The sequence below is a fragment of the Rattus norvegicus genome, chromosome 13 (assembly GCF_021556685.1).
Source record: "Rattus norvegicus strain SHRSP/BbbUtx chromosome 13, alternate assembly SHRSP_T2T, whole genome shotgun sequence".
In the NCBI taxonomy this organism is placed as follows: domain Eukaryota; kingdom Metazoa; phylum Chordata; class Mammalia; order Rodentia; family Muridae; genus Rattus; species Rattus norvegicus.
The window spans coordinates 92,199,272-92,335,000 of record NC_141546.1 but is presented as its reverse complement, the minus strand read 5'-3'; the positions used below and the strand labels follow the sequence as shown (position 1 = coordinate 92,335,000).

At 46.4% G+C, this 135,729-nt stretch overlaps 1 protein-coding gene and 1 long non-coding RNA gene across 3 annotated transcripts in view; one reads left to right on the top strand and one right to left on the bottom strand.

Annotated features, from left to right (window-relative positions):
- Spmip3 (sperm microtubule inner protein 3) overlaps positions 1-758 on the bottom strand; it is a 23,370-nt gene extending 22,612 nt beyond the window's left edge. The window contains exon 1 of one of the 2 annotated variants that reach the window (XM_087581693.1): positions 628-758. The gene's annotated coding sequence lies outside the window, so the exon portion shown is untranslated. The remainder of the gene's footprint in view (positions 1-627) is intronic. The other variant, XM_087581692.1, reaches the window with a different exon arrangement.
- A 14,056-nt stretch (positions 759-14,814) lies between these two features.
- Positions 14,815-131,931, top strand: LOC148001833 (uncharacterized). Its single transcript, XR_015635684.1, has 6 exons — positions 14,815-15,073; positions 15,889-16,399; positions 109,809-109,969; positions 110,237-110,424; positions 124,968-125,099; positions 131,460-131,931. It is a non-coding gene; the product is annotated as an uncharacterized LOC148001833 (long non-coding RNA).
- Positions 131,932-135,729: the final 3,798 nt, after the last annotated feature.

Sequence of the window (135,729 nt, the reverse complement as noted above, 5' to 3'; positions counted from 1 at the left end):
TCTCATTTCTTTTGTGGTCATTGGAGAGACTTTTCTCGTTTGCATAGAACCTCTAAACATCCCTTTAAGCTGACAGGATACCTCAGTGGGCAAAGGCGCTTGCCACTCGATCCCTGGGACCTACGTTAACTTAAAGCAAGAACTGACCCCCGTAAGTTGTCCTCTGACTTCCACACGTGTGCTGCATGTCCTTCCCCCCAAATAAACTGGGGGGGTGGGTTGTCTTAAAAATAACACGTGGTCTCAGAATTCAGGTAATATAGAAAAACAAAAAACATTAATACAATCTTCAACCCAGAGAGACTAGTATGTGCATCTAATTAACTGTTAATTAAATTATGGCTACTACTGGGGTGCTGTGTGGTGTCTTGGTGCCTAGTTCATCAGAAGTCCTTCCAGGATGGAGCAATTTGCTTAGAGTTCCTCTCCTGGCATCTACAAACACCCCTTTTCTTCACCAACTTGGAAAACGCAGTCAGCAGCCATGGCAGTTTGCTTGAATTTCAGGCCTCCTCACTGACTCTCTGCCTAACTCACGTAAAGATGACTTACAAAATGGAGGAGCTTCTAGTCGCTGGTGCAGAGACCCCACCCATGCAGGAGAACATGGCGCACCCCAGATACTACCTTCAATACCGGACCGTCTCTGCGTCTGCTCAGAGTGTGAGTTGATCTTGATTGTGCTAGCCCTTAGCTTCCCTGGGCCAAAGAACAGTAGAGACAAAGGTTTATGGTCCCACGTGCAGGCGGGGCACAGTCAGGACTGGTCATTGTGAGGAAACCTCTGTCCTTAACTACTCTCTCCCTTCTGCTCTTTCCCTAGGACAGTCCTGGGTGAAGCATTGACAACATTTGCCCTCCTAGGTCTCCCTGCTCCACCAACCTCCCTTCCTCCCTCAAGTCTCCCTCCCTGTCTGTTTTGCTTAGGAACCACTGGGTTTTCTTTTTTCTTTTTTAATAATCTGCACTTAGAGATTGTTCTGTGGTCAATGTCTTCTCTCTCCTAAGCCATTGTCTTGGTTTGTTTTCTTTCGCCATGGTAAACACCCAAAAGCAACTGGGGAGACGGAGGTGGTGGTGAGTAAAGAGTGCCACATGCCTTTGGGGAGGCTGAATCGATGAGGGAAAGTTCCTTTCTGGTGATTCAGCCTGCTTCTCTAATTTCTACCGTTCTGAAATCCTATATTCAAATCCAAACTTCTCAGGCTTCGCTAACATAATAGTCTTTGTCTCAGGTTTTAGACTTCTCTGTATCAGACAAACAATACTGGGTGTTTAAGGAGAACCTGTGTGCTGTTGGCCAGCGAGGCATGAAGAAATCCTGGGATGTGCATTCAAACAGGCCGAGGCTTGGGATGGAGGTGGGGTGGGATGGGGTGGAGGAGTAGGATGGGGGGTAGGGTGACCTCCGTGATAGGTCACATAGTTCATGCATGAAGGCCCGGGCTCATTCCCTGGAACAACCAGAAACAACAACAAAACCACAAGCTCAGCTGTAGCCTTGCACTTCACTTACAAAACAGGACAATAAGCCACCAAGGGCTCGGGCACTAGGCCTGCTCAGTACTGCCTGTGTCTGCACTTGGCTCTCAAATGTTCGTTAGAATCACAGGAGACAGAAGCCTCAGAATATGCACAGACTAGAGGCCCCACTCCAACTTAACGGCAGAAATCTGTCTGCTGGCATGGTGGTATCTTGAAAACACTCTCCACATATTTTTTTGTAGAAAATGTCTAACTCAGAAAAGTTGACAAGGTATAGTAAAGAGCACGGTGGACACTTAATTCACCCTTGACCTACTTTCTCTAGGCTTTAATATTTTGCCATATTATGTAATTTGTCTTTTCATGCTGGAGTCCAATCCAGGGTCCCCCAACCCACCCCACCCCACCCCACCCCACCGCACCCCACACGCCAAGCCTGTGTTGTAACTCTGAGCTGCATTCTTTAGGCTCCTCTCTCCTCTGTCTTCATTGTTTGGATCAAACTTATTATCTGACATCTGTAAGTGATGCATTGAGATTATTTACCATCACCCCATCAATCCCCACTGTCAGTCTCCTCCCCCCAAATCCCCCACCTTTCACCTCACCTACAAGTGTTCCTCCCTTCCACTTTCACTTGTTTGTTTTGTTATGTGAGTTTTCTAAGACAACGGGTACTTAAAGTGATTGTTTTGCCATTGCCTGCTCTGCCATTTTCAGGGTGGACTACTGCTGATGGTGACAGGAATCAGCTGTCAGGGGAGGTCTAGTCCTGAAACACTCCCACTAAAGAGGAAAATGTCACTTCGACTCCACTACAAAGTTTTTAGTCTTTGAACTCCGCAAACACTTCTACTGGAAGAAGAAAGGTGACCCAGGTTAGTCAACAGATGGGCAGATCCCAGCACAAACACAACAGTAACAAACAAAACAAAACAATATGTCTTCTCCAAACATCATCGTTCCAGTGGCAAGTCCAGTGAGATCCCTGATGTGAAACTTTAGACTGTCTGGTTCCCTAATTGGTTCTTGATTTGGTCAATAAAGGCGGGAGCCATTGCTGGGCAAAGAGTAAAGGTGGGACTTCTGGGTCCCAGGAGGAAAAAAGAGATGTGAGGAAAGAGCAGAGTTTTTTGGCCCCACTTTGGAAGGAGAAGCACAATACTACCATGTAAGATCTTGTAAGCTAGGACCAATGGCCTCCACTGGTGGCAGAGGCTGGCTGATATAGGCTAGCTGATAAGGTTAGGGCAGCAGATTCTGCGCCCAGCAATTGCGCCTATCTGCCAAGTTCTAAAATAATAAAGCTGTCTGACTGTTTTTCATCTGAGGAGCAAAGGTGGGCAGAGAAAGAGAGAAGCTGGGGTGGTAGCTGGGGGCTTGGGGAAGTTAGCGGGGAGGAACAAAAGAGAAGCTGAGAGGGAGCGGTGGTGGAACTGGGACAGCATCTCCTGGCTTTCCCGGGTTGGGGTATGGTTGCAATTGATCCTGGGCTAAGCTGAATGAAGCAAAGGGAGCCAGGAGAGGTCAGAGTGAGGGTCCAGCTCCCAGGAAAGGTGTTAAATTGTTTTTAAAAACTACACGCACTACTTCTTCAAAAAAAATCATCACTCCAGTGTTAACTCCAGTAAGACTCCAGTAAAACTTTAGACAAGGAAATAAGGGCAATTATTGGAGCTCAGCAGTTAAGCGCACTTGCTGGGCTTACACAGTACCAGGGTTCAGTTCCCATCTCCCACAAGACAGTTTACAGCCTAACACTAGAGGATCTGGTGCCTAAAGGACCCTAGGGGCTTTCGCCAGCCTTACACCCACCGCCCCAGGTCAAGATTAGGCCAAGTACCAGCTTCCCACCGGGTCAAGGCTAGGCCAAGTTCCATTCTCTACCCACAGTTCTTGAGAGGAGCAGTGACATTCTTGAAAATCCACAGAATGGACAGTTCTCTGCACCCAAATCCCGTGGGAGGGAGAGCTGAACCTTCAGAGAGGCGGACACGCCTGGGAAACCAGAAGAGACTGCACTCTGCGCACGTCCAGACGCCAGAGGAAAACACCAAACGCCATCTGGAACCCTGGTGCACGGAGGCTCCCGGAAAGAGTGGCGCAGATCTCCTCAGTTGCTGCCGCCGCGGAGAGGACTTAGGCAGTACCCCACGAGCACACTTGAGCCTCGGAACCTCAGGTAGGACCAACTTTTCCCCTGCAAGTGACCTGCCTGGTGAACTCAAGACACAGGCCCACAGGAACAGCTGAAGACCTGTAGAGAGGAAAAACTACACGCCCGAAAGCAGAACACTCTGTCCCCATAACTGGCTGAAAGAAAACAGGAAAACAGGTCTACAGCACTCCTGACACACAGGCTTATAGGACAGTCTAGCCACTGTCAGAAATAGCAGAACAAAGTAACACTAGAGATAATCTGATGGCAAGAGGCAAGCGCAGGAACCCAAGCAACAGAAACCAAGACTACATGGCATCATCGGAGCCCAATTCTCCCACCAAAATAAACATGGAATATCCAAACACACCAGAAAAGCAAGATTTAGTTTCAAAATCGTATTTGATCATGATGCTGGAGGACTTCAAGAAAGACGTGGAGAACTCCCTTAGAAAACAAGTAGAAGCCTACAGAGAGGAATCGCAAAAATGCCTGAAAGAATTCCAGGAAAACATAAATAAACAAGTAGAAACCCATAGAGAGGAGACACAAAAATCCCTGAAAGAATTCCAGGAAAACACAATCAAACAGTTGAAGGAATTAAAAATGGAAATAGAAGCAATCAAGAAAGAACACATGGAAACAACCCTGGACATAGAAAATCAAAAGAAAAGACAAGGAGCTGTAGATACAAGCTTCACCAACAGAATACAAGAGATGGAAGAGAGAATCTCAGGAGCAGAAGATTCCATAGAAATCATTGACTCAACTGTCAAAGATAATGTAAAGCAGAAAAAGCTACTGGTCCAACACACACAGGAAATCCAGGACTCAATGAGAAGATCAAACCTAAGGATAGTAGGTATAGAAGAGAGTGAAGACTCCCAGCTCAAAGGACCAGTAAATATCTTCAACAAAATCATAGAAGAAAACTTCCCTAACCTAAAAAAAGAGATACCCATAGGCATACAAGAAGCCTACAGAACTCCAAATAGATTGGACCAGAAAAGAAACACCTCCCGTCACATAATAGTCAAAACACCAAACGCACAAAATAAAGAAAGAATATTAAAAGCAGTAAGGGGAAAAGGTCAAGTAACATATAAAGGCAGACCTATCAGAATCACACCAGACTTTTCGCCAGAAACTATGAAGGCCAGAAGATCCTGGACAGATGTCATACAGACCCTAAGAGAACACAAATGCCAGCCCAGGTTACTGTATCCTGCAAAACTCTCAATTAACATAGATGGAGAAACCAAGATATTCCATGACAAAACCAAATTTACACAATATCTTTCTACAAATCCAGCACTACAAAGGATAATAAAGGGTAAAGCCCAACATAAGGAGGCAAGCTATACCCTAGAGGAAGCAAGAAACTAATCGTCTTGGCAACAAAACAAAGAGAAGAAAAGCACACAAACATAACCTCACATCCAAATATGAATATAACAGGAAGCAATAATCACTATTCCTTAATATCTCTCAACATCAATGGCCTCAACTCCCCAATAAAAAGACATAGATTAACAAACTGGATACGCAATGAGGACCCTGCATTCTGCTGCCTACAGGAAACACACCTCAGAGACAAAGACAGACACTACCTCAGAGTGAAAGGCTGGAAAACAACTTTCCAAGCAAAGGGTCAGAAGAAGCAAGCTGGAGTAGCCATTCTAATATCAAATAAAATCAATTTTCAATTAAAAGTCATCAAAAAAGATAAGGAAGGACACTTCATATTCATCAAAGGAAAAATCCACCAAGATGAACTATCAATCCTCATCTTCGGTTGGTTTATATACAAGTGTGCAATTTCTAGGCTTGAAAGTAAAATGATGCTATCTGGTGCTGGATAGAGGAGCCTTATTTTTTATTATGGCAGCTTGCTATTTTTGTAACATGGTGATTTGGTTGAACACAATAAAGTACAGTAGTAACTGATCTCCCCTTCTTCCTGGATGAGTGAGGAGATGATTAAATGTTGATGTCAGCATCCTTGAGCATATTCAGATGAGCTTCTGCTTCTGTTGAATAGGATGCTGTATTTGATTGTGGTCCGAAGCTTTGAAGCACTACTTGGCATCTCCTTCCTTGGAGGTCTCACTGTTTAAACATAACAGATTTGATAGCTTGTTGGTAAGGTGAGGTCCAGCTTGTCTCCACTAGGTCATCTTCATGTGAATCCGGTGGTTATACGGTTTTGTTTTAGGGATATTTCATTTTTTTAATAACGGTTTTAGCTGACATTCATGGAGAGAATGAATCCTTAGAACTGTGCCACTAGTGAAAGGAAATCCTGTCTAGAGTATGTTTCTTTACAAAGCTGTGTCACACCATCCTTTGGGCCCTCTGCTGGAAAAGTAGAATCAAGTCTCAAATAATGCCTTTCAAATTGTATCCTCTAGTATTATAGATATAGGACAGTACTGTATCATACCTCTGTGGATGTAAAATAGCTTGTACCTGCTTTATGATACGTAGTAGTGACCATGCTTTATCAGAGCTGTTTTTAATGATGTTGCTCAGAATGTTTTCTTTCCAGATGATGATTGAGAAGCTAATTAAAAAAAAAATGGTGCCAGGTACCACAAGAGTAACAGAACTGTGCTGTTTTCTCAGGTTTTGTTTTTTTACTTTTTTTTTTTTAATGGAGTGTGCTGGATGTCTCTACAGTTTTGTTCAGATGACTGCAGAACCTGGAAAAGCTGTTGCTGCTGTTGATGCATAACACACTGCTATTATTGGTCTTTTTATATAAATATAAATATATATATACAGATATATAATTTGAATTTTTGGAAACTTTAGCTGTGCTGTCAACTTTGGAAAAAAGTATCCCCGTTTACTGTGTTGAGTTGGCACTGTACAGAAATTAACAGCCATATTGGTCTAGAAATGTTGAACTTAAGTTTTTTCCATTTGTACAGGGGTAACGCACTGTATTAAATATGTAAGGTCTTAAACAAAAAAAAAAGAAAGGAGGAGACATCTTAAGAGGTGTTCAGGGGGAGTAAGGGGGAGTTGGGGTGCATATGATCAAGATATAATGTATATGTGTATAAAATCGTCAAACAATAAATACAAGATACAAATTGTACAAATACAAGATACTACTAAAATGAAAATAAACTTGAGAGACCTTAAAATGAAAGAAAAAAAAAAAAGAAAATCCACAGAATGTACTGACTGAGAGTCACCTGACCCTCTGGTCCCAGATAGAGTTTGAATGCATGTCATATGCTTGCTAGCCAATAAATTCAAAGGTCAATATGCTTAGCCAATAATTTTAAACTGTAACCTTGCTGATGTAATCTGTGCCCCTAAAAAGTATAAAAACTGCTTGTTATAGCCATTTGGGGTCACCTTCTAGTCACTCACCACGAGGGGCTGATTGAGGGTCAACCCCAACGTGCCCTAAAAATAAACCTCTTGCGTTTGCATCGAAGTCTGTTCTCACTTTGGGGGGCGAAGGTGTCTGCCAGTAGTTAAGACTCACTTTGAGCCTTACAGCTCCCTCTTCTGGCCTCCTCCTGTACCAGGCTGACTCAAAGAGTACACATGTCTAGGTGAAACACTCACACACATAAACAAACAGCGATGGACTCTTCAAGGGCAGACAGACACACAAACACACGTATAGAAGAGCTGGCATCAGGTGGGCTGTACACACTCAGAGGGGTGGCACCAACTGGACACTTTAGCACAGGGGGAGGGGTTGGCTAGCCTCAGTAGGCTTTGGTAGGCCACAGGAGGAAGCTGTGGTTGCTAGTTTTTGGAAACACTGGCCAGTCATTTGTTAACATGGACACTTTCATACACTGCCACCGTTTGCACTGGGGCCAGAGGAAGGCTTTGCCAGTGCAGACTTGGAGCAAATGGAGAGGCTTTGTTGGTTTCCCATGAGTTTGAGGCCTTGGTCCTTGCCATGACTATGTTGAGGTTAACAATATGCATCCCCTCAGGACTTCATCTGCTCCCTACAAAGGCCAACTATGAATGTGTTCAAATAAGTGAAAGACAAGAATACAGCCTTGAAGGAATTCCCAAGAGAATTCAAACAGCCGGATGAAGTTAGGAAATTAATTTTGGGATATGAAAATAGAATTCTTTAAAGAGGAACAAAGAACCCAACACATTGCAATGATAAAGGGAGTGAAAAAGCTTAAAGGAAGGCCTTCCTGGCAGAATGGATCATGTGCAGGCTTGAAGAAAAGAACAATTGGATCATTTTGCCAAGATATATGATAATTTTTAAAAAGATTTATTTATTCGTATGAGTATGAGGCAGAAGAGGGCATCAGATTCCATTACAGATGGTTGTGAGCCACCATGTGGTTGCTGGGATTTGAACTCAGGACCTCTGGAAGAGCAGTCAGTGCTCTTAATTGCTGAGCCATCTATCTTTCCAGCCCCCATGATAATTTTTTAAAATGTGTGAGTGGAGCATGAAGACCTCTGAGAAGACATAATGGAAAAAAAATCTATGGATATGATTTTAAAGAAGGAAATGGATTTCATGCCATAGACATAGAAAATAGTTTAAATAAAATCATAGGAAAAAAATCTTCAAATAGGGAAGAAGCACACGGAGATGGCAGTGTTTGCCAGCATCTGCTGAGGAGTCTGAGGGACCCATGGAGACTCTGATGGGTGACAAGGCAGTGGGAAGGGAGTCTGCAGGGCTTGTGGTAGCTCCAGAACAATGGAGGGGTCGGGAAAGGCAAGTCTTATGGGAAGATGCTCTTAAAGTGTGGACTCACGAGACTGGAAGGAAAGACGGCAGAACAGAGCTCTGTGGAGAATGACTAGTCAATACCCTTTGCTGCTGTAGCGCAGCAGACGTCTCAGGAAGATGAGAGGCCCCGAGCTTCCTCAGAAACAGATCTTTGCTGAATAGGGCAAGCCTTAGGTCAGCCGCCTACACAGAGCCACTGTGGCCGCAGCTTGTGCTGCTTGTCCTGCTGCTGGGAAGAGGGAGCTGGGCCTCAGTGAACCAACCATGGGGGTGGCCAGCACTGAAGACAGGGTGGAGTGCAGAGTCCTGGAGCTCCCTGGGAAACATGTCACAACTGAATAGAGATGGTCCTAGGCCAGCCAGCCAGAACCCAGGATGATGCCTCAGTAGCTGCCTGCCCTGCTGGGAGATGGAGAGTGCAGCTGCCTGCCGGTCACAAGCACAAAGGTCGAGCCTGGTGAGCCTCGGGGTGGCATACATCGAGGACAGGAAGGTACGTGGCAGTCAGGAGCTTGCACAGAACCTGCCCCTGGATGCCCTGCCTAACTGCAACATCACCCTGACTCTGGGCAACAGTAGGACATCTGAGATGAGTCTCAGAAATGGCCCAGTATTTATACAATGCTTCAGAAACCAGACCTAGCACTCGTTGCAATGAATATTTGCATGGTCAAAAAAACAATATGTGTAGAGCTGGAGAGATGGCTCAGTGGTTAAGACCACTGACTGCTCTTCCAGAGGTCCTGAGTTCAAATCCCAGCAACCACATGGTGGCTCACAACCATCTGTAATGGGATCTGATGCCCTCTTCTGTGTGTCTGAAGACAGCTACAGTGTGCTTATAAATAAATAAATGAATAAATAATAAATACATAAATAAATCTATCTTTAAAAAGAATAGCATCTTTTAAAAATGTATGTATATATATACACAAAACACATATGAGTGTACTATATGTATATACATATATACATATGTCACACAATATACATTATATATATGTCACATAATTATACACACATTATGGGACACTTCAGTTTTCAATGCCTCTATGACAGACAAACATTTGATGGAGAGGTGAGAAAGATAGAGGAATGGAGGCATGAGTGAACAGTGGAGGGGTGCAGCTAGAAACTCAACGGTGGTGAGAGGTGTGAGAAAAGGCTGCAGTGGATGGAGGAACTCTTTGTTGTCAAGTAGGGCAGCCTGTAGCTTGTACATTCTGACTCAGCCCCCTGCCACGCTGCCCAGTCATAGTCCTGGCTCTGAGCAACAACTGTCCACAATGAAGAACAGTTCATTTTTCTGGATGGGACCTTGAAAGACCTCTATGGTCTGTGTTGCCCTTGGAGTCCATGCTGGTATCTGTGGTCAACTGTCCTCGGTGTGTTGAAGCCAGAGGTTCACATGGATATTCCTGGTCCTTCAGCAGCTGGGAGACATGGTGATGTCCCTGACACAAGTTACCACCAAAGGCCATACAGATGTCCTTGGTCTGGGTCACTACCGGAGACCATGCTGATGTCTGTGGGCTCTGCTGCCACCCAGGACCATATTGATGTGGGTATCCTGTGATGCCACCTGAGTCCATGGTGATGTCTGAGTTGGTGCTGCAGCTGAGAGCTGCCTGGGCAATGGTCCTATTGCAGCTGGGGCCTCTATTGATGTTTGTGGCCTGTGTTACCACAAAGATCATGCAAATGTCCATGGTCTGCACTGCCTAAACCCGTGTTGATGTCCATGGGCTATGATGCCACCTGAGGTTATGTTAATGTGAGTGGCCTGAGGTGTCACCTAAGGCCTTGTTGATGTCCTTGGCCTGTGCAGCTGCTGAAGGTTATAATGATGTATGCAGCCTGTGCAGTGGCAGAGGATTGGATTGATGACCGTGGTCTGTGACCGAAGGCCATTCTGAAGTCCACGGCAGGTGCTGATCCCTGAGACCGTGTGACTGTCTGCAGTCTGTGCTGTCACCAGAAACCATTTGTAACTTCCTGGTCCATGTGCCTGATGACAGGAAAGGTGAGGAAGCTACTTTTGCCATGGTATTGATGACTGCAGACTTGTGGCTGAGAAAGGGATGCAGAAGGCTTCTGTGACAAGCCCTACCCTCACCCTATCCTTGCCAAAGTAACAGCTTAGACAGAAAGCCATCAAGGTGAAGTGTAGCTCTCCACAACTGATGGCTTCTTGTAGTGGTTGGGTGGGGAAGGACTCAGTTTTCTTTAAGGGGCTGGCCACTGGGAGTTTGACTATGCTCCAGTGAGCATGGGGGCAACGCAGGTTGGACTTATTTCTCCTCCTCCTCCTGCTCCTGCTCCTGCTCCTGCTCCTGCTCCTGCTCCTGCTCCTGCTCCTGCTCCTGCTCCTCCTCCTGCTCCTGCTCCTCCTCCTCCTCCTCCTCCTCCTCCTCCTCCTCCTCCTCCTCCTCCTCCAGTTTCTTCTGTCTCTTTAGCTGTTGCTGCTGCTTCTTCCTCTTCTTCATCTGCTTCCTCCTCCTCCTCTTCTTTTTCTCTTTGGTGGGAGGAGGGGTCCGACAGGTGGGATGCGAGATCTGGTAGGACTGGGAAATAAGTGTGCTTGAGGTTCATGATGTGAAATTCCCAATCAATAAAAACACCAAATAGACAGGACCAGAAAAGAAATTTTGCATAGTCAGGGTATTATTATGTTGCATGCCTTTGATCTCATTACTGGGGAGGCAGAGGCAGAGGCAGGTGGATCTCTGTGAGATCAAGATCAGCCTGTTCTACATAGCGAGTTTCAGGACAGCCAGCCCTATATAGTGAGACCCTGTCTCAAACAAACGAACAAACAAACCCTCAAAATGAAGAAAACAACAAAGAAGAAACTGCACATGTTATATAATGGTTAAAACACCGGACCAAAACAGTAATATTGAAAACTGCAAGAAAGAAAGATCAGTTACACTCCTAGATAATGGTGAAACTACATTTAAGGACAGCTGCCTCCCTGATGGTTTCTTCCTGCTTCCCTCTGGACTCTGTAGTAGAGAGATGGGTGAGGCTTCCTTTGTTGTTGTTTGTTTGTTTGTTTTGTATTTTGAGATAGGGTTTCTCTGTATACCTTTAGCTGTCCTAGAACTTACTTTCTGGACCAAGCTGGCCTTAACTCATAGAGATCCACCTGCCTCCGCCTCCCAAGTGCTGTGATTAAACTCCTGTGCCACCACTGCTAGGCCTCCATCTTGTCCTTCTAGAGTCAAAACCATGCACTGAGCAGGATAAAACTACTGACCTTAGCACATAAACCCATGTTTGAGGACTTTCCTGCTTACTCATTCTCTTATTGAAAAATTTCTGGCCCTGTCTACAAACCCTTCCTTTTCTTTTTTTCTTTCTTTCCTTCCTTCTTTCTTTTATTTGGGGGGGGGGTGGTGGTGGTGGTGCAAGACAGAATTTCTCTGTGTAGTCCTGGCTGTCCTTGAACTCATTTTGTATACCAGGCTGACTTTGTACTCACAGAGTCCTCCTGCCTTTACCTCTCATGTGCTGGGATTAAAGGTGAGCACCACCACCTGGCCTTTCTTTGCTTGGGAAAGGGCAGGCACTCTGAGGAAAACATGGTCACTGTCACCTTTTCCAATCTGTCAGCAGGTGTGTCCTTTGAGAAACAGGACCAACTAATAGTCCAGCTGTCACAACACAACCAGCGTGACATTCTTATCACTATTAACATTGTTTCTATGTTCTTATTACTATTAACTTTGTTTCTATGTTCTTATCACTATTAACATTGTTTCTACCCCAACTCTCATCCCAGACTCTACAGGGAGCCAGACAAATGCAAACACTTCTTCAAGGCTCCCAGACTTGGATCTAGTTTTCTGATGAATAAGCTCACCCTTTCTAGTATTTCCTGAAATCTGGCTGACTGGTTCAACTCAGCAGTTCTGGCCCAAATGCCTTGCCAAGCTGACTGATTCAGCATGGCTGCTCTTGGCTTCTGACTGAATTGCTCTGCTTGATTTCATTCTAACTCTGGCAATCTGTTCTAATCATCTGGCTCCTTTTCATTATCTGGCTCATTCTGTCTTCACCTACAACCTGTCTCTGTAAAATTTTCCTGGTAAAACTGGCATATACCCACACCATACACTACCACTTGTGTCTCAGCTTTCTCTCTCCCTGTGCCACTCTTAAGTCTCCTCTCTTTCCTGTCTGTTCTTGTGAGAGTTGAACATATCCTATCTCTTACTCATTCTGCCAACTCTCTCTGATTTGGCACTTTGTCTGCCCCTCAATTAGAAACTTGAACTCACTTTCAAACATGGCTACTTCCTTCTACAAATTAGTTTTACCTTCATTATTTGGGATTAAATGTGTGTGTGTTAAGGTCATGTCTGTATTCCAGCCAGAGAGATTAAAGGTGTATCATTCCAAACAGATCCCACAAACCTAGATCTTTGGATGTGACCCCTTGCCAGAGCAGCCATGTTGCTACATTAATATTCCTCTACATTATTTGTTATGAAAGGTAAAGTGTTGGGAGCTTGGTGCTCTGGAAAATGGTGGATCACTAAGAGGTGGGTCATGGGCAGTGTGGCTGTGAGGGGGACAGTGGGTCTTTGATTCCATCTTCTGCTTCACATTTTGGCCCTGAGGTGAAAGCTTCCATTCCTATCCACTCTTGCCATGGCATGCTGGTCATTACAGGCCTCATAGCAACAAACCAACTGAGCAAGACTGAAGCCTCCAGAGAGAGCCAAGACAAACCTCTCTCCACTGTAAGTTCATCATGTCAGGTCTTTTATCATAGTAACCAAACCCTAACTAGTAAAGCTCTCAACACACCTTTGTGTGACTCCTAACGTCTCTCTGCTTCTGTAGAACGTCCTTCCAGACCAGTGGGAAGACTATGGGTCAGACATGCTGAGCTGAGTTTCCAGATTTTGGGTGTGTTTTCTGGTTTCCTGTAGTGAAGGAGCTAGCTGCTGTGCCTTCCACCAAGTAGGCTCCTGTGACAATTTTGGAATTTGGAGGCACCCCCTGGGGTGGGGCAAGGGAAGAAGCAGTGCTGGGTAGGCTCTGGCAGAGAGACAAGACTGGATATGAAACAACACGCCAACCCTCCCATTCTCTGGGGTTGGACTGCACCCCTTTGTCCCAGAGCTGGGTGACTGCACTGGCAGGGGAGAGTCGGCTGAGGCTGAAGTTGCCAGAGGAAACCAAACAATTCTTATTTACCAAACTGTCAAAATCCTATCATTGCAATTAAGGAGACGGGCAATTAACTGTGTCTTAATTACAGCAGCTGCCACTTCTTCTGAATGCTGTAATTTACGGAGAGAATGGGAGGAGACTCTAAATTAATGTGTGTCTTTAAACAACGAAAAACATTGATGAGGCCTGAAGGAAATTGTCAGTGGTGGTCTTGGGGCCCCTCCTGAGAGGAGGCATTGTTGGGCGATGCCTCCAAGTGCAGCCATGATTTCCAGAGCCTTTGTTGCTTAACGGCTGCGATTTTGATAAATGCCCAGTGACGTCGTCACATCCTATTTTGTGTATAATGCAAATTTCCATAGCAGCAGCATCTGTGGCAGCCACCGTTAGCCCATTTCAGTTTAGTTGTTTTAAACTTAGCTTGGAAACAAAGACGTTTAAACAATAACTCCAGACTCCCAGGCAGAGAAAGGAGCTGTTCTGTGGAAGCTTATCAGGGATAGATCCACCACACTGAACTTTGTATAGGAGAGCAGTGGGGACCAGGTCACAGCACGAGCTATCCATTGGCCAAGTTGTCTTTAAACTCAAGTCTGACTCCCCCACCCCAGAGTTCATTTCTCTCCAGAGGCTGACTTGCATCATGGTGTATAAGTGAGGGACCCCAGACAGGAGAGATGGCAGAGCCGTGACTCTGAAGATAGTGAGCCTCTCTGGGAAGTTCCTCAGCGTTGGCACTCTGTGGCCTAGCACACGCAGCATGTTGAAGGCCCTGTGTTCAGTCCCTAGCAACAAAGAAAGAATACGGCTGGGGTTATGGCTTGGTTGGTAGAATGCTTGCTTGCCTACCATCCACAACATCCTGGGCTCTATCTCCTGTAGCTCCTGGATATGGCACACGTCTGAAACTCCAGCAGTTGGGAAGTGGGGGCAAGAGGATCAGGAGTTCAAGACCATCCTTGGCTACCTTATGAGTTCAAGGTTTAGGGTACAGGAGACCCTATAGGAAATGGGAAGAAAGGGGGAGAGAGGAAGGTGGCTGGAGAGGAGAGAGGGAAGGACAGAGAGAGGAAAGGAGGGAGAGAGGAAAGCAAGGAGGGTTTCAGAGCGACAGGAAAGGTAACTGGAAGCTAGGATCCAGTCTCAGCGGTGGTCTGGAGCAATGCTCCAGTCCCTGGGAAGTCTGGGACTTGGTGATAACAAAGTTCTCAGACTGGACTGAGCCCTCAGACTGGACTGAGCCCTCAGACTGGACTGAGCCTTCAAACTGGACTGAGCAGGCTTCAAACCTGTTCTCTTCCTGCTTCTCAGCTATGTGACCTTGAGAAAGGCCCTTGTTTCTGAACCACAGGGGCATGTGGCCTTTCACTTGAATACCAGGAAATTGTATCAGCCGTTCACAACTGCTGGAGAGATAAAAGGACAACAGGGCCCAGGGCCTGAACCAGTGACTGGCATGGGAGAAGCCTTGGATGTATGCCAACACATCTCCTCTTTTCTGGAAGGTAACTGAGGCCCTCAGATACTAAGGAATAGGGAGTATTAGTGACCCCCAGAAAAAGCAGCTGCTTTTGATAAGTACTAAGTACACGTTGGGAGAGGAAGACTTAGTCTTAAGGATAAAGGTGGTTACCAGTTATCACCACCAAAGACCAGACTGATGCGGGACTCTTGAGACCACAGACCTGGTCCTGAGTCCTGAAGAAACAGGCTTTGAGGCTGTCCGGGAGCTGTGTGAGAAACTAAACAGCTCAGAGGCTGGCTCCACTCCAGAATGCTGTAGAGAGGAAATTCTCTCTCCTTTATTGCTCTAGCAGCCCGAAGCAGGCCAGTGCAAAAGCACAACTTCTCTCTCCCGCTCCCAACAGGATGTCTCTCCTGGCTGGCCTGGAACTCATTTTGTAGACTAGGTGTGCCTAGAACTCAGCTCCCCCATCTCTCCTCCCAAGTGTCGCATCTAAAGACGTCTGCAACCACACCCAGCCCACAAAAGCAGAGCTCTTACTGTAAAGAGAATAGGAGAAGAATTTATTCTGGAGCCAAATATAAGTGGCATGGCTTGGCCACTCAGACACAAGTTGTTCCAAATGCCACATATCAGTACAGCAATGACAGTTCCAGGAGGCTTTTCTAATTAGAGAATAAAAGAAAGTCATAAATCAAGGTAGTTTTCAAATGCTTTTGTGGAATTACCATGCAGGCAGGTTACTGCATTGTGGGGGAGAGCTCTGCAACTTCCAAGGCTCTGTAATCATGGTAGTTCTAGACAGTCTGGTCGAATTTTTAGCTCAAGTGAGGCTTTGGAACTTCATTTCCACAGGGGAGAAGGAAACGGCATCGGGACCGTATAGTACAGCTCTGCCGTGCCAGACACTCCTTGGGGTGCTACGTTTTGGATAATGTAGTTGAGAACGGTTTTCTACGGAGATCAGCTGATGCCTGTGCAAACCTTCCCGTGAGGGCTGACTCTGACCTGATAACCCACGTGCTCAACACAGAGCCAGCCAAGGGAGCAGAGGCTCTGTAAGAGCTAAGGCTCACCAGTAAGCCACACTTGCCTAAGGGCATATGCTTCCTGAGATGCCAGAGGGTGCTGTTCATAGAACAAGTAACAGGTTTCTACTGCACTAAGCAAGTTCGGTTGACCCAACTGTACTGAAGGTGCTCAATCCCATGCAGTCAGGAAGCACCTCCGAATATAAGCTTACCCCTGATTGGATGAGGTGGAAAGTACCTTGCAGGGGTCGTCTTTATGAGTGACCGGCTGACCTAAATTCGGGGCCATTCTTTGGGAATCTCAGATATGCACCTCGCCAGAGTCCATCTTCCTGGTGAGTATTAAATAAAGCTTGCTTTAACTGGATAATTATGGAACCTGTCTTTCTCCTCGAGATTCTTTGGCTTAACACGTGTTCGTTCTCTGCTGCTGTAACCAGATGTGCAAATCTGGGTAATTTATAAAGAACAAGTTTATTTGTTGGGAAGTCTGAGATCAAAACTGAGGCATAGCTGTCTGCTTCCAAGATGGTGGCATCCTCTGGAAGTCAGGTGCTCTGTCCTCACATGGCAGAAAGAAGAGACCGAAGAGGGACACAATCCCTGTGCGTGAAGCCCTCCTGACTCAACTGCTTTCTGAAAGGCCACACCTCCCAACAGTGCTCACCGGGATTAAATTAACTCGGAGCACATTAGCAGGTCTCTCCTACCTCCCATCCCTACACTCCTCGGACTTCACGTCCAAGGTACACTGGTGTCCGTCACCCTCCACACCCCCACCGCCAGGTGTTCCATTCATCAATGACAGGAGTGGTAGTGCGGTGTGCACAGCTCTGGCCCAGCAAGTTACTGTGGGGTTCCCAGAAGAGGACAGAAGACTGAGCAGAAAAAAGGTGATGGTGCCAGAGGATGGAAGGCAGAAGTGGGAACACAGGAGATCTAAGTGCACCCCACTGTTTTACAATAATGGACGATATATATATCTAACTAACTAACTAACTAACTAACTAGCTAACTAACAGTTTGTTAGAGAGGTAGGGCAGTTACTGTACTATATATATATATATACATATATATATGAAAGAAATATACTGGTCAAGGACTTAAATGCACATGGAAAGGCCTGCTGCACTGTACTCTGAATTTCTAAGAATGGGAGAGTAATATATATATATATATATATATATATATATATATATATATATATATATGTCACTAGATTTACTTATTGTTCTATTGTATTTGCACATGTGGAGATCAAAGGGCAACCTTCAGGAGTCAGTGTTTTAGGGTTTAGCCTGAGGGTGTGAGATCTACCACACCACAACCCCAGGTCACCAGGCTTGGTGGCAAACACCTTTACCTGCCAAGCCATTTCCCCAGCTGGAGGGGTCTGTTTCAATGCCTTCAACTACTTCAGTCTCATCTGAGTTTTCTTTTATTTCCCAGTTGTTAAACTGAACTCACCCGTTTACTCACTTGATCGTGGCTTGTTGGGGGATTATGAACGAAATGTGGATTTGTCCTTGGGAGTTACCATCATAGTCACCTGATAGCTTTACCCAGCTGGCCTTACCTGGAACGGGTCCAGTGGCCAGTATATGGTCTGTCGTGCTGAATTCACGCCAACTGACTTGTCCTTTCCTTCCCATGAGTTAATACCTGTTCTGAGAGGATGCTGTATAGAGGTCAGATGACGACCCAAGGGAAGGGTTCTGTCTTTCACTGTGTGGGTTCTGGGCATTGGATTGGTGTCCTCAACCTGACGCAGGCACCTTTACCTGTTGAGCCATCTCATTGCCCAGTTCAGGTTCCTTGCTGGACCCATTCCGTCTCACATAGGAAAAAGTACTTGCAATGAAAGTGAAGGTCACGGGCTTTCTCTCTCCCTGAGTGACACAGATATAGACCAGATTAAACCAGATTAGAAGCAAATAAAGGTAGATTTATTAGGCGGTAGCTCTCAGTCAGATCTCACAGGTGGAGGTCAGTGGAGTCACAAGCCTGGACTAAAGCAAGGTCTTGGACTCAGCGACACCCTGTGAGCTAAGAGTTGTGATTGTAAAAAAAAAAAAAGAGCTGTGATTGTGTCCATATAAGGTGAAAAGCTGAGCTGACCTGGAGAGGTGATGTGGTAGCCTGCAGTTTTCTGCTTGAGGGTGCAGTTGGTGGGAAGGAGGGCACACAGGTTTCCTAGCTTGTGGGGGGATGAACACGGGTTCCAGCCTAATAGTGAAGGACTAGTTCCTTGCTTGATTCTCTCAGAAACAGTATGTTAGAGAGGTAGGGCAGTTACTGTACACTATATATATGTAAAGAAAGAAATATACTGACCAGTTAAGGACTTAAATGCACATGGAAAGGCCAGCTGCACTGTACTCTGAATTTCTAAGAATGGGAGAGTATACTCTCAGCTGTTGCATGGGTCCTGAAAGGAGAATCAGTTATGAGCACTGTCGCTTGAATCTAAAGTGTCCCAGGAAACCTCAGCTATGGACGGCTTGGTCCTCAACAGAGCAATGTTTATGGGGTGTGCACATGTGTGTGGGTGACTGGATCCTGAGAGGTCTGACTGCACGAAAGGATTCCTTTGTCTGCAGATTCGTAGTTTAATGGGCTTAGGGGGAGGGACTACTGAAATGCCATGCATGACCAATGGTTGATTATAAATGAGATCTTCATAGGTCTTGGGGAAATTTTTAATTTTCCATATAGTTCTTCATAAGAATTTTTAAACTTATTTTGACCCCAAATGAAAGTTATAGTTTTGTAAGAAATAAAATTGTAGAGATATGCACATACCATAATTAAAAATGGCAGAGAGGAAATATGTATATAGTCTTAAGAGTTCTACATTTTCTTGTATTTAAGTTTGTGTCTGAGTGAGGGTGTACACACACGTACACACGGATGTCTATGGTGGCCACAGCAGGGTGGCACAATCCTCGGAGCTGAAATTATAGGCTTTTGCGAATGGGTTGCTGTGGGTCTTGGGATCTGAACTCTGGTCATCATGGCACAGCAATAAACCTAGGACTGAGACTTGTCTCCAGCCCAAGATGTTTACATTTTATGGAAAATAATACATTTTAATTGCATGAAAATATAAAAAGTTAAGAATATTTATCATCTCTATGTATTTATCTCTCATCTATTATAAAATCATCTATCTATCTCTATTTACCTATCTATCATCTATCTCTATCAATCAATCAATCAATCAATCAATCATCTATCTGTGGTGGTTTGAATATGATTGGCCCAGGGAGTGGCACTATTAGGAGGTGTGGCTTTCTTGGAGTGGGTGTGGTCTTGTTGGAGGAAGTGTGTCACTGTGGGTGGGCTTTAAGACTCTCTTCCTAGCTGCTGGGAAGCTAGTCTTCTGTCTGCCTTTGGATAGAGGCATAGAACTCTTAGCTCCTTCAGTGCCATGCCTGCCTGGACACCGCCATGTTTCCCACCATGATGACCGAGCTGAACCTCAAAGCCAGCCCCAATGAAATGTTGTCCTTTATGAGTGGCCTCGGTCATGGCATCTCCTCACAGCAATAAAACCTGAAGACATGATTTATCTGTCTACCTACTGATATGAATTCCCAGAGAAGCCAGTAAAAACCGAAGCAAGTAATTATAGCTAAAATCTGATGCAGAAAAATCAAACCGTAAGTGATGGCCTCCCCTTGCTGGTTTCACTTTCTTCACTTTCAGTTACAATAAACCAAGCTCTAAAAAAAATACTAAATGGAAAGTTCCAGAAATAACCCGGAAGTTTAAATACCATACTGCCCTGTTCTGAGTCCCATGATGAAATCTCTTCCCACCCTGGTCTGTTCTGTCTGTGTCTTGAGGAATTCCTTTGTCTGAGCTGTGTATTCAACCCACCCATTAGTCATTTGGACATTAGTTACTGAACCCCTGTGCTTGTGCTCAGGGATGCTTTATTTCACTTAATGCCACCAGGCACAAAATAGTGACATCAGCAGAGTAGATAAGCCAAGAGGAAGCAGTAAGTATCTTTCTTTAAGTGAAAAGGCAGAGGTTCTTTGTCTAACACAGAAACTGTTAAAAATGTATATTATGTACTGGAGAGAGGCTGGGTGGTAGTTGAGTTCTTATTCACAACCCCCTGAACTCCCATTCCATGGAATTTAGTGCTCTTTCCTGACCTTCGAGGATACTCACAAACTTGTACACACACACACACACACACACACACACACACACACACACACATGCACAGGCACATACACACTCACACACACATGCACATGATCTTTAAAAAGTACATTGAGATTGTGATAATCTGTTAATCAATTTTCTTCAGTCATGAAGTTAATGAGGAAGACGATGTTTGCTGTCACACCTCAAACTGCACGCTGCAGCCATAGGGACTGGACCAAGCTTTGTCAAGATGGGAAAAGCACTAAGTTTTATGGCTCAGTACATGTGAGGTTTTCAGCATTCACTAGGGGTCTGGAAAGTTCCCTGGTGATAACAGTAGACTGTTTCAGTTCCTCCAAAAGTGGATGAAATCCAAGAGGAGAGGAATAAGGAAAACACACACACACACACACACACACACACACACACACACACACACACCCCTAACCAGTGTGTGTGTATGTTAAATATAAATGGATTAAATCAACACTAGTGAAAAGGCAGAGATTATGAGATAGAAGAAAACCACCATTGTCTTTTCTTATTTTATTCTGATACAGATCATTTCTTTTTTAAAAAGATTATTTATTTTATGTATATGAGTACACTGTAGCTAGCTTCAGTTGCACCAGAAGAGGGCATCAAATCCCATTACAGATGGTTGTGAACCACCATGTGATTACTAGGAATTGAATTTAGGACCTCTGGAAGAGCAGTCAGTGCTCTTAACTGCTGAGTCATCTTTCCAGGCTGATATAGATCATTTCTATAGTCACCATTTCTATGTGTGTGGATTTTTTTTTCCTATCAGCAATCATGTTTTGAGGGAAATTCTTCGGTGAATACCAGCTGGATACCTTGCGATTCAGTTCAGTTCTAACACTTGCAGAGTTAGTATTAGATCCTGAAGGGTGAGCGCCCAGTCCCATGAGACTCTCCTACTTCAGACACCATTTACACTTAGTAGACTCTCACTGGGAAAATAAAAAGAAAATTTTCAGTGGGAATAATGTTGAAAAAGTAGATTCAATGGGGCCTACAGCCCAGTAGGGGTCATTTTATGCAAGATTCCAGTTGTTGCCTACGAATGAGAAGTTGTATTGCCTCTGGCTTTTGACTGCAGGTAACTGGGATCTGCAGGGTTGACATGTCTAGAAGGTTAGGATGCACATAGCAGTGCCCTCAGGCCCTTGTTTTATGGACACTTCTGTCTGGTGTAGACATTATTTTTTCCTCTTCTGTTATTCACATGTCCTGGTCCTTCTCAACCTTCGACAGACCCTATTAGCCCCCATTCTTCCTGCCTGCTTTGGGAAACCAGATTTTTGGAGCATTCCATGATCCTGGCTCTCATAAGTCACAATTCCAAAGACCCACCATCGAGGAACATTGTTTTTACTTCAGCAGTTTCTGACTTTAGATTGACTGATATTACCTACATTTCTGATCAGCGAGCTGTAGATGGGGGTTTACCAACCCCTCCTCGGGTTTCATTAACTTGCTAGCTCAGCTCACAGAACTTGGGAAACAGTATGTACACGCGTTGGGAAGGCATTCAGAGCTTCTATCCTCCTCCAACGGCCCAGGCATGTATGTTGTCAACTATGTAGACCATCTCCATACCTGACATTCTTGAACATGTATGAAGGTTTTACTACATAGGCACAGGTGATCATATTATTGACTTTCGTTGATTTTAGCCTGAGCCCTTCTCCTTACCTGACAAGTTATAATGGGGAAAGTGAGTCTGGAACTAGGCTCCAGTCACGGTTGATCCTCCTGACAGCCAGTTCCCATCTATCCCTAAGAGTTTCTAGCTCTCAGTTAACTTACTGGCACACAGAGATACCAATTAGCGATTCCAAGGGTTTTAGTCATCATGGACTGAATTACTTTTCCTGTTATGATGGAGCACCTGGCACATGCAGAATAAGGAAGAAAAAGTTTGTTCTGGTCACAGTTTGGAGCTACAGTTTATCATGGTGGGGAAGGGGTGGTGGCAGGATTGAAAGGCCCCTAGTCACATTGCATCCACGGTCAAGAACACAGAGAGAGGAATGTCCCACACTCCAGTCCATAGGATGGTATCTCCTTCACTGAGGGTGGAGATGCCTTCCCAGACCTGCTCGGAGTTGCATTCTATGATAATTCCAAATCTTGTAAGTTAATAATGAACAATAGGTATCACAGGAGCCAAGAAACAAGGATAACATATGTTTCACAATGACACAGGGAGAAAACGCAACTCTGAGCTCTTTACAGGAGACTTCCCTTAAATATAAATACACAAAGAGAAGTGAGAGAGCCTGTAAATATATATACCATACCAACAGCTAGCATAAGAAGGTTAAAATAGGGGTTGGGGCTTTAGCTCAGTGGTAGAGCGCTTGCCTAGCAAGCGCAAGGCCCTGGGTTCGGTCCTCAGCTCCAAAAAAAAAAAAAAAAAAAAAATCCTGTAAGAAGATTAAAATAGCAATATGAATTTCAGATAAAATAGATTAGAAAGCTGAATGTGTTATCAATAATAATGACAAGAGGGTTAGTAAATTGGGAAAAATGTATATATGTGTATGCTTTGAGGGAGAGCATTTCAAACAGGAAGCAAAAATCATTAGTTTGAAAGAGATACTGAAGCAATGTTGAAATTGCTACTGAAGGTTTCAATATCATCTCTTGGCAGTTGATAAACAGTTAGGCATAACCATCAGCAAGGACTCAGAAGCTCAGACAAACACTGTCATCTACCCAATTGCTATAAATAGACACAAGACCATGCTTAACAATGACAGGATAAATCCAGGAGCACACGATACACCTAGCAAGACAGACCACGTTCTGGGTGAGTTAGGCAGCTTCTTGTTGCTGTGATAAAGTACAGTACAGTGTGTGGTTCAATAGCTTCCCTGCTGTGGGCTTAGAGCAAGGGGGAAGGGCAATGGAGATGTATACACAGGAAGTGAACAGGAAGGGAAGAGAGATCTCTCTTGAGGATCACATGAGCCCAGGAGTTGGAGGTAAGCCTGGACAGTATAGCCAAGTCCTTTCTTGAAGGTAAAATTACAAAAATAAAATTGAAAAGTTTGAAGTAGAAAAAAGAAATGAAAAAAAAGAAAGGGTCTAGCACTGACTGCTCTTCTTGAGTTTATCCGATGCCCTCTTCTGGGGTGTCTGAGGACAGCTATAGTGTACTCACATAAATAAATATTTTTTTAAAGGGCCTTTTTCCTCCTATGAGTGTTTATATTTTCAAACACCAGTAAGGCAGTGGTAGACCACACCCCTGGAGTGCTAGGAAACCAGTGTGTTTTACACATACCAAACATGCCTCTGCCACCAAGCTACATCCCCAGCCCTGTCATTTATTGAAAATCAAGAATACTCTTACTGGACGTTACTGAATGTCCTAGCCAATGCAATAAGATAAGAAAAAGAAATGGAAGATGAGCACATTGAACAAACAGAAATAATCAGCTACTAAAATAATACGGCAACTTCTTGGAAAAGTAGACCAGGCTAAACACACAACCTTGCAACTGACCTGCTTCTCCATTCTTTGGTATTTACTCAAGAGAAACAGGAAAGTATGCTCACACAAAGATAAGCACATGAATATTTATAATAACATTAATTGAATGATCCTAAACTTTAAGCAGCCCAAGAACTATACATTCAAGAAGAAATGAAAAATTGAGGTATGTTGTAGTTTGGACTACAGCTTAGCAATGATATGTAACAGAGTATTACCACACATGACAGTAGGGATGAATTTCAAGGTCGTTAACCTGACTGGAAGAGGTCAAACATTGAAGACAAGACACACACTTTAATAAGACAGTTCATCACTGGTCTGGAAAAGGGATTACCCATGAGGTACCAGGAAGGCCAGGATGAGGCAGTTATTGTGTTGTTAATAGTGGTGGTGGCAAATGCTAACATTGATCAAGTTGCATGCTTGAGGGGACTTTTCGTTTGTAACACCTGCAGTAGCAAAAGAAAAGGCTTGCCTCTGTTCTCCGCATGTTCCCTGAAGTGAACTGAGAGCAATCAGATTGCCTGGAGAAGATCATGTGCAAAAGTTTGCAGGGGAAAAAGAATCACAACTGGAGAGCCATACACAGAGTACATAGTTCTCCAAGGGTCAGATAGATGAGGCTCAAACAATTCCTGAGTCCCAGAAAGGAATAGAGGGATAGATGGGATGGGTCTGGGGTATCCTGGGACAATCTGTGTGAAGAACAAGTCAGTTCTAAGGGGTGGACAGATGGCTCCGTGGTAAGTAACACTGGCTACTCTTCCAGGGGACCTAGGTTTGGTTGCCAGTACCCACATGGTAGCCCACAACTGTGTGGAACTTTAGTGCCAGGGCATGCTTTTCTGTTCTCCATGGTGTCAAGAACACTCGTGATGTACAGACATAACATGCAGAATAGACATCTATACATATTAAATTAAAAATTTAAAAAAGCCAGTTTTCTCCTTCTGCCATGTGGTTGCCAGGGATTGAACTAGGTTTTCAGGCTTGGCAGCAAAGGGCCTTGGACCTCTGAACCACCTCAGTGACCCTGAGCCCCAGTACTTGCTAATCAAACAATTGCAGTTTGAAGTAACCGGCGAGAAATTTGTTGACAGCAAACATGGCTTTGCTCACCACCTGCTGGACAACTGTCTTTAACCTTTTTAGGTTCAGTTTTCACTTAGGTAAAACAGAGCACCCACCTTACTGCTTCGCTGAGTACATGGGATCATTAGCTACCAGCTACAGATCGAGGAGACTCGGGAGGAGGAAAGCAGGAGCAGAGAGTGTCAGGAGGGTAGAAACTGAGAAACCAGCCACTGAGAAACAGCTCCCGTGCAGTCTAGCAGGAACCTAGAGAGGGGATCAAGGGTAGAAGGGCCAAGGGCCAAGACATGGAAGACTTTGTCTGCCACACAGCTGAGGATCATTGGGGGCTTCTGCCTGTGCTGATGCTGACAGGGCGCCTCGAAGGCTTACAGGGAGCTTAGATTTTCATGTGAAGGTCTGAGAGTATTCAAAAACACAACACCAAGCAGTGAAACTTGGGGCGCTGGATTTGAATCTTGTTCACATAACCAAATGCAATAGGTTCATTTTTTTTTTTTTTTTGATGAGCACAGAGCCAGTTTGTACAACCAGATCAAAGAGTGGACGGAGAGAGCTTATTCCCTCCCTGAACAGTGTTTCCCCCGGCAAAGGAAACCAAAGAGATTTTACTAGGGAAACTCCCACAGATTCACATTAAAAAAGACTTGTCATCATGCCTACCATTACATGCAGAAGCAGGCAGGTTCCCAAGCATGTTCAGTTGGAGATCATGCATTGCATTTTCAAATAACATGGCACAATGGAAACTGGGCAAAGAAGGTTACAGTTTAATGAGCAAAATTGACTGTAGATCCCCTAAAGAAGTTGGTAGGATCCTGAGCGTTTGAAACAGAAACAACGGATGTAAAAGGGAAACCTGTGGTGGGGCTAGAGACAGCTCAGTGGTTAACCATGTTGATCACCAAGCCACGTGATGCTCTTCTAGGGGACCATAGCTCAGCTCCCAGCACCCATGCCAAGTGGCTCAAAATATCCTGTAGCTCCAGTTTTAGGGCAATATTATGCCTGTTTCTAGCTTTGGGCACCCATCATGTGGTACACACACACACACACACACACACACACACACACACACACACACACACACACACAGCTGAAGAACAATAGAGGAGACCATGGAAGCTACTTGACATTGACTTCTAGCATCTATTGCATATATGTGGGTGCACATGTGCACACACACACATACCTACATCAAACATACACACAATCCGTAAGTAATCGTAGCTGAAAATTGTGGTAAAAGCTAATTATCATATATGAGTACACTGTAGCTGTCTTCAGAAGAGGGGATCAGATCTCATTTACAGATGGTTTGTGAGCCCCCTGTGGGGGCTGGGATTTGAACTCAGGACCTCTAGAAGAGCAATCAGTGTTCTTAACCACTGAGCCTTCTCTCCAACCCAAGAGCTGTTTATCAAGAGCACATACGGGGCTGGGGATTTAGCTCAGTGGTAGAGCGCTTACCTAGGAAGCGCAAGGCCCTGGGTTCGGTCCCCAGCTCCGGAAAAAAAGAACCAAAAAAAAAAAAAAAAAAAAAAAAGAGCACATACAGTGAGGAGTGAGGATGGGGAGGTTAGGTTTTGAGCAGTGTTTCACTTTGCTTCTCTGAGATGACCTGGAACTCATTACAACCTGAACTCATGGTGATTCACCTGCCTCTGCCTTCCAAGTGTCACATTACCACCCCTCCCTCCCTCCCTCCCTCCCTCCCTCCCTCCCTCCCTCCCCTTCTTTCTTTCTTTCTTTCTTTTTCTTTCTTTCTTTCTTTCTTTCTTTCTCTTTCTTTTTCTTTCTCTCTATTTCTCTCTCTCTTTCTCTTTCTCTTCTCTCCTCTGTTGACCCAGAACCATACAGTGCCTCTCTAGCTCTGAGTAACTTTGTTCTGACTGCAGATAATCCAAGCAGCTAAATAGGCATTTGAAATATAGAACTGTCAGAACACAGAGATGGAAAAGGTGGAAAAGGCAAAGCCAATGGACTCATTTCCTAAGCTAACATACCCAAGTACCACATCTGAGGATTAGCCTAAGGGAAGCTTGTCATTTCACAGTTCTAGAAGCTACAGTTGGAGATACAACTGGTCTTGATAAAGGCAGGACTAGTACTGATAAAGGCTGCAGGGGGATTCTGCCTGACCTACCCTGGAGGAAACATTTATCTACTTATACCCTCCCCGATACAGGGTGCAAATACACCAAAGACAGGATTCCCTCCAAGTCTATCTGGGTGTGCATAAGTTCACTGGGGTTAATAACAGAAGTGTGGTGGCACACAGACAGCTGTGCTAACAGGGAGCTTTCTGAGGAACAGCTACACTTCCAATGAGTCTACCCCAGTCAGCTGTTAACCCCTTCTACAGCTCTGATAGGCTGTCCTAAGGATTGTGGAGGCTCATGAGTGCCAGGAACTTTGTGAGATTTGTGAATGTTGTGAGCCTCCTCCTTTCTTTCAATGCTGAGATCCAGCCTGAGAGAGGGTCCTGAGGAAGGGGTGAATGGGAGCAGCAAAGAATGACTAAGACTTAGTGATGGATGCAAACTGACAGCTCTTCAATCTTCATGAGGTAGCTGTGTCTTATAGAGCAAAGTCCAGTCTTCTCTTTACTACAATTGCATAAGCTACTTCCTTAGAGTTTGCGTAACAGTTTAATCACTTACCCAGGTTCTCTTTTGATCATTCCACAAATCAGCATTTTATGACCTCAGCCCCTTGACCTTTCGAAATAGACATTGAAATACAGAGCACATTCGAGGCAGATGAACCAGAGAGCAAGCACTTTTTTTTTTAAACATAGCAAGCCCTATGTGGTTCTCTGGGCACAGAGGTTGTGGTTGTCAAATCTAGACATAGAATCCCACATTTTTATGTGAGAAAGTTAGCTTTAAGTATAATACTCTTTATAATTTTTTTCTGCAATTCATCGAGCTCTTGTTTATGCCAATGCAAGCAGTATTGAAGTTCATTTTTTATAATTCATAGCTACCTCAATATATTCTTTTTTAATTTTTTTCTTTTCTGTCTCAGCAACTCCCAGGCTTATTATTGGAAAGTATTAAGTGATCCCAGAAAGTAGAAATATCACTAAGCCCTCATCTTTTTTCTTGATATCAGACTTTTGTCTGTCCCCAACCTCTACTTGGATTTCACATATAACTACCTCCTTTAGAGAGTATAATATTGGAATCAAATTTAGTTGTTGATTGCTTCTGTGGAGGAGACCACCATTTTACCACTAATGTATACCCACCTATAAGCCTTGTTTTCATTTCTATTCATTTCTATTCATTTCTCTTTCATGATCCAGGTTTTTCCTTTATTGACCAAATCATGTCTCCTTCAATATCTTCTGATTAAACTGACTCATTAGTATAGCTGTCTCTGTTCTTTCAGGTCTGAGAAGCCCCTCATTCAATTCATATTGCAGCCTTATATTTTGCATAGTTGAGAAATCCTATAAAGAACCTTTCTTACACTGATTTATGTATTCTTGAACCTCTGTTGAACTCATGTTTTCAGAGTTCTTTCCCACAGCCTTAAGGGCTATCCTGAAGGTCACAGCATCACCATATTGCTGAGGGTCAGCATACACGTTCTCACTTCTCGGAATCATGCTGTTTCTGATTATCATGGAGTCATTAACCTTGGCAGGGAGAACATTCCCCAAAAGAGGAATATGAAGTAAAATATGTACATTATTATGCAAACAAGTGTTACACCTACAGCAATCATCAGCACTCAGGGAGACCCTCATCTTGCTCGATCTACTCCAGGGTTGGGACCTGGCAGGTGAGGGAGTTGGATGAGTGGCCATGGAAGTACTGATTCAAGATGGCCATAGTCATGCCCAAACCAGTAGAAACAGCTACACAACACTTAATAGACACGTCACTTTGATTTCTGCCTTCCTCTTCAAAAATGTTTCTTCAGAATCTTTCTGTCTCTCTGTGTGTGTTTGTGTGTATGTGTATGTGTGTGTATCAATCTCTGTCCTTCTCCCTCTCCCTTTCTGTTCAGATTTTTCCTTTTAATGGCACAAACCATCTTATATTATGGGGTGTCTACCCTATTGACTTTATCTTTATATTTTCAACAACCCATTTCTAAATGAGACCACATTTTGAAGTATTTGGGGTTAGGACTTCAACCTAAATTTTTAAGAGATATAATGTATCTCTTGTCACTATATGTGAGGCATATGGTATTGCTGATATGTGAGGACTGTAGGGTGGAAAAGAGAAGGAAGTTAGGTCAAAAAGCAAGACCTCGGTAAGCCTTTCAATGTGATGGTGATGGTGGTGATGGTAATGGTTACAAACATTGATTGAGCAGCTGTTTTGTAGAAGATATTGTTCTCTGTATCGTGTATGGTTTAGAATGAATGTTCTAATTTCTTTGTTGGAAATAGGACATGCTACATTCCCCAAGAAATTGTGATTCTCCTGCTTAAGTCTCCAAAGTGTTGGGATGGTAGGCATACACCATCACACAAGACTGAATTAGTATACCCAATTCTATCTCCCCCAGCCCTGGTGCTGATATTAGAACCCAGAGCTAAGTACATGCTCTACCACTGAGCTACATCTGAAGTCCTAGTCCTCAGAATTTTTAGATGGGGAATTTGAGGTAAAAGGAGCTCTCTTAGCTCAACTTTGTAACTAACCAGACATTTCCCTCAAAGAGATTTCTTTTTCTGAAAAAGTGAGAGAGCAAAGGAAATGATGTGTAGTAACATTTTCCATGCTAAAGAAGGGATTCGGACTCCATGAGACTCCTAACTAGCCTTCCTGAAAGTTGACTGGTCAGAGTGAAGATTGAGTCACTGCTGTGGTAAGTTTTCCTGACAGGAAACACTGTTTTTTAAGCCTCTAGGGGAAGATTTAAGAAAGTCAATGCCCTCCAGTCATCTCTGACTCATGGCTCCTTAACAGACTCAGTTGTAAATGAGTTTTCCAGTTTCCTGCTGTTCCTTACACTTAAGCTGGTCTTGTCCTATCCCTTTTCAGTATGTGCTGGGTCCCCTCTTGAAAGGCCTTCAGTTCTGAACTGGGATTAATGCAGCTCTCAGACTACATTAAAGAAGCTTTTTAGGTAATATCCCTACCCCCACCCACCAGCCCCATCCCCCAAGGCTCAAGAAGCACTCTGGAAGAGGATGTGGAAAGCTGGTTAGAGTCCGCAGCTGGGGAGGATGAGAATGAGTACAACAGCTGTATTTTCCTGCATAAGATCAAGCTAGATTTTATGAAAGTAGGGAGTCAGTGAGCCCTTACCCAACTGAGGAGCTATGTATGGACAGTTGATGGTTTCTAGGGAAGGGAGAGTTAGTTCTCTATGAAGTCATGGCTCCTGGTAAGTCAAGCATGCCCCAGTGATTGTCCTACATCCAGGAACATACAGAGAGCACGGATTGGAGTTGATTGGTTACTAACAGAAAAGGACCAAAAAAAAAGGGGGGGGGTGGATAGGGAAGTAAGAGTAGATCTGGGGGTTTGGGGATTTAGCTCAGTGGCAGAGCGCTTGCCTAGGAAGCTCGAGGCCCTGGGTTCGGTCCCCAGCTCCGGAACAAAAAAAAAAATGAAGCGTAGATCTGGGAGGAGTTGGGGTAACTATGATCAAAATAAACTGTATGAAACGCTCATAGAGTTGATAAATATATTTTAAAAATTTACTAGTAACTCCAGTGGTGGTCAAACTGTTTCAACAGGTCTTTCTGCAAGAAGCAAAAGGACAGCCCTGTCAAGTCTGAGATTATTCTATGATTATTAATGCAGGAGCTCTGGCTTTGCATTAATGCTGACTCAGCTCTGAGTTGCTCCTAAAACCTGAAAGTCCTACTATGCTTGAGGACAGAGAAAATTCGGAGGAGAGAGGGACAGATTTTCAGGTTCTCCGTGGATTTTAAGATTTTGTTTCTGTTTTCTGAGACAGAGGAACATGACATTGAGATACTACTGATACTAATGTGTCTATCTACCATATATCCATGTACTAATCCACTTTTTGTGCTGGGGAGGGAACCCAGGGTTTTGCATATAGTAGGTGGGCACTCTACCACTAACCGATACTCCCAGGTCTTCACTTGAAATGAAGGTCTTGGGCAGCCTCCTCAGTGTAGAACTGTCTGTTCAATGACACAACCTCAGTGAGTCAGAGAATGACACGTTAGAAGCAGCGTGGAGGTCAGCTGGTCCTTCCTATCTCCTCATGTGTTGGGGGGACAGGGCAAAGAAGCAACAGTGACTTCCCAGGTCATGTGATTCCTTCTGAGTCAGAGCCTATACTCCTTTTCTTGTACTAAAATTTTATCTATTTTTGTGGGTTTGTGTGTGTGTGTGTGTGTTATCTGCAAACACACATGAATACCACATACATGCGTGGTAATCTGGGAAGCCAGAAGATAGCATCAGATCCCCTGGAACTGGAGTTGCAGATGGCTATGAGCCATCTGCTGGGAACAAAACCCCAATCCTCTGCAAGAACAGCCAGTGCTCTTAAACACTGAGCCATTTCTCCAGGCCCTCAGATCCTATATTTTTGTCTGCATTTAAATAACACAGTGGAATGAGATTTGCAAACAATGAAGTCTTAGGTCTATGAGATCTTTAAGCGACATTTATGTGTTATTGTTTTCCCTGGGAAATAGATACCATCTAGAGAGAGAGAGAGAGAGAATACCACAAAGATATTTGGGGATCTGACAGCCCCTTAATGTGTTTGAATATACTTCGCTATGTATGTATGTATGTATGTATGTATGTATGTATGTATGTATGTATATTTGTATGTATGTATGTATGTATGTATGTATGTATTTATTTATTTATTTATTTATAAGAATTTTATGTTTTCAGAGGAATTTTAGATTGAATGTCATTGTTTTCACTCTTTAAAAAGAATGAAAACATGAAAGGGAGAAGGGAATTGAGTCCTGTTGTGCCCAGACTAGACCTGAACTCCTGTAGTCACGGATCCTTCCGTCTCACCCTCCATGTAGCTGGATCCTGCAATCAGTTTTTGCTTTGCACTGTGTACTAGGGATGGGACTCCGAGCTTTGAGCATCCAAGGTGAGTTCTCTGTCATTGGTCTACACCCTAGGCTCTCATCCTGCAGTCACCATTTTACCTACTGTGGCTTGATACGACTCGGATGGGCATATTGGAACATGCCGTGCTGCCCAAGAGATCTGCAAGCACTTGTGTTTTGGGACCTGCATTGGGATGGTTCTTTCTCTGCTGTGACCAAGACCAACTCCCTTCCAGCCAGACCTCCCATAGAAAGTTCACCACAATGGATGCTTGCCCAACCTTTCCAATTCTAAAACGACAGGTCAATATTAGTGCTGTCCATTGCTCACTGGACACCAACCCGGCATTGTGGTCCATGTTTCACCCCTAATTCTCTCGGCTTCCTAGCTCTGCCAGGACAGTTCTGTTGCTCTACTTTGTCACATACGCTTCACTGAAAGCTTATTGACTTGGGCAATGTAATGTCTTTTTCTTTTTTGGCTCTTTGTGCTCAGTTGTCACAGACGGTCATAATTCTGGTCCTTCTTTACAAAACCAAACAGTCTGTCTTGAAACCACAACAGAGTTGTCAGGTAAAATACAGGTTAGCCTATGGTAACTAGAAAAACTTGTCCTAGAAACTGTTTGTTCCAGACACAGCCAGCTGAGACAGGAACCTAGCAGGACTGTCCTGTGAGAGGACAGCAGCCAATGGAAAGAGATGCCGAGACCCACAGCCAAGCATAAGGTGGAGCTTGAGGAGTCTCATGAAAGAGCTGGGCGCAGGAGCAAGGGACCTGAAGAGTTCAAGGATGTTGTGGTAAAAATAAAAAACGGAAGAACTAGTCCCCACGAGTACCCTGGCAGTCACACACTCTCTTACTTACTGACCTGCTGTCTGAGAGCCATTTCAACATGGCACCCTGTCAGGACGCTGTCGAGGATACTCAAGCCACACTAGGAGTCTGTGATCTCAGTTGTTTAGGTATTGAGGCAGGAGGATCACAAGGGGAAGGCCTTCCTGAGCAACTTAGTGATTGTCGGTTTCAAGCAAAAGAAAACAGGTTGGAGCCTGTGGTCAGTGATAATTAACTGCCGGGCCACAAGGACTTTCCCTGCCCTCCCACATTATGGCAGCGTCAAGGAGCCATCAGTGAGGGTTGGCTTGACACAATCTAGCATCACTTGGCAATGTTTCTCTCTCTCTTTTTTAAATTCATTTATTTATTATATATAAGTACACTGTAGCTGTCTTAAGACACACCAGAAGAGGGCATCAGATCTCATTACAGATGGTTGTGAGCCACCCTGTGGTTGCTGGGATTTGAACTCAGGACCTCTGGAAGAGCAGTCAGTGCTCTTAACTACTGAGCCATCTCTCCAGCCCGGAAGGCAAGGTCTTAATGGGAAATTGTCCAGATCATAATCGCCTGTGGACATGTCTGTGGAGGACTTGTCTTGATCACTAATTGGTGTAGGATGACCTGGCTTATTGTGGGAGTCTACCATGGCACTGCTAGTCCAAGCAGGGCATCCTGGACTACATAAGACAGGGGAAAGTGAGCTTGAGTAGGCACAGAACAAAGCAGGCGGCATGGAGGTATTTCTTTCTTTACTTTCCACTGTGGATATCAGGCAAGTTACCTTCGGTTCCTGCCTTGATTTCCCTTCAATGACACATGGTAACATGGAATTTTATGCTGAATAAACCCTTTTGTCCCCTAAGCTGATTTTAGTCAGAGTGAGTTCTATCACAACAAAAGAGAAGAAACCAGAACGCTTTCCCAGGTCTGAGTGAATGAAACCATCAATGCACCATTCATCTGTTCTCATGACTGCTCCCTGCCCTTTCCCCAAGGGTGTTACCTCAGGAGCGTTACCTCAGGAGCTCTGTAACTAGTGTCTTTCTTGTCAATCTTCATCTCGGTCTGTTTCCCAGACAACCCATCTGTAACCGTTGACACCAGTAGCCCAAGAATTTGAAAGACGTTGAGATGAAGTTCTGTCACGAGCAGCCTGCTCTTGGGCTGATAATGAGGACGTTGTACCTGCTTCTAGATGAACACAGCTGAGGCCTGGCCAAAGAGCAGCATAGTTGTCAAATCTTTGCCCGTGGTGAATGGAGCTTGTGCTTCAGTGGGAGGAAATGCAGCAGCAGGTGACGTGCATTAGGTCCCAGGGAAACATGGCCCGGATTAGGAATTGGGGTAATGGGATTTGCTGACTGTTGGACCAGACAGTTGGTGCCATCGCACAGATTCCAAGCTAGGTGTGAGAGCCAGGGCTGGATAAAAGGAATCCCCATCCATGGTAGCCAGAAAGCTTGGGATCCAGCTCAAGATTTCACCATAAGATGAGAATTTTCCAAGGGGTTGAGCTCTCCCACCCAGGTAGGTGAGCCATTCCCTAGACAAGGCGCTGGCTATGGGAGAATGGAGGCTAGAGATTTGCACACGGGACTTTTGAGCCCACAAACTTCAACATCTCAAATCCCAGGAATGTCCTATGACAGAAAAGTCAACTCCCGTCTCTGCAGTGGCAGCTGGCATCGTTAAGAAGATAATGCAGTGGCCATGTTCCTAAAGGCAACAGGCACCTTAGTCAGAAACTGTCCTCTTCTGCCCCCTTGAGCATTATGCTGATAATGACATCCAGCTCAGGGGCAGAGCTGGGCTGAGAGAGAGAGAGAGAGAGAGAGAGAGAGAGAGAGAGAGAGAGAGAGAGAGAGAGAGAGAGAGAGAGAGAAAGGAGAGAGACACTGTGAGACCAAGCCGAGGTCAACTTTCAAGGGCTGCCACAGTGCAGATAGGCCTGAGGTGAGGGAACAAATCAAAGAGTGGGGTAGACTGGGGTGGGGTCTGTATGATATATTTTTTCTTAATTTTAAGGGGTTTAAATGCATTTAATTCTGTCTTTCTCTTGGTCTCTGTCTTTTGTGGTTTTGGTCGTAACGAGCTATTTAACTTCTTGCACTTTTCTGTGTGCATATACATTTGTGTATGTGCACGAGTGTAGTGTATGTGCCGTGCCCATTGGCACGTGTGCATATGGAGACTAGAGGTCTAATGGCCGTGTCTTACTCAGTCTCTCTTTACTTTTTTTTTAGTACAGGATCTCTTACTGAACTTAGGTCTCATTGAACTTAGAGTTCATTGATGTAGCTACCAAGCCCCAGGGATCCTCCTGTCTCCCACTGCTCTCTGAGCTGGGATTACAGGTTTGCACTACAGCATCTGGACTTTTAATATGGGAGATGGGGACTGGCTTTTACTTGGATGCCGACGATCTGAACTCAGGTCCCTAAGTTTATGTTGCAGACGTTTTATTGACTAAGCCATCTCTTCAGCCCTCTTTCCCCTGTGCTTTTCATGATCTGTCCTTTGAAGCTTTAACCTGCAGAGACTACAGAGGAAGCTAGGTTTTAGAGGCAGCGAAGCTCTCTTGATGCCTAAACCAGCCAATCCAGAGCCCTGAACCATCTCCTCTATCACACCTTAACACAACTGTCGGTGTGCCCTACACCATCCCAGGCCACGGGAACTGGACAGCTAGGAATCACCCACACAGCCCAGGGCCTGCAGATGTCATTGCTGTCTTAGCTGTACCTACCCTCTCCTGTTCCTTCCAGAGAACAGACCCAGTCAAACACCTTGCTGCCTCCTGTTTCTTGAGTCTGTCACCAGAAATGTCTTATACAGAGGAGTGGACTGTAAATTAGGACAAAAGGACATTTTTTAGCTACCTGAATGCGCCTCTAGGTTATGAGTGGGTGCTCTGGATGAGAACTGCAGGAGAAAGAGAGGGTGTGATGCTACCGAGACTCTGAGAGATGGAGAAAGTGGTGGCCTGGGCTCAGTCAGGCAGAACTGCAGCACTATGGAGACAGGATGTGCAGATGTGGGGGGAAAAGATCAGAAATGTACACATTCCAGAAGGCTGGAAAACACGCAGCTCCCCTAGAAGTCTGCAGGACACCACCTTTGCTGGTGTGGTGATGGCTGGAGGTCTAGAGTGGACTCACTCAATGGACCAGTACCGATTGGCTCTAGCTGATAAGGAGCAACTTGAGGGAAGAAGGGTTTGTCTTGGCTCACAGTTTGACAGTCCATCCGAGCAGACATGCGTGCAAGCTGGCAACCACACCGGAACGCCACAGGAAGCAACTTGCCTTGATCCACACTCAACAGGATACTGACAGACTTCTGGTTTTGTTTGTGGGAGTGTTCTGAAAGGAGACTGGTGTGCAGGTTGGGAGAACTGGGCTTGGGGTGGGAAGACCTGTCTTAAAGATGGACAAGGCCACACTGGACTGAGAGCCCAGCAGAACAAAAAGTGGAGGAAACGGGGAAGCTCTCTGGTGCAGGATTCACCTTTCTATTTTTAATATCTCTTAAAATTTATTTTATGAATATGGGTGTTTAGCCTGTATGATGTTCATGCCCTGGGAGGCCAGCGCAGGTCACTGGATCTCCTGGGGCTGGAGTTACAGGTAGTGGCGAGCTATCATGTGGGTGCTGGGGATCAAACTCTGATCTGAAAGAAGGGCAGCCTATCCAGGCCTGGTTTAAAAAGACCCACCTAGTTGTCAAAATAGAATTTTACACTTGCTTCCTGGAGAGCATCTATCTGAATGCTGTATGGTGCTTTTACTGGGTATCATCCAAGGATGCTTGAAAAAAAAAATCTATAGCATGAATAAAGTATGTTTTTCACCTGGAATCTTATAGATATATTACTAAACACATTGCTCCCCAGCCCTGTAGAGTGTGCCAGAGGTCAAATTCTTCCACCTTTAAGGGGGTTCTGGGAACTGAACTCAGTCAGGCTTGTGCCTGACTCTTCACCTGCTGAGTCACCCATCTATCCGTCTTTGAAAACTTTCTTAAGAAAACATTAGTCATTAGGAAGGAAGCAGAACTAATAGTAAACTTTCCATGACTCAATGACTCAGGGAAAACTGCTAAGTATACTCCATTTTTGGAAGGAGAAAGAAACAAATTATGTAACTTTACAACAATGAAGTACTTAAATCCTTCCTGGCAGAAGTAATTAGGGACTCAGAGGCCCAAAACATTCTTGTGGCGGCTCCTATTTTCCCTATTCTTTTGCTCCTAGGAATACTATGAATCCCAGGGCCCTTGGGGGAAAACCTGTGCAGGCTGGCAGGGCGGACTCTTGAGTGTCGACCTCTATCCCAAGGCAATCTCTCTCTCTTGCCCCTGTGTCAGATGCTTCCCCTTTGTCTCCGTGTCATCTCTCCTTACAGAGCTACTGACTCAGGAATCTGTTGTAGGACAGATCCAGTGGCTGGATGGGACATAGGGATGCCTCTTGGTCATCCCGGAAATTTCATTACTGGCTTGCCTGGCTCCCGAGGGAGGGCTTGCAAGCCCGGGCCTGTCCCGAGTTTCTGAATTTGAGGCTGGTTGCCTCTAGGTGGAAGCAGTGTACCATTTTCTGCCGCCGACGCTGCTTGGATACACTTCGTTTCTCTCCTACCCAGTTAATTTGAGAAGCCGGTGCTCAACGGAATCTTCCAAGAGATCTTTCCTCTGTGCCCAGGCGGATCGGAGTCTTCTTGTGGTTTGCTGCCCCAGCGGAGACCAACTTTTGTCTGAGTCAGCAGAGGGTGGGAGGACAGGCGAGTTGGAGAGAGGAGACATGGAGTGACTTAGGGAAGAACGGAAGGAAGCAAGTGAGGTGATGGTGAGGAACGAGCTCCTACAGTCATCAGTCTCTGACAGGGCCTTGGTAGAGGATCCACTTCGGGTGAGAGCTACAGCTCCTCCTAGAAGCTCCGGGGCTCAGCTTGGTGTTCATTGCCCAGGGAATAAAACGCACTACAGAGGAAAGCAAGGGGAACTTTTCTCTCCACCATGACCTGATGCCAGGCTGCCACACAGGGGCGACAGTAGCTCATTGCAGTTCTCAAATGGCTTCAGGGACAGGGCACAGAACTTGGGAATACTCTTTGTGACCCCGTGAAATACACCACCTCCTTAGAGGATCCCTTTGGGCTTGGAGAGGATTTATAAAGTCCGATCCTCCATGCCAGATTTCAGACTAAGAGAGGAACTGGGTCGGTTGGGCTGTCAGTCTGCCCCTGCATGCTGAAGCTGTGGTGGCCGTCTACGTTAGCGTTCTGTTAGCGTTCTGGGAGGTTTCATTACCGAAGTAATTCAAGACCGTAATAAAACCGGGCTTGCTTAACACTTGCAGTTCTATGATTAGGAAATAGCTTTATTATTACTTGCAACAATTTCTCACTCACCCTGCTCCTAGTTCCTATTTCTGTGTAGGCTGAGATGAGCAGTCAGTCCCCTGTCTCCATCCCTAAGCTTCCCCTTCCCTTCAGGAAACTGGGGTGGAATGGTGACCTGGGGGATTCGGTCCTGTATTGTGTCACACCCCTGTATACTGGATGTCATATGATGTCCTCATGATTCCGGCTCTGCCCACAGAAGGCTGTCCTCCCCAAAGCTCATGTCTAAATGCGACAGGCCTGAGGTGGTAATAAATACCGTCAGTGGTTATCGAACAAAAGGTATACATACGGCCATGTTGTTACTTGCAGCAGCCTGCAGAGTTCTTTTTGGACAGAGCCTCGCTGTAGAGCCTTAACTGACCTGACGCTTTCTATGTAGACCAGGCTGGCCTTGAATTTACAGTCATCTCCTGCCTCTGCCCCCTGAGGGCTGGGGTCAGAGGAGTGAGCCACCACACCCTGCCAGGCCTGATAGCAAACATTTTTCCTTGCTGAGCCATCTTTCTGGCCTTCTTCTAGGATTCTGAAACACACACTGTATTGTTGTTACTCGGAGCCACCTTATTGCACATAGGCATTTATATATAGATTTTTGAATATTTTGTCCTTTTAGAGCTCTGCGCACAGGTGAGGCGGTACTCTTGATTTGGCTGCAGAGAAGATTTCACGCCGAGCAGATGTGACACAGAGCTGGGGATTATGAACAGAGGAAAGTATACGGCACACCGGAAGGCGAGCTTCTCAAGGGAGCTCGGCCTCCCTTAACAAAGGCCATAGCCAGAATTCTGCGGGGGTAGGGCAGTTCCCAGAGGGCATGGGCAAGATGACAGCTGACAGAGTAACACCCTGAGTCACAGGCATGCAAGGGAAACGAAGATGTTTTCATTGTAAGCAAAAGTTATTGGTTTGTGAGAGTCCCAGAAAAACCACTGGGAAAGGAGAAATGTCATACGAAAGTCATAGATTCACTGCTGCTTTAACATCCTTATTTGGATAACTCTATAAACAGCCTCCCTTTATATTGTATAGAAAAGAAATAGCAGGAGCTGTAGAGATGGCTCGGCAGTTAAGGTCCCTTGCTGCTCTTGGAGTTTGGTTTCTAGCACCTATGTTATGCGAGTCACAACTGCCTGTAACTTCCATTCCAAGGGATATGCTGCCCTCCTTTGGCCTCTGTACCTGAGCTTCCATGCACAGACCCTATGGACATACACATGATTAAAAATAATAAAACAAACCTTTTAAAGAAAGCGATATTGCCTCTCTGTCAGCAGTCTTCATAGCAAGTGTTAATTGTGCTGGGGGTTCTTCTACCTTTCCTTTATGTGTATGTGTGTGGCATGTTGGCGTGTGTGTGTATATGCGGTCTCACATGTCACCATAGTATGGCACAGCATGTGGCCAAAGGCCTGAGCAGCTGACCCATCTTGCACTTACAGCTGCTAGAACCAAACAAAGAACTCACAGAGGAAACAGAACCATAAGAGGAGCCTGAGGAGCGTGGGGGAAACCAGGCAAGTGTTTGTCTTTGCCCTGCTTTCTAGAGGATTCATGGACTCCTCGTGTCTCCATCAGTTCATGTGGGAAAGTTTCCTTCCTGTGGATCTCGGAAGCTTTGCTCAGTGGCTGAGAACACAGTAAGCCTGGCTTGTAGGAGAAGCCCAGTAAACATTTGCCAAGTGTGATTCTCTCGCAAGAGAACAATCCAGAATCTATACATACACTTCCAGCCTCAGCTACCCCTGGCTCTATCAGGGACTTGCCACTCTGGGCCTCATTCAAAACATAATTTTTGACCCGTGAACCAGGGCTGGGCCCTGATGAAGGGGAGGCTGATAGATCAGAGATGAATAACTGTCTTTAGTAGTCTAAAAGTTGTCGGGCTGTGGCGGTGCACCCCCTTAATCCCAGCACTCAGGGAGTAGAGGCAAGAGGAACCCTGACTTTGAGGCCAGCCTGGTTTACAGAGTGAGTTCCTGGATAGGCAGGTCTACCTTGTGTTGAAAAATCAAAACCAAACAAAAGTCTAAAAGGCAGGAAGTGTGCATGCACCAGTAGGCAAAGCCCTTCTTCATGCTTTCCCAGAAGAGGAAATCTTGCAGATATCTTAGTGCTTTGGAAACAAATCAGCATGGTGTTTACTGACCAAAGCATCTACAAAATGCACAGAAAACAACTGGGTCCTCATTTGAAAACTCTTTGTTTGTTTTTTTTTTTTTTTCTTTTTTTTCAGAGCTGGGGACCGAACCCAGGGCCTTGCGCTTGCTAGGCAAGCGCTCTACCACTGAGCTAAATCCCCAACCCCATCATTTGAAAACTCTTAATTCTACCTTTTAATTTTTCTTTCTGAGCTACATAATCTAGCCCAGTTTGAAACTTATTTTTAACTTCCGAACAGGAGTTCCTCCTTACGCCTGCCTCTTACATTCCTATCCTGGATATTAACTGTTATTCAGGATCACCCAAGGATGATTTCACAAGGGCCTGGATTCGACTCCCAACACTCCCCCCACCCCCAACTCCCTTACAGCTTAAACAGCCACCTAACTCAAAATGGGAATTATGAACAGCCAATTACCCTGGCTTCCCCCGGGTTCTCACCTCCTGTGATGAATGGCCTCTCCTAGCTCACTGTGAAGATGGACTAGAGAGAAACTTTGAGCTGAAGACAGTGCTCATTCTGGGCCTTCAATGTAAATGTGGCACTCACACATGCAGACCCATAATGGGTAGGAAATTGGCTGGAAGTAAACAGACAGAGCAACAAGCCGACTTGCAGGATAGGTGCGAGAAGCGAAGCGTGAAGAACGGCCAGAAAAGCGGCTCAAGATCAGCCGGGTGCTCCACAGGAATCACAGTGGGTTTAGAAGAGACATCTTGACAGGTGGAGCTATTGGGACATCCATGGCGTCAGGGAGGCCTGGGGATATCCAGCCTGGGGTATCAGGCAGATGACTGAGGAATCTGGGATTCACTCAGTGACCAGGCTCAGGGGAGGCTAGAAACCACAAATCTCCCAATGACACTGAAGGTCACTGCAGCTTCCTGAACTCTAGTGTCTTCTGCTGCCTCACAGGTTAGGCCAGGCACTGGCTCTCAGTCACCACCGTAGACTAGCATGACCTGGGAGACTCACAAAACCAGAACCAGAACCGGAACCGGAACCGGAACTGGGACCGGAACCGGAACCGGAACCGGAACCAGAACCAGAACCAGAACCAAAATCAAGCACACTTGCAGAGATTCTCCAACCCCTGAATTCACCAATTTAAATGGGGGCAGGGCCCAGACTGGATACATTTTAACAGCTTTCTTGAGCTTTAGTTTACATGCCATAATTCACTCTTTGATGTAGAACTCGAAGCCTCTAGGCTGCCCGGAGTAACCATCACCTTCATCTAATCTGAGAACACTTTCACCACCTTATGAAGAACTGAATGGACCTGGCTACAGTCACTCCCTATTGCCTGTTCATCAAGCTCTAGGGGGTGGTTAATCTACTTCCTGTCTATAGATTAGCTGATGTTTAGTGTAAATGGCCAGATAACCCACATTTTTCTGTTATTTTTTTTAAACTAGACATAAGGCTTCGTGGTTTGTCTGTTGTGTCCTGAGTGAGAATGGCCCCATAGGCTCAGATATTTGAATACTTGGTGGAACTGCTGAGGAAGAATTAAGAGGTTGAGCCTTGTTGGAAGAGGTGTGTCACTGGGGGTAGGCTTTGAAATGTCAAATACCCACCTTATTCCTAGTTAGCATCCCCCCAGCTCCTCCCAGCCTCTCCCTCCCCCCCCCCCTGTCTCTCCTCCTCTACCTTCAACTTGTGGATCAGGATGCAAGCTCATGGCTACTGATCCAACACCGTGCCTGCCTGCTGTCCATCTTGAGGATTGTGAACTCTAAATCAGTTGTGAGTCTTTACAAATGTTTTCTTTTATAAATTGCCTTGGTCGTGGCGTCTTTTCACTGAGATGGAAAAGTAACAAAGACACAGTCTTCCATTCCTTTGTATGGCCAGCTAATATTCTCTCCAGTGGGATAATTTGGCTGGCTTTGGAATCTCGGGGAAGACACACTTGTGGGTGGGTCTGTAAGGACGTATACAGACAGGTTTAACTGAAGGGGGAAGACACACCCTGAATGTGAAGAAAGCATCCCTTGGGCTGGGATGCTGGATTGAATACAAAAGGGGAAAAAGGAGAAAGTGCGCTGAAGACCAGCATTCGTTTTTGTCTGCTTCCTGACAATAAGCACAATGGCGCTCGTGCTCCTGAAGTCATGCCTTCTCTGCTATAATGCATCGTACCCTCAGACTGTGAGCCCAAAGGAGCCATTCTTCCCTTAAGCTGCTTTGTCATGTTTTATGTCACAGCAATGGAAAAAGCAACCAATAGATGGTTTTGTAGAATTCCAGGGTTGGGAATTCTAACTCAGTGTTTAGAACACTTGCCTAGTGTGTGTAGGACTCTGGGTTTGATTCTAAGCAATTGGGAAAAACATCCCAGGAAGTTCTAATGTGATGCTGTGATCAAGAACCATAGGTGGGGGGTTGGGGATTTAGCTCAGCGGTATAGCGCTTGCCTAGCGAGCGCAAGGCCCTGGGTTCGGTCCCCGGCTCCGAAAAAAAAAAAAAAAAAAGAAAAAAAGAAAAGAACCATAGGTGGGTTTGTAGGGTGGGGGTGGGGGTCTGGAGAGATGGCTTAGTGGTTAAGAGGCACTGACTGCTCTTCCAGAGGTCCTGAGTTCAATTCCCAGCAACCACATGGTGGCTCACAACCATCTGTAAAGAGATCTGATGCCCTCTTTTGGTGTGTCTGAAGACACCTACGGTGTACTCATATAAATAAGATAAATAAATATAAAAAAAGTACCATATGTGGTTCCTATTAAGACCCCACTGAGCTCATTAAGTATACATGGGCAGGACAGGCTGGAGTTGAACAGACAATTGGCCAAACAAAGTCAGCTTCCAGCAGTTCTGTGTGGTACTCTGTGTGCAGCCCCTGTGTGGTGAGAGTTGGTTATTTCTCTCTGAGGGCCTGGTAGTGTGTGAGGCTGCAATGATACACCAGAGGAGGACAGAGACTGAGGTCCCAGGGGTCAGAGCCCCAGGGCAAATGGCATCTGGGCCCGAGGGGGGGCCAGGAGGTTGCAGTGAGTCGGGAGGTCTTTTCTGGTCTCCCACACCCTCTCTGTATGGAGCAGAAGAGCCCAGCTGGGTCCCAACCAATCAGACAGGTTGGCATTAACTCTGAAGCTGCCCTTTGCTGGGTAAGGGAAGATGGGCCCACCTGTTCACATCCTGTTCGAATCTTCATTGCACCCCAGGGCGGTTTGGCAGCTGTTTAGGCCACTGACAGGAAGCAGATGAACACCTCTGTCTCTGTTTTGTTTTGTTTTTCTCTTAAACTTGTGAAGAAACTGATTTCAACGGTGACACAGGACTGGATTTCAAAGAGGAAGGGACAAAATCTCCAGCAGCATCTGGGCTGGGCTCCCCGGCCCCACCTTCGGAGGCCTCGTGGTTCTGTCTGGGTCCTTACACTTGCTGTTCATTCTGTTTCCCCAACCTTCACATTCATGATTTCTGCTTCGGTTTCCATTTCTCTCTCTCTCTCTCTGACACACCTCTTTCTCCTGCACTTCATCTCAATAAGGGGTGGGGAGGAGGGCTAGCCTCACTCCTTAGGTGGCCTGGGATCCCTCCATCCACCCTAGGGCTGCCTGCAATTCCAGGTCTCTTCCATTCCCTGTGTTTTTTAACTCCCCTCTCGTCACTAGCTGGGAAGTTCTGTGCTGGAGTTAGTCTCACTATTTTCTTCCACAGAGAGACTGGCTGGGGTGTCCTCAGAATGCCTGTTGGGCACTGTGTGTGTGTGGCTCAGGGGTAGAGCACCTTCCTGGGACGTGTAAGAGCTCATGGGCTCCATCTTTAGTGTCACACATACATGTGTGCACACAGGCTGTAGTCGTTGAAGGAGTGATCAGATGTGTGTATAACTAGAGGGGCTCCTGCAGTCATTCTTGTGTCTTACCAGCCACTCCCAGGGGTTGCCCACTTGTAGCTACCTCCATGGACTTCCTGACATGCCTGAGAGAGGAGTTAGCTGACTCTGGCACTTTTGTCCCTGGAACCACAGGTAGCAGGTCTGCAGACGGAGATGGCTCTTAGACTCTGGGCCTCCTGAGAACATAGAGAGAAGTGAGGCCCATGGCCACATGGCCAATAAGTAGCAGAGCCAAGACCCAAGCTCATGTTTCCAAGCCTGGGCACCTGTGTTCCTTTTCCATGGCCCTTTGTCACCAGAGCATGACGCTATGGAAAACAGTGGTGAGGGAGCCCAGAGACACCTGGGTGGCCAGGTGAGACACAGGGCAGTGGTGAGGGAGCCCAGGGGCACCTGGGTGGCCAGGTGAGACACAGGGCAGTGGTGAGGGAGTCCAGGGACACCTGGGTGGCCAGGTGAGACACAGGGCAGTGGTGAGGGAGTCCAGGGACACCTGGGTGCCCAGGTGAGACACAGGGCAGTGGTAAGGGAGTTTAGGGACACCTGGGTGGACAGGTGAGACATAGGGCAGTGGTGAAGGAGTCCAGGGACACCTGTGGCCAAGTGAGACACAGGGCAGTGGTGAGGGAGTTTAGGGACACCTGGGTGGCCAGGTGAGACACAGGGCAGTGGTGAGGGAGCCCAGGGACACCTGGGTGGCCAGGTGAGACACAGGGCAGTGGTGAGGGAGTCCAGGGACACCTGGGTGGCCAAGTGAGACACAGGGCAGTGGTGAGGGAGTTTAGGGACACCTGGGTGGACAGGTGAGACACAGGGCAGTAGTGAGGGAGCCCAGGGACACCTGCGTGGACAGGTGAGACACAGAGCAGTGGTGAGGGAGCCCAGGGACAACTGGGTGGCCAGGTGAGACACAGGGCAGTGGTTAGGGAGTCCAGGGACACCTGGGTGGCCAGGTGAGACACAGGGCAGTGGTAAGGGAGTTTAGGGACACCTGGGTGGACAGGTGAGACACAGGGCAGTGGTGAGGGAGTTTAGGGACACCTGGGTGGACAGGTGAGACACAGGGCAGTAGTGAGGGAGCCCAGGGACACCTGGGTGGACAGGTGAGACACAGAGCAGTGGTGAGGGAGCCCAGGGACAACTGGGTGGCCAGGTGAGACACAGGGCACACAGAGACACAGACAGGTCTGTCTTTATCAGGAAAATAAGGTATAGAGGTTGAAAGCTGTCAGCAGAGTCCCCTCTCCTTTTGTGGGAACTGGTTCAGAGAAGTATAAGGTTTGTGCAGATCATAGAGTATTTTCTCAAAGGCCTTCATAACATGGGGCCCCACCTCATTTAGCTCTCAGCCACAGAATCTAATTAAGCTTAATCACTAATGCACGGTATGTTACTATCAGTGTCCCTACAAGACTTCATTTATTCATTTATTTTTCTGGTGCTGAGGCTCGAACCCAGGGCCCTGGGCATACACAGAAAGCACCCTATCCCCCCAAGTTGCATTCATAGCATCTAAAATAATCATTCTTTTTCCCTGAAGTACCTGCAATCCCGTTGACCCCCAGTTCCAGACGATACAGACTTACATTTTAACACAGCCTTTTCAATCACCTTCTAATGCACGGATGCCTGATTATTGTCTCAATTTTTGCATAATTGTTTAAAAGACTGATGTAAACGCTATTATACCATAAGGGTTCCATTTCTTGTATTTTTGGCCTAACATAATTTTGAAGTTTGTGCATGTTTGTGTATGTCACACACATTTATGTGTTTATATAGATGAATGCACACACATATAACTATGCATGCATATAAGTGTAAATGGAGGCCAGAGGTCAATATTAGGCTTCTTCAGTAACTATTCACCCTTTTCTACTGCTAAACCTGAGGTTCACCACATGGCCAGACTGGCTGGCTATCAGGGCTCTGTCTCTGCTCTCCCCTGTCCCCAGGCACTGGGGCTATAGCTGGGTGTTATGACTGATGCTGAACCCGAGATTCACATGGGTGCTGCGATCCCCTTTTGGTCCGTAGGCTTGTGAATGGGAACTTTTTTTTCTTTCTTTCTTTCTTTCCGGAGCTGGGGACCGAACCCAGGGCCTTGCGCTTGCTAGGCAAGTGCTCTACCACTGAGCTAAATCCCCAACCCCATGAATGGGAACTTTATGGTCTGAGTTCTCTCCTCAGCCCCTTTCCATATTTTTTTTGGGAGGGGGGGTTCTAGATGTCTCCTCCTGTCTATCATAAAGTGTCCTGTCAGATACAAGTGACTCAGTCCATTTTTCTAGTTGTCCCGACTCTAATATAATAATACACTGAACTCTACGGTTCCCTTCATGCACTTCTCCCTGTAAACTTAGATAACATCCCCAGGGCATATGGCCAAGAATACTTTTCAGAGCCCTGGGGAATACTCTGGACAACTCTCTTCCCAGCACTGCCCTAGCACATTCAATCAATGGTGGCCAAAGGTTCAACTTCCCATGTTCTCTTTTCCTGCCTGATAAACTATGGACAGTGTTTGCATTGGGCAGTGCTTTTATAGGGCAATGGGCTATCCCAGTCTCCCAACACAGGAGAAGGCCAACCTGTAGAAGAAGAGGGTATATTTGGTGAGGGATAGCTGGGCTCCTCACATTCATTGGTAAGGTCTTGGCAACTACATTCCCAGATGTCAGACCCTAGATCAGAGAAGGCCTTAGACTGGGTTTGACAAACTCACCTGTCAGGTAAGACCGGTTCTCCAGGTAGCTGTGGGACCCTAGCTGAGTTATTTGCTTTAGTTTTTAAGTCTCAGGCTTAACCTACAAACTTCCTTCTAGGATTATCGTGGGGATTAAACTGGTGCCCAGAAACCAATGTTCAATTCATGCAAGCTAAGGAATTATGTAAGAAGAGTCATGTGGTTTCCTGAAAATATTAATATTCCTAATGGCTTTGGAGGGTGTGAGTCCTGGGAGATGTCACAGCCCGAGAAGGGCAACGTGTGGACAGCGACATCATTCAGTGAGCTAAGACTCCAAGTGGTTGGGAATAATCTTGCCATCTGCCCTCCCCTTCCTGCTGGCCAGTCTGGCAAAGTGTCAAGAGGTGAGGCGTCGAGGCCTAACTGTGGCCAGATCCTCTTTTGCTACAATATCTTGGTGACCCAGCCTTGGAGAAAATCCACGCTCAATTAAGGAGGGTTTCCATGTCTCCAGACATGGAGAAGAGGGTGGGTGAGAACAGCAGAAGGAGGCCCCAAGAGCAGGCCCCAGCCTGTCTCCTCATCAGAAAGCTTTTTGTTTGTTTTCAGATGGGATTTTCTGTAGCCCAGGAGGGTCTTGATCTCCCCTCATAGCTGAGGCTGGCTTTGAGCATCTGATCCTCTGGCCTTTACCTCCCAAGTGCTGCACCACGCTGCCCCTCTGAAGGTTCCAAGGGGTCGGCAGCCTCTACTTCCCAAGCTGTATCTGTGGTTGACTATTTTGCTCTTGGAGAGCTGCAAACAGTTGTTTGAAGGGTAAGGAGGTTAATTGTTTTAACTTGAGCCGAGCAAACTTGGAAAGTGAGAAATCCTCTCCATTCCAATAGGTCTCTGGTCCAAAACCACACCTGGCCTCGCATCCTTCTAATGATGGTCCCCACAGAGTTCCAGGTGTTCAGCCCAGTGACTGATTACCAAGCCTGCAGAGTTCAGAGGGACAAAATGGAAGCTATATATAAACCTCACAAAGTTTCAAAAGGTAAAAAGATGCATGACCGATTATGAAAGCTTACATATGGCTCCAGGCGAAGCTTTTATTTCTGCCCTGGTGGACTCCTTGTCTTTGTTCCTTCTTGGAAGACAAGGGGATCCTGGGGCCACAGTTCCTCATCTGTGAAATGGGGTGAGATTACCCACCTCGTGGGAACTCGTCTGTGCAAGACCCATGGGAGGCCCAGGGTCTAAGAGCAAACCTCATTCTGCAGACAGTGTGCCAGTATTCCCAGTCTGAGAGGCTGTGCAGGGAGCTGGAGCTGGGCAGCACCTGCGAGTGGCTGGCAGGGTCATGGGCAAGGCTGCAGCCCGGTGACATGTGGGGGAGTTTGAGGTCAGCAGGCAGCCCTGCAGCAGGCAAGGCTGTGGGTCTTGGAAGGCGAGGTCTGGCATCCGGCTTCGATTCGTCTCTGCTGTATTTACTGAACCACGCAGACCGGCAGAAGGAGGCTAGCACGAGGCAATGCCAGGAAACAAACTCACAAAAGTCAGGCAAGGTGAAGCAGCTTCCCCTGGAAATGAAGTCTCTGCGATGAAGAGGTGACCTGTTAGTGCTTGTAAGGCCCCAGCTGGGGAGGCAGAGACAGGAGGACCCTGAGGCTCACAGGTCTGGCAGCCTTAATTCTGACTTAATGAATTCCAGGTCAGTGAGACACACTGTCTAAGAAAAGGCAGAAGAAAGAAGGAGGGAGGTGGGAGGAGGGAAGAGGGAGGAGGAGGAGGAAGAGGAGGAGGAGGAGGAGGAGGAAGAGGAGGAGAAGGAGAAGAAGGAGAAGGAGAAGGAGAAGGAGAAGGAGAAGGAGAAGAAGAAGAAGAAGAAGAAGAAGAAGAAGAAGAAGAAGAAGAAGAAGAAGAAGAAGAAGAAGAAGAAGAAGAAGAAGAAGAAGAAGAAGAAGAAGCAGCAGCAGCCGCCGCCACTAGGAAGCTGCACAGGGCACCTGAGGTTGAAGTTGTTCTTTTGGTCTTCGAAGTCCAGGTGTATACAATTCACTCACCACACACACACACACACACACACACACACACACACACACACCGGTGGGGAGGAAGTATATGTACAGATGTAGGTTTATTTTTGCTCGTGGCTTGAGCGCACAGTCCCTTATAGCAAGGAGAGCAGGGCAGCAGCAGTGTGAAGCAGCTGCTATCAAGAGGCAGAGAGTTGGGGCTGGAGGGATGGCTCAGTGGTGAGAGCACCAGCTGCTCTTCCAGAGGATCTGGGTTCAATTCCCAGCACCCACAGAGTGGCTCACAACCGTCTGTGGCTCGTCTCCTCTGGTGTCTGTAAGCGTACATGTGAAGCACAGACGTAGCGCATAAAAGAAAAAAAAATACGTAACATGAGATAAGAAACGAAAGAAGCAGAGTTCAGTGAACGCTGGACCTCAGCGTCCTTCCTCCTTTTAATTCATATTAAGAGCCCAGGACTAGTGCCCAAGGACTAGTGCCACCTGTAGGTGGATCTTCCCACCTCAAATTCCGTCTAGAAACTCCCTCCCAGACATACCTGGGGTTTCTCCTGGGTGGTGATAGATCCTGTCGAGCTGACAATATTAGAAGTCACAATATATCAAACTTGTGGAATTTATTTCCTCCCAGATAAATGATCTAAAAGAGGGATTATGGCCTGGGCATGGTGCAAGGGAAAGGGACATTGGTTTTCTGGGTACTTGTCTGCTCTCTGCACCTGTGTCAGCAGCATGCTCTCAGGATTGCCATTGAGTGCAACAGTGGCAAGCTTGAGTTAAGTTGGCCTTCCTTAATCATCTGGGAACATGGTGGGAGGGGCGCTTCCCTGGGGATGTAGGTCATTCTGAGCTCTTGGTCCCCAGCCATGGTGTGCTGGGGGAGCCACAGCTTCCTACGGCCTGCTGAGCTCAGCCAGGCCCTTCTCTCTGAACTGCAGTTCCTACCAAAAGTTTGTAGGAGAGCAATTAGGTTTTTGAAGGAATGAAATGAAGTAGTTTCAGAAAGAGACCCAGAGTTGCCCTGGCCAGAGCAGCCAGTAAAGGATTCTGGTGAGTTTGATCCTGTGAACCCAGGTAAAAGTAGAGGGAAAAAGCTGACACCACAAAATTTTCCTCTGATCTTCACATGTGTGCCATGGCCTGTGGACACTACATATCACATATACATAATACACATGTCACATATATCATATACATTATACATGTATAACACATATATACACATTATACACATGTCACATACACCATACACATTATACATGCACTGTACATATCATACACATCATACATGGGCTACACACATTATACACATCATACACATTATACACATCACACACATACAACACACACACATTATACACATCACACACGTGTGTGCACCAAACATACAACACACACATTATACACATCATATACACTGTATGTGCACACATAAACATACATACACATACAACACACACACATTATACCCATTACACACATACAACACACACATTATACACATCATACATACAACACACACACATTATACCCATTACACACATACAACACACACATTATACACATCATATATACAACACACATATTATACACATCTCACACACATTATACACATCATACACACTGTGTGTGCACACATACAACACATACACACACACACACACACACACACACACACACACTCATCAGACTCCCAGAGTAGTTCCAGAGTCCCTGTTGTGCAAACAATAGTCATTTCCTTTTGTTTTCCTGTTAGGGTAAGCCCCGTGGACATTGTCAGGCATGTCCCATTCTCTACTTTAAAAAAAATACATCTTGTGTATGTTTGGGGCATGTTTACATTCCGACATACATGTAAAGGTCAGAGGACAACTTACAGGAGTCAGTTCTCTCCTTCCACCATATGGATCCCAGGGGTCAAACTCAGGTTATCAGGCTTGGCAACAAGTGTCTTGGCCCACTGAGCTAGCTTTCAGCCCTCATTTTCAGACACTGACTATGGAGCCTAGGCTGGCCTTGAACTCTTGAGCCTCACGCTTCTACATTCCAAGTGCTGGGATCACAGGTGTCTGCTACCGTACCAGGTCTAGTTTCCTATCATTTGGACAAGTAAATAGCGTGCACGCGTACACACACACACACACACACACACACACACACACACACATTCTTTTACCCTACACTCAAATGATCACAGTCTGTCAGTGCTCAGAGGTACCCCCAAAGTCCCCAGAACTCTTAACACAGCAAGGTGCTGGAGGGTGAAGACACGACTGCTTTCATAGTGTAACTTGTGTGGATTCTGTGGTAACCTGGTCTCCAACATTGCCTGTGTGATGTTCTGGGAGTGTGACCCTAGTCTTTGACAGTCTGAACTGAGAAGATGAACTGGTGTGTGTGTGTGTGTGTGTGTGTGTGTGTGTGTGTGTATGTGTGTGTGTGTATATGTGTGTGTGTATGTGTGTGTATGTGTGTGTATGTGTATGTGTGTGTATGTGTGTGTGTGTATGTGTGTGTATGTGCGTGTGTGTGTGCATGTGTATGTGTGTGTATGTGTGTATGTGCATGCGTGTGCGTGTGTGTGTGTGTGATGGGGGCACTAACCTTCTGGCTGACCCAGGGGTCTAACAGCATTTCCTCCTCAGAGTTTGGATCACAATGTGTCATCAGGCTTCGGTTTACCTAAAACCCATTACCAGGGAGACATAAAAACCACTGTATTGCTATCTGCTGTGGCCCTGCGTCAAAACTCCTTACTTTTCAGGACTCTTGAGGAAGAGGACCAGAACTCATATTCAAAATGACCCAAGGTTGGGTACTTTCTGCTACATGTTCCTACCACTGAATTCTTCCCAGCATGGCTGTCACATGAGTCCATTTGCCAACCTCCACCTCTACCTCTTGATAAGAAAACCAAGAGCATGCAAAGCTGAAGTAGGAAAAATGGCCTAGCAGTTCTAAGCCCATTTCAGAAGAGATGAACCATCCAACCGCTGTTTCCTATCTTTTCCCTCTTTCTCTTCCACTCCCTCTCTATTCTCTCTTCTCTCCCCATCGCTCCTCCCCTTTTCCTTTTCCTTCCTTCTTTCCTTCCCTTCCTCTCTTTCTTCTTTTTCTCTAACAAGATCTGAAGTCCCCTAAAAAACAATAAACAGAGTTCTCTAAACAAATGGTGGCGGTGTCTAAGCAAGTACAGATAAGTTCTGAGCAAATATGGCGGGAGGGCAACACCTCTCCTGCTCATCGGGGCTATAGCATGGCCAAAGCAACTCAAGCCCAGACAGACCACACTCCCACACCTCGAAGTGTCATGGTTTTAAAAATGTTTTCTCCTAGCAGAGAGAGGGGTCTGAGATCAAGTGGAAGCAAAAGTGTTGTGTCTGTTTCTAGAGCCCCACAAGAACACCAAGGAGCCGATTCCCATGCAGTTGCACCAGGGTCTTTATTCAAACTCAAGCCCGAGGGTAAAGCCTGAGCCCAGGTTCAAGCAAGCATTTGTAGAGACAAGCAAACAAGCGAGAGGGTATCCAGCTTGGCACACATCGGATTGGGGGCGCTATTATGGATTTGCTGCCCTTTGAAATGAATGGCTGGTGCTGGGAGCCAAACCATAAACTTCCATAAGTAAATATCTTTAGGTACAGCTGTGACTTCCCTTTCCTCCTGATTGGTGGTTGTTAGGGAGTGGCCTGGAGACCAGTGCTAGGTGCAGGCCTGGTGGTTAACCCTAGTTCAAACTTAGGTCAGGCTCTCTAAGGTGGGGCCTGAACCCAAGATGGAGATGGTCTGGTCTCTCACAAGTGGGCAGATGAAAGTACAGGCCTCTCAGACCATTAAGCCCTGGGGCAAACTGTGACCTTCTTGTCGGTAAGAGCACCGAGTTAAAACAAAAACAACCAACCAAAAAAAAAAAAAAATTCAAGTGTTAACATAGACGTTTTGAAATTGTTTTCTTTTCACAACTATACAGCGGGATCTTCCCCGAGGTCACAAATTAGTTTTTGAAATCACAGTTTTTAATATTATTTTTATTAATTTATTAATTTTTATTAATTTATTATTTTTATTTTATATTATTTTTATATTATTATATAGCATTTATATTATTTTTTCTCTCTTCAGTGGCATGTTGGGTTTCACTGTATTTTCATACATGTACATAGCATACTTTGAGCATATTCTGTCCCCAGTGGCCCTCTTGCTTCCCCTCCCCCCACCTCCAGCATTTACTTTTTAATTAACACACATATTTACAGGGTACCCTGTGACTTTTCTGTTGTTTGTTTTTGAGGCAGAGTCTTACCGGGTTAGCTCTGGCTGACTCGGAATTCACTGTGTGGATGAACTCACAAGAAGATCCACCTGCCTCAGCCTCTGGAATGGCGGTATTGAAGACAGGAGCCATTACGTTTGGCCCACGTGACGTTTTTGAGACTCGCATATACATTGTGAAATGTTCTAATCAGAGGAAACACATTTCTCCTCAAATGTTTGTTTTCAGTATGAAAATATTCGAAACCCTTCTAGTTTTCTTTCCTTTAACTAGGAAGCACACGGAAATTTAAGTTTCTTGTCTGTTTTTCTTTTTTTCCCCTCTAGGTTTTTTGAGACAGGGTCTCTCTGTGTAGCCACAGCTGTTCTTGAACTTGCACTGTAGACCAGGCTGGCCTCAAACTTAGAGATCTGCCTGCCTCTGCCTCCATGATGCTTTGAAGGGATTAAAAGTGTGGGCCACCTACGCAAGGAGGGGCTGCAGATGCTATCCTGGGCTTTCATGTGTTAGGCAAGGCAGCCTACTCCCAGCCCTGAAGACATATTTTTGGTGTTGACATGAGTACTTAGTATCCCCTCATTTAGCTCTCCTTGACGTAGCCACCTGGATCCCCACTGTTGTGTATGTAGGTTTCCAATTTTTCAGTGTGATGTGTAGTTATGTGATAAACACTCTTGTGGTCATTTCTAGTTTTAGATGTCACCTGAGACTGCTCAGGTGACATTCTCTCAAGCCCCCAATTCAGAGGCTGGTGGGAACCAAGGAGTCTCAAGCCACTGTCAATGGATGGGTCTGGGTCTCCCGGTCTCCAATGCTATGGGGCTGCCTTCTGGGCTGTCTCCTTCCGGGACAGCGTCTACCCTCACTTCCTTTGCCTTCCACATAGGAAGCCTTGCACAGGGAGTAGAGTTGTGTTGGAAGCCCTGGGATAATGCTGCTTTGTGCCTCTTACCCCTTCTGTAGCTGCCCTTGCCTGTCCAATCTCCCCTGTGGTCAAACAGACCAATCTTCCTTGTCATACAGAGCTGTGATCTTGTGAGGCTGCAGGACACCTAAGTCCTTAAGACCAGACCTCATTTATACAACCATTTGTTTGTTTGTTCCTTTGCAAAAACAAATGTGCTGATAAATTGTCATTTCTCAGACTTTGAAGAGATCACAGCTAGAAAACGATCAGATCTAAGGATGAATCTACCAGGCATTTGGAGGCACTAAAGGGCAAGAGTCAGATGTAGGAATAAGAATTAAATAGTGGCACATGCCTTTAATCCCAGCATTGGGAGGCGGAGGCGGCGGCGGCGGCGGAGGCGGAGGCGGAGGCGGCGGCGGAGGCGGAGGCGGCGGCGGAGGCGGCGGCGGAGGCGGAGGCGGCGGCGGAGGCGGCGGTGGAGGTGGAGGCAGAGGCGGAGGCGGCGGTGGAGGCGGCGGAGGCGGATCTCAGTTCCAGGCCAGCCTGGTCTACACAGTGAATTCCAGGTCAGCTAAGGCTGGCTACTCGGTGAGACCCTGTCTCAGTACCTGTAGCAGTGCAAGTGTTCCTGCTAATATTGCCAGACTTTAGAAGTTCGGTTTTATTGTGAACAACCAACACTTGTCTATCCGCAGGGGATTTTTGCCTTTTCACAAGTTTTTATTTTTAATTTTTATTGTACTGAATTACATAAGGACATTTCTAGACAAGCTTATAATGTTCTTTGAACATCTGCCCCTCACATCCTGTTACCCTCCCCTTTGCGGGGCACCCCCCCCCTTCCTGTTAGTCCTCTAGACAGTGTGGAGGGAGGTCCAGGAAGCCCAGCTTAGAGGGAAGATGGCTAGAAGTCTGAGCCATCTGTCCTTACCATTCACCCAAGGATCTGAGGTCCTTTTGGCTGGCGTGCTACTCTCTCCGGGTGAAACTATTGATCTTGCTGTCAGTGGCACCCTAAGCTCACCTCATACACTAGGGAGATGAGTGGTGAATTCAGTAAGTAGAGGACACCGAAAAGGTCATCTGTGAGTGGGAAGCTGCTCTGTGCTCCCGGGAGAGCTTGAACGCTGTCCGTAGGCGGAACAGTAGCTAGCTGGCCCACTGACCCTAGCAGAACTGAAATTTAGCAGAAATGCGCATTTCCAGCTTTGACAACAGGAGCTCTTGGCTTCCTCCACACCACAAGCCGCACAGCAGCAATAGCCAGACCCATCTTGTATTCCATGAGTCACCCTGCATCACCCTTGTGGGACACAGACACCCAGGAGCTTCTGGAGCTGCTGTGTTGGACTCCCTGCTTTTTCCAGAAGATGAGGTACAAGCAGAGGGGTGGCATAGTGGTAGGGTTCATGTTCAGCACTTGGAACATGTTTAGCATTTACAAGACAAAGGTTTGATCTCCGACATCCCAGTCACACCAAGACCCTCCTCCTAGCACCGTGAACAGGAGACACAGTTAGATTCTCAAGCCCCACTCGGATCAGGCGCCATGTAGTCCTGTGATTTAACTGATTTAACTCCTCGAGACGCCTCTTCATTCCTCACGGTTCACTTGCTGGCCCTAAGCAGACAGACCAAAGAAAATGGCTGTACTTACATCATGAGAAACACAAGGGAGAGAGTTTGGCAGTAGGTATATTTAGGAAGGCATATGACTGTGTGGATTCGTTCTTTTTATCTATTCTGAGGCCAGGGTTTATGCTATATCGGGGTTAGGCATCAAAACAGGTTTAGAGTTTTTGAGGTTTAACCAAGTGTGCGTATAGAATCTACTTCTCTAGGAATCCTTAGTGTCCTCATGCGTACTGTTTTGTCTTTGGTATCGAAACTGAACCCAGGGCCTTCTGCATGCCAAGCATGGGCTCTAGCGCTAAGCTACCCTCAATTGCCAATAGTCGTTTTATTGGCTTTATCTTATATAAGCCTCAGAAAAGTGTAGTAATATTTACCATCAAGTCCATTTTATAGATGAGAAGCCAGTCATTAAAATGACGCTTTCTGTTCAGGTGAGAGAGACAAATAATTATTTGGTACTTAAATATGGTCCCGTGTGTGGTTTTCCCAAAAAAGTAGTTTATGACTTCCCGAGATGTCTTAAATAAAACACTGTGGAAAATGTTTTTGAAGACCCTTTCAAACATTTTCTGTAACCCCCACCCCCCTATCTTGTGAGGCTCTGGTTTGTCTAGACTTGTATATCCCCAGTGTGGCCACAAGATGTCAGGTTAATCTCGGTCTTTGAGAAACTGGCTTCATTGGAGCACCAGTAGAGAGGTGAAGGTCCTCTTTTGCTGAAGAAGACAAATGAATAAACAATAAAAAGTAAAACTAAGGGATAAAGAGAAAACAGAACGAAAGCCCTTAGGTGACTACGTAGCTTAAATAGAAGCGTGCATTATGTTCCTCTCCTTTTGGTTTGAATCAAGCAATTGGGAGTTCAGATAAGCCTGTGTGTCATTTCTGTTTGCTCTCGGAGGCAGGAGGTCAGGACTTGGGCCAGCCCCTTAGCGAACATTATTCATCTGTCCAGCCCCGGCTCTGGAACAAATGTGAAGAAATGAAGTCGCTTCAGTGAGGGGAGACAGTGTTGTTATTGTTGCTGGTGACGGTTCTATTTGCCAACAGGCATAAAAACATACTTTGGAACCCAAACAGGCTTGTCAGAGGGAACTTTTGTTCCATGTTTGGGCTGGGCCGCTTCCAGGGCAAAATCAGGCTGGCATTTGAACTTCAGGAGGCCAGGAGAGAGCTGTGCACAGCAGCCACTGACCGGAAAGGCCGGCCATCAGCTGCAGTTTTCATCTGGGTGTTATTTGACCGCAGTCCATGCAGCTTGGGCTGCCAACTGGGGTCACTTCTCTGAAAGTGTACTAAGGGGAGGGGGGGGGAGCAGGGCTCTGCGGTCCAGCATGGAGGACTCGGCCACAAGAGGGGCTAAGCAAGCTTAGGAGCGTGAGCTTTTGGAAAGCTGGCCCTCACTTTAGGGCTTTGGAGAGAGAAAGTGGTCCCGGTTCTGCAGGATTTATCTGCATTCGCCTCTTGATTACCCCAAGATCTCTGGCAATGCTGACAGGATCCCTTTGCTACGTGGATTAACCACCTTGGGGACAAAGCCATCCTTGCTGTGTGTGGTGAGAGTTCAGGGGTAGAGAAACTCGTGGTAATGCTAGTCTCAAGAAGCATCAATTCAGAAAGACTCTTTGCTTTTCTCTGCTACTGTTACATAATTCAAGCCGCCAGTCCCATTCGCAGCTGTCCTGCGGCCTCCTCCCTCTGCAGATGGGAGAAGCTCGCTGGAGGGACCGGCTTACACTAATCTATCTATTTGGAAGGCGAGGCGGTGATAAATTACGACCATGGCGAATAGCATTAAGATGCGGTAGAGCCAACAGTCCCTTGACTGTGAACTCCCAGCTCCCCCCCCCCCCCCCACAACTCGGCAGAACTACCCAGGACCTCACTGGACATTTTATTTCACCTTGAGCTCCTGAGCTTAGAGAGGCTCTTATTCCAGAGCCCAAAAAGGCCCCCCTCCACCCCCCCCCCGTCTGAAGTGGCAAGCTCCCCACAGGAGCCTGAGAGTTTCAGTAAATGGATGAGCCTCTTATTTTGTAAATAAAGTAACAGCTCGAGGAAATGAAGTGATTGCCCCAATTATACACCTAATTGGTGGCAGATTAGGGACAGGAGCACAGCCCATCACTGCTGTTTCCTATCCCACTTGTGCCATCTTGAATTTAAAAATACCTGTAGCTTTATTTTAACATCCTAAGTTAATCGACTTACTGCTGGGCTGGGGCTGGAACTCAAATAGGCAGATGCTCTACCACGGAGCTGCACCCCAAGTCTGATTCACTTACTTAAAAAGCCCCTTATGCTAGCCTCCAGTTTCCTTTCCATAGTCAGGCCAGAGGCTACCCAGAGCTGTCTCTGTTTCCAACCTCCAGATTCTTTCTCATCTCAGCCACAACTGCCATGCCGTGTCAACCTCAGCTGACTCTCAAGCTGAAAAGATAATTTTCAGCATTTAACCTTAATGCAGGCATTTGGGATGGAGGAGGTTTCATAGCCTGGGGAACTCTCTCTAGAAAGAGCCAGGTCGCCACTGTTTGCGGTTTAGAAGGCGATACCTTAGATAGCGATTTAAGATGAAAATGCCTTTATCGTAACTACTCAGATTTGAGTTCCCTGCATGAAACCAGCCAAAATGCACACGGAGTCTTCTGTCTATAATCTCAGCACTTGAGAGGGTGAGGTCCTGGAGGATCATGACCCCACGATCAGCCAGGGCTACACAGTGAGTTCAAGGCCGGTCTGAGCTACATGAAACCCGGAGTCAACAAAACAACAGACAAACAGCAGGAAAAATAGCCATACAATATGCGAGGTAAATGAGCTTGGCTTCTTGAGAATCAGTTTGGCCCCCGGGTCAAAATCTGCTACAATAACAAACCAACCCCACTTTTGAATTTCTTTCCTTCAGCACATTATGATCTAAGCTCTGTCTTTATGTATTGTTCAACCCGAGCTTCTGGGATGGTGTCTCAGCTTGGGCTATTGTAAGGGAGTACTGGGTGCCTTAAACACCAGGCATTTTCAACAGTTCCAGAGGGTGGGAAGTCCAAGGTCAAGGCACGGGCAGATCCAGGGCCTGGTGAAGACCCTGCCTGGGTTTTTAAAGGTTAATAATTAAGTACCCAAATAGTGTGTGCCCCCCCCCCCGTGAGATCTTCCCCCTCCTCCTCCTCATTTGTTTTTGAAGACAGCATCTCCTTGCATAGCTCAGGCTAGCCTGAAACTTACTTTGTCATTCAGGCTAGCCTTGGAACTTACTGTGTAACTCAGTCTAGCTTGAAATTCACAGCTCTCCTGCCTCAGCTTCTCACATTCCTGCTGGAATCACGGGCATGGGCTGCCACATGCGGCATTTGTGTTTCTTATAAAAGGATATTAACTCCATTCGAGGGGGTGCCCCATTTCATAGCCTGCTCTAACCTTAAAATCTCCCCAAGTCCCCTTCTTGACATATTTTCACTTAGAGGACCAAGGCTTCAATGTGAACATGGGATGAAGGACAGGCACACAGGCCCCCTTCACATCAGACCACAAAGTCTGAAGATGGAAAAAAAGAGAAAGGAAGAGTGGAGGGAGATCAGAACCCAAGACCTTTCCCGACAGTCTAGGGCATGGCAAACTCCAATGTCTTGGGCCTTGGACCACAGCATCTTTTTAAAATCACAGCATCCGGGAGATAAAACACTACAGTTAAAAACATGCTCAGGTCTCGTTAGCATCTGGGCTGTGTCTCGTCTGGTGCCGCTGGCTCTAGTCTGTCCTTTCCCCAGCCTGGCAATGGCGTTTAAGGAATCTGCTCACAGTGGACAGAGGATGGAATCCGTCTATGACGAACCCCACTTCCTCAGTTGCTCCTATTAAATGGCTGTTGCATGAGTACTGGAAGGGATAAGAATTTGTGCATTCATCTAATGTTCTTTTTAAAAATAACTACTCAGAGGGGCTAGGAATTAGGTTGGTTGTGGAGTGCTCGCCTAGCAACACGAAATGGAAGAGAGACTTTCCATCCCTGTCTTAAGTGAGCGTGTGGCCCAGATTGCGTTACTAGTCCTCAGGACATCAGGAATCCCTGGTGGCAGTGTGGGAGTCCTCACTTGCTCAAAGGGACTTCGAGTGTCCTGCTGTAGGTGGGCGTGGCCCATCTTTGGGGGGAGCCTGAAGAGTTCTCTCTCTGGGTGGAGTTGAATTTTGTCCCTCTTTTGCTTTTCCGAGGGAGGAAGCATTGGGCCGTCCTGAGGGCCTTTCAGATAGAGGAACCTGAGACTATGGTGGGCTCTCCGTGGTGAAGTCATTAGCTAAAAATGTGAGCAGGCCCAGGCTTCCCGGATGATCAGGCGGCCTCGGGTGTGGAAACCCTGCCACTACCTGCCCCGACTTCTCCTTTTGCACACGGTGCTCAGTTTACCCTCACAGAGGGATCTGAATGAAAATTTCCAACAGGTTTGGAAATCTCAGTGTAGGCAGTGCACTAGAGACTCCCCTCAACCCCTGGACCCGGTAGTGACAGAGACATTTTTAGGTTGTGTGTGTGTGAGGGTGGAGCTTGGTGGCTTGAGCACACAACTGTCTTCAGAGTGCTTGCTCTTATTCCTGGAAACAGAGGCCAGGAAGTGACCTTTTCAAATGCATACTTAGGGGCTAGAGGGCCAGGGCCTACGGTTTTGTTTTTGCAATATAAAGGCTTCATTTCTAAGGTATACAGTTTTTTTGTTTACCTTTTAATTTAACTATGTGTTTGTACATACAGATCTCTTAACATTGTCCATTACAGAAAAACTTTGTGTTACGATTGTTTTAGACTTCTTTAATGCGTATACAGAGTTTCCTTTCTCATATAGGGGTCTGGCATCCATGCGTTATTTTTAATGTTTTTCTTCTTTTTAAAAACATTTACCAGGGACTGGAAAGATGGCTCAGCAGTTAAGAGCACTGACTGAGGTCCTGAGTTCAATTCCCTGCAACCACATGGTGGCTCACAACCAGTAAAGGGATCTGCTGTCTTCTTCTGGTGTGTCTTCAGCTACAGTGGACTCAGATGCATAAAATAAATAAATAAATCTTAAAAAAATATTACCAGGCTGGAAAATGAGAGGGGCAGAGTGCTTGCTCCCCAACTTGGGGATACCCGAGTTCAATCTGCAATGTCACCATAACAGAAACGCCCAGACACCTACTTATTTGTGCGTGAGGGGGTGGGTAGGTGTTGGGGGCCACGGTGCACAGGTCAGTAGATAACCAATGGGAGTCTGTTCTCTTCTTCCACCATGGAGTTTCCAGGGAGGCAGGTGAAGCAATCAGGCTTGGTAGCAGGCATGGTTAAGCGTGGAGCCACCTCACTAGCCCAAAGCTGTCTTCACATTCAAACTTAAAACTAGTTTTGCTTTGAAAATTCTAAGTTAGTGGATACCCATTTAAAACACCTGATCATTTGGTCTAATATGTATTTAAGAGTGTGGTGTGTGTGTGTGTGTGTGTGTGTGTGTGTGTGTGCGCGCGTGTGCGTGTGTGCGTGTGTGTGTGCATGTGTCTGTGTGTGTGTGTGTGTGTGTGTGTGTGAGATGTTTAAATGCCACACTGACCCTTAATTCCATTTCCTCCCCCAGAGCCAACTATTGGAAGTGATACATGGTTATTCTGTGAATTGTGGCATGCCTGTGCATACATGTACATGTATGCGGCAGTTGTATGATTTCTACTACATAATATCCACCGCTGAGTTTTTTGTAGGACTTTAGATCTTGGTGATCTTTCCATCGAGACATTCATAGCTTCATGAGCTTTCTTTTTTTTTTTTTTTTTTGGTTCTTTTTTTCGGAGCTGGGGACCGAACCCAGGGCCTTGCGCTTCCTAGGTAAGCGCTTCATGAGCTTTCTTAATTGTGTCATATTGAATACGGCCCAGGTAGAGCTCTGCTCCTTGACTTACTATGGGGTAACATACAGATGAGCCAACTGAAAGCTGCAAAGGCATTTAACAAACACCTAACCTCTGTCCTCTCACAGCTCACTCAGCCTCTTTTCTAGGTTGGCACATTTTAGAAAAGAGAAGAGCAAAACCGATATGTCCTCTCTGATCCAAGAAGCAGTTTCCTATGTGCACCCCACTTCAGTCCCACCATATCTCTAGGACACGGAGAGTATTTCTCTCCCATTTCACACCCGAGTAGGTGAGTTGGGAAGCGAAAGGCCATAGATCTGTTCAGGCTCCATAACTAAGAATCGAGTCTGGGTTTTGCCTGCACCATGACTAAGAAAGGAGAGACCTGTCTGCCTCCCTATCAGTAGCTCTCTCCTCTCCCCCTTCCTTTCACCCAACACTTGCTTATTGAGGACCTACTATGAGACAGCTGTTGTGTGAGGACCGATGGTAAAGAAGTCTCATAAGCTTCAGAAGGCATTACTCTTAGCCTGAGCCTTGTTGTCTGAATCTATGAGGTACATTTAAGCTCAGAGTCTGCCAAAAAAGACTCATCTGTTTAACCAAGAAGATGAACTCACCAAAAGAATCTGTTTCCTTGATCATCTTTTTATTATCAAGGATTTGCTTGATGCTTCTGTTTGAGATCGTCATAGACTCCTAGCCCTCAAATGGAGTCTGTATGCCTAGTCTTTTGGTCTGTCTGGCTTCCTAGACAGGGAAGTGATAAATTTTAGTCTTTCTCTTCCCCTATTGTTGTGGTAGGTTGGAAGCAGCAAACGTTTATGATCACGCAGTCTTGGTGGGTCAAGACTTCCAGAGTGGAACGATCAATCCATCTTGGGTTCTGGCTGGTGGCAGGCGACATCTATTCCTGATGACCTGGGTCCCTGCACAGGGCAGTTCACAACATAGGAACTGACTCTGTTCACAGCAAGCAGGACAATGCCAGGTCAGGACTGCTTTAGCATTTTGGTATTCACTGGGAAGTGAGGTCTCATCACCTCTGCTATAAAAGGTGGGACCACCAAGAGTTATCATTGAGGATGTCGGGCAATATAGGAGCTCTGCTTATCGGCTGGAGTGTAGTTAGGGGAGCTAACATGAGAGGAAGGGGAGGTGTTGGAGGACAAGGCTGATAGTCTGGGCTCAGTGCTGCTGTGCACAGTGCCTTGTGGTTAAAAGGTGAGGACAGACTTTGTGAACTGGGAGGATCGGGAGGATAGAGACGGGATCTCCCACCAAGGGCGGCCGTCTTAGCCTTTTCTTTCTCATTACTGTTATTGTAGACTACGGTTAGAGAAAAAGCTGTCATTACTTAACTGTGCCTTTCCCTTGTCTTAAAGTTTAAAGGCACACAGATAATAGGTAAAAAACAGCAACAAAGAGTACAACAAAACCCGCAAACAAATACAAAGTGTGTCTCACGCACATGTGTCCTCTACTGCGTCAGCAGCATTTCATGGCTGTGACAGACTGACAGAAACGACTTACAGGAGAGAGGGTTCATTGTGGCTCATGGCCTAGTCTCCAGGGATGCTTCCAGCTAGGTCCCACCTCCTAAAGGTTCCATCAAGCTCCCCAAACAGCACCATCAACTAGGGAACAAGTGTTCAAAAACTTTAGCTTGTGGGGTCATCTCACACTTTGACCATAATATCCGGGCTCTTTACTTGGTCAGCATTGGCCTCCAGAAAAAAAAAATTAACAAATCTTTTCAGAGATACTGTATACACATATGCACTTGTAAGATCGATTTTTATGATCTTTAGGATATAGATGCAGTACTGAAAAGTAACTATTCACCAGGCTTCTCTAAAGGAGCAGAATTGATGGAGCGAGTGAACGGTGCAATCAGGTTAGATGAACTAACGAACTGCACGAAGGCAAGCAGCGAAAAAGAAAACGGTCTTCTTTCTCATACTTCCGTCTATCTGGGTTGCCAGAGGGAGGGGAGGTGTGGCATGCTTAGGGTGGGTCTTCCCACACCAGGTCACCTGATGTGCCCAAGGGCTTCTCTGGTAGCTGACTCTAGATCCAGTCAGGTTGGCAACATAGATCATCGTGATTAGCCACAGAGAAGACAGGGACCCCGTATGTAGTGAAAGCAGACGAACAAAACACATCCCAGGGACCAAGGAGAATGAGATGGGTGACCCAGGAGAAACTGGGCAGAGAAGAAAGCTACACGACGGCTGGATGCCTCAAGATATGCAGATATCATGGTCATGCCCAAAACCGTGAAGACATAGGCATGGGAAACACGGACTCCAGCAATGTGTGACACAGCCCTCTTAACACATGGAGCTGGCCCTAAGTTTTCTTTCAGCTACTCTTGCAGGTATGCATCCATGTTCCTTGGGCTGCCAATGTGCTCTGTCATGGCTAAGGAAGCCTGACATCCCCTTAGATGCTCATGAGCTTCTGTAGACCCTTGCCAATGGAATGCCCTCACACGCCTTTTTAAAAAAAATGCCATTAGCTTATCTGCATCTTCCACCGTTGAATTTTTGAGTTTTTCATGTCCCAGAGATTCAAAATGCCTTTGTGTGAAGAGTGCTTATATAAACACCCAGTCTGGCTCTCAGCTTCTGGTCTGTCCTTTTCTGTTTGTCTATCCATGCCAACACCATTCTGTCGCAAGCACAGTAAGTTTATAAACATTTTAAGCATCTGTTAGTGCACCTGTTGGCCTTCTTAGTCCTTTATCTTCAAAGCTGACTTTTATCTCCTCTTGGCCCTTTGTTCTTCTGTCTCAGTTTGTTTTTGACCGGCGCATGGAGTTTAGTATAAGCAGAATTGTGATGAGTTTGTGGAGAACTGACATTTATAGAAATGGATTCTCTACATATTTAGAGTTTCTTTTATGCCTTCAGAGAATATTGCGCAACTTTCTTTTTAAAAGGGTCCTACGATGACTTAAGCATTCCCAGAAGGCTGTGTGGTGAAGACTCCCTCCTAGCTTGCTTCTATGGAGTGTGGTAAGAACAGGAGAGAGGCTTTCAAGTCATGGAGGGCCTACCTTTCAAGGCAGTTGTGGGATCTCAGCCCCTTCTTTAAAAAACCCATTTACTCATTTATTTAACAATTTTGTGATGTGGTGTGTTGTCGCGCGCCCAACGTCTCGCCAGCAAGAACGACGCGTGGACACCAGGATCCTTCTGCAGCAAAGCGTTTATTACATCTTGAAGAGGAGAGACCCAAGCCCCAGAATGGCGCTGCTTATATACACCCTAGCGCGGCGCGTCCACACCTGATTGGTCGCTTACCCATGATCTCACTGGCACGCCCCGAGGTGGGCAAAGACCTGGCACGAAGGCACTCTTGCACATGCGCACACAGTTAACTTCCTGAAAGGAAGTCGGCTGGCGCGGCGGAGGCCAGCGCCATCTTGTAATGGCGAAAGCTATCCCGGCTTTCCACGTGGGGCGCAGTGGAAGCCAGCGCCATCTTGTGGTGGCGAATGTTATTGCGGCCCTCTACAGTGTGTGTGTGTGTGTGTGTGTGTGTGTGTGTGTGTGTGTGTGTGTGTGTGTATAAAGATTTTGGATTAATGTTTACCCTCCTCCATCTTCTCCTATCTTCTTCCACCTACCATGAAATATTTTTTTCTCGTCTTCTCTCTTTTCCTGTCTCTTTCACAGCCCACTGCCTTTAATTAGGGCTGCTTGTATGAGCATGGTGAGGCTTACTAACTTGAGCAAGGGCTACACTTGGACTGAGTGAATATGACGCCCCTCTTTCCAGTAACCATTAAGTATCTTTTGCTCCTTGTGGGGGGATGGGGTCTAAAAGCCCCTCCCCCACCCACAATGGAATGTTGAGGGCCTGGTCTCCTGCAGGGCTTGTATAGGTAGCTACTGCTGCTTTGAGTTCATGGGTCCAGCAGCCATATCACGTCCAGAAGACAATGTTTTACATACTCCTTCTGATCCTCCCGCTCTCCCATTCTTCTCCCCTCTCTTCTCTTTGGAGGGAAGACATACAGGTCCCAATTAGGCTGAGCACTCAACAGCCACTTCCTTCCAGCATGGTGAGCTGTTATGAGGTCTCTGAATTAAAACCGGCTGCGATAGAAGCTTCTCAGACCAAAGATGAAGACAGCCCTCACCTATGGGATCCTGTCATTTCCTTTTCTTTTATCTTTTGGTTCTTCAAGGCAGGTTTTCTCTATGTAACAGAGCTCTGATTGTCCTGAACTTTATTCATAGACCAGGCTGACCAGGAACTCACAGAGATCCGCTTGACCCTGTCTCCCTAGTGTTGGGATTAGAGGCCTTTGCACCCACATCCAGCCCTTCGACTCATGTCTTTTTCTAACGGTTGCTATCTCTCTCTCTCTCTCTCTCTCTCTCTCTCTCTCTCTCTCTCTCTCTATGGCTTTGGTTGGTATTTTGAGTAGTGTCCATCTATGTCTAGTCTATCAAGAGTTTTTGTTAAGAAGAGAACAACATTTCTATTCTCTAATAACTTACGTATTACACATTTCCCTTTAGGTGTATCTCTAGCAGTCTTGCCTAAGTTTTGCATGCTGTGTTCACAATTTCAGATTACTTTTAACTTTTGGGAGCATTTTCAACTCTTTTTATTGAAAGCTTTCATGCAACACATTAGGAACACATTCTTTTCTCTCCTCTAACTTCTCCCAACTTCATGTTTCTTTTCTCTTTGCCTCCCTAAGACAACAGATCCCGAGAGTCAACAGATAAACAAAGAAAACCAGTAAGACAAAAAAGAAATACTAAGGTAAAATAAAGCAAAAACAAAAAGCAGATGAAAAACATGGACTTTGTTTTGTGTCGGCTGACCACTCCTGAGCATGGTGTCTGTCCTGTGATTGGTGGACCCAATGACTTTCCATTGGAGAAAAGGAATTTTCCATTCCCAGCAGGTGTCAGTTGCAAATGGCTTCTTGGTTAGGGGTGGGACTTTGGGTCCTCTTCTTCTTCTCAGTGTGGGGGGATTGTCTGGTTTGATGTGTGAGGATATTATCTGGTTTGAAGCTGTGCAGGTCTTGTGTGTGCTGCCACGGTCTCTATGAGGCCATAGGTATGTCCATCGTGTTATGGCTGAGAGGGACTATTATATGTATGTATATGTCTTATGTTTAAATTTGCATTTAAATTAGTTTCTGTTGGGTCTTATTCTTTTTAACTATGTGTGTATATGTGTCTCTTGGTGTGTGTGTGTGTCCATGTGAGTGCATGTGAGTCCATGTGCATGTATGTCCACGCGAGTGCATGAGCTCTCAGGGGCTGGAGATGTCAGATTCCATGGACTCAGAGTTACAGGCAATTGTGAGCCGCCAGAACCAAACCTGGTCCTCTGCAAGAGTATGACAAGCTCTTAACTGCTGAGCCATCTCTCCAGCCCCTTAAGTGTACTTTCATGTCCAATAAAACAGCAGAAATGGTGCATAATTATGGGGTTCTTTGTTATGTTTAATGGATGCAGTGTTTAAATCATGTTAATCATTTATTTCCTGAAATATTCATAATTGCTTGTGAATTTTTAAAATTTTTAAAATTTATTCTGTGTTTAGGTGTGTATTTGGGATGGGTGTCATGCATGTGTGGAGGCCAGAGGACAACTTACAGGAGTAGATTTTGTCCTTCTACCATGGGAGTCTGGGGATCGAATCTGGTCATCAGGTCTGACAGCAAACCTATTTCCTTGCTGAGCCATCTCTCTGGCCCTCCTCTAGGATTCTGAAGCACACACTGTATTTTTGTTATCTATAGCCACTTTATCACACATATCTGTTTATATATAGATTTTTGAATATTTTGTCCTGTATGTTCTGGATGATTCTTCAGTACTCCCCTCAAATTAGCATATTGCCTCTCTGTATCCAGTCTAAACTGGACTCACAGACAGACTTAAAAAGTGAGTCTATTTTTGTACTTCAAGCTTTCTAGTTGACTCTATATACATCTGCTCTCCCGTTGTTTGCCTCGCCACACAGCCTTTGTCTGTTCAAATGAAAGTTATGGCTTCTTCTGTACCATCATCGCTTTAAACACTCTACAAAACTGGTTTAATTAAAAAAAAATCGACACTCAAATTGTTGATGTCACTGTCACTCGGTTTCTCTTGTTTGGGGGAAATGTTTTCCGCGTTCTCCTCATCTTGCTTCCGTCCGCATGTTTTTCTCTCTTTACCAGTGAGTTCGCAGCTGCGTATGATGGTGGGTACCCACGTCTCTAGAGAACCAGAGGGCGGTGTATCTGGATTCACAAAGGACACCGGCCCTTGCTTGTATGGGGACAACAAGGCCCAGGATTTGCCATTCAGGGAGCTGAAAGAGGGAAAATGCCGTTGAACTGGATACCCGGCTCAGGCAGAGGGAGTGTCTGGTCAACCCCCGGTCCCCTCTCCATTCTCTTTGGTTCCTCAGTGGGTTGAATGCTGCCCACTCACACAGATGGAAACCACCTTCCTCACTTTCTTTTTCACGTTGCTAATTCCTTTCAGAAACAACATCCTAGACACACCAGAAATATTTTACCAGCTGCCCCTTAGTCAAGAGACACATAGAATTCACCATCATATGCTCTAGTGATCCCGGGACTATCTTACCCACGACGTTTAATTAGTTTCTTTGCCACAGAGTCTCCCTTGTCTTCTGACTCTCTGGGCTGGGAAGGGGAAGACTGGAGACAGACTGACTAGCAGCTGAGGTTTCAGATCTGTTCAGACTCAGTCTCTTCCGCTACCAACTCCCCTCCCATGGAACATGGCTAGTCTTCCCACTTCATAGGAGCCAAATTCTAGAACATTCCTACCTGAAGATGAGTGACTTCCGTTGCTGTCACTACTGGCCATCCCTATTCTATTCTATTTATCTATTATGCTGGGAATTTACTTGGGTCTTACACATGCCTGGCAAGCTCACCATTGCTGTGCTTTTGCAACAAGGATGTGTGAGACAAAGCAGGAACACCCTGCTGTGGCCAGGACTCTCTCCTCATCTTAAGGATCTGATTGTTCTTCCTCCTCTAGTAAAAGGACATGCTTGCATTTCAGAAAGCCTTGATGCTGGGCTCTGAACATCACTGTCATCACCCAAAGAGATGTCCTGAGTCATATCATGGAGACTTCAGTCTAGGAAAGGTGCAGGACTGTGGAGGGAGCTGTCAGCTGCGAGGACCTTAGTCCACACTGTAGGGCAGTGCTGGAAGAGGTGAGGCAGAAGGTTGGGGGTTGTTACAGCTTGAATGTGAAACATCCTGGAAGGCTCACGTGATGAAGACATGGACTTCAGTTGTTGGTACCATTAGGAGGTGGCAAAATCTTTAGGAGGTGGGACCTAGGTATGAGAAGCAAGCCATTAGGGTCATGCCTATTTAGGAGCTCTGGGGTCCTTTCCATTCTGTTTCCTGGTCACCACAAAGTAGGCATTTCCCCTTATCACGTGTTCCTGCCATGATGTACAGAGCTGCCACAGGCCCAGAAATGACAGAGCTAAGCAACCATAGACAGAAACTGTGAGCCTACATGGACCTTCTTGCCCTTTAAATTCTTTGTCTCAGATAATTTGTGAGAGTGAAGGAAAGCTACTATGGGAGCGAGGGCTTGTTCTCCACTCCCCTTTTCATCAGATTTCACAAAGGAAAATGGTTTAACTTACAGGAGCATAGATTCTGGAAATGTTGGAAGAACAAGAAACTAGATGCCTTGGTTGTGCCATTTTAAAATTTTTGTTTATAAAATTATTTATGACACCATAAACAATCTCAAATGTTCCCGAATAAACAGAAACTTTACACGAAGACATTTTCATGTCGATGATTATGAGAAAAATCAGAACTAAAAGTTCTTAATTTTTCTATAGTATTTAAGTCAATTTTCTGTAAAAAAAATAACAATTTAATCTTAGATGTTAATTGGTTCTGGTATTTCTGTGTATATAGTGTGTATATGTGTATGTATACATGTGTTTTTGGGTGCAGGGACCTGTAGAGACCAGGGCATGTTGGGTGTCTTGCTCTATCATTCTTAGTAAACTTGAAGCTTTCGGTTTGGGCTGGGCTGTCTTTCTGGTGAGCTCATGGGATTCACTGTCTCTGTGGTGAAGTGCTGAGGTGACAGTCACATGGAGATATGCCCAGCTTTTTTGGGTGGGGCTTGGGTCTCAGACACAGGCCCTTCTGCTTGCACATGAGCAGGCTTACTAGTGAGCTACCCACCTATTGCCCTAGCTCTGAGCTCTAAAGGGAAGATTCCCAACAAGTTTGCACTGTAGCCGAATCTGTCGTAACACTGTTGAATTAATCTAGAAGATTTTCTTCTCAAGATAAAGGTGGACATCTCAGTTCACTAAGTGTGAACTTTCTTTTTATAGCCCATTTAAAAAACCACGCCTGTAGAGGCAAACTTTGTTTCGAGTATATGAAGATGTAGCTCTCAGGGGCTAAAACCTCAGTTTCTCTGGACTCCACGAGCATGTGGCAGCCAGCCCTGAGCCATGTGAATTTCCCAGAAGATTTCAAAGAATTATCTTTTGAAAAGGAGAAGTTTGAGCTAATGAAAACCAGAATAACCTCTGGCAGTCTTGTGGAAAAGAATAGAAACAAATTACTGCTGGCTTGTTCGACATTGTTGCTGGGGGCTTTCTCTAACCCCAGCAGTTGGGCTTTGTTTTCTTGATTCCAAAAGGGGAAGTAACTTCAGTGATGTCCTCAGAGAAGTAAGACGGTCAAGTCATGCCAATGGCACATCTGGGTTCTTGTTTAGTGTGTGTGTGTGTGTGTGTGTGTGTGTGTGTGTGTGTGTCTGTCTGTGAGGTCAGAGGTAATGCCTGAAAAAGCAATCATAGATGGTTATAAGCTGCCCCATATGGGTGGATGCTGGGAACTGAACTCTGGTACTCTGCAAGAGCCCAGCCTCATCCACTTTCTTAGGCTCAGCCCTTTGTGGGGATCATACCTAGGAACTTGAGATCTGCAGACTCTGGGTTTGAATTCCTGCTAAGGTAGTCTGAATGAGATGTCCTACATACTCTCAGACATTTGAGTACCTTAATCCCTAGGTGGTGGCATTGTTTGGTTAGGATTAGAAGGTGTGGCTCTACAGGAGGAAGTGTGTCACTGGGTACTGGCTTTGAGGTGTCAAAAGCTGAGAACCATTCCCAGTCCATCCACCTGGCCTCTTGCTTTGGGTTTAAGATGTGAGCTTGCAGCTCGTCATGCCTGCGGTCATGCTTCCTTGTCATACGGTGATGAACTCATTCTTCTGAAACTGTAAGCCCAGAACTCGTTCATAAGTTGCCTTGGTCATGGTGTTTTAGCACAACAATAGAGAAATAAGCAATATGTTCCTTTGTCTCTTACATCCAGGGAATCCCCGAGATTCCTGCTTTCCTACTCTGAGCTTCAATGTCTGTGACGTAGCAGAAATTATATTGCAGGTAGCAATATAACGGTAGAGAGATAGATTATGGGAAGGTCTGTAATCTGCTTGGTACATAATAGATACTGAAAATTTTATTCTGATCGGCTCAGCTCTTCAGTCTCAGGCAGCTATTCAAATACATTGACTGACTGACTTCCTTCCTCCCTCCCTCCCTTCCTCCCTTCCTCTCCCTCTCCCTCCCCCCCTCTTTCTTTCTTTCTTTCTTTCTTTCTTTCTTTCTTTCTTTCTTTCTTTCTTTCTTTCTTTCTTCTCGTGGTTGTTGTTGTTGTAGGGGAGGGTGTTGGGGATGGAACCCAGGGCTAAACACATAACCGATTACTAAGCTGCACGCCTCACCCAAAAATCTCACCATTTTTATAAGTAGTTTCTTACAAGTGGTGTCCAGATGATTCGTACAGATTTTTCGTAAGAAGTCAAAGGCAAACATCAGGTATCTATTAGCTATATAACAAGTTATGTCCAAATAGACAGCTTCAAACAACCATTTTGTTAAGCCCCTGAAGTCTGGAATGAAAAACGAGCTCTGCCTTATTTAAGAATTTAAGAGTTAGGGGCTCATCTAACTCACCCGCTGGGGTTTAAAAGTAACCTAGAGAACTCTTTCCTTGTCTTCCTCGCTGTCAGGACTTCCTGTTAAGAACACATAAACATGGTGTCTCCTTATGGCTTGGGGTCCTCACCTTATGGTAGCTTCACGCTTTCATACACAGCGGACATAGATAAGAAGGGAAGTTTCCTAAGAGAATGAACCTCACACACACACACACACACACACACACACACACAGTCACACATAGTCACACTCATACACACACACTCACAGTCACATACACATACTCATACAGTGTCACACACACAGTCACACACATATAGTCACACCCATATACACACTAATACAGGCACAGTCATACTCATATGCACACTAATACATACACAGTCACACTTATAACACATTCATACACAGTCACACTCACACTCATACAGTGTCTCACAGTCCCACTCATACACACATTAATACATACACAGTCATGCACACAAACTCATAGTGTTACACACAGCCACACTCATACACACACACACACACACACACACACACACATGTCACATAATGTCATTCATGGACCTCAATCCCTACTGAGTTCCAGGGGAGGGAACATAGACCATATTTCCTGTTGGGAATGCCCAAGTCATGTGAAACATGAGGACTGAGGATCTGACATCTTTAGAAAATATACTCTTCCCCAACAATGAGTCAAAAGTCCTCAAAACAAGTTGGGCATGGTGCAGGCCTTTAATCCTATCTCTCTGAATGTAGAGGCAGGTGGATGTCTGTGAGTTGGACACTAGCCTAGTCTACATAGTGAGTTCTAGAACATCTAGGTCTATGTAGAGAGAGACCCTGTCTCAAAAAACAACAACAAACAAAACAAAACAAAACAAAAAAAACTCAACCAAATCCCAAAGCAAAGCAAAACATGACAAAACAGAAGCCCTCAAATGAATCTGACAGTAGTGTGGTGATTTGACAAAAGGAAGATCAGACCAAGGCAGAGCTAGAGAGAACAGAGAGGAGGAGAGAAGTAGACCTCACATCTCACACAGGCAACCATGAGGAGGAAAGGGAGAAAGGAGAATCGAATGGCTCTGAGGTTTTGCACTTGAGTTTCAGAAGGGTGGGACTGCCATGGTCTGAGACAGGGAAGTCACAAGGAAAAGCAAAAACCCCCTGTTCCCTCTTCATTGACCACACACTGACCCTCTTCCAGCAACTTACGCACATACAGCCTCAATCTATTTTGCATGTATGCATCTTTTGGTTTCACAAATTCGTACAGTGGCTCAGATCCTGAGCCCCCAAGGAAGTCCCTAAAGGGCTGAAGTGATGACTTCCTTAGACATGACATCAGTGGTTGTGGGTAGACATGAAGCCATGAGTCTCACTCGGAGTCAAAAAACCCATGTTAATGGCAAATTCCCCCAGATTGCAGAAGAGAAAGGGTGGACAGGTGTTGGCACACTATCACAAAAAACGTGATCCAAATATTTTCCGGAGAATGATCATGGGCTCCTTTTCTGTGCTTGGAGGTGAGGGTTCCAGGTCTCCATCCTTGACACTATCTTTGCCACCTTGGTCTGCTGTCTAGGGCAGACACAGCTTCCTTATGCAGCTTCACTTTCACCCTCCAGAGAGGTTACGATGTAGTTAGGAGACCATTCAAACAGGTTCTCAAGTAGTGCTACCCTCTTCTTAGTGGGATCCTTGGAGGGACACTAAGCATGCATTCCCGTGAAATGGTCGTTGCATTCACGTTTTAGGAACTAGCTTTTGGGATGTGACTTACCTGACAGAGTGCTTTGCCTAGCAGGTACAAAGCCTTGGATTGGATTCCCACCACCACATTCATGGAGTGTGGTAGGATACGCTTACAATACTAGCACACAAAATGTAGAAGTGGGGAGATCAGAAGTTCAAGTTCACGGTCAGTCTCATAGCCAGCCTAGGTCACCTGAAATCCTGCCTCGAGTTCCCTGCCCCTCACTCATGGATTCCATTGGGAAACATCACTGCATACACAATGTACATCAGAGATCTTTGCGACAGAGATGAACTCATTTAAAATGGAGACGTCTATCTCTAATCCATACACCAAGCTCCGGTGTCTAGCATCAGTGTGATAGTGTCAGTGTGTCTCTGCTCCTTTCAATCTCATTGTAGATTTGATGCACAAATCTGAACATTGCGAACATGGCTCCCATTGGAATATATTCTTCCTGTGCACAGCCAAGCTGAACCCAGGAGATGTGCATTTGTGACTCTTTAAGAAAGGCCATCTTATTTTCTTATAGTGACCTTTTTTTCTCCCTCGGAGCTGAGGCCCAAACCCAAGGTTTTGTGCTTCTAGGCAAGTATTCTATATCACTGACATAAGTCTTCAACCTTCTTCTGATCTTAAAAGTAAGTTCACAACTACATAGACAAAGTACAGTGCTCCTAGCCTGGGCATCTGGGCTGGCATTGCCAATGGAATCCCAAGTCCTGAAGTGCCAGGTTGCTTGGGTTTCAACCTTCTCTTTGTTACTTATTATGTGCAAAGGTTGGGGAGAGTACCTAACTTACCTTCTCAATGATAAAACAGGGTCAGAGATGGGATCCTTGGGACCACCAGATGGAATGTTAGTGGACTGTGGTGAGAGAGGTTGTCTTCCCCCCTATCATAGTCTCAATACGTTTTCCTGACCACTGAAACATTTCACTCTGTGCTCAGAACCTGCAGGAGCTCTCAGGGATTCGATTCTATATGGTGTTTTCCTCTCCCTGCCGCCTAGTAAGCAGGCACACTCTAGTTGCATAGGGGGAATACAAGCTGACATTATTTTAGTCTTGAGAACTTCATGGCACCTTTCTCTTAAGCTGGCTGGAGAATCCCAGGGGTGTAGAGGGATGTGGAATCAGGAGGTGAGGCAGAGCTCACAGTGCTCAGATCTGGGCATGGAGGATGTTAGTGAACATGGACTGTTGCTCTTTGCTAATTCTTTTCAGGTCCATGGCTCCCACTGCAACTGGCCTTGACCTGTGCACAGCCATGCTGGACTCAGGAGACTTGTGCTTGTGATTCATTAGGAAAGGCACCTTACGCCCTTTGGCATCCTTAGAGCTAAGCCCATGCTCACACGGGTAGGTACTGGGCTCCCAGCTTGGGCTTATTGTTCCTCTATTCCTTGGCCACAGTTCTTGAGACCCTCATCTATGGCACGTGGAGCTTATATCCAAGTGGAGATTAAAATCCTGGTTTTATGAGTTCTGCGTTTGCCTATGTGTCTTTGCTTGGGCTCCCTAGGAAGCAGTATCCACAGTGCCCCACTCCCCACCTGTCCAGTTTAGTCTTGCCCTGGACAATTCCCTAACGACTTGAAAGCCGAAGAATCTGCACTCTGGATTTGACTCTCTGGTTCTAGAACCAGAACCCAAGCCCCAGGCTCATGAACACACTCACAGGATTGTGTGAACTCCCATGTCGGGAGCTCTGTCGCTTTGTGAGTGATGTCAGCTTGAGTGTACCAGCGTTCTTGGAGGACTGTGGAGGTCTAGGCTCCAAATGTTTGCTTACCTGATTCTTTCCTGACATCATGTCCAGAGCACGCTCTCGGCCTTTCTTCTTCACTGAGTGATCCAAGCGGAGCTTCTCCTTCCAGGCCATAGGCTGTGTGTGGCCAAAGACATCTTCTAATGGAGCTCAACACAGAATCATACTGTCTTAGTTAGGGTTTTCCTGCTGTGAACAGACACCATGACCAAGGCACCTCTTATAAGGACGACATTTACTTGGGGCTGGCTTACAGGTTCAGAGGTTCAGTCTATGATCATCAAGGTGGGAGCATGGCAGTGACCAGACAGACGCGGTGAAGGAGGAGCTGAGAGTTCCACCTCTTGTCCTGAAGGCAGCTCGGAGAAGACTAGCTTGCAGGCAGTTAGGATGAGGGTCTTAAAGCCCAAGCCTACAGTGACACACCTACTCCAACAAGGCCACACCTTCTAATAGTGCCATTCCCTGGGCCAAGCAAATACAAACCATCACACATACGTTTACTTAAAACATTGGGATTTTTTTTTTCAGTAACAAAATCATATGATTCTCGAGCAAAGACTTTTTTTTTTTCTCTTTTTTCTTTTTTTTTCGGAGCTGGGAACCGAACCCAGGGCCTTGCACTCGCTAGGCAAGCGCTCTACCGCTGAGCTAAATCCCCAACCCCGAGCAAAGACTTTTTGATAGCAATGTCATGTTGAAATGTCAAGAGCTTTGACATGCCTATTGGGCATTTTACACACCTGCCTCTTTCTTCCCAAAGTTATTTTTCACACTCTGCCTAGACCAGGGCAACTTCTCATTTGACCTAGCCTGGATCCCTTCAGGCATGCAGGCTCAGGTTCCTATAGGATTGCCTGCATCTGTCCAGTCTTTTCCAAGTGGCAAGCTCCAGTGGTGAGCATTGCAAAAGGGCAGGAGGCAATCTGAAACTTGTGTCTCATGGTGTCTCCTGGGAAGCTGTCATTTACTGGGTGACCTTGGTGAGTCAGTTCTCTTCATCTGTGCCCAGGGGAGACTGTCACTCAGCTCACAGAGCAAGCAAACCAACAACCTGGCCCAGCGTTTGATACGTACGTAGTTCTTTCTTCATTCTCCAGGTTCCCTAGATGTTGACTAAACATTTCCCAAATGTGTGCATTGCTGTACAGTTCATGACATGCTTTCCCTCTATCGTGAAGTGTGCTCAGCCGTGCAATGTTCGTCTTCATTGATTTTGGCAACATAATTGTTAGGTGAAGGAGGACAGGAATGTGGATTATATCTCCCCGGGGTATTAGGGCTTCAAGCAGGACCAGAGGAATTCAACCTACATGAACTCTGGCTTTTATTCTGTGGAGAGTTCCATTACCTCATGGGAGAAAGGGGAGGTTCCATTGTTGTCTCAGCTTTTATTTCTCTGGTTGGCAGTGATGGGGAAAACAATGGGAATATTTGCACCGAACCACTCAAACATCTCTGAGCTACTTCGAGACAACAGGCATGGAACTCAGCACGGCAAACGTGACCAATTCCCAAGGCTTCCAAGGCTGGGAAGTCTCCCAGGTGGAGGCAGGTCAACTCTGTGAGAGTAGCTCTCAGGGCAATCTGGAAAGTGCTCCTGTGACTCTCTGCCCAGCCCATGCTGTTCTTTGTCCTGGTCAGCGGCCATAGCATCTCACCTCTCACCTCCTCCCCGAGTCTTACCTATGGCCAAACTACTGAGCTCAGCCTACCTAATCCACTGCAGACCTTTGGAGCGCGTCTTTCTTGCCTGGAGTCACTTTGAAACATCTATCATTGTAGGAAAGGAGCTCTTATTCATTATTTTTGGACAGGCTCCCAGGCTGAATGACCAACCATAACAGCAAGTACTTATGTCCACAGAGGGGAATGACCTTTCTCCAGCAGAGCTGGCCTGGCTCTGAGCTTCTCTAAAATATCCTGGAAAGCTCAGTAAGCTTCGAGAACCTTCTCCACAGGCTTTTGTGGAGGGATTGACACAGGCTTGACCATACGTGTCTGCTTTTTGTAGGCGCCTTAAAGTGACTGTTTTTCACACCCTACACCTCACTCTCCTGTGAGCCAGCACTGGAGAAACCAACAGTAGCAAGCAGTATTAGTCAATAACTGAAAATTGTCTTCGGACACCACAGAGCAGACACGATTCCAAGAGATGAAGCAAGAGTCTGTCTAGCCTACAGTCTTCTCATCCAGGCGCCGGATCCTGGTTATACCTTTGCCTAGCTAAGAAGTCTAAGTGTTTGTTCCTATCATAAGGGAGCAGAGATTAATGGAAAAATTTATGTCTCAATATACTAACGCAAAATAGGAGATACTGCCTTTTGCTTACCTTATAATCCTCAAAATTAGATATAGATAGATAACAGATAGTCAGATGGTAAGCAGGCATGTAGATAGATGATAGATTGATTACCAGAGACAGATGTTAGACATGTACATGATAAATACAGATGGTTGATAAATATGATGATAGGGATGGATGATAAAGATATGATTACGGGCTGGAGAGATGGCTTAGCGGTTAAGAGCACCTGACTACTCTTCCAGAGGTCCTGAGTTCAATTCCCAGCAACCACATGGTGGCTCACAACCATCTGTAAAGAGATCCGATGCCCTCTTCTGGTGTGTCTGAAGACAGCTACAGTGTACTTATATATAATAAATGAATAATTAAAAAAAAGAATATTTGGGGTTGGGGATTTAGTTCAGTGGTAGAGCACTTGCCTAGCAAGCGCAAGGCCCTGGGTTCGGTCCCCAGCTCCGAAAAATAGAAAAGTAAAAAAAAAAGATATGATTATAGATCAGTGATATAGATAATAGAGACAGATAGTGACTATAGTTGATAGCACATTGAAGGATAGCTGATAGATATAGATGGTAGAGATAATAGATCAATTGATATAGGTGATAGGCACAGATGTAGATGATAGCAATGTATGATAGATATATAGAAGTAGATACATAGATAGATGGATGGATAGATGGATGAATAGATAGATAGATGATAGATAGATGAATAGATAGATAGATAGATAGATAGATAGATAGATAGATAGATAGATAGATAAAGCTGGATCACAGCTGGGCTCCACTTGTGGCAGTGTAAATGTGTACCAGCTTCTTCCCTATCATTTCTGGCAGTGACTCAGCGAGAAAATGGACTCAGAAGACCTCCCTGAAGTGTGGTCATCTGCAGAGCGAAGATGGCACCTACACGAAGGAGTCAAGCATCTCAGAAGATGTCTCAGGCTTGCAGGGTGGCCACAGGACAGCACCTTGCCTGACCCTGTTCTCCAGGGGCTTACACTACAGCAAATCTGTCAATCAAAACCTACAGATGTCTGGGGCTGGAGTGACAGTTTAGTGTTTAGGAGCACTTGCTATTCTTGAAGAGGACCAGAGTTTGATTTCCAGAACAAATATTGGCTGCTACTGATTGTCACTTCAGCTTGGGGGGAGTCTGATGACCTCTTTTGGCCTTCAAGGGGCACCCACACTACACACACACACACACACACACACACACACACACACACACACACACACAAACTAAAACCTGAAGAAATACTAAAGAACGAGGAAATAACTGGCAACTAGCATCACTGTGTGTGGAAGGAGGGCAATCATTACCATGTAGGGAAGGAAAGTGCCATAGCCACTCTTTTATGGGAAGCCATGTAAACTCAGATCACCAACAGGATGTGGCCATTAATGGAGTACCAACTTCCTGGTAGAAACTCTGACTGTGTCACTAACTAGCTGAGTGATCTTCAGCATGCAACACTTCTCTGAGTCTCAGTTTCTACCCCTTGGGCTAGTGATGGCTACACCTTCCCCTGCACAGGGCTGTGGAAAGGACCAAGCGAGGTGTTACATGTGCTGACAGTGAATGGCATTCAGAGGGAGCTCCTCAGTGTGATCAACCCGTCTTCGGCTATGGGCATCGGGTGATGCAGACTCAACCCTCCATGGGGAGTGCTAGACAAGGGCAGTTAGGCTGATACGAGATTGTGTAGACTTTTCTGCAGGATTCAGAGGACCTACCAGGCGGGGCTTCTCTTGCGAAAATGTTATTTTGTTGTGAAAACGTTCAACACGAAAAGCCAGAGGAAAAAAAGTGTAATAGATGCCTGCCAACCAGTTAGGTGGACTTATCAGTTGTTAACATTTTACAATATTTAATTTGTGGTAGAGGGTTTGTTTGTTCATATACTCCAAAGTAAATTACAAATATTATGTTTTAGTCCTGAGAGTGTCTTTGAAACATGGGCACCTTTTCTGCCAGAACCACCATGCCTGCATCCCACCAATCAACAACTCTACAGTCAGACACTTGGGCCTTTGGGAATTCTTTTAGACTTTAATCATTTTCTTTTATGAATATGAACACTTTGTCTGTACATATGTATGTGTGCCATGTGCATGCCTTGTGTCTTCAGAGGTCAGAATAAGACGTCAGATTCCCAAGAATGAAGCTATGATTGGTTGTGAGGTACCATGTGGGTGCTGGGAACCAAACTCAGGTCCTCTGTAAGAGCAACAAGGGTTCTGAACTCTTTAGCCCCACTATGGAATATTTTGAATTGGCCTTTTCTTTCAAGATATAGTATGCTGGAGACCAGACCACTCTTTGGACAACTTGTGAGTCACTACATGCAAGAAAGCCGCCCCAGATGGTAGGACAGAGAGGAGGCTATATTGGGCCAACATCCTTGGTGTACATTCGCTCTCCATACACATTTGGAGCAGCAGAGCTTGGCCTGAGATCCTTAGTGTGGATGAGCTCATTACGATTTGCTTCTTTCAAAAGAACGAAAACATGTTTTTGAAGACTGCTTGACAGACAAGGAGGATATTAATAAATGACATGCAAATTTCTTAATTTCGCTCTGGCTGGCTATGTGATTGCTACTTCTGCAATGAAGGCTGCTGACGGAACCTCTTCTGAGCTGTGAGGTGGTGTTAGGCTGTCTGGATGAACTCAGTTAATAACCAGAGGGCAGGGTCATTCTGACTCGAAGTAGCAAGATGAGAGCACATCTGATGAAAATTGGCTGGGCACGAGAAGTTGAGAGCTTAATTCCGAGGCTGTTCCTTAGGTGGCTGTACTGCAAAGCCTAGCCCGAGTCCTTTTTATAGCTCTGTGGCTCACAGATGAGGGGTGGTTTCATCCATTGTTGGCCTTCTGTACAGGGGTGGGAGGGATCTATGTCCCACCATGCAGGCTGGTGCGCTCAGGGCTTCTCAGTTGCTATTACCCTTTTTCTCATCTCCCAAGATCATGTGTGAGGCCCTTTCAAATCATTTTACAGGACATCTAGGGTTCCCCTTGTCTCATGGTTGCCTTGGTTGTTACCTGGTGAGAACCCAACTGAGGTGGATTTTTTTTTTTTTTTGAGATTAAGTTGTGTCATGTCATGATGTTTTCTTGGAAACTGTTTACACCCAACGTTGTAAGACACTAGTAAAGTAGGTACTGGAATGAGGCTCCTTCTCTCTCATTTCTGAGAAGCTGCTTCTCCCACTCACTGCTCTCTCCCCTTTTCTCAATGGTATAGTGGGTCCTATCCTTCAAATAGCTATTTCTGTAAAGAGCTATTCTTTACTGCAACAAAATACCCGAGGCAATCCAACGTATAAGAAGGAGAAGGTTTGGGCTCACAGTTTCATAGGTTTTAGAGTGTGATTGTGTGGTGTTGCTATCTTTGGGGCAGTGAGAAGGCAGCATGTCACTGTGGGATCCTGTGGTGGGAGACAGGCTCACCTCATAGTAAGAGGGAGAGGGAGAGGGAGAGGGAGAGGGAGAGGGAGAGGGAGAGGGAGAGGGAGAGAGAGAGAGAGAGAGAGAGAGAGAGAGAGAGAGAGAGAGAGAGAGAGAGAATGGTTCCACTATTGTCTTCAAATACACACCCCCAATGACTTAACTTCCTTCACCTAGGCTCCCCTTCTGGAAAATTCTGCTGCTGCCCATTAGTGCCAAGCTGCTGTCTTCTCTTGGATTTATTCTTTTGAGAAGACTTTTTTTTTTCTGGAAAAGGTGGTCCTCCTCCAAGCATGAATGAATTATTTTCTTGTGTACCGAAGGAAAGTAGCAACTCTGTGAAGGCACATGGAGTACAAAATGCCCATGTGTGTCCTGTCAGGTATAGGAGACGCTCAACTCTTACCTCCTCTTCTTTGAATACACAGGGTTTTGGGTTGTGTTGGCTGATGCAGGTTGTGCTTACAGAGACTAAAAATCACAGTATCCCAGTTCCAAGACATAAAAATGACTGGCTTTATGGAGGGTCTTTTGTAAGATCTGAGTGTCACAACCAAGCACGAGCCGGACACGATTTGATTATATAGCTACTATTTAACAAGTAGCCATCGCCTTAAATAAAACCCCCACAGGGCGTCCATCATACTGCGTGATCCTTCAGAGATTCAAAATAATATCACCAGCTCTAAGCAAGCCATGAGCTTTGAGTTGCTTATAAAATAGTTTGTGGGTCACAGGGCTGACTTTAAAATACACACATTTTGAACCTCAAGCTCTTGCCTGTGGACCCTGCTCAGAAGTCTAGGGAGCAAAGAGCCCATGTGTCCTGGGCAGAATATTCTCCAAAGAGGAGGATGGCAAGCAACACCAGGGAATGGTTCTAGAGGGTTCTTTGAGCGGGCTGGTAGAGTAGGAGTGGTTTAAAAGATCGAGGGGTGGGGGTTCAGTGTCAGGAGGTAGCCAGTAGCTTACATGGTTGGGAAAAGAGAAATGAAATAGTCTTGAGTAACATTCAACATGGGGAATAAAAAGATACAGAGATAATTAATCTTACCCTCTACAGAACCACTAAACAGAGTTCTGTAATCAAACAAGAACCATGTGGATGAACCACCTCATGGATAGTGTGTCCTTGTGGCCTCACTAGATGGCCTTGGACTGAAATAGGAAGGTATTTATAATCTTGTTCTTCCTGCATTTCTATCACACACCTTGTGGCTTAATTTCCCTCACTCCAGTGCTTGTGTTACGGTAACTGGGCAACGGTAGGCTGTCTGTGAACTCACTGGGAAGCCATCACATTGTTCTTGGTAGGCACACGGCTTGTCCTTGTCGGGGCTTGTCTGTTGGGGCAGATGTTTACACAACATCTGTCTTCTGTAAGCGTCATTGTTTAGCAAGCCCCACTTTCATCCTGGACTGGAAAGACAGCTGGCTACAGAGGTCCTTTCCTCAGCTCCTGTACAGCTGGGGATGGATTTAACATAGCTGGGGTCCTGAGCTGGGGGAAAGAGACTGCAGACTGCATGTACCCCTCAAAGTAAAAAGTTTTACGAAGGAAACACTCTTTTTCACCCTTCATTCCTCCCTTACTACAGCTTGGAATTGAAATGTGGCCCCCAGAGCCAATGTATTAAAGGCTTGGTCTCCACGTGCTATTGGGGGTGATGGAGAACTCTTTTTTTTAAAATTAATCATTTTATTCACTTACATTTCAAATGATATACCCCTTCCCATTACCCCTCCACAAACACCCCATCCCATCCACTCTCTCCCCCCTGCTTTCTTTGTCTCTATGAGGGTGCTCCTCCACCCACTCCCACCTCACTGACCTAGCATTCCCCTATGCTGGGGTACCAAGCCTCCACGGGACCAAGGGCTTCCTCTCCCATCGATGTCAGATAAGGCCATCCTCTGCTACACATGCCGCTGGAGCCATGGATCCCTCCATGTGTACTCTTTGGTTGATGGCTTAGTCCCTGGGAGCTCTTTGTGGCCTGGTTAGCTGATATTGTTCTTCCTATGGGGTTGCAATCCCCTTCAGCTGCCTCAGTCCTTCTGACGGGGAACTCTTAAGAAGTGAGGTTGACTGGGAGACTGTGTTATTGGAAATGTTCTCTCTATTGTAGTACCCTCATCTGTTTCTTTCTTTTAATTTCCAGCAACAAGGTGAGTGGATCTGTCCCAGTGTATGTTGCCTTCAAGATGCGTTAGCACAGGCCCTAACCTATGACCCACAGGCCCATGACCATGAGCTGAAACCTACAAACCTATAAATAAACTGTTTCCCCTACTACTTGTCTATCGTGTGTTTCAGCAGAAGGACAGACTGGAATTTCAGATGTCAAAAGATTCAAGTGGCATCCAGAAAAAGTATAGGGGGAAGTCCTGACTGTGTTCAGAATGAAGACCAGGATGATGGGCAGAACCTTGGTTACCATACCAACACTGATGCTCTGCACCTGCCTTTATAGCAGCCTTCACACTTATTGTTCGGCGGAAAATGGGCTCTCAGTCATTCTAGCTCCATTTTCTGTGACCTGTAGCTAAAACATGCTTAACATTGTTCATTACCCTAGTTTACTTATTTGCTTTGTGGTGCGTGCCTGTGTGTGCGTGCGTGTGTGTGTGTGTGGTGTGCGCACATGCTCATGTTCCATGGTGCGCACATGCAGGTAGGGAGCAACTTATGAGAGCTGATTCTCTTCTTTACAAATGTGGGTCCCAGGGATTAAATGCCAGTTGGATAGTCAGGCAAGCAGCTTCTGCTGAGCCCTATTAACTAGCCCTGAAGGTAATTATTCCTATGGGATGTTGATCCAAAAGAATGATTTTCCAGAAACCATGAGCAAACTCACCTAGCAGTGTTTTAGCTTCTTCCCACACAGTGTATTTTCAGCCCAAAACTACAGTTTAGTGACTATTTTTCCTGACCCATGTTTCTTTCTGCTGAGATCAAGTAATTCCAGATACCATGTCCAATAAGTGCAGTAGAAGCATAGTTTGGGGCCTTTGGTACCCTGTTTCATCCTTCTATCAGCATGCCTGCATTTCTCCTCAGAGTTCTCTCTTCTTCCTTCCCCTCCCCTTCTCTCCTCCCCATCAAAATCCATTTGCATGTTCTTTGCCTTCTTGAGATGAGGTCTTTCTAAGTTGCCCACACTGACCTTCAACTCTCAGCTCAAGCCAACCTCTTGATTCAACCTTCCTCGTAGCTGGAGCCATAGCATTTGCCTCATCTAGTCCTTTCATATTGACAGCTCAAAGCCCAGTACCCCAAGAGGGAGTCACACACATTTGGTTTGCACAGCATTTGGCCACTGTCACACAAAAGGAAATCACAAGGGACAGTATCGATGTCTTCATGTGCTGTTCCTCTACTTATTGCCAACGGTTATTTAACAAATATAAGGTGACCAGACTCATTATAACTGTCTCCTCAGAGAGTTAAGCAACTCCAGGGAAGTTTGCTTGTCCTGAAGCACGCAGAAATTCTGTAAGCTGAATTTCAATGCAATCATTATTTCTGTCAAAATCCATGAAACCTTGTCTGGATTGTTCTCCAGAATAACTGGGCCAACCTAGTCCTTCGAAGCTTAAATAACTTCATCATGCCAGACATAAGGCAAGAACTAGAAGGGGGAAGGGTGCATCTCGGGGTAGAGCTCTTGTCTGGTGTGTGAGAGGCCCTAACTTGGAACTCCAGCAACGCCAATCAACAAAACAAGCAGAACAATAAGAAGAACAAACACCCCAACCTCCAACAAATAAACAAACAAACACCCAAACTGTGGAAGGCCAGAATACAGGACTTGCTGAAGAAAGGAGTGGGTTTTTTGCATGCATATGTGTGTGTGCAATGCATGTGCAGGTGTGTGTGTGTGTGTGTGTGTGTGTGTGTGTGTATGTCTGTATGTGTGCATCTGTCTTTGTGTATGTCTGTGTGTATCTGTGTGTGTATGTCTGTGTGTGTGCATCTGTCTGTCTGTGTGTATCTATATGTGTGTTTGTGTCTGTCTGTCTGTGTGTGTGTGTGTGTGTGTGTGTGTGTGTGTGTGTGTGTGTGTAAGTAAGAGGTTGATGTTGCATGTCTTTCTCAATCACTTCTCTTCTCACCTTATATATTGAGGCAGGGTCTCACCAGTTTGCTCCCAAATCCATGGTCTCAGACTTCTGAGTGCTGGCATTACAAGAGGGCCACCACACTCACCCAGAATACATAGGCTGTGGTGGTTTGAATGAGAGTGTCCAACCCAGGGTCATAGGTTTCAGTACCTGGTCTCCAGTTAGTGAAACTATTTGAGAGGGATTGGGAGGTGTGGACTTTTTCGAGGAGGAATGCCACTGGGCATGGGATTTTAGGTCTCAAAAGCCTATCAAGGCCTAGTGCCTACCCCCGCCCCCCTACCACCTGTGGATCAGGATGTAAAGCTCTCAGCTACTGACCCAGTGCCTGCCTGTCTACTTCTTGCCATGATGATCATGGACTAAGCCTTGAAAACTGTAAGGAAGCTCCCACTCAAATGTCTTTTTTTTGTAAGAGTTGCCTTGGTCATGGTGTCTCATAACAGCAACAGAACATATGGGTTCTGGGCTCTAACTCCAGCCCTTATGCTCAGTCAACCAGGGCTGTACACTGAGCCATACCCCAGCTCCTGGAATGGAATTCATAATAAAACTCCAATTTTCACCTTATCGAAATTGGTGAAAGTGGTTGAAGAATTTGATGCACTTGAAATGAGGCCATTTTAATGTTACCCGGGTAAGTTTAAGGAGCCCAGCATCCTTTGCCTGGACCTTCTGCAACAGGAAGAGAACATGAATAGAGACTCTAAGAGTTCCCAGAACCCTGACTTGGAACCCCTGTCACTCAGTCCAATAGCTGGATGTGTGGATTGCCACAGGATGAGCGTGGAGCATCTCCCCAAAGTATAAGTATTAATTTTGTCTGATGACAAATGACCAAGATAATTTTTTATGTTTAAATAATGTATTGTGGAGTATTATAAGGTGTGTGTGTGTGTGTGTGTGTGTGTGTGTGTGTGTGTGTACAGAGTCACATGGGTTTCAGAGGATATCTCTTTTGGGTGGGTTGCATCAAACACTTGGGAGCCCGGCTCAGGCTGAGAGTAGAGTGTAGGTGAACCTGCTTTCCAGATGCTGGGTTCTCCAGATGTCAGGAAGGGACCCTGTGTCGTTTCCTTCCTCCCGGGCTTTCCCTCCAATACAGAAGAGAAGAAGGATACAGGAAAGCAGGTCCACTCACCATTCCCTCGTCCGAGGAGGATCAGGGAGCTCCACAGGCCCATGGAGGTGAGTGTCAGGAGGCCCTCTTTTAAGATTAATCAATGAGTTTGATCTTATTTCTATTATTTGAATGTGTGTGTGTTTGTGGACCTGTGCAGTGGTCATAGAAGTCAGAGGAGGATGTCAGGGCCTCTGGAGCTGGAGTTACGGTGGTTGTGAGCTGTGTGAGCGACGTGGGTGCTGGGAACGGAACTCGGGTCTTCAGTAAGGGCAGTGCATGCTCTTACCCGGAGCCGCCCTCTTAGCCCACTCAGGAGAGTTCTCAACATGTATGTGCAGTGCATGTGGGGAACCTTTTTTATGTAAAGAGGATCATCTTTGTCTGTGTGCTTTCATGATGCATAGGATAATTTTAAAATGTTCTGATTAATTTGGTTTGATACAAATAGACTGAGATTTTTCAGATACAGCAAACAAGATTACACATTATGGTGAATACATAAGGTCCTTTACTTATTACGATCTGTTCTCTGTCTGTCTGTCTGTCTGTCTGTCACTCTCTGTTTGTCTCTGTCTCTGTCTGTCTCTGTCTCTGTCTCTCTGTGTCTCTCTGTCTGTCACTCTCTGTCTGTCTCTGTCTCTGTCTGTCTGTCTCTATCTCTGTGTCTCTCTGTCTGTCTGTTTTTCTGTCTGTCTGTGTCTCTGTCTCTCTCTGTCTCTGTGTCTCTGTCTCTGTCTGTCTCTCTCTGTGTCTCTGTCTCTGTCTCCCCACCCCCCCTCTCTCTCTGTCTCTCTTTCATTCTCTACTTCTCATTCTCCAGGACCTGTATTGTATATGCTCAGTCAATGGTGGCTTCCAAGGCCTTTAGTTTATACTCCATATCCTATGGGTCAGAGGGAAACTGTGCCGATGAAGATGACTCTGGGATCATTCTGGCTCTGAGCCTGGACAGCTTAGAGCATCAGTTCCACCCCTTAGTAGCCACACCATTGCTGACATCTCCTGTGAGCCTACGGTGGTGAGAGGAGAGCCCTGCTGACCAGCTCAGCACGAGGAGAACAGTGCCCATCTGCTGATGTTGATGGGGCTGGATATGACATGAGCCTGCTGGGGTGGATGCTGGCCAAGAGTGGCCAACAGCAGGTGGCCCCGCACATGGTGTGGTGAGTCCAAGTGAGTGATGTGGGGTGGACAGGCAAGCAGAAGATGCCCTGCATGGATGCTCTGGGTACAGCTGCTGCCCCATGGCTGGGGCAGCTGGGAAACCCCGTCTGGACACACCTGCCCAGCCTAAGGGCACAGGCTGCTGTGAGTGGAAACCTTTGTTCTGAGACTGACTTTACAATGTAACTCCATAAACAGTGGCAGGACTTCAGATGGGGGCGGAGCCCCACAGCCTTTCCTTTGTGTGTCCTGTTTGGGGTATGGGGCAGGCTGTCTTCATGCTCCTTCCAGACTTTAAAGGCCTGCTTCCTTTCTCTCTCCCCACCTCTGCACTTGCACACACGTGCTATATCCGTGTGTTATGTGTGAAGGCAGGTACACACGTGCCACATCACACATGTGGTCAGAGGACAGCCTCGGGTTGGTAATGACAGGGTCTCTTTGTTGCGGGCTGTCTTCCCAAGGCTAGTTGGTCTGTGAGTTTCTGGGATTTCTCCTGGCTCCATCCAGGAGTGCAGGAATTGCAAGCATGTTTTACTGTATACAGCTTTACCTGGGCTATGGAGATCTGCAACCAGGCCTTCATCATGTGCAGCAAACACTTTATTCACCAAACCATCTCCTTGACCCAGACACTGGCTTAGCCTGAACATGGCCTCTGAAGTGTGAGGCCCCTCCGGCTTAACCGCTCTGTAAAATAGCGACTCTAAGGATGAGAACAGAGCTCTACAGTGAGTGCCTAACAGAGTTCTTGGGACAGGGTAAGGGCCCATTAGGTGCTCATTGTCACCAAATGGCTTTTCTGCTCCAGTGGAGAATGGATTTATCTCCAGCTGGCCTGTGTTGTGTGTAAGCACACACACACACACACACACACACACACACACACACACAGACACACACACACACACCCTTCAAAGGCTCCCAGATCTGAGCACAGCTTTGTATTAACCCTTGATGCCTTGGCACATGCTCTGTTTGCTCTGCAGTCTTTCTTCCTCCAGGACATCCATGCATTTAACATTCCGTTCTCCCCTCCCTGTCTGTTCTCTGTGTAGGTCTTGGTTTTCCACTTGCCTTTGTATGTATGTATGTATGTATGTATGTATGTATGTATGTATGTATGTATGTGTTTGTAATGAACTCTTGCTATGTTATCCAGACTGGCCTCAAACTTCTAGACCGAGCAGTTCTTCCCCAATTTCCTGGCTCCGTGGGATTTTGACAGGGAGGGGTCTGGGTTTCTAACTGACTCTCACTAGCCTAAAGCATGCACACCCCACATAACCAATGAGTTCTCTCTGTAGATCCCTGTTGGAATCCAGCACTGTGCCCCAACCATGGCCCAGCACGACATTACGGGCATCTGTACATTAGCCTATTGCCTCGGGGTTTACATTCAGACGGAAATGTTCTTATTTACTATATTTATCCTTAGCTTTTAGTTTATTTATTTATTGAGACAGGGTTTCCATTTATATAGCAGCCTGGACTTGAGTTCACTCTGTAACCCAGGCGGTTTTCGAACTCCTTCCTGCTTCAGCCTCCCAAGTGTTGGAATCACAGGCATCCACCACTAAGGCTGGGTCCAAATGAACTTAAATTCCAACTCAGCCTCCAACCACCTAAGAGGGGAGTGCTGGTGTGTCTCAGCCTGCTTGGCTCTCTGTTTCTGAGCCAAGCATGGATGGATCACGGCAGGAGAGAGTCTTCATGAGAAAAGATGAAAAACATTTGAAAAACATTTGCAAAGCATGCGGTAGGCTTTTCATCAGAATTAGGGGTTTTATTACTTTCACTGATAGTTTTCTTAAGGATCGACGCTACAATAAAAATAAGACACCGCTAGTTCAGAGTTTTGGGTCTTCTATAATGAGAGCTTCCTCCTGTTACCCTGCGTATGAGCCAGGCCACATCTCAAGTTCATTCTTATCATTGAGGTGGGGAGAGAGAGGGAGGAAAGACACTTAACCCTGTCAATACAGGGGGGTACAAGTCCCTATGACTCATGGGGACTTACCGTTGCCACTCAAAGCTCCCATTGTTGCTGAGGGCAAGTTCTGCTTTCCAAGGACATTGGTTGGATACTGTTTGGGGCTCTGGGGGGAAGGATATTAGATTCACACAGGGTTTAGAAATAGAATCACTGTTGCGCAAAGGAGGAAACCCTGAGCAGTTTCACTGTCTTTAGATAACATTGATTTCTTGTTCCCTTTTAAATTATGTGCTATTAAAAAAAACCCTCACTTGGTAGCTTTTCTCTCTGTATCTGTATCCTTTCACCCCATAAACACAGCCTCTATATGGTTGTTCGATCTTGTAACTCCCTGTAAAATCCCCCTAAGATGCTGTCCTGAGGTAGTTTTCATTTCTTTCCCAGTCTGAAGCCTACAGCCTTGTGTGTGTTGGACAAGTACTCAAACCGGTGAATCACACCGCAGACCCCCACTCCCGGGGCTTTAAGCTAGCCCATAGGCCTTCTACTCTTTCTGGTTACTCTGTCCCAGTCAGCCTGACTTCCTGGAAGTGTCATGAGCCTGCTGGAGCAGACACGGACCAAGAGAGCCCAACAGCTGGTGGCTCCCCATGTGTCCTTCTGGTGTTGATTCATACTGCGCGTGGATCCTTAGATAGCCAACCTGTGCTTGCATGCCCTCCCCCTCTCAGCTTGCCAGCCAGCAAAAGTTCTGGGTTCTGGTTTGAAGGTTACTGGGAAGTGATAGGAAAACTGGGCCTGGGGGCTGCAGATAGCTCAGTGGTGGGTGCTTGGTTAGCTTGAGTGAGGCTGAGTTCTCCTAGCACTGGAGAAAGGTGTGAAGGAAGGAGAGGAAGGGGAGAGCCAGGGGAAGAAAGAAAACTAAAACAGAGTAGTGTTGGGCAGACATAAAACAGAGCCTCAGGCTGGTGGTGTGGTCTTAAATACCTCCTTGTGTTCTTAGGCGGCTCAGAGGCTTGCCGTAAAGTTCACCGCTCTGCGGGTTTCTTGTTCTAGTCCTTCAAGGCCCCTAGTTCCCTGTCAGGTTGTCCCACCATTGAATTGCACAGGATGGCTTCTCTGCTAGGCCGTGCTGCTGGGTCAAAGCGTGCCTCTCTATTATTAACCTGTTTAACAGCTGAGAACAGTGAAGTACCCAGAAGCTACGTGACCCACCCAGGATCATGTGGCAGTGGACTGGCTGAGACTCACCCTTCCGAGGATGGTGCTGCCCTTGGCTCAGGCAGCGCTGTCCACAGACATGAAGCAGTTCGTGTTACATACAGGGCAAGGTCTCTCCTCTCCCCCTCCCTGCTGGGTTCAGCGGCAGCACAGCAGTAGAGAGAAGTGATGTGGAATCCTGGTAGCTTTGTTCCGGAGGGTCTCTTGTGGTAGAGCCTGGGGACTGTGGGTGACATTTCCATTAAGTGTGACACTCTCCTCTGGTTGGATTAGGAAATCCTGGGTAGGTAACTGAATAGTTTGCAGCGGCCCTCCACTGACAACGCTATGTTCCAAAGGGCACAGCAGCTGTTCAGCCTGAGGGATGGGGACAGAGGCAGGACAGGGCAGGCAGGGAGCTCACCCTAGGGAGTGCCTACAAGGAACCTCTCCAGGGATACTTCTCGTGACCACCTCCCGTCCTCCTCCAGCTCTTGCTCCTGCCTGAGGAAATCAAACCCAGAGCTACTAAGTGGGAAGCAGAGTTGATGGACTGGAGAAGGTTCCAGCACTTCAGTGTGCTGGTGCTGCCCTTGAGTTTTCCTGTTTCCAAGCTGCTGGTCAGTATAGAGCCAGGAAAAGTGAATTTTTGTGATGAGTCTCTTTAGAATGAGAAATCTCCTCTCCCCTCCCCCGCCTTTCCTTCCCCTCTCCTCCCTTCCCTCCCTCCCCTCTCCTCCCTTCCCTCCCTCCCCTCTCCTCCCTCTCCTCCCTTCCTTCCCCTCTCCTCCCTTCCCTCCCCTCTCCTCCCTTCCCTCCCTCCCCTCTCCTCCCTTCCCTCCCTCCCCTCTCCTCCCTTCCCTTCTCTCCTCTCTCCTCTCTTCCCCCTCCCCTCTCTTCCCCCTCCCCTCTCTTCCCCTCCCCTCTGCTCCTCTCTCTTCTCCTCCCTTCCCCTCCCCTTCCCTCTCCTCTCCTCCCCTCCCCTCTCCTCCCTTCCCTCCCCTCTCCTCCCTTCTCTCTCCTCTCCTCCCCTCCCCTCTATTCCCCTCCCCTCTCCTCCCCTTCCCCCCTCTCCTCCTTCCCTTCTCTCCTCTCTCCTCTCCTCCCCTCCCCTCTCTTCCCCTCCCCTCTGCTCCCCTTCCCTCCCCTCTCTTCCCCTCCCCTCTGCTCCCCTTCCCTCCCCTCTCCTCCTTCCCTTCCCCTTCCCCCCCTCTCCTCCTTCCCTTCTCTTTTTGAGATAGAATCTCACACTCGTAACCCAGGCTTCCAGGCTGGCCTCACTCCCAGTAATTGTCCTGCCTCAGCCTCCCAACTGCTGGGATTGCGAACCCAGTACCATTTTGAGTCAAGAAGTCTTTCTCTGAAGGGGTCCTTCTAAAACGAGCACAGATGCGTCCAGTGCTGGCTGTCTTCCTTTCTTATCCAGGGAGTCGTGCAAGGAGCCATGGAGAGGTTGGACTCTTTCCTCTAAAACCCTTGCTGAGTTTCCCTCCAGACTGACAGTGGCTCAGGGGCACCATTTTGGCTGCAATCCTGTGGAGTTTCATTTTCACATTTTTATTGAAAAATCGAGATCTGGAGAATTAAAGCCTTTCCATATTGATTTTCCAGGAGCAAGTGAAAATTGCATTTTGCGTAGGACTAAGGAAGTGGCACCTTGAGTGGTGACAGGGCTGACGTTGGAAGTGACGTGAGACCAGCTCTGGTGGATGTAGCTTCTACTGTGTTTTGGTGAGACAAAGGCAGGGACTACGTGTGATCCACGTGACTGATTTCTTGCGTTATTTTGTTTTCAGTGGATAGGAAAGAGAAGTGGGAGCTTTGGGGAACAGAAAATTCAAGTTTCTCCTCTTAGCATGTTGGTACTAAGTCTCCACACACACACACACCTCTGCTCCGGCCAAGCTGGTTGCTTTAGGACAACGTAGAGAACCCCCTAGAATTCCAGCGAAAGCATTCACTGTGAGGCCCACCTCTGTGTTCTGGGTTCAGATCCTGCTGTTACCGTACTTTGACAAATTACTAAATTCTTTGAACCTCGACTTCTCATCTGTAAATTGAGGATATTGAATGAGGTAGCAAGACTTGGGTGACTGGGTTAAGAAATAAATATTTGCCGACCTAATGAATAAATAAGACAGTTGATATAAATCATTTGAGTTGTTAATTGTCCATTATGCACAATGATAGTTTTTGATGAGGTGGGAATACCATTTATTTTTTTCTTAAAAGTTTAAATTATATTAACTATAATGTAACAACACACACACACACACACACACACATCCCATGGTACATGTGTAGAGACAAGAAGACAACAGACAGGAGTCAGATCTCTCCTCCACTACGTGGGTCTGGGGATCAAATTCAGGTTGTCAGGTGGCAGGCGCCTTTCCCGGCTAATCCTTGCTAGCCCCAAGACTGAAGCATATCTTGAAGCAGTGTGAAGTATCACGGGGTCTGTGACACAGGGGAGAACTTGACTAAGGTGTGCTCTGTTATGCTGGGTTTTCCGTCTTCTCATTGTGCTTGGTGCCTCCTGGTTGTTTGTGAGGGGAAAAACTAGGATTCCCTGCAAAGCTGCTTTCTGGGAGAGACATTTTGGGAATTCACGTGCAATTGGTTCTCTGCTGGCTGCATCTTTTTCTTCCTCTTTTTCTGCCTACCCCTTAAAACACCTGTACAATGTCCATCTTTCCCCCTTTCCACAAGCAGGCTGACCATGAACATCAACCAAAGACCTCAAACTTTTTCTGGCAAAAAAAAAAAATGTTTCTGCGGAGTAGATAAAGAGCTGGGCGGAGAGGAGACGCTAAGCCAACGAACGACTGGACACCCCAAGGTGTCCCCCCCGGGCACCCACCCCGGCTTTTAGGATAACCCGCAAATGTTTCAGCCAGATGTGCCGCTCTTGGAGCCAGAAGTTAAAACAACTGCTCTCGAGATGAGACGCACTCCACTCGAGCACGCTAACCACTTTCATTGTTTCCTTACAGCGCGTGGTGCTAGGAGAGGCGTCATCTTGGTGCCTTACTGCTGGGGAGGGACGAGCTCAGCCGGAAATACCGAGTGCCAGAGAAGAGGAGAAGAAAATGCTGGGGGTGGGAGGAAAGGGTGGGGAGGGAAACGGAGGGATGGGTGCCCGGGCTTTGAAATTCCTTCTCTTCAACGGATCTTCTTCCAACCTGCCTGAGTACAGCAACTGGACCTGGCATGTGACAGGCGCTGCAGATGGATCACGTTTCCCACACGCAGCTGTAATATCTGGCACACAGGTGTTCGACTGTTTGCCAGCTGCTCCGCAGCGGCCTGCTTCTCAGCTTGGGGGGGGGGAGGGCTGCTGGGGGAAGCCCCACACTTGTTGCTGCCAAGACGGAGAAGGGGGTGGCTAGAAAGTCCGCCTGCCCCCGAGTGCTCAGTGTTTGAAGTAGTATGTGGGTCTCCACCTGGGTCTGGAACTCGTCTATGGGGTTCTGGAGCCTCTGCCCACACACTTATTCAGGATAAGCTACAGATAGGTGGGTGACGATGGGGTGGGATAGGATACCTTCAAGGGTATCAGGCAGGCCAGAACCCCAGGAAACCTGGCAGGGAGGCAGTGGGTCCAGGGATACGAGGCGACTGGATTCTTAGGTTGGGTCTCATCTCCCCGTTTGAACAATTGGAGATTCTCTGTCAGGTTTCTTAACTGGGTCTAGGCCTCCGTTTTCTCATCTGAATGTTGGATGTGTATAGCCTGATCTTGCACCTCCGCATACGGACTCTGTGAGGCAGCATATAAAATGTTTAGGGAAGCCCTGCCCTTTACTCCGGATCTTCACTGGAGAAAGTAGGACAGGGTCAGGCTCCTGGGACAGGGCCCCTGGGCCTATTGTTCAAGCTCTCGGCTGAACAATTCTGAACTTCAGGCTCAGATATCATGAGCCTCCCAACCTGGACGACTGGTTCCTGGGCTTCACGCCTATCGCCCTCGTAGAAGTAGAAGGCTGGCCTTCAGGAGCAATGTTACAGAAGACAGGAAAAGGAGGGACCTAGAGGGACAACTTGTCCCAGAACAAGCCAGATTTGACCACTTGTCCTCAAGGAGCCAAATGAAAGCCAAACTAACGGTGAAAAGCAGAGAAAGGAGATTTATGCAATGTGGCCGGGCTGGGAAGGGCAACCCAGAGGTCCAGCAACCCTCTGCAAAGTCCACCTCAGGGTCCTAGCAGGAGGGTAAAGTTTAAATAGAAGGCAAGAGACACGGATAACTAAGCAGTTCACCAAGGTGTGGTTCTGCCCCACCCCCTCCCGTCATCTCAGCTCTTAAGTCTTCCAAGGTCCACGGAACAGTAGTACCTTTTTCTTCCGGAGACCAGTTCCTCCCCTGGCTTCCCCTGGACTTCAGCCTTTTACTTTCCTAGGAGGAGATTCCTGCGGGTGGGGTAGGGGATATTCTGCTTTCTTGGGGTTCATTGCTGCATAACTTGAGAGCCAAAGGGCGGGGCACAAGTAGGCCTGCTTCATTGCCTCCCTAGCTGGTTGCTCTCACCCTTTGACTGGAGTTTCTCTTCTTTGCTCTCACAGGTTTGAGGTCCTTTGTGGCTGTAACCAGATGCTGGTACTCAGAGGTCTTCTTGCCCCTGTGGACACTCTGGAAGCCCCGAGTCACATGGCTGTCCTCCTGTCCAGGGGTAGAGCTGGGAGTGGCAGGCAGGGAGGCACCCTTCCACTTAGTTGCCCTCCCTCCTTTGCTCTGTCAGCAGATAACTTATCCAGGCTCTCTGTGTGCCCACAACAGTGTTCAGGTCCAAACAACGGACATATGTTTACATGTCCCCTGTCTCTGGTGGGAGACGCAGAAGAGGTGCTGAAGGAGGCCCTCATGGGACCCCCTGAAGGAAGGGTCCACACCAGGCTTGTGGTTTTGTGGACTTGTTGGTTGCTTCTCTGGGTTTGCTTAGGGCCCATCGCTAACTGTGTTGAACGAATTTCTCGTCTAGTCACTTCTCTGTTGCTGTGATAAAACACTGACCAGAAGCAGCCTGAGGAGAAAAGGGTTCATTTAACATACACTTCCAGGTTGTAATCCATCACTGAGGGAAGGCAGAGTAGGAGTCGAAGGTGAGAAATGAGAGGTCAGAGCCTTGGCGGGTGCTTCCAGCTGATGTGCTTTCTGTCTCCCTCACAGGCTCATGTGTAGCTGGCATTTCTGTACTGCCAGGGCCAACTGTTGGAAATGCTTATGCCCACGGTGAGCTGGGCTCTTCTATATCAGTTAAGACAATCCCTCATAGGCACCACAGACAAACCTGGTAAAGGCAATTACTCAATCGGTGTGTGTGTGTGTGTGTGAGTGTGTGTGTAAGTGTGTGTGTGAGTATGTGTGTGTAAGTGTGTGTGTGAGTGTGTGTAAGTATGTGTGTGAGTGTGTGAGAGAGTGTGTAAGTGTGTGTAAGTGTGTAAGTATGTGAGTGTGTGTGAGAGAATGTGTGTGTAAGTGTGTGTAAGTATGTGTGTGTGAGTGTGTGTAAGTATGTGTGTGAGTGAGTGTGTGAGAGAGTGTGTAAGTGTGTGTAAGTGTGTAAGTATGTGTGAGTGTGTGTGAGAGAATGTGTGTGTAAGTGTGTGTAAGTATGTGTGTGTGAGTGTGTGTAAGTGTGTGTTTGTGAGTGTGTGTAAGTGGGTGTGAGTGTGTGTAAGTGTGTAAGTGTGTGTGAGTGTTGTGTAAGTATGTGTATAAGTGTGTGTAAGTGTGTGTGAGTGTGTGTAATTATGTGTGTAAGTGTGTGTGTAAGTGTGTGTAAGTATGTGTGTGTATGTAAGTGTGTAAGTGTGTGTAAGTGTGTATGTGTGTAAGTGTGTGTGTGAGTATGTGTGTGTAAGTGTGTGTGTGAGTGTGTGTAATTATGTGTGTGTGTGAGTGTGTGAGAGAGTGTGTAAGTGTGTGTGTAAGTGTGTAAGTATGTGTGAGTGTGTGTGAGAGAATGTGTGTGTGTAAGTGTGTGTAAGTATGTGTGTGTGAGTGTGTGTGTGAGTGTGTGTAAGTGTGTGTTTGTGAGTGTGTGTAAGTGGGTGTGAGTGTGTGTAAGTGTGTAAGTGCGTGTGAGTGTTGTGTAAGTATGTGTGTATAAGTGTGTGTAAGTGTGTGTGAGTGTGTGTAATTATGTGTGTAAGTGTGTGTAAGTGTGTGTAAGTATGTGTGTGTAAGTGTGTAAGTGTGTGTAAGTGTGTATGTGTGTAAGTGTGTGTGAGTGTGAGTGTGTGTGTAAGTGTGTGTGTGTGTGTGTGTGTGTGTGTGTGTGACTCTAGGTTGTATGAAGTTGAGCTTATGGTAGGGCAGCATCCCCCGCCCCACACCCCCTCTTGTGCTTCCTTAATAAAACCATCATAGTCTCATCTACTTCAAAGAGATTCTTTCCTCTCTAGTTAGGCTGGGCAAGTGAGGCGCTCTGTGGTCCGCCCCTGACTGGACCTCCTCTATACTTGCCTGGCCTAGGCTCAGCTAGATGTTTTACTTGGAGGCCTCCTTCCCAGTCAAAACCCTCCCAACTGTGCCCCTGCCATTTTTGCCAACATTCGACTTTCTCTTCTGGACCTCAAAGGAGAACAGAGGCAGGTTCAGTACCTGTCAGGTACTATGCTAAATCCCTTATCCTCACTGGGCCATCGGAGTGGGCACTGTCACTGTTCCTAGTTCACAGATAGGACAACTGAGGAACAGAGTGTCATCACAACTCTCTCAGTGTCACACAGTTGTAAGTGGCAGGTACGATATCCCCGTAACATTCCTGAGTCTTTGCCTGTCACTAAGCAACGTTGGGAACGAGTTGACAGAATGAACTGGAGGGCCGGCCCTGCCCTTGCTTCCTAGGTGACTGCATGTTCTTGGGGGAATAATACCATCCTTTATTCATTCATTCAATGAGTAGACACCGGGAGCCTTCTGAGTACCAGTGTCTGTTCTTGTAAATGGAGAGAAACTCAGCTGGTCATGAATCACCCCACCACCATACCTCTCAGACTGCAGAGAGGCGAATGCTAAGTGGATGTGCAGCACACAACTTGATTGGCTGGTTAATTATACTTATATTAGGCGCTATGAAGGAAAATGTATTGTGTTGGAAGGGAAACTAGTTTGGGGCAATTAAGGAGGGATTTCCTGAGGAAAAGACTGTTTTGTTACCTTTGCTCCAGTGAGGACAGTGTCCTGGCACTCTGTGGGGACCGGGGAGCACCCAGACGGGTGGATTTCAATGGATCAAGGAATTCAAGTTCTCATGCTCAGCTTGGAAAAGAGGAACCAGCATGGGGAGCTCTAGGGAGGAACCCCAGTCGGAATAGAATTTATGCTAGCAAACACTGCTGTCTGTGGGCCTGTGTTTTTCCTGATGCTTGAGGGACAATTTCAGTGATCCTCACAGGCCATTCCACAAGGGATGGAAAATCACTTGCTGAAAACGTGATTGGGGTGCATGATAGCTGTCCAGACCCAGGCAGCCGGTCGTCATCCCCGCCTCTTGACCTTCCTTTGATCCTGCTATGAGACATTCTCCTTGTTTCCTCTTACATGTTTGTCTCTCTCCTAAGTAACAGACAGAACAGCTCCTGCAAGCTCTGGAACTCGCCCAGGGAGGTCTCCCTGTGGGCATTGGCTCACTTATGGCTCAGGCAGGTATGGTGGAGTCCACCAGAGACAGAGCTCCAAGAAGGGAGAGACAGAGCAGGCCTGCAAAGGTTGGTTTCTGGTGGGGGTGGAGTAAGGTCACCTCACCTCACCTGACACAGCTGCCCAGATCTCTTCAGTGCACATTCTAGAACTTCCCTCAGGATTGTTCTGGACAAGCCGGACACCACATGCATGTGTTTTATCTTTGAGATTTATGTCAGGCAGCGACTCTAACGAGCTGTTGGTTTCCTGCTTGGGAGGTGTTTGGGGCAGGCACCCTGAGCCGTGTGAAGGAAACAAAGAGATGATGTCCCCACAACAAGAGGGGGAAGCATTCCTGCACGTGTGTCCTCACTCAGATGGACACGCAGCTGAGACTCGCACATGTCAGTAGCTAATTGCTGCTCCAGACTACTCCGCCACTACCGTGGGAATTCGACAAAACGAAACTCACAAAGGATTCCGCACTCCTGGTTTTTGACGTTCGAACTCCCTGGCAGCCCACCCTCTGGATGGCCCATGGGAAAGAATGCAGATCAGGTTGGGAGAGGGACTAGAAGATGGACCAGTGTTAGTCGCCTTCATCACCAGCCTGATGTGTCTCCCAGGAGACACGTCTCTGGGTGTGTCTGTGAGAGTCTTTTTTTTTTTTTTCTTTTTTTCGGAGCTGGGGACCGAACCCAGGGCCTTGCGCTTGCTAGGCTCTACCGCTGAGCTAAATCCCCAACCCCTGTGAGAGTCTTTTTAAACTGGGAGTCTGGGACTCTTGTGGGAAGGAGTGAGTTTAACCAAGGAGGGAAGATCCATTCTGAAATCGGGTGGCACTGCTCCCTGGGCCACCTGGTCACCTGGCCAAGGACTAGCACTGCTTCGGACTGCAGTTTCTTTGGGGAACTGATCCTTTCTGTGTGAGGGAGACTTGGTGACTCTGCAGATGAGGATACTGTGGTGGCCCCTCATAAATCTCAAGGCATGGGAAGGAGAAGGCCTTGGTCCTGCCAAGGCTGGACCCACCAGTGTAGGGAATGTCAGGGGGGCTGAAAGGGGGGGGGTGGTTGGGGAGGGGGACACCAGTATAGAGGAAGGGGAGGGGGATGGGATAGGGGGCTTATGTCCAAGAAACCAGGAAAGGAAATAACATTTGAAATTTAAATAAAAAATATCCAATAAAAAAAACCCCTCAAGACACGAAGCAAGAATTCAAAGGACTTCTTAATACTTTCCTCACTAACCTTTTTATGCCTGAGACATGTTTACATGACCCTGAGTATATGGGTTTATAAAATACACATACAAAGTATTTACTGAAAAATCATATAGAATGTAGTTTTTAAATAACATTAAAAAAAACTAAAAGCAAGTTTTCATACTAACGAAGTGAATGTGTGTGTTTATTTTCATGTAAAGGATTAAACCGTGGTGGAATATTTGAAGCTACAGGGTATAGGGCACCTTCAACGTCTTCCAGAGTTGACTGATTTTCTTATATCACTGTTGTTTCACCAAATATCAGCACCATGTTTAGAACCATTTCGGAAATTTCTAGAAAGTCTTCCCTAATCCCAAACCAAAATTTATTTTATGAAGCTCAAGTCAGAAACTCAGCAATTTTTAAAATAAAACACTCTAACCTGTAGTAACCCAGAAGCACTCGAATGTGATGCCTGCTGAGGACTGGTGTTGGGAAAATATTAAAGTCTTTGTTTTCTGTAATGAAGTCATCATGGTTCTTATAAGGACAAAGACTTGGGATGAGCAGAGAAGTCACTGCAACTCATAACCTTAAATCTGAGCCGAGGTGCTCCGTACGGTATCTGTAGGTGCTGCACGTGTGTGTAAAGTGTGTTGTGTGTTCAAAACCAAGCCCCAGTGAAGCTGTAGCATTCACACAACACATGTGAATGCTGCACGGATTCATTATGCTTGACTTTTGGATTCAGGTTTGATTGTCGCGTGTCCAGAAACCTTTGACCGCTGTCACTTTGGACAAACCCCACATTCGCTTACATACTACATAGTAGGGTCATAACACACAGTCTAAAACTCGGGTTCCAGGCTAGGGAGATGGCGCAATCAAGAAGCCTGAGAACCTGCACCTCCCACCCTCCAGAACATACATAAAAGCTGGATGCAGTGGTGTGAATGTACGATTACAGCTCTGGGGAGACACAAGCTGAAGGAGTCCTCAAGGCTTGCTGGCCGGCCAGTTTATCCTAATTGGTGAGAGACGCCGTCTCAAAAAGTGATGAAGGCATTTAGCATCAACCTACAGTCTCTATGTGCACAAAAAACCACAGGGAGTGCACATGCCTACACACATGTGAGTGCATGTACACACACACACATAAGTCTGGGTCTAACACGTGTGTCCTGTATACTATCGAATCACACCAGGTTTTAAATGGCTGTCTCACATGTGGTACCTCAGCTTTGAAGATCTAGAAGTTTCCTTGCTTTTAGGGTTGGGGCTCATGCACATTTGCCCTCTGTAACTGGGCGATGCTGTGGTCTGGCAGCTAGGAAGAGCTCTATAGATCTGCTTGTTGAGGCCTCCTTCTTTGAAAGGATTGTGTGTGTTCATGCATGAGTGTCCGCATACCCATTCCAACACACTCACGCCTGTGGCAGCTGAAGATCTCCATTAGCAAACAGTATCATACCTCTGAGCTGACTCACACAGCTCCCACCCTCTGGCACTTCCCAACTTCTGGAGAGATCTCTACAAGTGTCTGATTTTTCTTTCCTCATCACTAAATCCCCTTCAATATCAAGAATTAGAATTGGAAATCTGGCTTATCCATTGCGTGTGAAGAATGGAGTGAACCACTCTTACAGGCTCCGTGTCAAGAAGAGGTGTTGAATGCATCCGGGAACTGAAATAGGCTCATCCTGAAAGAGGCCATGCACCTCAGGTCCTGTGCTATTGAGTTGGGATCATTAGAGATGTCCCCCATCCCGTTCCTTGAGAAAGTTCTGAGCAGCCTCTGTTGAAATGCAGGTAGAATGAGTCATAAGAGACCCCCAGGGGCAGACAGATCAGCACTGTTACTAACAGCTCTCTAAAAGTTGTCACAGAGGTCGGTAGTGTGAATACTGAGCCCAAGTCTGTCATTTTTTAATTTTTGATTTATTATATACAGTCGCTTTAGGATCACAGCAAAATCAAGTGGGAGCTATAGAGAGTTTCTATACAGCCCCTGCCACACACGTGTGACATTTCCCACTACAGGGCACACCTCTTACAGTTGAGTCTCCATCAGTCCATCTTTCTACCTGGAGTCCATCCCTAAGACCATTTTGACCTGTATTCCAGGCCCACTCTTCAGAGCTAAGAGGAAGCAGTCCTCTTCAACTCCCAAGTATTGGAAACAGATATTACAAAAGGAAGAGGGTTTATAGAAGTGAACTAATGTGGAGTTATGCTAATGTTGAGCTGTTAGGAGAGAGAGGCTCATGACCGTTGGCCTTGAAGTGGGAGGACATTAGAAGAGGTGGCGTCATACCACAGATGGCATTGTGGGGTCTTGGAGGGAGAGAGGACTTCCATTTTGTGAGATAAAGAGAGCTCTTGACTCACAGGTTTAAGGGTTGGGGGGAAGCCTATCCCTCACCATGTGACCTACCTATACCAGTGGGCGCTGATGAAAAAAATAAAAGTTACCTTTCAAGGTTGTCTCGAGCATCCTTTTAGCTGCTGGGGAGGGGGCAACGGAAGAGCTGCAGCTTTCTCAACTCTGTCCCAGACAGGGCTGTGTGTGTGTGTGTGTGTGTGTGTGTGTGTGTGTGTGTGTGTGTGTGTGAGAGAGAGAGAGAGAGAGAGAGAGAGAGAGAGAGAGAGAGAGAGAGAGAACATGATTTCTAACAGAGGACAGTAGCCAGTAGATCCATAACCTAACAGAGACCATGATGGTATTTTCTTCATTCACAAAGCTCCTTTCCAGGAAGATCATAGCTTCTAAAACATTTAGGAAAGGGCCCTTTCTGAGAACCAATTCCTACAAGCTGTTCTCTGACCTCCATATCACAGGTACTGTGGTGTGTGGGCTCCATTCCACACACACAAACAGATGTAACAAAAATAAATAAGAAAGGGAGGAAGAAAGAGAGGGCTCCTCAGTTTCTATCATGATCCAGAATGCTGACTGCTGCCAAGAGAAAGGCCTGGCCCCCAGCCTCAGCATCTCTCTGTGCCTTCAGCCCCACGGGGCAGATTTCCTGGAGTTATTTGTTTTCTCCTGACACAAATAATGGAGAAGTCAGTAGGCAACTTTCATCTCCATCTCTTTGGAGTTTGGCACTTTATCTCTGGATGTCTGTGAGGACCCATCAGAGTTTAAAAGACTTAGGCAGTTGTGAATACAGAAAACAGAAAGCGTGAGGCCTCTTTGCAGTTAAGTAAGACAGAGAAACACTGGTGCGGCCTTGGCTTGTTCAGCTTGCCGCTACTCCAGAGAACAGGGCAGCCAGCAGTTTTATTGGAGGATGTAGCAAAAGTTCTATTGACAGAAAAATGTGGTCCCGTAACAGGAGAAAAAGGCCCTACTCCCTCATTGTCCTCGGCCTTTTAATTACTTTTTAATAAAATGTCATTACAGTTATCAAAATCTGACAGTTTCCCATCAGTGCTCTTTCTGGCTTTGACATGCACAATGTCTAAGAGGAAGGAACGGTGAATCTAAGGGGCTGATTTTCTTCTATTTATGGGCACTGTGGACTTACAGGGGGTCGATAGTGGTTTGTTTTTATGTCCCCAGTGAGAATTCTAATAAAATAAAAACAGTATGATAATATGATCATGAAAGTGTACAGGTGCTGAGTCATGGAATTCACCAATCTCAGTTTTCCTTGGAGGTCTCAGGGACTGGTGTGGCCCAAATGTCATGCATCTCCATGCCTGGATCTTATCTCTGGCCCCTTCCTGGCCTTCAGTTCTTCCTGACCCATCCTTTCCAGGAGCAAATGTCTGTCCTTGAGGCTGTGTGTCTGTCTTGACCCTCCCCACGGGGACTTATAGAAACTCACACCCCACTGGGACTAATAGAAACTAGGAAAGCAGCACTTTATAGGCCAAACAAAATTTAAAAAGTTTCTCTGCTTTTGGAGCCTTAAGAAGCTAATAAGCATTGCAAATTTTAAAACATGTCCCCCAAATTTACTTGACTGCGATCCTGGCAGGAAACAGATGGCCCATTCAAAGGAGTAATTGCAGGGACTATTAACAAAAGTACGAACAGATTAAGGAAATCAACAAGGGGATGACCGAGTACCCAGGAGTCCTGGCAGCAGCAAGGAGGAGTTCACTTTTACCTGCAGTTTGAGCTGAAGGGGAGGGGACAGAAGTGGGCACAGCTTGGGAAAAGCACTGCTTGTTGGAACCTGAGAGGCTACAACCAAGGGACATGTCACTACCAAACCAGCACTGCATATGAACAATGCCCCGGCTTCTTCTTCCTACTATGTTCTAGGGTCAACAAACAAGAATCCAGCCCAAGGCCGGAAGCCCAAGTCTTTTTTTTTTTTCTTTTATTGGATATTTTCTTTATTTGCATTTCAAATGTTATTCCTTTTCCTGGTTTCCCCTCCTGGCAACCCCCTCTCCCTTACTCTCTCCCTCTGCTTCTATGAAGGTGCTTCCCCCCCCACCCACCCACCTACTCCCTCCCACCTCCCTGCCCTAGCATTCCCCTACACTGGGGCATCGAGCCTTCACAGGACCAAGGGCTTCTCCTCCCATTGATGCAGGACAAGGCCATCCTCTGCTACGCATGCGGCTGGGGCCATGGTTCCCTTCATGTGTACTCTTTGGTGCTTGTAGGGAAGGTAGAGACAGAAGGATCCCTTGCTGGTCAGCCAATCTAGACCTGTAGGTACCAGGTTCAGTGAGAGAACCTGTCCCAAAGAAATAAGAAGGAGAAGAAATTGAGGATGATACCTAATGTTGACTGATGTGTGCACACACACATGGTCACATACACAGGCGCAGACAATGAAATAAAATATGAGAGAGTGACGTAGGGCAAGAACACTTGCTAACAGCCGGAAGAACACCACCTTTTAGGCAAAACTGGCATGAAACATCTAGTCTGCTTACTAGGCTAGGCACCCTCATGCCATCCGCAGAGATGGATCTCGCCAGCATCTCCCATCCACTGCATTCACACACATCTATCCAACCTCAGAAAGTCAGCCTGGGCCTTCAAACTCTGGCTGCAAAGTCCTTTGTGGAGACTCAGTCACTTGAGAAAACTTGGCTGAGTGCCCACCCTTCTCCCCCTCTCTTAGGGGACTTTTATGCTCACCTCAGGTAAAGTTAATTTTTTTTTTATTGTCATCAAGAATGGGAGGGGGAATCACTGTTTCCAATAGGAGGGATACATTCTGGTGTGATTCCTGTGGGGTTTTTAGAGCAAACGGTGACCTGCAGGGCAGTGTTTGGGGAGCTCCAGAGTACTGGAAGACCTGGTGGCCTTTGGGATCAGAATATCTGACACCTCTGGGTGACTCAGAGGCTGTGCTTCTGGGGCCTTCAGACCTATCAACCCAAGCACAGATGTTACAGTAGAAGTGTGGTTCTACCCCACTCCTCCCCTTCCCCTTCTCTCTGTGACTGGAGTTGTAGTCCTTGAGTCTATACTGCTGTTTTCTCCTTTCCCTAAGCTGTCACAGTGAAGTGAGGACAGAGCAGATAGTTGGTGGCACGCGAGGGATTGGTTTGTGAAGTAATGAGCCATAAGCTACACTTGGGGAAAAGGTGTCCTTTGTGTCTGGGGAACTCGTTTTTCTGGAATTGGGATGGATTTTCTCTGGCCAGGGGCATGGGACTGTGCTGGACCAACACTGCCCAGGGAAGGAGGAAAGGGCAAGTAGGACAATAGTCCTGAGGAGAGGTGCCTGGGTAAGCAAGCCTGGCTAGTCCTCCCAAGCTCCCGCCTGGCTAGTCCTCCTGAACTCCCTCCAGGCTAGTCCTCCCGAGCTCCAGTCCTCCCGAGATCCAGTCCTCCCAAGCTCCCTTCTGGGTAGTCCTCCCGAACTCCTGCCTGACCAGTCATCCTGAGCTCCAGTCCTCCTGAGCTCCCGCCTGATTAGTACTCCCGAGCTCCTGCCTGGCTAGTGCTTCCAAGCTCCAGCCTGGCTAGTCCTCCTGAACTCCCGCCTGGCTAGTCCTCCCAAGCTCCCGCCTGACCAGTCCTCCCCAGCTCCAGTCCTCCCAAGCTCCCTTCTGGGTAGTCCTCCGAACTCCCGCCTGGCTAGTCCTCCTGAGCTCCCTTCTGGGTAGTCCTCCGAACTCCTGCCTTGTTAGTCCTCCCGAGCTCCCGCCTGGCTAGTCCTCCCAAGCTCCAGTCCTCCCAAGCTCCCGCCAGGCTAGTCCTCCTGAGCTTCAGTCCTCCCAAACTCCCGCCAGGCTAGTCCTCCCTCCCTCCTGTCGGGCTAGTCCTCTTGAGCTCCTGCCTGGCTCCTTCTACCCACTAGCTGGAAAACAGCTTCCACCAACCAGTCACTCCCCATCTTCTGTCCTCTTGAGCCTCAGTGTAAGTGGATGCAGGTGACAGGGCCCTGTTCAGCAAGAGGGTCTCTGGATCAGAGTATGACATTCGTGGAAACTGAGAATCTGGCACTGTTCTTGCCTCGGGCTCTGTCCTGTTATCCCAAAGGCAGACATGCTGCTTTCTATATTCTGACCATCCTGTTTCACCTGAGCTTTCCCAAATGATCTGATTGGTGGGCATGCAAGGCCTTGTCAGTCCAGCACCTGACAACAGCTGGAAAGACACCCACCCGTCAGCTCCCCCGTCTGGGAGGCACAGGGTTCAGATTTAAGGGAACCCAGAGAACTATTTTCATTGTATTTCTCATGCACTCACACGCTCACACACTCACGCACTCACACACTCAACCCCCCCCTCACCCACAGCCCTTTCACTCTTTCTGTCTGTTTTGTCTAAATGTTAACTTTGTAAAGATTTAAAGTGTGTGTGTGTGTGTGTGTGTGTGTGTGTGTGTCTGTGTCTGTGTGGGTGTATGTGTGTGTGTGAGTATGTAAGTGTGTGCGTGTGTGTGAGAGAGAGTGTGTGTGGGGATTTATGTGTGTATGAGTGTGTGTGAGTGTGTGTGTGTGTCTGTGTGTGCGTGTGTGTGTTACTGGTATCAGGGAACAGAAGGACAAATATAATCCAGAATTACTGTAGATCCAGGGATTAATTTTCAACAATGAAAAAAGTTTGAGGATATAAACATAGAAGGGGACTTTTTGGGAAGAAAAAGGGAAAAAGGGGTGAGGCAGAACGGAAAGAGGTGAGAGGATAAATATTGGGGTGATTAAAGTATGTTTTATCATACTTATGATATTATAAAAATAAATTCATCAAAATTTAAAAATTAAAGGATTCATGGGAGGTCACTGGTTTTTAAGGAAGAAGAAGGAGAAAAAGGAGGAGAAGAGGAAGAGGAAGAAGAGGAGGAGGAGGGAGAGGAGGAGGAGGAGGAGGAGGAGCAGGAGCAGAGTATGTCCTATGTCCATGTCTTCAAACATCCCCTTCTCTTTCCCTTTGGGTGAGTGCAGAGGATGGAGAAGCCCACTGCACTTGTCGGGCACCATGTGTAGCTGGCAGCTGAGTTCTTTCCAAGGTTTAGCTACTGCTAACCGAGGCAAGCATTGCTACCCTTTATGGGCCCAGAACCTGGGCTCCATGGAAGGGAGCAAACTGTGACATTGTAAGCCCGAAGTTTCTCTGTCACCATCTAGGGGTCCGACAGGATCAGAGGGAACCATAGTGGTCTATGTCCTTCTCTCCCCTCCCCCAGCTCCTGAGGATTGGTTAGCTGCACATCCGGTGCACTTCTCTCTGTGTCTGAGTAGCCAGGTTCCTGTTATGTGCTGCTGGTGCTGGAGCCTTTCTTGCCTCTTTGGCCATGGTCTGGTCATCAGTAGAGCTATTTCTCCTGGAGTTGGCTCTTCTTCAGCCCAGCCCTACCCCACCTGCAATTTGCTCTGGATAGATGTCTTCTTCTTCCTCCTTCTCCCCTTCTTCCTCTCTTGTTCCCCCCTCGCTCCTCCTCTTCTTCCTCCCCCAGCCATTCCAGTTTTCCAAGCACAGGGCCCACCGCCATCATATTGGATTCTGAACTTTATATTTACCATTGTAACATTAGTACTTTGATCCAGGGTAAAACCAAGAGCCGTTTTCTTTTAGGGACTAAAGAACTCTAGACTCCATTAACTCTCTTCTGATATCCTTGCTACTTTTCACTTAGTCACACCATGGTATTGCACAAGAAGGCCAGGAGAGCCACAAGGAGACCATTTCTGCAATGTGTTCCAGTTCCCTTTGCTTTAATGTGTATAGAGCATTGGCCATTCATAAGGCTTTGTGCTCAGAATAGCAGAGAACTCAAAATGTTCAGGACACAGTTCCTGCCTCCTGGCAAGTTTAACCAAACCAACATGCTAGTATTCATAGGGAAGGCAGGTCAAGTGTTCAAGAAAAGACAGTCATAGCCCCAGTGCTGAGGACCTGCACCAGTTGGGACCATAGAGATCTAGTGGCAGATCCAAGAAGGCATCTGGCCATCCCTCCCAAAAGAGTTTACTAGGTAGATCTGGGAATTCCAAACTTGAATAAGCCTTCACACCGCAGCCCTCTGCTTTCTCAAGCCATGTGCTGTTCATTTGAAGCCAACACAACTGGGTGAGTGCATGGTTGGTCTAGGAAGCCCAGAAGGAATGTTCTAGATCCCAGATTGAGCCACAAGTCTTTTTACTTTTAGCCGGATTCGTGGGGATATCTTACTTTCTGTATTAGTGAAAGATGTGTGGGATATCTCACTCTCTGTATTGAGAGATGTGTGGGATATCCCACTCTCTGTATTAGTGAGGGATGTGTGGGATATCCCATTCTCTGTATTAGTGAGGGATGTGTGGGATATCTCACTCTCTGTATTAGTGAGGGATGTGTGGGATATCTCACTCTCTGTATTAGTGAGGGATGTGTAGGATATCTTACTCTCTGTATTAGTGAGGGATGTGTGGGATATCTCACTCTCTGTATTAGTGAGGGATGTGTGGGATATCTCACTCTCTGTATTAGTGAGGGATGTGTGGGATATCTCACTCTCTGTATTAGTGAGAGATGTGTAGGATATCTTACTTTCTGTATTAGTGAGGGATGTGTGGGATATCTCACTCTCTGTATTAGTGAGGGATGTGTGGGATATCTCACTCTCTGTATTAGTGAGAGATGTGTGGGATATCTTACTTTCTGTATTAGTGAGGGATGTGTGGGATATCTCACTCTCTGTATTAGTGAGGGATGTGTGGGATATCTCACTCTCTGTATTAGTGAGAGATGTGTGGGATATCTCACTCTCTGTATTAGTGAGGGATGTGTGGGATATCTCACTCTCTGTATTAGTGAGGGATGTGTAGGATATCTTACTTTCTGTATTAGTGAGGGATGTGTGGGATATCCCACTCTCTGTATTAGTGAGGGATGTGTGGGATATCTCACTCTCTGTATTAGTGAGGGATGTGTGGGATATCTCACTCTCTGTATTAGTGATGGATGTGTAGGATATCTTACTTTCTGTATTAGTGAGGGATGTGTGGGATATCTCACTCTCTGTATTAGTGAGGGATGTGTGGGATATCTCACTCTCTGTATTAGTGAGGGATGTGTAGGATATCTCACTCTCTGTATTAGTGAGAGATGTGTGGGATATCTCACTCTCTGTATTAGTGAGGGATGTGTGGGATATCTCACTCTCTGTATTAGTGAGGGATGTGTGGGATATCCCACTCTCTGTATTAGTGAGGGATGTGTGGGATATCTCACTCTCTGTATTAGTGAGGGATGTGTGGGATATCTCACTCTCTGTATTAGTGAGGGATGTGTAGGATATCTTACTTTCTGTATTAGTGAGAGATGTGTGGGATATCCCACTCTCTGTATTAGTGAGGGATGTGTGGGATATCTCACTCTCTGTATTAGTGAGGGATGTGTGGGATATTTCACTCCCTGTATTAGTGAGGGATGTGTAGGATATCTTACTTTCTGTATTAGTGAGGGATGTGTGGGATATCTCACTCTCTGTATTAGTGAGGGATGTGTGGGATATCTCACTCTCTGTATTAGTGAGGGATGTGTAGGATATCTCACTCTCTGTATTAGTGAGAGATGTGTGGGATATCTCACTCTCTGTATTAGTGAGGGATGTGTGGGATATCTCACTCTCTGTATTAGTGAGGGATGTGTAGGATATCTTACTTTCTGTATTAGTGAGAGATGTGTGGGATATCTTACTTTCTGTATTAGTGAGGGATGTGTGGGATATCTCACTCTCTGTATTAGTGAGGGATGTGTGGGATATCTCACTCTCTGTATTAGTGAGGGATGTGTAGGATATCTTACTTTCTGTATTAGTGAGGGATGTGTAGGATATCTCACTCTCTGTATTAGTGAGGGATGTGTGGGATATCTCACTCTCTGTATTAGTGAGGGATGTGTAGGATATCTCACTCTCTGTATTAGTGAGAGATGTGTGGGATATCTCACTCTCTGTATTAGTGAGGGATGTGTGGGATATCTCACTCTCTGTATTAGTGAGGGATGTGTGGGATATCTCACTCTCTGTATTAGTGAGGGATGTGTGGGATATCCCACTCTCTGTATTAGTGAGGGATGTGTGGGATATCTCACTCTCTGTATTAGTGAGGGATGTGTGGGATATCTCACTCTCTGTATTAGTGAGGGGTATGTGGTTATTGTTTCTATTTTTCAGGAAATTGCTCCTGGTGACAGTGCTCTCGCTACTGAGATGTGATTCTGTTGAGAAACCGGGTCTCTACTTGGCACCTTTTCCCCTCCTTGGCTGGTCTCAGAAGTCTGTTCAACAAGTACAGTCATTCGGGGGAGATTACATTTGACTTTGAGTCCATGGAGGTACTGTCTCTCACTTCCTCCTCTGGTTTCTCTCTAATGTCACAAAGAATCTCAGTGAGGCATATTAGCTGATGTGGGACAGATGGGAAGACAGCATTTATAATAACACATTTTCCAGCTGTCTGGTCCCCAGTGCCTCCTGATCCCTGCAACCCCACCCTAAAGATCACAAAGGTTCCTACTATAGAGTCCTGCAGATTGCTGATGCCTGCCTGACCGGTGCCTTTCACTGACCATTTTGTGTTTCTCACTCTAAATTGTTGGCAGGTGGAGTCGACAGCCACTTCGTCTCCTGGGATTGGTCCTTTGGTTCACTGGACCCACACTGGAGCCTCCTTACCTTCTGCTGCCAAGGGTTTCTCCTTCAAGGACAGGGTCAGCACCATCCCTGGTGAAGGGGGGCTGAAAAGAGAGGTCTGAAGCTGCAGATAGAGTGACAAGAGAAGCCGGAAGAGGTGGGTTCCTGGGGCCATGGTTCATGATTGAAAAGCACAGCAGGGAAAGTGCATGGACACAGGGGCACAGGTTTATTTCACTTGGCTAAATACTATTGATGAGAGAGAGAGATTGGGGGTAGGCAGAGGGAGACACAGAGAGAGAGACAGAGAAACACACACAGAGAAAGAGACAGAGAGAGAGAGACAGAGAAACACACACAGAGAAAGAGACAGAGAGAGACAGAGAAACACACACAGAGAAAGAAACAGAGAGACAGGGGCAGAGAAACACATACAGTGATAGAGAGACAGAGAGACAAAGACAGAGGCAGAAAACAAACATACACACATACACATAAACATACACACACACCACATAACACACACACACACACACACACACACACACACACACACACACACACGGGGTAAGGGGGAGATGCAGAGAGACAGAGAGATTCTCTGTGAACATCTTTTGGCTGGATGCAGAGAGGGTAACTGTGAAGGGCTGATGTCCCAGTATCCTCTGGGCATCGCATTGTTCTGGTACAGAGATGGTCTCTGCTGCTTCCCAAACTTCTCCCCCACCTGCACCTGCTCATGCATTCCTGAAAGTACTGTCTGGTTTATTTTTCTACATTATGTAAGAATGTGTATTATTGGATATTCCTGCAACCAACATCCAGCCCACACTGAAACTCCAGGTCTTTTGGAATCACGCAAACTGAAATCCAAAGTAAAACAAGATTTATTCTGAAAACTTTTTGAGAATTTTAGCACTCGCCCAATTCTATAAAAACTGTATCCTTCTGTCTGCTGCTGCCACAGCAAGGAGGCCAGAATTCCTTTACAGGGGAATAGAGGGACCCAGGCCCTCTGTAACAGGTGCACGAGCCCCTGTGTGTGTGTGTGTGTGTGTGTGTGTGTGTGTGTGTGTGTGTAGGGTATGTGTGTGGTGTGTGTGTTATATGTGTGTGTGTTGTGTGTGTGGTATGTGTGTGTGTTGTGTGTGTGGTATGTGTGTGTGTGTTGTGTGTCTGGTATGTGTGTGTGTGGTGTGTGTGGTATGTGTGTGTGTGTTGTGTGTGTGTCTGTGTGTTATGTGTATGTGTGTTATGTCTGTGTCTGTGTGTGTGTGTGTTATGTGTGTGTGTTATGTGTATGTCTGTGTGTGTGTGTGGTGTGTGTGTGTTATATGTGTATGTGGTATGTGTGTGTATGGTGTGTGTGTGTCTGTGTGTGTGTGGTGTGTGTGTGTGTGGTGTGTGTGTGTTATATGTGTATGTGGTATGTGTGTGTGGTGTGTGTTATGTGTGTGTGTGGTAGGTGTGGTGTGTGTGTTATGTGTGTGTGTTATGTATGTGTGTGTCTGTGTGTGTTATGTGTGTGTAATGTGTGTGTAATGTGTGTGGTGTGTGTGTCTGTATCTGTGTATGTGTGTATTATGTGTGTGTGTGCTGTGTGTGTGTGGTGTGTGTGTGTGCTGTATGTGTGTGTCTGTATGTGTGTGTGGTGTGTGTGTGTCTCTGTGTGTGTGGTGTGTGTGTGTGCATGTGTGCACGCACGCGTGTGTCTTTATGTCATGATTCTGAGTGCTGGGATTACAGGTGGGTACCACCATACCTGGTTGGTTCCTTGCATTTTGCTTTTGTTTTGCTTTAGTGACAAAACGTATGAGCCAGTTTCCCAGAGTTCCTGTGGTATGTAGATCTGTGGAGGCGACACACACATGCAGTACAGTACTGGTTTCCAGGTCCCATCGTGTAGTTGTTCTGAATCCTCAGTGGTGTCCTGGGAGAGTCTCAGAGTTTCTTGGATCGCCTTTATTAGCGATGAGAAAGTTGAGGGTCCCTGGAACAAAGGGTCTGAAACCCCTTTTTTGAGCTCCAGGGAAAGTTAGGATATAGGTAGGGACAACCAGTAAAGGGTTTGAGGTGGTGACGGTGATGGTGGTGATGGTGCAGGAAGTAGTGATGGTGGTGGTGCAGGAGGAGGTGGTGGTGGTGGTGGTGGTACTTTCTACCACCACTACTTTCTAACTTTTGGTCCCTTTACTCTGGTCATGCTGCTTCTGGACCTGCTGTGTGGATGGGAAGCAGAGAGGGGTGGAGATCATGTTGGAAGCCATGGACGGTAGCCGCTTCTAACCGCTTGGTTGGATGTCTCCACTGCCTTTTCATTCAGCTCCTCAGGCTGCCACCTCCCTCCTGAAAGCCTGTAATGTTACTCCCCTGGGCAGCTGGAGGAAGGCCTGGAAAAGCAAACTCCTGTTCTGGTGGTGGCATTCCTGGGCTCATGACCAGCAGCAGTCTGTAGCAGTCAGGGCGCCTCCTCCCTCACCTCCACACCTGACCCTTCCTCTAACTGGGAGGACACAGGCCTGACTTATTGATTTTGATCCTGGAAGCACTTAACTAATTTCTGATGGATTCTCCCCTGAAAGAAACCTTGGCAGCTGTGGTAGCCTCTGCGTTCTGTTTTTAGAAATAGCAAAGGGGATATGAAAGGAAAGCTCTTCTGAGATAAGGGCTCACCTGATAAAGCTCAGCCTCTCCTCTGTCCCCTGCTGCAGGGGATGGGCAGGGGGCAGCCACTGCCTTACAGGCTTAGGTGAGAGCCCTGAATCCCTGATGCCCAGAGCCTCCTCGGTACTGCTCCCTCTGCCTAACTGCCCAGACTTTCTACACCACACAGGCATACACACACACACACACACACACACACACACACACACACACACACACACACACACACTCAGAGTAAGCAAGCTAGAGAGAGACAAAGAGAAAGGCGGCCACACGTATACATAGACCAATCTTTATATTATATATATATACCTATATGTATATGTATATATATATGTTTTTCTCATGTGCATATAAGCACATGTAAGAATATACAAATACTGGTGTACAAAACACAGATTAACTCGCTATATATATAAAATATACTTTCAAACACATCAAATTATGTTCACGTATAATTTATACATGCATATCTAGGCATATGTACACATGCATACATTCACATGTGTGTATGCATGTGTATATATAGGTGTATATGTGTACATTTTTAATCTTGTTTCCAGTGATTGGTGTGGACTTTTGCTGTGGACTGTGCTTAGCTCCTCATTTATGGAAACTCGTGAAGTAGGGACCACTCGACAGAGGAAGAACTTGAAGCTAGGAGACACCAGCTAGCTGCCCTTGTAACAAAGCTAGGAAACGGAACCCAGTAGTACCTCTCCTTATGGACTCTGCTGTAGTCTGCTATTGGCTAGTCTTTCCCAGAAGCCCTCGGTCTGCCAGACCACCAACATACCCTGGCTTGGGTTCCTTTTGAGATAAGACAATGTGGCTACACTCTTGTTCTTTCCCCAGGCTTGGCCCATTTCCCCCCTTCATAATTTCTAATGTTATCAAGACAGACAGCACAGTTCCTGGTTGCATGGGGCTTCATTTGCCTTATTACATAGATGGCACATAGTCCTTAAGAATCCATCAAGTTCAATCTAGTGCAGGCCGAGACCGTGTCTGAGGAAGGGCCAGGGTTCATCCGCAGTTCATGTGGTAGAAGTGAGTGAGTCACTCCTTAGTGGCACAGCCAGGGCTGCATCACCCTGCAGCTTCCTTCCTTAAATGGACAGAGATTCCTTCCAACTGCTGCGTGAATAACAAAGGCCTTAATGTCCCACTGGCCAGTGGAGAGCAGGCCAGCGAGCAGAGGGCCTGCAGCAGCTGTTTTTTTCCAGCCTGCTGAAGGCTGCAATCTTAACCCTGCTCAGCTGTCATGGTGAGACCTCGTGGGGTCCAGCTGAGAGGGCAGAGATGGCGCAGGGCCATGGGTTCCACCCCTGGAGAAAGTGCTATCAGAATCTGTCCCACGGGCAGGAGTACTCCAGTGTGCTTCTCAGCCAGCTCCCAGTCCAGAGAAGCATTGCTCTGAAGGAAGAGGGGACAGTTTCATTCTGGGGCCTGACAGTGTTGAAGAGTCCAAAGGAAGACAAACCTTATCTTTAACCTGATGCCATTAGTCTTCTCCACTCTCCACCTTCTTGTTCCTCTCTTTTCATTCTTGGCTCTCTAGTCCACCTTTCTGAACCCGTCTAAATATTAGGTAGGTAGAATGGCTAAATGGTCATTATGTGATGCCCTCCTTTGTTAATCAGAGATGCAAAAGGTTACATATGATCAAAGGTCACCACTCTAGAAACTTCTAGTACTTTCCTGCATGAAATGCCAGTCTATTAGGAAAAAAAAAAAGTACTGTAAGATTTCACATGAATTATGATCACTCGGGAAAACACATTATTTCCCTCATGAACAGAGTAATGAATCAACAACGCAGCCAAAAGAACCCTGAACATGAATGAGGTTGGGACCAGAACAGCAGAGAGGTTAAGAATGCCAGTTATGGAAGCAGGCTACAGGTTTTCTGTTTACTGCTTCCATAGGGCACCCCAGGTAAGTCCCATCCTCAGCTTTCTCTTTGGAGAAACAGGAAACCTTCTCTGGGCCAGAGTTGAAACTAATGAGGTCACACGGAACGGCCCACCGCTAGCAAGAGCTTAGAAAATGAAAACTCCATTTTCCCCCTTGCTTTTTCTTCTCCCCATCCCCACCCCTTAAGAAATCCATATTTTACACTTAGGGTACAAACATCATCCAGATAGATTTTGGCAGATCGTTGAAGGCACAAGCTGGCTACCCAAAAGAATTCGCTCGGTCCCAAGACCTCTCTGTGTTACAGGGCCGATTGTGTGACGGCTGACGGCGCCTCTGGTTTCCAGCCAGCCTGCGGAGGCATGAAGGCCTCTCTCATGCTTATGAATGACTGGGGCTGGGGCGCTCCTTTGATGGGCTTCTTTGTAGATATGCAAGGGAATGGGGTCAGTGTCCCTTCCCTACAAACACTGTGCCCACACGGCCGCCCCATAGAGAGCCTGCTTTGTTGCTGCTGCTGGTGTTTTAGCTAAACTTTCTTTAAACTGACCACCTTTCTCCTCAGTGTATGTGACAATAATTGGCCCCCTATGAAATGTTTCTGAAGGGAGCCCCAGTGGCCTTGGTCAAATGCCAGATAAACAGTGCCCCAGCCCCACCCCCCAGCCCCGGACTTTCTTTTGACAGAGCCTGGGAGCACTGACCACTACGGTATCAGCAAGATGGAATCTTGGGATTCCTCCCTGCCGAAGAGAGGCAGCGCTGTGCCGTGCCTGGCCATATCTGAGCTCTTTGTCTCCCCTATGAGGCATCCCTGTCCTCTGGCTTGGCAACTGGTCCAGAATCAACAAACATGTTGACTTATGCTAAGTCCCCTTGGCTCTCCCATCCCCTGCTCTTGCCTGGTGCCCAGGGCTATGCCGTGGAATTAAATGTGGCCAAGCGCCCCATGAAACTCATGTGGTTTGAACCTAGTGAGCACAGCCTGCCGGTCCTCAGGCTGCCTGGGTTTCAGGACTAAAACTGCCCAGTGTGCTCAGAGTTATTTCTTGAAAGTGAGGACAGTATACATTGTAACCTCGTCCTGTGATAACCTTGTCTATGAATGAATTTGACACAAACAGGACTGAAAGAATATGTATCAAAACACCGGGGCAAGTTGTATCCATGGTGGCACCGAAGTTTATTTTATTGTGTTATTTTGTTGCTTAGGTAATGTTCGTGTTTTTTATTTTCGAAGGAAAGTGATAAAAATGTGTTTTGAAGATTACCAAGACCAATTGGCCACAAAGCACATCTTTCTTTCCTCATCAGAGAGCTAAGTGCTGTCCCTCGCTGCCTCCCTCCCCCCTTTTTCAGGTATAAATCACTATTTGCTTTGTGTGAGCCGGTGTGCTATTTACAAGTCTATTTTAAACTAACAAGCTTACTTTGGAAGGTTAGGGTAGACTTAGAGGGAATTACAGGATTTGAGTTGGGCAACGTCTTGGATGCAGCGCCTGCTTTGATGGACAGGAGAAGAGATGACTCAGTGGGTCTCTGGCTGAGAGGAAGCGGAAGCTGAGCCACTTTAGGTTTTCAGTGCGCTCAAGTAATTGCTTTTTTCATAGTCAGTTAAAAAGTCGGTCCCTCCCCCCTCCTCCCCTGGGGAGGGGGTCGAGGCTAAGCCTGGATCTTTCTTCCTTCCTCTCCCAGTTCTTCTCCAAGTCTGTAAGGTTCAGAAGAATACTGGCGTAATTAGGAGCCTTAATGTTTGCGAGCATAGGTGCTTACAGTTCACGGGTGTCTAAGGGACAGCAAGGCTTCCTACTTGTCTGACCCAAGGAAGCTGGGAGCCGCCACAGGTCCTGCACTGACTTCAGCTGGAGGCAGAGGGCGCTGTACATGGCCCTGCCATTACTTTGTTCCCACATCCCCTGTCAGAAGGGTCCCCATTCTTTCTCCTTCATTGCTTCCTCTCTGTCCATGAATGATGGACTTACTGATCCAGTGTTTCAGTGAGTGTGTTCTTTCTTTTTCCCTTATGTCCCAGAGAGATGTGAACGAGCCAGTGCCGGCCTAGAGCCCGTGTGCAGACTGTGGCTGCTGAGGGCTGGCACTGCCTGCTGGCCGGTAAGCTGCAGCGTAGGAGCAGGGGCATGCCAAGTCTCAACAGAGTCGACAAAGCTTGATGGACGCTGGCTTGGTGCAAGCAGGATGACAGCCCTCCATTTTGGAGAGGGTAAGGAGATGTTGGGAGACCAAGGCCCAAGCTGCACTGAACACTATTGTCCCCTGCCTGTTTGGATTTGGTGATGAGTATTTGGGTTTAAGAGGCTAGTGGAGGACAAAGAGCAAAGAGATTTTCAAATACCCTGGAGCTAACGTAGGGGATGGCTAGAGATGTGGTCTGAGGATGTGGAAGGAGGAAACCTGTGGTGTTTACACAGGCAATAAACCAACCAACATGTGGAAAACATACTACCACGGTTACTGTCTTCCCTCACAAATATCTCCGGGTACAGAGTCGATAGCATTGTTTGGGTTCAGTGTTGAAAGAACCAAAACTGGGCCGGTGAGGTGGTTTGATTGCTAAGGGCACTTGCTGCCAAGCCTGACGATCTGAATTCGATCCCTGGGACCCACATGGTTGAAGGAGAGGATGGCAAAAGTTATCCTCTGAGTTTCGCACTGGTGCCTGGTGATTTGCCTGCCCGCACATGCGCAAACATACCGAAATGCAGGAATACAGAAGTAGATATATAAAAGTAATTTAACAAAGAGATGAAACTTTGCCACTGAAGAGAACATTAAGTACAGGGGGCTGGGAAAAGAGGCTAGTGGAAAGTTCTTGGATGAGCAGTTTTGCTGCTCTGACGGGAGTCTCTGTCGAAGGTGTTTATAAGTTATTTGATGGCCTCTGAGCAAAGCCAATTACTAAACAAAAGTCTGCATGTTTTTCCCCTTTTATTAAAAGTGGATTTTTTCTCACGTATTATATCCTGACTTCAGTTTTTGCTCTCTGTACTCCTCACAGCTCTTCCTCATATTTCCTCCCATATAGGTCCACCCCCTTTCTGCTGCTCATTAGAAAACTAACAGGCTTTTAAGGGATAATAATAAAAGATAAGGTGAAACAAAAGGTAACATTGGAATTGGAAGGAAAAGACCCCAAAGAGAAGGACAAGAATCAGAGACCCACTTATTCCCACACTTAGGAATCCCATAAACACATTAAACTGGAAGCCATAATACACACAGGAAGACCCAGGACAGATCCACGTAGGCCCTCTGTATGTGGCCTCAGTCCCTGTGAGTTCCTATGAACTTTGATCATGCTGATTTAGAGGGTCTTGCTTTCTGGTGTTCTCCATCCCCTCTAGCTCTTACCCTCTTTCTGTCTCCTTTCCGAAGGGGTTCCCTGAGCTCTGAGGGGATGGAATTGATGGAGCATCCTATTAGGGGTGAGTCTTCCAAGGTCTCTCACTCTCTGCATAATGTCTGGCTGTGGGTCTCTGTGTTTGTTCCCATCTGCTGCAGGAGAAAGCTTCTCTGATGATGGCTGAACCAGGCACTGATCTATGAGCATAGCAGAATGCCATAAGGAATCATCTAATTGCATTTTCTTTTCATTTAAGAACAGTAGTATTTGGTTTTATCCTAAGTTTCAGGTTCTTGGTTACCCACGCAGTGTCATATATGGGGTCCCTTATATGGAATGGGACCTAATTCAAATAAGATATTCAAATAATGGTTGGTTACTCCCACAAACTGGGCCACCATTGCCATAGCAGATCTTGCAGGCAGAACATCTTGTGGATCAGAGGGTTTGGGGCTGGGTTGGTGTTTGCTTTTCTTTTGATAATGTGCAGGATACCGTCCTGTACCAAAGATCAGCACATAGCAGTGAAGGATCTACCCTCAGCCTCTCCAGGTTCAGTGAGTTGTGTAGATGTTATCAGCACCAGCAGTGGGGCCTTCCCATCACTTGGTGGAGAGCGATCTATCTTGTCAATAGCCTGAGTTGTTTGGAGATTCCCACAAGATGGATTTGGTCAACGACTCCATCAGCTATAACCCAGTCTCAGTATGGAAAGCTTCACTTGCTGACAAGAGATGTCCAGTTGGGGTTCTGTCTCCCCCATTATTATTTACTAATTTCATTTAGATCACCTTCATACAGGTATGTATTTTAGGAACCTTCTATTGTACTCGGATTCTGTATTTCCCCTTCCTTAATTTTAGCTATCTCTTTTGGTATCTCTCCTGGCCCCATCTCCACTTCCTCCACTCCCTCGTGCATTTATAACTATCTATTCTGTTTCTTTTCTAAAGATATCATATGCCCCCCCCCACTCTATATCTAACCTCTGTGCTTCTATGGATTGTAGCTAGGTTATCATTGATTTAACCACTAATAAATGTCTATATATCATATTTATTTGTCTTTCTGGATCTGGGATACCTAACTCAAGATGATATTTTTTTCTAGTTCTATCCGTTTGCCTGTGAATTTAATTTTTTTTTAAAATATGGCTGAGTAACACTCCACTTTATAAATGGTGTAGGTTGATGTCATTATGCTGGTGAAGGCAGGTACAGGATACAACAAGGTCATTGGATGAGAAGGAAGGATGGGCGAGAGAAAAGTTTGAGAGAGGAGGAGACTGTAACGAGAGGGGAGCAGCCGAGAGAACATGGAGGCCGATGTTAAGATTCCTCTGCACATTTACAGGTTGTTATGACTATTCTTAAGGGATGGATGTGTACAGGATTTTGTGTGTCTAGATGAGCAAATTATATCTTATCTAGGTGGGTGGTTTATGTCCTTATCAATTGGTTGTGAGTTAATTGTGTGGATATATTGTACATTGAGCTTTTAACACATAAATCTGGTTGCTGGGTTACAGTCTGTTGAGTTATGTCTTTACTAGATTGTTGGGAGTGTGAGCAGAGTCTGTGACAGGAAGCCATGCTAGGCTACAGAATGCTTGAGGCTAGTGTGGCGTGGGGCCATGCTAGCACGGCCCTCGGAACTTGATGTGTGTATCAGGCATGGTAACAGCCTTGAAAAGGGACAGTGTGTGAAAGTGGCAACAGAGAAACAGCTAGAGTGCACAAAATCCATGCAGAGTGGAAACTTGCGGGAATCAGCCGAACGCTTTTTTAATTATACTGCAACAAAATGGTCTACATTTCTTTATCCAGTTTCTGTTGAGGAATATCTAGCTTATTTTCCAATTTCTGAAAAGCCTGTTTTTGTTGACTTACATGGTGGTTTGTGAACTGCCAAAGGGGTAAATCTTCATTTGGGGCTGAACTTTTTAACCAAAAGCTTAGAAAGTACAATGGGAGTGAAAGACGAATCAAAGGGTAAAAGGTAAAAAGGGTGATGTAGCTCAGGGGCAGAGGGCCTGCTGAGCGTGCACAGGGCCTAGGTTAAATCACAGCCAGGCAAAAAGAATGATACTTAAAAAATACATTTTAAGCCTTTACTTGGTCTATTCTAAGTTCAGAATTTGTGATAACTCAAATGTGAACCTATGAAAGGATACTTTCATTGCTGTTCCTTCTCAGAGAGTAAACATTAATAGGGGAAAACATTCAAACAATATTTAAAAGCGTTGATGGGAGAAAAGACTGCTTATACAAGTATCTCAGAAAATGTAAATACAGAAAAAAGTCCTTTTTAAACCAACATACGCTGGACATTGCTGGTTCTCATAGGGTAGAGGGGGAACGCCACAAAGACAAGATGAGCCCTGCAGACAGCATTTAAAAGCAGCAGCGTCAGGGGTGGTAAGATGGCTCCGCACACTTGGTGCTCCAGAGGTGTGGTAAGATGCTTGTCACACAAGTCTGAGGGTCACCCTGTCGCAGGAATCCACAGTGGGAGGAGAGAAATGACTCTTGACCTTTACACATGCCTTGGTATGTGAGTGCTAGAGTATGCACGCGCGCGCGCACACACACACACACACACACACACACACACACACACGGACAAAGGCAATGCTATGGATTCAAATGACCTACGTGGGCTGGAGAGGTGGATCAGAGGTTAAGAACACTGGCTACTCTTCCTGAGGTCCTCAGTTCAATTCCCAGCAACCACACAGTGGCTCACAACCATGTGTAATGAGATCTGGTGCCCTCTTCTGGCTTTCAGTCATATATGCAGGCAAATGACCTACGTATACAACAGACTAATCTACATTTCTAAATATATTCCTTTTGTGCCCACCTTCTTAAAAGGAGAAGTCAATAATTCCACTGTGCGTTTCACAGTGAGTGGTGAGCCTACCAACCCGCTGCAATCGTTGGACAGTCTTCAGTTCTGTTGTTGGTCTGGGTGTTAGCAGTGTTTAACACTATGCACTGTCTCTGGCCTCTTGTTCACAGTTAATTATCTCTGCATCCTTTCTCAGGCCACGCCCAGGAGCATTTTTTTTCCTGAGGCTCTTCTTAGCTCTTCAGTTGGTCTCCTAACTCTATTGCTCACTCAGGGGTTCATCCCACATTTTCTCTTCTTACTCTGAATACTTTCTCTGCACTTGCTCATAAGCTCCCATCAATGAGTTAGACAGACAATGAGTCAGGGTACCACACCTCTGGAGCACCAAGCAACTTAGAGAAAGGCTATTCTAGTAACATGGAGGAGAAACTGGATGGTGGTACCTCAGGGGAAGCACAATGCTAGAAGGCTTTGTGTTTCTGGAGATGAAGGCAGTGGTTTTTTTTTTTTTTAAACGCATCTTCATTTCCAGCACAATTACTTTACTTTCATTCTGCCTTTTGCTACAGCATCTTGAGTGAGGGCTTCTTTTTTTTTTTTTGCAACCCCCCTCCTCCATTTAGGCTCGGAGAGGAAGGGTGGACTTACATCTTTCTATGTTTAATCTGCTCAAGAGAGAAATTGTGGCATGAGTTGCTTTGCCGATAGGGCAGCTGGGATTGGAAGGAGACAGCCACTGGGATGCTGATGACATCTGTTGATGGTTCTGGTAGACCAGTTGGATGTGAGGAGGTGGGAGGCGTTGGGGAGGACTAAGTGCCAAACCAGGGTGGCTGGGGAGGATGACACCATTATATGAGGGAAGGTGCCCAGGAAAGAAAGGAACAGTGGAGCGGTGTGCTGGGCTTGGGTTGCAGACATATCAAGACGCTGTGAAATTTGGATGGAGACATGTTTAGGAGCCAGATGGAGGCACAACACTGTGCTGATCTGCCGTGACTCATTCCAGGAAGCATGTGAACTGGAAACTTAAAAAATTCGATCACACATCGAACACCAGCATCATAGATTAGAGGGTCCTTAAAAATTGCACAGCACAATTCTTTATTGACCACCCGAATCTTCTAGAATTCACCCATTGACCTTCCCGCGTTTCGCTCTCCATTGGCACACTTTTTCTGTACTTAGAGCTGTTTCCCTTTTTGATTCACCTTCAAAGACTTCAAAGGTTCGGCGAACTCTCAGTGTTAAGACTCTAGCAGTTTCATTACAGATTTTTATCAATCCTGCAGAGATCGTCTATTGAACAATGGTCAACCTGGGCTTTCCATAAATGCCCCGTGGAGACTTTCTGGGGCTATTGTTCTAGATTCTGTGAGAAGCTTTAGGTTAATGAAGCGCATGACAAATCCTCTAAATGGTTGTGGGGCTGGAGCATGGGCATATTGACTCTGAGGAGAGCTGGGCACACACTGCCTCACGTGGATCTCAGCTCTCCTAAGGTCGGGAGACCCTGGGCAGGTGACTCAGCCACTTACAAGTTTTGTTCCTTTCTGGAAATGATGACACCAGTGGTGCTAACTCTGGAGTGTTTGTAGGCGGGGGTTCACTGTGAGGGAGTTTAAAATCTTCATAAGCTGTAGCCATTGTTCTTTACTGCCTTGGAAACAGTTACGGCAGAAAACACAACCTCCAGCACGGGGGACATGATGGAGTAAGGAGACGGCAGAAGAGCTTCTTGTCTTGCTCACCCGCAAAGCAGGGCCATGGCTAGACTCCCTCCAGTCTAAATGAAATACACAGTGAGGGGAAGCGGCGATATGGAGCCAAGAGTCACAGTTTTCCAAGGGAGAGGGGAAGAAGCTGCTTCCGGCATTTAGAAGTGAGAATGTTTGCATCATCATTGGGAGGCCTGTTTGAAGTACTTTGGCTAATTAGGTGATGGTTAAATCACGCAGCTCCCATCTGCTGAGCCTTCTTCTACGCAGAATGCATCTGCCCGAAAAGTTCTAGGTAGATGCCTTTGTATGGGAACTCTTGCAGTTTGCACACGGCAAGCCCTTGTGCCGTGGATGGTAAATTACTTTATGAAGCTAATAATAATCACAAGCACCGAGTGAGTTTGAGTACTTAGCATGTGCTTTGTGAAGTGATGTCATTTAAACCTTGTGACTTTGACACTATTATTTCCTCTCGACCCCTGGAGAAACTGTAGTCTAGCAAGCTCCGTACGAATCTATGACAGGGCCCAGACCTCCCTGTCACTTCTCTGTGTATCTGTGTGGATGTTTGCCAGCGGCTGTTATGAGAACAAAATGCACCTGCAAGAGAATTGACTTACAATCAATTTCTAAGTACATGTGGCTGGTTCAAGAGGAACCAGCACAGGGCCAAGCTGATCACAGGCACCCTGAGGTAGTGGGGCGAGTCTTTGAGATGCTAGACAGAAGGGTGAGAAGGGAGAGGGAGGAGAAAGAGTGGTCTAGAGATACTTGTGACAGAAGACAGACAGAGAGCTCTTGGTCAGGTCCATTTATAACAGTCTAGAAGGTTCTAGCTTTCTTTTCTCCCTAGACCACCCTGAGCCCATTATAAACAGACTCTAGCTGACTGCTCCATTCAAGACAGACTTTGTTTTTCCAAAACATACTATTTTCCCCCATCTCTGTCTTTCCGCATGTTTATCCTTTACCTGACACGGATTACATCATAGTGGTAAATCCACTAAAGCTGCTGCCTGTTCTGTGTTCATCCCTTGGACAGACACTTACCCCGGGTTGTCCCCAAATTTCTATGACAATCCCACAAGGTGGCGATTCTTTGCATTTTGCAGATGGAGAAAGAGAGGCCCACCCAGTCTAGTCAAAGAAACCAAGTTTGTACCAAGTTTACGCAATTAGCTCTAGGGCTAGGATGCAGGTCTGACTGATTTTAAAGGCTTCTGCTTTTTCCTATCCCTGTGCCTACTGGGATTTCTAGTCATTGTTTAAGTCTAATGTCCTCTCTTCACCAACGCTTTTTTTTTTTTTTTTGGTTCTTTTTTTCGGAGCTGGGGACCGAACCCAGGGCCTTGCGCTTCCTAGGCAAGCGCTCTACCACTGAGCTAAATCCCCAGCCCCCACCAATGCTTTTTTGTGGAATTCTCAGGAGGTGCATATTATATAGCAGTTCCGTCATAGGACAAGGACGTAGTCAGAACCGGTACATACTAAAGGTATATTACCGTCGGCGTTTGCGGTGTAACCTAAGAGTGACAGGGGCAGGTGTATCTTCTTACACACATACAACAACATGGCTCCTCTCTCGCCTCCACCTTCCAAAGCTAGCTTTCCCCATGGCTCATCATGTAATACGCTGCTAATAAATTATTGTTGAATTAACAAATAAATTAATCAGTGATAAGAAGCTTGCCTGTAAAGCTGTGGACTTCCTCCCCTTTGCCAGATTGTTGATTCTGCCCCTAAGTACGTTCTCTGTCTGCACCCCACTCTGGAGTGATGGGCATGAAGCAGATCACAGAGACCTCCATCCTTGCCTCCTAAGCCAGTGTGATAGAAACGATTAGAGACTGAACCAGGCCTCTGGCCACTCTGTGGCCCCAACAACTACAACATCAGGACTCATAGCAAAAACAACAGTAGCAGTTGTACCAAACCCAAGGACTATGTGAGATCCTGGTCCAAAGCCATCATAGAGGATGCACAAGTCCCTCACGTCAAGATGATTCCACACAGACATGTGCTAAGTGCTTCTTCAGTGGCTGCTGCTGGCTCGTGTTTTCTCCCAGTGTTTGCTTAGCCAAATGCTCTAAGCTGGGAAGAATCACTGACCCTCATAGAGTCTCACCTGCCTTCCTTGTCAATCATGCCTCTGCCTTTGTCTGTCTCTGACCTACCTTCCTCCAGATTCCAGCCACATTTCTTCCTTCAAAGCATGGATGTGACTTTCATCTCTGCAGTCTGAGCTGACTGCAAATGGACTGAGCCAGCCTCTCTGTTTGAAAGATTTAACATGCCTTCCCCGGCCACTGAGCAAAGGTAAGTTGTCATCCTACGGAGAGTAATAACATCTGTACAATGGGGACTGTGACAACAGGCACTCAGAGTCCGAAGGAGGAGGTGTTGGCTCTGATGTCTTGGCCACAGTGTGAGCGGCAATAGGTCATTGACTCTCAGAGTCGGTTTTCAAGGAAATCCACTTCACTGTGCATGCTCCTTCTTACCTTAATATCATCCACCCTGCTTTGGACTGGTTGCCCCAATGTCATTCCCTCTTATATTTGTCCCAGGTAGACGTGTCCAGGTTCAAGAGATAAAGGTTTCCCTGCTCCTCTTTGTCTCCTCGTCCGCCCCAGGATACAGGTCCAGCTTTAACTATGTGTTGTTCTGTGCCTCTGAAGTAGAGGAAGACCCCAGACAAGAAAGGACAGCCGGGGGCTGGGGACTTAGCTCAGTGGTAGAGCACTTGCCTAGCAAGCGCAAGGCCCTGGGTTCGATCCCCAGCTCCGAAAACAAGAACCAAAAAAAAAAAAAATAAATAAAAAAAAAAAAAAAAAGAAAGGACAGCCGGCCAAGCAGATCAGGGCTCAGGACGGTGGTGGTGGGGCAACTACTGAGACATTGGATTCATCTGAAAGTGGCCCCTGTCACTCATGGCTCTCATCCGAGAGGCATTCCTGAGGGCCTTAGGGAGATTACACTTTTTTTTCAGGCTAAAGACATTATGTAAATGCTTAGGGAAGGGCCATTAACTGATTAACGGATGAGTATGAATCGCCTTGTCTGATTAGGTGATTAATACCTATTGTGAACTCGCAGAGCCCAAAGAGAATAGAGTCTGATGGAAGGGGACTAAATATTTTGCCCATACTGTCACCAGCATTTTAGGTAGGTGTGTGTGCCTTATCTCATTTCAATCTGCCAAATAACAAAATTATCTCATCACAGGGGATGAAGAGATGGAGGGTTAAGCAGTGTAACCGCGAGGAAACCTAGTTGTGTCTTCTACTCCCACACACAGACTTTGGTAGTATTCTCTATAGAAATGGCTATCATTTTTAATTGGATATTTTATGTATTTACATTTCAAATGTTATCCTCTTTCCCAGTTCGCCCACCCCTCCCATTCTACCTCCCCCTGCTTCTATGAGGATGCTCCCCCTCCCACCCACCCACTGCCACCTCAATACCCTGCCCTTCCCCTACACTGGGGAAATGAGCCTTCACGGGACCAAGGGCTTCTCCTCCTATTGATGCCAGACAATGCCATCCTCTGCTACATATGTGGCTGGAGTCATAGATCCCTCCATGTGTACTCTTTTGTTGGTGGTTTAGTCCCTGGGAGCTCTGGGGTATCTGGTTGGTTGATATTGTTGTTCTTCCTATGGTGTTGCAAACCCCTTCAGTTCCTTCAGTCCTTTCTCTAACTCCTCCATTGGGGTCCCCATGCTCAGTCTGATGGTTGGTTGCAAGCATCTTAATCTGTATCAGTAAGGCTCTGGTAGAGCCTCTCAGGAGCCATCTATATCAGGTTCCTGTCAGCAAGCACTTCTTGACATCAGCAATAGTGACTGGGTTTGGTGGCTGCATATGGGATGGATTCCCAGGTGGGGCAGTCTCTGGATGGTCTTTCCTTTAGTCTCTGCTCCACTCTTTGTCCCTCTATTTCCTCCTGTGAGTATTTTGTTTCCCCTTCTAAGAAGGACTGATGCATCCACATTTTGGTCTTCCTTCTTCTTGAGCTTTAATATGGTCTGTGAACCGTATCTTGGGTATTCTGAGCTTTTGGGCTAATATCCACTTATCAGTGAGTACATATATAGTGTGTTCTTTTGTGACTGGGTTACCTCACTCAGGATGACATTTTCTAGTTCCATCCATTTGCCTAAGAATTTCATGAAGTCATTATTTTTAATAGCTGAGTAGTACTGCGTTGTGTAAATGTAGCACATTTTCTGTATCCATTCCTCTGTTGAAGGGCATCTGGGTTCTTTCCAGCTTCTGGCTATTATAAATAAGGCTGCTATGAACATAGTGGAGCATGTGTCGTTGTTATATGTTAGAGCATCTTTTGGGTATACGCCCAAGAAAGGTACAGCTGGGTCCTCAGTTAGTACTATGTCCAATTTTCTGAGGAACCACCAGACTGATTTCCAGAGTGGTTGTACCAGCTTGCAATCCCACAAACAATGAAGGAGGGTTCCTCTTTCTCCACATCCTTGCCAGCATCTGCTGTCACCTGAGGTTTTGATCTTAGCCATTCTGACTAGTGTGAGGTGGAATCTCAGAATTGTTTTGATTTGCATTTCCCTGATGACTAAGGATATTGAACATTTCTTTAGATGCTTCACAGTCATTTGGTATTCCTCAGCTGAGAATTCTTTGTTCAACTCTGTACCCATTTTTTAATAAGGTTATTTGGTTCTCTGGAGTCTAACTTTGTGAGTTCTTTTTATGTATTGGATATTAGCCCTCTATTGGATGTAGGATTGGTAAAGATCTTTCCCCAATTTGTTGGTTGCTATTTTGTCCTAACAACATTGTCCTTTGCCTTACAGAAGCTTTGCAATTTTATGAGATCCCATTTGTCAATTCTTGATCTTAGAGCATAGGCCACTGATGTTCTTTTCAGGATATTTCTCCTTGTGCCTATGTGTTTGAGGCTCCTCCCCACTTTCTCTTCTATTAGTTTCAGTGCATCTGGTTTTATGTGGAGGTCCTTGATCCACTTGGACTTGGGTTTTGTACAAGGAGATAAGAATGGGTTGATTTGCATTCTACATGCTGACTGTCAGTTGAGCCAGTACCATTTGTTGAAAATGATATCTTTTTTTCCACTGGGTGGTTTTAGCTTCTTTGTCAAAGATCAAGTGATCATAGTTGGGTGGGTTTATTTCTGGGTCTTCAATTATATTCCATTGATCTGCCTGCCTGTCTCTGCACCAATACCAGGCAGTTTTTACCATGATTGCTCTGTAATACAGCTTGAGGTCAGGGATGGTGATTCCCCTAGAAGTTCTTTTGTTGTTGAGAGTATTTTTTGATATCCTGGGTTTTTTTTTGTTATTTCAAATGAATTTGAAAATTGCTCTTTCTAGCTCTATGAAGAATTGAGTTGGAATTTTGATGGGGATTGCATCGAATCTGTAGATTGCTTTCAGCAAGATGGACATTTTTACAATATTAATCCTGCCAATCCATGAGCGTGGGAGATCTTTCCATCTTCTGAGATGCTCAATTTCTTTCTTCAGAGACTTGCAGTTCTTGTCATACAGATCTTTCACTTGCTTGGTTAGAGTCACACCGAGGTATTTTATATTATTTGTGACTACTGTGAAGAGTGATGTTTCCCTAACTTCTTTCTCAACCTTTTTATCCTTTGAGTAGAGGAAGGCTACTGATTTGTTTGAGTTAATTTTATATCCAGCCACTTTTCTCAAGTTATTTATCAGGTTCTCTGGTAGAATTTTTGTGGTCACTTATTTTCCCATTTTGATGAAGTGTGAGGATTGGAAGAGCCCTCAATCCATCCAAGACCAGAATCACGAGTGGGACAGATTCACTGTTTTCCTGCAGGACCTGCTTTCCATAGGGTCTGAAAATGTTGACCAGAAAGCATGGCTGGATTTTGAGAATTGGAGTTGACTGTGATGATGATGCTTAAAAAGAAATTATGGAGCCAGTGATGGTGCTGCTGCTGGCCTCAAACACTGAGTCTTAGGATCCCTGATGAGCCCTTCACATTTATTATTTGATTTAATCTTTCAAAAAAGTAGGTGTAATGAACATTATTTTACAAATGAGGAAATCGAGGCCCAGACAGGAACCAAGTGATTGCATCAGAGTTTACACCTTTCTTTCTCTGATGATGAAACAATACACTGTGACTGGAGGAGAACTCAAGTATAGATGAAAACCCCCATCTAAGCTTTGCCATTACTGTAACAATACACATGAGGTCATCAAGTTAAAAAGAGACAAGGTTTGTATCGTTTCAGGGATTCAGAGGTTTCAATCTATGGTCAGTAGACCCATATAAAATACTATTTCCTGGTAGGTAATATGTAGTAAACAAGTTGTACCATGTTGCAAAGAAACAAAGAAGTGGAGGGAACAGGGTACCAATGTATCCCCTGAGGGCATGTTTGGGGGATACTTTGTATCCAAACTGCAGAAGCACTTAGCAGCAGGATCTGGAAGCTCTAAACTCCGGCAAGTTGAGATAGCACCTGCTCTCCATCAGGGTTCTGATTTAGAAAAATCCTTAGTAATTTATTACTAAAAGAGAGTGCAGCCTTAAACTATGTCTAAAACAACCACATGCTAGCTAGAAAAATATTAAGACTGTTCTCTCCAAATTGCCTTTGTTAGGAGTTGGGAGTCACATTGATTCCTATTAAGATGAGTGCAAAAAACAGTCTTCCTAAGGTCTGTCATAGGAAGAGACTGAATGTTCATCGGACACCACAAGACCTTTGGGTGCTTAGGGTTGGGGAATCACAGAGAGAAATGCAGAGTAAAGCTAAGGTGCTGAAATGGAGCTCCCAAACTGCTGAGACCAAGTCCCAGGGGTCTTACCTGAGACAAGTGAATGGAACCGAGAAATATTCAGTGGAATGATTTTAGCTGCCTACGTGACAGTGGATGTGGACATGTTGGTTTAGCCACACAGAGAGAAGCAGGGCAACATCTGTTCCTCCCTATCCTGACATTCAGAATTCCCTTCCCTGCAAGATGAGGTTCAAGTGTGCTAAGATGGCTTCCAGACATCCCAAAACCTTGGTGTGGGTGGATCCCCTAGAGGATTCCGCACTTCTCCAGCCTTCTTTCCACCATCTTTACACACTGTTTGGGGGTGAGGGTGTTTTCAAATCAATTCAGCAAGTGAACAAACCTGTGTGGAACCTGAGCAATCTGTTACTCTACAGAAAGGCTTCCTCAACCACTGCATTGTACATCTGAGGATCTGGGGTCAGCAGGAGGGATCTACCTAGGACTGGGGAAGGAAGTGTCTTGCTGTGTAGGCCTATATGGCTGAGAGACTATGGAGCCCCACGGATAAGTGAACAAATGACCACAGGCTACCAGGTGGAGAGAAAGAGAGAGAGAGAGAGAGAGAGAGAGAGAGAGAGAAATCTTTTTATTTGCTTCCAATTCCTGAGATTGTTTATTTTTATTTTTACTTATTTACTTTACATTCTGATCACCCCTATCACCCTCCCACAATCCTTCCCCTTCCCCTCTCCTCTGAGCAGGTGGGGGGGCCCTGGATATCCCCTCACTTTGACACATCAAGTCTCTGAAGGGTTAGGTGCATCCTCTCCCACCGAGGCCAGACAAGGAAGCCCAGCTAAAACATATCCCACATACGTACGGGCAACAGCTTTTGGGACTATCCCCATGGTGTGGTGGTCCAGGATCAGGTGTGGGAAAGGACAGGAGGGATTCCTGAGCTTCTTGAAGGCAGAAACACATTTTAACTCCACATGAACATGAGTATTCATTGCATATGCAGATACTGATCAACACCACCAAGGTTGGTGAGAAGGACCTTTCACAAACATCCATCTCTAACCAGCTCACACATCTGTGTTCCCTATGGCTCCTGGGAGTCCCCTGTCTGCCATCCACATTTCTGATGCTAGAGCTTTTCCTTTAATTTTACTGTTCAGCCCCTGGCTTTTACATACCTATGTATTTTATTTTCTTGTATATATCTTTGTAATCCACTTGTGTACTGAGGCCACATAGGCTGCTCTTGGTGGCAGGGAGAGTACAAGGAACTTGCCTGGCCATCTTTCAAGTCCTCTCTAAAGAGCATGTGCAATAGTGTGTCGGGTCACTTCCTGCCCAGTGGCTGTGAATGGGCTCTCCCTGGTTCCTATCTTTGTAACACAATGTCAAAATTAGGGAAGGTTTAGATGTCAGTGTGGTATGTAACTTGCCCTTGAAGGTCTCTGTATCCAGGACATATTTTCTACACTTAATACCTTTGGAAATTTCTGCTAAAGTCCTCTGACAATGAGTCGAACTTGAATTCTGCAAATGCATTTGAGCTTTGACTTTCTCGGTATTTGTAAATAAAATTGAAAAAAAGATTGCTCCTCCCAAGAGAGGGACACATCAATTCAGTGGAAAACTGGGGCACAGACACATTAGGAGTTCTGGACCCAGAATCCCTGGAGCAGGAAAACAGGTAAATCAGAGCCCAGTTTGTGCCCAGTGTTGGCCATGCTGCCCTGTCACTGGGGTTGGGAGGCAGCTGAAGCCAGGTGGGCGAGGAGCAGAGCGGCTGTGCGCTCTCTGAGGTGGCCAGATGGCAGGGAGCAGCCTGCTGGGCATGGTAATGGCCAACCGAGGCATGGGCACTTTTTGCTGGAATTTGCTTTCTGTTATCAGGGCGCCAGGTGACATGGGTCATCTTCCGCTTCAAGCCAAGTTACAGGACAACAGGAGAAATTACCACCTGGCCAAGACACCTCGGTGAACAGCTCGCACACGGCTGAGCCACGGGTTCGTCCTCCCGGAACAAAACTCGAGCTTGTCTGATTTTAAAGGGCTCCTACTGTCCAGACCTGTGCAGGCCTTCACCGGCTGAGCCTGAAGCCTGAGCTTTGCAGCTGACCCCGAGAGCTCTCATGCTTGTTCTGCAGACTGTGACTCCATCCCAGCCCACTCGGCTCTTTGCCCACTCCCCACCCACCCATTGTCTTGTGTGCAGCTTACTTATGGAAGGCTGGTAGTGATGGATTTTGCAGGCGTTGAACAAAGAGACTTTATGGAGAAGTCATTTTATGTTGAAAAAAAAAAAACGGATAAAGTAGGATGCTGTGTTGGAGGGGGTAATAATAAACTTACTACAAACACTGGCAAGCTTCTCCACCAAGTAGCTTCTGGGGCTGTAAGAGCTATCATGGCCCCCAGCTAAATGGCCCCCTTCAAGATTAAAGACAGTGTCCTCGTCCCCCCCCCCCCCCCCCGCTGCCCCCACCTCCAAGGCCCTGTACCTTCTAGGCAAATGGCAGTTGCTACACAGCAAAAATCACAGAACTAAAGAGGACCCTCTGGTAAGGTATGCTTCCCCCTCCTCCTTAGGGACAGAAGGCCCGTTGTAAGTGGCAGGTGTTTGCGGTGGGATTCTCCACCCACACGTTTTAGTAACACATATTAACATTTGTACGTGTCTGGGGGCAAACCACTGCGGAATTTAAAACTGAGCAGATCCCTATCAGGGCAACTCTGAATCTCTTTTGTATGGAACTCCAAGTTGGAGGCAACAAAGTTTCAACCATGACCGGTGGGAGATTTGACTCAGGGCAAAAGGCTGGTTCTTCCCCCTCTGGGGTCAGTTCTTTGTCATCCATAAACTCAGCTTCAACCACCCAGAGGATCCCTTGGGTATCATAGAGTCAGGGGTATTGCCAAGGCAGAAGGAGAGGACCCTGAGGGTAAGTATTGAGATAAAAGGAGTCTTCCAAAGAGGCCCAGAGAGCCTGGAGAATCCATATGTAAACCAGGAATGAAGTGTGTACACATCCCTCACTGTCCTCTGTGTGTGCACATCAGAGAGGTAACCCAAGCTCTAACTCAGTGAGGGTCCCTGAATGAGAGAAACAGCCAGGGCAGCTCTACACACAAACTAAGGGATGAGAGTGAAGAAAGGCCAGCCGAGAGCTGGGGTTGGAGAACACTCCCTGCAAGACAGTTCTGGGGTACAGCCTAGATCCTTGCCATGGGTCATATCAGTTGGTCACTTAAAGATGTCTGGGCAGGCTGCAGTGTATGGAAAGGGCAGGGAAGGCTCTCAGGTGAGAGAGGAGAGGAGGCTAAGTCAGATGTGTGCCTTTCCCCTAGCCTTTCTGCCTCTTCTATTGCCAACTCGTTTCCCTCTCCTAGATCATGTTGTGGTGACTTCTCCTCTCCACCAAACAGCGGCCACAGGTGCCATGTTCGCCTGGCTTTCAGTGTGGGAATGATGATGACCCACAGTTCAGCATGGCCCAGAGGCCAAAGTGAACCTGGTCCATGCTTCTCCATTTTAATGTCCTCTTGCACTATAGAGGCAGCTCATAAAAACATGGCTGTAACATTGGCAGGGCTGGGCTAGGCAGGGGCTTTGCATTCCCAGCCAGTACCCAGGGAAAGCCCTGTTGCTGGTTGGAGGCCCTCACTGAAAACGAAAAAAAGAGAGCTCAGCAGTCTTTTTGGAAACATCCGGGACAGGGGCTGGATGCTGTCTGTCATCCAGAGTCATTCTTAGAGATAAGAACACCCCTCCTCCCCCAGCATCTCTGATAGCTGAAGCTCCAGAAAGTTTGTTCATGAGAAAGGACATGGCAGGTCAAGCTGGAGCCACCAGCTCAGCGCTGAGGCCAGATGGTTCCCAGGAGGTCCTGATGGCTCCTCTGGTAGCCCTGGGCTTTGGGGATGGCAGGATGTAGGCTCAGGGTTGGGGTTAGCCAAGGCAAACCCTACACTGAGAGCTGACACTGACCTTGTCTCATGGTTGTATCTCTGCTCCAATTCCTCCAGAGCCTCCCCAGTATCTCGGGATCTTAGCTCTTTCCTTTTCTCTGTAGAAATCCTTTCTTCTATAAAAAATTCTTCATGTACCTCCCTCCCTGCAAGACAGGGTTTCTCTATGTAGCCCTGGTTGTCCTGGAACTCCCAGAATCTGCTGGCCTCAGATCCACCTTCCTCTGCCCCCTGAGGGCTGGAATTACAGGCATATGCCTCCATGCCTGGCATTCTCCATGATTTTTTTTTCCCGAAGCTGGGGACCGAACCCAGGGCCTTGCGCTTGCTAGGCAAGTGCTCTACCACTGAGCTAAATCCCCAACCCCCATTCTCCATGATTTTAAGAAGGACAAAAATCTTCACCTAATTGGGTGAAATTGGGGTAGCGTCAAATAACCTCCTGAATACTGTGTGGTTTCGTGTATCCTAGGAGATCATTATAAGAATTAGGCTCTACCTAAATAGCATGACTTCCTGTCCCAGCAGAGGTCATGGGTCTCCAGACAGCAAGTGGTTTGGTCTAAGAAGAGTCTTCAAAACATCATTTTTTTTTTTTTTTTTGGAGACAGCTTAATGTGAGTCATGCTGGCCTCGAGCTCACTATGTAACTGGAGATGACCTTGATCTCCCAACCTTACTGCTTCTACTTCCTGGGTTTATGTAGCACTGGGTATTGAACTCAGGACTTCATGCATTCTAGACAAATACTCTACCAACTGAGCTATGTCCCCAGCCCAAGAATGTTAATTCTTAAAGTCAGTATGAGGTCCCACCACGATGAATCAGGAGAACTCAGGATGCTAGACCGGGTGCCATCTAGAGAGTAGTTCCCATTCTAATGGACCTCGAAAGACCTGGAGCTTTAGAGGTCAATGCCAGCAGTCCATCATTGGTTGTTTGCAAAGCTGTGGGGGAGGGAAACAGAAGATAAGCCTCCCAGGGAAGAACCAGTCTCTCCCTGTGGCCCTGGCATGACCCCAGGCCAAGGCCAGCCTGTGAGAGTTGACATCAGAGCTGTAAAGCTTGAGATTTCCTCATCTGTTCCCAGGGAACAGAACGGAGGTGCCGTTCCCGAGAAAGCACACACGAACAGACATTAGCCTCTACCAGCTGCTCCTGCAATTACATTTAAATTCACTTAGGCTAATTTCTCACACTTGATAAAAGCAGTTGTCTGTCCAAGTTATTCCCACATTCCTCCACTCCAAACGCACTGTGCAAACCACCATGGCCCAGTGAGGGGGATCGCCCACTCCTTGAGTCTCTAGCACCCTCCATCCCCCTGTGCTTGGGACAGCTTCTGGCTTCTGCAGTTTTCAGTCAGTCGGGAGCTGAGAGTGTGGCACAGGCCTATTAGCATAAGATGCTGTGATTCATTGACTCACAGATTGTAGATCAGACTAACATTGGGCTTTAATTAATTATATTAATTTTAGGGGGAAAAACAACAAAACTCAAGAGTCTGTGGTGCTTCATTTACTGAGAAGCTCCAAAATGTCTTTTATTTTTAACCACTGCCATAAAAACATCTTCACTGAAATAATGTAAAAAAATCAAGGAAGGGCCTATTACTCAGCGTGATCACGCCCTTTAAAAGGCTTTGACATTTTCTTTATTTTTCTAAGGTTTTTTCTTTTTCTTTTTCTTTTTTTTCTTCTTTTTTGAGGAAAAAAATATGTATATGAGCTATGACATACACATCCATGCGTGGCACACACCACACCACATCTTCTCTGTTCTGCTGTACTCTGCAGGCTCTGGTTCCCAACCAGGTGTTGTCCTCACAGAGAGAGATTAACTTGCGTTTAGTTAGCTCCGTCCCAAAGAATGTTCCATGCCAGAGGACTCTCAAATTCTCGTTACGAGCACACCCGCGTAGCCCACTTTTCTTCCTTACTCATTCAGTGCTTACCCCGTGCCTGTGCCCCTGCAGGTGTTGAGAATGTGAAGATGAAGTCAGCACGGGCCTGAAGGGACGGAAGTGGGCGTGGTTTGTTGTGTGATGGAGGGAAAAACAGGGCAAGGAGGGAGCGCTAGGAGGCATGGGAAAATGAGGGGAGACAGGAAGTAGTGCTGCCATGAAAGTCTGGAACGTTCTATCCGTGGAGTGGTTTGAATGAGAAGTGTCCCTCCATAGGCTCAGATATTGGAA